The sequence below is a fragment of the Elephas maximus genome, chromosome 11 (assembly GCF_024166365.1).
Source record: "Elephas maximus indicus isolate mEleMax1 chromosome 11, mEleMax1 primary haplotype, whole genome shotgun sequence".
In the NCBI taxonomy this organism is placed as follows: domain Eukaryota; kingdom Metazoa; phylum Chordata; class Mammalia; order Proboscidea; family Elephantidae; genus Elephas; species Elephas maximus.
In genome coordinates this window covers 94,200,248-94,311,009 of record NC_064829.1, presented here as the reverse complement: position 1 = coordinate 94,311,009, position 110,762 = coordinate 94,200,248, and the positions used below count along the sequence as shown (strand labels likewise).

The 110,762-nt window shown below is 41.0% G+C and overlaps 1 pseudogene; it reads right to left on the bottom strand.

The window, feature by feature from the left end:
• Window positions 1-30,541: 30,541 nt before the first annotated feature.
• On the bottom strand, window positions 30,542-90,927 carry LOC126086215 (zinc finger protein 665-like; annotated as a pseudogene).
• Between the last annotated feature and the right edge of the window lie 19,835 nt (window positions 90,928-110,762).

Here is a 110,762-nt window from a genome sequence, read left to right as displayed (position 1 = left end):
ATTACAAAACTTGAGAGCATCAAGTTGTTTGAACTTTTCAAAGAACTTGCCCTCAAAATATATTTTCTGCAATACTGGGAGTATATTTTTTGCTGCCTTATAATTTTGAAGTGAATTTGCTTAATTAGGTTTTATCTTTTTCAGAGTTAATGTAAATCACAAATTTTTCTAGATAATAAGTAGCTTATCCAGGATATACAAATGTAGGAATAAAGTTTACCATATTTCCCTTTTTCGTTCCAAATACCTTTTTTCAACAACATAAATGGTGACTATACACATGGACCTCACCGGGTAGAAAACAACAGGAGTGAAATTGAGTGTATCTGTGGAAAGAGACAATGGAAAAAACCTCAGTATCAGTCAGAACAAGGCCAGGGGCCAACTGCAGAACAGACCATCTATTGCCCATATCTTAGTTCAAGTTGAAGCCAAAGAAAATTAAAACAAGACTGAGACAGGCAAAATACAACCTTGAGTATATCCCACCTGAACTTTGAGAACATCACAAGAATAGATTTGACCCATTGAACACTAATGACTGAAGACCAGATGAGTTGTGGAATGATATCAAGGATATCATACATGAAAAAAGCAACAGGTCATTAAAAAGACAGGAAAGAAAGAAAAGATCAAAACAGATGTCAGAAGACACTCTGAAACCTGCTCTTGAACATAGAGTAGCGAAAGCGAATGAAAGAAATGATGAAGTAACAGCTGAACAAAAGATTTCAAAGGGCAACTCGAGAAGACAGAGTAAAGTATTATAATGAAATGTACAATGACCTGGAGTTAGAAAACGAAAGTGGAAGAACACATTTGGCATTACTCAAGCTGAAAGAACTGAAGAAAAAATTCAGGCCTTGAGTTGCAATATGGAAGGATTCCATGGGCAAAGTATTGAATGACACAGGAAGGAATACAGAGTCACTGTACCAGAAACAATTGGTGGATGTTCAGCCATTTCAGAAGGTAGCATGTAATCAAGAACCGATGGTATTGAAGGAATACGTCCAAGTTGCACTGAAAAGCACTGGTGAAAAATAAGGTTCCAGTTGAAATGTTTCAAAAAATGGATGCAGCTCTGGAAGTGCTCATTCATCTATGCCAGGAAATTTGGAATACAGCTACCTGGCCAGCCAACTGGAAGAGATGCATATTTGTGCCCATTGTGAAGAAATGTGATCCAACAGAATGTGGAAGTTATTGAACAGTATCATTAACATCACATACAAGTAAAATTTTGCTGAAGATCATTCAAAAGCAGCTGCAGCAGTACATCACCAGAGCACTGTCAGAAATTTAGGCCGGATTCAGAAGAGGAAGTGGAACCACGGATATCATTGCTGATGTCATATGGATCTTGGCTGAAAGCAGAGAATACCAGAAAGATGTTTACCTGTGTTATATTGACTATGCAAGTACGTTTGACTGTGGATCATAACAAATTATGGATCATATTGTGAAGAATGGGAATTCCAGAACACTTAATTGTGCTCATGCAGAATCTGTACATAGACTAAGAGAGAGCTGTTTGAACAGAATAAGGCAACACTGCATGGTTTAAAATCAGAAAAGGTGTGTGTCAGGGTTGTATCCTTTCACCATACTCATTCAATCTGTATGCTGAGTAAATGATCCAAGAAGCTGGACAATATTTAGAAGAAAGAGGTATCAGGATTGGAGGAAGACTCATTAACAACTTGCCCTATGCAGATGACACAACCTTGCTTGCTGAAAGCAAACAGGACTTGAAGCACTTACTGATGAAGATCAAAGACTACAGCCTCCATATAGATTACATCTCAACATAAAGAAAACAAAAATCCTCGCAACTGGACCAGTAGTCAACATCATGATAAATGGAAAAAATACTGAAGTTGTCAAGGATTTTATTTTACTCGGATCCATAATCAATGCCCATGGAAGCAGCAGTGAAGAAACCAAATGACGTATTGCATTGGGCATATCTTCTACAAAAGACCTCTTTAAAGTGTCGAAAAGCAAACATGTCACTTTGAGGAATAAGAAACGCCTGACCCAAGCCATGATGTTTTCAGTCACCTCATATGCATGTAAAAGCCAAACAGTGAATAAGGAAGATTGAAGAAGAATGGATGCGTTTAAAATACGGTGTTGGTGAAGAATATACCACCGACTGCCAAAGAACAAACAAGTCTATCTTGGAAGAAGTACAGCCAGAATGCTCCTTGGAAGTGAAGATGGCGAGACTTCATCTCATGTACACTGGACATGTTATCAGGAGGGACCAGTCCGTGGAGAAGGACATCATGCTTGGTAATGTAGAGGGTCAGCGAAAAAAACACTCTCGATGAGGTGGACTAACACAGTGGCTACAACAATGAGCTCAAACATATCAACGATTGTGAGGATGGCACAGGATCAGGCAGGGCAGGGTTTTGTTCTGTTGTACATAGGGTTCCTATGAGTTAGAACCAACTTGACGGCACCTAACAACAATGATATGAAAGTGGGTGGTGAGTCTGTGGATGCTGAAGAGGCAGCAGAAGAATTTATTGAAACCTTAGATAAGCCAGGTTTTCGCACAACGTCCCAATCATTTAACGTCCTATTTCACAAAATGTATCATGGCCACTAAGTGCGGCATGACTGTATACTACTTTCTGTTAGTTCTGTAAGTCATTCATGGGAGTTAGTGAACCTAAAGAGATAGTGGAAGCCAGCAGATGAAAGTGAGGGAGCCCAAGGAAGGGCCTCCAGGTTAGGTGTAGAAGAAAAATTGCAATTTGTGGCCAGCAGATTAAAGTGAATGTGTCATGTGGACTCCCAAACTTGTGGCAGGTGTGTGCTTAGCTGTCTGTCTGTCCTAGTGGGTAGGGGCAGAAAGACGAAATGCATTATGGGCAGACAGTGTCACAGACAATGAGGAATTGAGAAATTGGGGACTTGATCAATCTTCACTTTTTGATTCTTATTTGTGACATGATTAAATTAAAAAAAGGAATTCTATGACATACAAAAGTACAGAATGTAGCAGTAGCTTAAATGGGTAAAACAAATTACAACAGAGTTAAAAAATATAGGCATTGTTCCACCTCATAAGTTCGTTCCTTCAATAGGATGCATTCAAAGAGTATTCGTTGAAGGAGAACGAACAATGGCACACACATGGGATGAACAATGTGGCATGAACAATAATTTGGTCAAAGGCTTTAAAGACACAAGGTTGTGAGCATGGACAATGTTCTCCCTAAGATAAATTTCTACCCCTGTCTGAGACAAATACCTCGATTTGTCCTTTTGTTTCTGGTTCCTGAAAATAGTCCTTGGAATTTCTCAAGCAACGAAGGTGACTTTGTTTTTCTAAAATAGTCAGGCAAAATTTAAACATATGCAAATATATCAGGAGCCCCAAAGCCCACACTTAGCAAATAACTTTGGGAAGAATGAGGGGCATGATGCAATGAATCGTGTATTCATTGATTCAGTTAATCATGCATATGTAATGAGGCACCAATCATGACTATGCATTGAGGTCCAATGAATGTTATAAGATCCCCTGAACACAGAAATACTTAAGATTCCTGCATTGGCAAGAGATTGGTATGTCCCTGTCAACAACAGAAGTCTAGCATCTGGACCTCTTCCAGAGTGAGACCTGTGCATCTCTTATCCTTTGTATCCTTTTGTGGTTATATTAAATTTATTAATGTAAATGCAGCCCTTTCTATGAGTTCTTTGAGTTGTTCTAGGGAATTACTGAACCCAATGGGGACAGTGAGCCTGCCCAGCCCAGCATTAGCCTATTTGGAAGTATGAATGATAGATTTCTTCTGATTTGTGTCTATTGACCTGGGTCAGAGAAAGGCAGTGCAGGAAGTTGATTGGAAGGACACTGTCATTTTACTTGTAAGATCTGACCCAAGTTGGGGTGGTTAGGGTCAGAGATAAAATACTGCATGTGTGACTGATGTCAGAAATTATTGAGAAGTGGGAAAGTGTGGATGTGAGATATTTTCACATTTTGGGAATCAGGTTGATTTTTATACATGTATATTACGTTGGTGTCTGAAATAAGATGATCATTAGTATATTTAATCAATGATGCCACACTACCCTTGAGAGACACTGTGGCATTCCACAAAAACCACTGCAGTGCAATGGTCTTTCTGGCCTTCAGTTTATAACTCTACTGATACTGATTGGCTGGGCCACAATCTTGCAAGGGATTTGTGGTTTACTATGCAAATTGAGTAATCTGTGAGACCCTTCTTGCAGCCATTGTGTCAATCCATCTCCTTGAGAGTATTCTCTTTTTTGGACTCTACCAAGCAGGATGTCCCTCCTGATATGTCCAAAGTAAGTGAGATGAAGTCTCACCATCCATGCTTCTAAGGAGCATTCTGGTTATAGTTCTTCTAAGACAGACTTGTTCGTTCCTCTGGCAGTCCATGGTATGTCCAATATTCTTCATCAACACCGTAATTTAAATGCATCAATTCATCTTCGGTCTACATTATTAATTGTTCAGCTTTCAAATGCATATAAAGTGATTGAAAAGACCATGGCTTGGGTCAAGTGCACCTTAGCCATTAAAGTGCCATTTTTGCTTTTTAGCACTATAAAGAGGTCTTTTACCTTGGATTTGCCCAATGAAATATGTCGTTTGATTTCTCAACTGCTACTTCCATGTGCATTGATTGTGGAGCCAAGTAAAATGAGATCCTGGACAACTTCAATATTTTCTCCATTTATCAAGATGTTGTTTATTGGTTCAGTTGTGAAGATTTTTTTTTTTATGTTGACGTGCAATGAATACTCATCAGAATGGCGTGGGGACAGCATCTGACCTCCTGTAAGTTCACAAGGGGAAAGGAGAATCAAGATAAACAGCCCAATGCTGATTCCTATAAGGTGGAGGTCAGACGTGCCTCCTCTCTCCGCCGTCTTTACCAATTCTGACATCAACCTTCCCTCCAACGGAACTCTCTACTTCTCTGTTGGGTTTGATAATTCATTGCAATGGCTTAACAGAACTCACAGACAATACTCATGATTATGGGGTTTATTAGGGAAGTTTTTGGCACTATCAGGTTAGAATTCAGGTCACAAACACTCAGGATACAGTTCTTCCATCAAGACAGCCTCTTAGCTGTGCTCACAGGAATGCCTCTCTGGCCCTCGGCCTCTGCCCTGCTCAGACAAGTCATACAAAGCTCGTTTAGCTCTGCAGATAAGTGCCCAGAGGCACCTGACACCACCAGTTAGCTCAGACCCAAGGTGCTCAGCTCTAGCTTCATGGGTCAGCAAACCCAGCTCCACCAAGTGCCCAGAGGCACCCTATGCCTCCAGCAAGCCTCCTGCCCAAAGGCACTCAGTCTCCAGATCCATGGGCTAGGAAGCCCACCATGCCATCTCCAACTGCCAGTCTCTCCTAGCACTGTTTCTCTGCCACAGCTTCTTGCCTACTTCAGTGTTACAGCTCTCTGTCTCTGTCTCTTGGTTCCAGGAGCTTCTTCGTGCAGGGATCCTGGGTCCCATGTAAGCTCTCTGCTCTTGGCCCTTCTTCCTTGGTGGTGGTGAGATCCTCTCTCTGCTCCGGAATTGGCTCTGTTTCAAGCCTATCAGGATGGCAAAGCTGACCATTCTCCCTGGTAGGACACAATATCCTTATTTGGGTGGGAGTTACAAGACCATGGCAAGAAAGGCCAAACAAAGTTGATTCATCATACCATAACACTGAAGGCTGTAGTCTTTGATCTTCATCAGTAAATACTTCAAGTCCTCTTCACTTTCAGCAAGCAAGGTTGTGTCATCTGCATATTGGGGATTGTTAATAAGTTTTTCTCCAGTTCCGATGCCATGATCTTCTTCATATTGTCCAGCTCCTTAGACTATTTGTTCAGCATACAGATTGAACAAGTATAGTGAAAGAATATAACGCTGGTGCACACCTTTTCCAATTTTAAACCACACAGTATCCTCTTGTGCTGTTCAAACAACTGCCTCTTGGTCTATGTACAGGATCCCCACGAGCACAATTAAGTGTTCTGGAATTCCCATTCTTCGCAATGTTAGCCATGATTTGTTATGGTCCACATAGTCCAAAGCATTTGCATAGTCAATAAAACACGGGTAACCATTTTCCTGACATTCTCTGCTTTCGGCCAAGATCCATCTGACATCAGCAATGATATCCTCTTCTCACGTTCTCTGCAGAATGAGGCTTAAATTTCTGGAAGTTCCTGTTGATGTAGGGCTGCAGCCTTTATTGAATTATCTTCAGGAAAAGTTTCCTTGTATTGGATATTAATGATACTGTTCTGTAATTTTCGCATCCTGTTGGACCACCTTTCTTTGGAAAAGGCACAAATACGGATCTCTTCAATATAGTTGGCTAGGTAGTTGTCTCCCAAATTTCTTGGCATAGATGAATGAGCTGCATCCATTTGTTGAAACATCACAACTGGTATTCCATCAATTCCTGGAGCCTTGTTTTTCACCAATGCCTTCAGTGCAGTTTGGACTTCTTCCTTCAATAACATTGGTTCTTGATCATATGCTGCCTCCTGAAAATGGTAGAACACCTACCAGTTCTTTTTGCTATAGTGACTTTATGTGTCTTTCCATCTTCTTTTGATACTTCCTGTGTTGTTCAATTTTTTGCAGATAGATTTCTTGAATATTGCAACTCTACGCTTGAATTTTTTCTTCAGTTCTTTGAGCCTCAGAAATGCCAAACCTGTTCTTCCACTTTTGTTTTCTAATTCCAGATCCTTGTACATTTCATTATAATACTTTGTCTTCTCAGGTGGCCCTTTGCAACCTTCTGTCCAGCTCTGTTACTTCATGATTTCTTCTTTTCACTTTACATTCAAGAGCAAGTTGCAGAGTATCTCCTGACATCCATTTTGGTCTTTTTTTTTTCTGTCTTTTTAATGACCTCTTGCTGTCTTTACATATGATTTTCTTGATGTCATCCAACTACTCTTCTGGTCTTCAGTCATTAGTATAGTCTATCTTAATGACAGGAATAGAGTAAAGCTTTTGAGACCTTCATTTGCTGATGTGGCACAACTGAAAATGAGAAGAAACCGCTACAAACATCCATTAGTAATCAAACGTAGAATGTATGAAGTATGGCAAAGAAAAACTGGAGAGTGTAAAAAATGAACCGGAGCGTTTGAAGATCAATGTCCTAGGCATTAGTGAGCTGCAATGAGTTGAAATTGGCCATTTTGAATCAATCATATGGTTTACTATGCTGGTACTGACAAACTGAAGAGGAGCAGAACTGCATTCATCGTTAAAAAGAACATTTGAAGATCTTTTGTGATGTACAACACTGTCAGTGACAGAATAATATCCATATGCACACAAAGAAGACCAGTTAACATGACTATTATTTAGATTTACTCACCCTTCGCTAATGTCATGATGAAGAAACTGAAGACTTGTGCCAACTTTTGCTGTCTGGAATTGATAAAACTCTTAATCCAAATATACTGATAATTATCCGTGATTAGAATGTGCAAGTGGAAACAAATAAGAAGGACCAGTAATTGGTGATAGAAACACTGCTGGAGATCACATGATGGAATTGTGCAAGACCAACGAGTTATTCATGGGAAATACCTTTTCTCAGTAACATAAACGACTACTCTACACCTTGGAAATACCTTTTCTCAGTAACTATAAACAACAAATATATACCTTGGTGGATGGAATACAGAGATCAAATCTACTACATCTGTGGAAAGAGATGATGGAGAAGCTCAATGTCACCACTCAGAACAAGGTCAGAGGAACAGGTCATCAATTGCTCATATGCAAGTTCAACTTTGAGCTAAGGCAAATTAAAGCAAGTTCACAAGAGCCAAAGTACAACTCTGAGTATATCCCACCTAAATTTAGAGATCATCTCAAGAATAGGTATGACCATCTTCTTTATATAGCAGGATAATATTGTTACTTACTAGCCAAAGTGTTCTCCTTTAAGAATTTTCTGTGACCCAGTAACCCCCTTCCTTGGAGAAGTCCACCTAAAATTGACCATTACTTGGCAATGGGTAGGTTGTGACAGCAGAAAAAGGAGGGTGACATTTCAGACTCTAGAAATATGTACTTCAATATCAAGTTTCATGAAAAATCACATAAACTAAGGAGTATACAAATCCAAGAAGAGCCAAGGGTTTCAACATTATCACTCCATGTAGAGAGCTAAAAGAAGCAGAAAAATAAAGATATGGGAGTAACGTGTGGGCATCAGAATTGGTGGGATCCTTGAGAAGGGCTGTGTACTCTGCCCATAAACACAAGCTGAGAATGTGAAAGGCAGAGATAAGGGTCCTGTGTAGGGCTGGGGTTGAAATAGAGAATCTGTGTACTCTCTTTACAGTACTGCTGAGTAACAATCTCTGAAGTTCCACACCACTCCCCTGTTAAATATACTTGAAGTTTGGAGAAGCAGGAGTCAAGAAATCTCTGAAGGGCCTGAACACTCAAAGACATCTGGTCAAAGTCCTATGCAATTTCCTGGGGCCTCGTCTGCTATGGAAGAGACAGCAATGCTTTGCCATCTCCTGGGAATCTGGATAGACGCTTTAGGAAAGAGGCCTCAGCTTATGACCTATATGAACTGAGAATCACATGAAATCAAGCACAGAAGGAGAAACTAAGGGGACAAAAACACCCCTTTGATACAGCCTTCCTCATCCTTATCAAAACCATGGCACCACAGATGTCATAGTGACCAGATAACAGCCTGTGGTGGGTCAAAATAAAGACTTTGCCTTTGTCTCTGCTTGAGCTGCAGCACTGGTGGATGAGCTTTTACACATCTGAAGAGAGCAGTATCAGGGTACTGAGGAGAGTGGGGAAGAAAAAATTCCTTTGAGAGCTCACAAGAAATAAACTTATGTTTTCCCACTGGGGAAGAGGTTCTCCCAAAAATATCCGATGGTGTGGCTTCTTCCCTAACCATCTGACGTCTTAATGATTGTTATAGATTGAATTGTGTCTCCCCAAATTATGTGTTATAAATTCTTAACCTTATGGCTGTGGATAAAATTCCATTTGGGAATAGGGATTCCTTTGTTATATTAATAAGGCCAAGTCAGTGTGTTTAAGACAATCATTTTTGAGATATAAATGAGCATATCTGGCACAGACGAAAGCAAGGACAAAGAGGGAAGACAACACACCACATGCAGATCACCAAGGATCTGAGGAACAGAAGCTAAAAAGAGACAATGACCTTTGCCTAGAGCCCACAGAGACAGAAAGACTTCCTCTACAGCCAGTGTCATGATTTTCAACTTCTGGCACCCAAAAGTGTGAAAAAATATATTTCTGCTTGTTAGAGCCACCCACTAGTGGTATTTCTGTTATAGCAGCACTAAGAAACGAACATACCTATGTTCACATCTTGATATATTCCCACATACCTGGGTTTTTTTGCTAGTTTCGTCTTTTCCACAGTCCAGGGCTCTGTCTCTTTCTTCAGGATGGAGATAATATTCATCTCAGATGGAAAGATTCCTGCTTATCAGAAAAAAGGAAAATGATGTGCTGAAGCTTTTGTAGAATACAATCCAAGCCATTTGTTCAGCTTGGAACATCACAGATGTCTCTAGAAAAGTATTTCAAACATTTGTCCACTGACAGCCCACTTTGGAATACTTAGGCAATGTATTAAAAATGTAGACATCTAGCTCTCTTCCAAGAACTACTCAGTCAAAAGCATAGAAGTAAAGCCAGACAATTGGATATATTAAAAGTTGGCCATAAGGTTTTGTGCTTACATAAGGCATGGAACCAGCAATGACCTAGAGTGAACCAGGCAGATCATCTGAAGAAAGGGGAAGGCGAAGTTCTGATGCCATATTATGAAAGTTTTCTTTTCAGAACCAACTTCAATCTCTGCTATATGAACAGAGATTTTAAAGTCTACGCAGCAGAGCAAGGACTTCAAAGAGACTCACAGGGACGATGCGAAGAAACACAAGGGCAGATTCCACATGTGGAGGCAAGTTATGCTCATCCAGGAAGACCAGGTTCCTGTGGTTCTCCAACATCACGTCCCTGTACAAAGCACTCTCAGCAGAGTCCAAGCATTCACACTCCTCCTGAGAGAATTCTTTGTCCACATACCTGGATGTCAACAGTCACTATAAAAAAACAAAATGAGACAAAACAGAAAACTTCCACTTGCAAGTGGAAAAGGGAGTTATTATTTTCAGATGAAATGACAAAAGGGGAAAGGTATAGAGATCAAGTCGGTTGATGTGAAAGGTTTGGCAGATCCACATAAGATACTACTGAGCAAGTTCTATGTCCCCAATTGTATTTTGTTATATTTTTCATCAAACCAAAAAAACCAAACCCACAGCCATCGAGTCGATTCTGACTCGTAGCGACCTTAAAGGACAGTGTAGAATGGCCCCATGGGGTTTTCCAAGGCTGTAAATCTTTATGGAAGCAGATTGCCACATCTTTCTCCTGTAGAGAGATTGTAGGTTTGAACAGCCGGCATTTTGGTTAGCATCCAAGTGTTCTAACCACTGTGCCACCAGGGCTCACTTTTCCATCAGAGGATATGAAATCCACTGTAAAATTGGGGATTTCATTTTTGGTAGACAATAAAAGAAATAAGCAAATGAAGAGAATTCCCACAGTGTCGTCTGTGTTTAAGTGCTAGATGTTATGGTCTGCAGCATCTTGCCAAAACCTTTCAAAATATTAATGTATCATCCTAGATGCAAACTATCACACTACAAGTTGCCTGGCTCAGGGGAACCCTCAGACATCTGGAAAGAAGTCGTGGTACTCAGAATTAACGACTACGACATTCTTTATAACAACGAAAAACTGTAAACAACCCATGTGTGTTCATTATGAGACTGTTCTAATGAGGCTCTAAAAGAGCAAGCTAGCTCTTTGTTTACGAACATGAAACAATTCCAAGAAATATGGTGTACAAATTTTTCAAACCTAAAGAATAAAATATCACAACATGTTAACTGGAGAAATTTTGGTTAAATCACGTCATGGGATGCTGCCATTCCCCAAGACCTTGCATCAGAACTGACAAGAGTGGTTCTTGATGGAGGCTGGGAGTGATGGTGGAGGACATGGCAGAGTAGAGAAGGTTTACATTTTACTCCCTATGGGCATCATTGTTGCTAGTTTTATCACAAAATAAACAATATATTCATCATATATGTATAAAAGAAATAAAATAATAACAAAGGTGGAGTTAATATTTGCTTCCATTCCTATGGATGACAAAGTTCTGTTCCTACCTTTCCACTGAACGAAACCATTTTTATTTAAAAGGCCTGCTGGAGGAGAGTCCCTGAACAAACATCTTGGTCTGCAAGGGATGGTTGTTATGGGGTTTACTTTAACTTTACAAAAAAATTGTACTAATACACTGCTAACATTATTTGTTATTGTTGTTAGGTGCCATCAAGTTGTTTCTGACTCAGTGACCCTGAATACAACGTAATGAAACACCATCCAGCCCTGTGCCAGCCTCCAATCATTGTTACGCTTGAGCCCGTTGTTGCAGCCACTGTGTCAATCCATCTTTTTCAATGACCCTCTACTTTACTAACCACGCTTTCCTTCTCCAGGGACTGATCCCTCCTGATAACATGACCAAAGTATGTGAGATGTAGTATCGCCATCCTTGCTTCTAAGGAGCATTCTGGTTGTAATTCTTCCATAACATATTTGTTCATTCTTTTGGCAGTCCATGGTGTACTCAATATTCTTCACCAACATGACAATTCGAAGGTGTCAATTCTTCTTTGGTTTTCCTTATTCATCGTCCAGCTTTCACATGCACATGAAGTGATTGAAAATATCATGGCTTGGGTCACTGCACCTTAGTCCTTAAAGTGACATCTTTGCTTTTTAACACTTTAAAGAGGTCTTTTGCAGCAGATTTGCCCAATGCAATATGTCTTTTGATTTCTTGACTGCTGCTTCCATGAGTGTTGATTGTGGGTCCAAGTAAAATGAAATCCTTGACAACTTCAATCTTTTCTACATTTATCATGATGTTGCTTATTGGTCCAGTTGTGAGGATTTTTGTTTCCTTTATGTTGAGGTGTAATCCATACTGAAGACTATGGTCTTTGATCTTCATCGGTAAGTGCTTCAAGTCTTCTTCACCTTCAGCAAGCAAGGTTGTGTCATCTGCATAATGCAGGTTGTTAATAAGTCTTCCTCCAATCCTGATGCCGAGTTCTTCTTCACGTAGTCCAGCTTCTCAGATTATTTGCTCAGCATACAGATTAAATAGGTATGGTGAAAGCATACAACCTTGACGCATACCTTTCCTGACTTTAAGCCATGCAGTATCCTCTTGTTCTGTTCCAACAGCTGCCTCTTGATCTATATACAGCTTCCTCATGAGTACAATTAAGTGTTCTGGAATTCCCATTCTTCGCAATGTTATCCATAGTTTGTTTTGGTCTACACAGTCAAATGCCTTTGCACGGTCAATAAAACACAGGTAAACATCTTTCTGGTATTCTCTGCTTTTAGCCAGGTTCCATCTGACACGAGTGATGATATCCCTGGTTCCACGTCCTCTTCTGAATCCGACTTGAATTTCTGGCAGTTCCCTGTTGATATACTGGTGCAGCCACTTTTGAATGATCTCCAGGAAAATTTTACTTGTGTGTGATATTAATGATATTATTTAATAATTTTCACATTCAGTTGGATCCCCTTTTTTGGGAATAGGCATAAATATGAGTCTCTTCCATTTGGTTTGCCAGGTAGCTGTCTTCCAAATTTCTCAGCATAGATGAGTGAGTATTTCAGCACTGAATACATTTGTTGAAATATCTGAATTGGTAATCTGTCAATTCCTGGAGCCTTGCTTTTTTTTTTTTTTTTAAATAATTTTTATTTTGCTTTAAGTGAAAGTTTACAAATCAAGTCAGTCTCTCACATATAAACTTATATACACCTTACTACATACTCCCACTTACTCTCCCCCTAATAAGTCAGCCCGCTCCCTCTTTCCAGTCTCTCCTTTCGTGACCATTTTGCCAGTTTCGAACCCTCTCTACCCTCCCATCGTCCCTCCAGACAGGAGATGACAGCATAGTCTCAAGTGTCCCCCTGATGCAGGTAGCTCATTCCTCATCAGCATCTCTCTCCAACCCATTGTCCAGTCCAATCCATGTCTGCTGAGTTGGCTTTGGAAATGGTTCCTGTCCTGGGCCAACAGAAGATTTGGGGACCATGACCACTGGGATTCTTCTAGTCTTAGTCAGACCATTAAGTCTGGTCTTTTTATGAGAATTTGGGGTCTGCATCCCACCGTTCTCCTGCTCCCTCAGGGGTTCTCTGTTGTGCTCCCTGTCAGGGCAGTCATTGGTTGTGGCCGGGCACCATCTAGTTCTTCTGGTCTCAGGATGATGTAGTCTCCAGTTCACGTGGCCCTTTCTGTCTCTTGGGCTCATAGTTATCGTGTGACCTTGATGTTCTTCATTCTCCTTTGATCCAGATGGGTTGAGACCAGCTGATGCATCTTAGATGGCCTCTTGTTAGCGTTTAAGTGAAATTGACATTTCCTTCTAATTTGTGGAGATTTACTTTGTTTCTAATAAATGTTCACATACATGGATGTCCAATATTATCTTTACTATTGTCTTAGTTACCTAGTGCTCCCATAGCAAAAAATACCACAAATAGATGGTTGTAGAGGACAGGAATTTATTGTCATACAGTTTTGTAGCCTAAAGTTGAAGTTGGCGTTTGCTCTACATGAGGGCCCTTCCTCATCAGTAGCCCCAGGGATTACTTTGTGCTCCAGAGCTTGTAGATTCATCTGCCTCCATCTACACATGGCACTAGTCTTATCCGCTGTGTGTGACTGTCTATTCTGTTCTTTTTATAGCACTACTTACATGTCATTAGGATTAGCACCTACTGTACTTTGGCGTAACCTGGTCAACAAATGAAAACCTTACTTCCAAATCATTTTTACAGGTACACTGTAACACATTGTCTGAATTCTTGACTGCTGCTTCATGGGCACTGGTTGTGAATAAATATAATTTAAACAGAAAGTGATGGAAAAGGATATACCATTTCAACCCCCCCAAAAAAAAAAATTGCAGCAGCTAACTTATTAACTTCAGAAAAAGCAAACTTCAGAACAAGAAAAGTTATCAGTATAAAAGGGGCGTTACAGGATAACAAAGGGGTCAGTTATACAAGAAGATTAAAAAATCATTACCATCTATGCGCCAAACCAGATCATCAAAATTTATTAGGCAAAAGTTGATGAAGGACTTCTGGCCAACATGGCACCATAGATAGAAGCACCACGCTGTCCCTCCACAGCAAAAACATGAAAAAATAAGCAAAACAGAGACAAACATCAGTCCTGGAACCCAAAGAGTCAAATGAAGAGATAAAGAACTCAGCCAAGCACCGATAAGAATAAGAAACTGACAGAAAACAGCAAGGAAAGTTGTGTGGAGGTCCCTATCAGCTAACGCACCACAGATTCACCATCTTGTACTCTTGTCGGAGACCAGCAGATGGGGAGCATGGTAAGGCAACTTCATGGAGCTCCGCGCCGGAGACACAGCACCCAGTAACCAGTGATACACGCTTTCCCACTCCCCATCCTCTCCCCACTGCTCTACCTCTGTGCTACCAAGTCAGCCCAAGATTTCAGACGCCACACACAAGCTTGGGAGTACCCATGTCACCCTCACTTCTGACCTGCTGGCTACAAACTTAAGGTTTTCCCACTAGCCCTTCAGCAAGGGTGGCCGCCCACTGTTAATACCCAGACAAACTTGAATGAACAGAATGGAGCTGCTGAAACTCTTTCCTATCACAACCTAGCTTTATCTCGGAACCAGGACATGGCCTACCTGGAAGTTAGGCATGATGTCATAAGCTTGATGGCCCCCTGGACTATCTCACCTCTGATCTGCTGGATACTAATTAGGGGGTTCCTTCTACCCCCACTCCAGGATACCAGCTTTAAATTCATGGTGTTCTCAGCTCCCCTAATTTCTGATCTGCTTGTTCCACGACTCCCTTGGGTTTGATAATTCACTGAAATGACTTCTGGCAGCGGTGGCTCAGCCAGCTGGGAAGTGCAATGTCTGTGCCACTTGGATTCGTCCCACCCACATCAGAGATCTGCAGACAGGGAGTACAGGAAAGCAGCTTCACCAAGTTCCCAGCAGGAGAGAGAGCACCCGATAACCAGTGATATACGCTTTCTGAACCCGTATCCTTCTTACTCACACTCTATCTGCTTCCCGCCAGCCACGGTCTCTTGGCCCAGAGGCAACTGCTTCAGTCCCAGGTCACATGGATTCACTCCACCCACAATGGCCAGCTCCTTGAGTACAATTTGTCTGTTGCTGGTGTGGCTTTTTTCTGTACCTTTTGGTTTCTTCCATACCTCCGACCACCTTCCCGTCATTTCTCTCAAACTCCTGGCTCTGGGTGCCATCTTTGTTTCCTCTTGAAAGGCTGTGAAGCGCTGCTCAACTGGGGAACCACTCCCCCGGCCCATGGCACCAAGCTGGTGGGATCCCTGAGGCACTTTTTTTTTTTTTGCTTTGTTTTATTTGTTTTTTCTGTGGCTTGGGAACCCCTTCTAGTAAGGCTGCACTGCATGGCCTAGGAGCCACTCCCCTAATCTGTGCAGCTGTGTAGGTGGAATCCCTGGGAGGCATTTCTTTCTTTCTTTCCTTTTTTCTCTTTTTCCTTTCTGTCTTTCTTCATTTCTCAGTTCTTGTCTCTCTATACTTACCTTCTTTTCTTGTCTCCTGAATACATGGAGCTGTGTGAAATCTATATTCCCATTAGCCAGGTTACATTGTGCACACTAGGAGCCACTACCCCGGTCTTTGCAGCCATATCAGTGGGACCCCTGGGGGCTTTTCTTTTCTTTCTTTTTTTTCCAAATTTTTATCTAGTTTTTTTCCCCCTTTTTGTTTTTCTACATTTCTCAGTTTCTCATCTCTCTACTCCAAAGGTAAGCTCACTTAGCACTTTTTTTTTTTTCTTAATTTTCTTTGGCTCCTGTTTCTCTCTCCTCTTTCCAATACCCATATTAGCTCCACACATCACAACCTCCCCACTCCTTCCTGCCTACCTTCACCATGCACTGAACATCCCACCCCTGAACAGCACAGGCACGGCCAACCAGAACCTGCCCAGCACTGATTCCTGGCCTGCCCTGTTGGCCCTAGTACATGCCACAAACAATGCATCCATGCCCATCCACTTCAGCTGGACCTGCCCTGCTTCACCATAGCTGAGTGACTGCCCCTACCCATTGGACAAGGAGGTGAAAGGTATCATGACCACAGATGATTAAACAACAAAGAACACACAGCCCACCTGCTCAGATATAACCAAATAAAACAAAAAAGCAGGACAAAACAAACAGATCTACAACCAATAAAAGAAGAAAATAACTACTGAATGTACCCAAAACAGCAGACAATACCAAAACATAAAGACAAAAAAGACAGGATGGTTCCAGTAGGCATCCAAAATGAAACAGCAGATGACTTTCCAGTAGAAGAAAAGGCACTGGAACCACCTGACAGGCAATTCAAATCTCTAATATTCAGAGCTATTCAAGAGTTGATGCAAAAAGCAGACAAAAATGAGGAAAAAATAGACAAATTCATGGAAAATACAGACAAAAAAATGGAAGAATTCAGGAAAATAATACAGAAACAAAATTCCAAAATAAATTCACAATTAGAAATCATACAAAAATGACAATTAGAAATCCAAAAGATAAACAAGACTTCAGAAATGGAGAGTGTCATAGAAAGGCTAAGGAGCAGGTTTGAAATGATGGAACACAGGATTGGTGAAATTGAAGACCAAACCTTGGATACAATTCTATTTGAGGAAAAATCAGAAAAACAGAATGAAGAAAAATGAAGAAACCCTGAGAATTATGTGGGATACAGTAAAAACAAAATTTTGCAAGTGATAGAACTTCCACAAAAGGGGGAGAAAATGGAAAACACAAAGAGGATCACTGAAGAATTGCTGACAGAAAACTTCCCTAATATCATGAAAGATGAAAAGCTGACCATCTAAGAAGCACAACAAACCACATATAGGATAGACCCCAAAAGAAAATTACCAAGGCATATCATAATCACACTTGCTAAAACCAACAAAAACAACAAAGCAAAATCCTGAGAGAAGCTTGAGAAAAACAAAAAGTCACGTACGAGACTAAGCTCTGATTATTCAGCAGAAACCACGCACACAAGAAAGCAATGGAATCACATGTATATAAAACCTTGAAAGAAAAAAACCGCCAACGAAGAATAATACATCCTGCAAAACTTTCATTCAAATATGATGGTGAAATTAGGACATTTCCAGATAAACAGAAATTAAGGGAATATGTAAAAATCAAACTTACAAGAATTATTAATGGGAATTCTTCGGTCTGTGAACAAACAACATCAGACCACAGGCTGAATCTTGGATGCAAGACTGTACCAGCCAGAAGCCAACCTAGGAAATGAACTTGCAAGGACTATCCAAAACCAAAAGAATTACAACAGGAAACCAGAGAGGTTAATCTGTAAATGACAACAATGTCAAAGAACAAGAAAAGAGGGAATAAATGGTGTACGAATAGAGCTTTCGAATGGAGAGGAAGACAAAGTGATACCAAGTAATAACAGACTGGCTCAAACCTAGAAAGATAAGGGTAAATTTCAACGTAACCACAAAGAAAGTTAACAAACCTACTCATCAAAATAAAGAAGAAAAACATAAAGTCTCAATAAAAACAACATCTACAAAAAAAAAAAAAAGAAAAGAAATCCACAAACAAAAGGAATTCAGCACAAGAGAGTAAGAAGAACAAAGAAAATGTCAGGATCACAAAAAAAAAAAAAAAAAAAAAAAAAAAAACACTACAAAATGACAGCAGTAAACTCACACCTATCAATAATTACACTGAATGTAAATGGCCTAAATGCACCCATAAAGAGTCACAGAGTGACAGAATGGATAAAAAAAAGAATCCATAAATTTGCTGTCTACCAGAGACACACCTTAAAAACAAAGACATAAATGTAGTAAAAATCAAAGGATGGAAAAAAAAATCAAGCAAATAACTGCCAAAAAGGGCAGGAGTGGCAATACTGATCTCAGATAAAATAGACTTTAAAATAAAATCCACCATAAAAGACAAAGAAGGGCACAATATAATGATTAAAGAGATGACCCATCATGAAGACTTAACCACAATAAATATGTACGTATCCAATAACAGGGCTCAAAAATACATAAACTCTAACAGCACGAAAAGAGAAACTGACAGTTCCACAATAATAGTAGGAGACTTCAACACACCACTCTTGGTAAAGAACAGAACATGTGGAAAGAAACTCAACAAAACTCCACCCGACAGCTGCAAAGTACACATTTTTTCCCAACACACATAGAATGTTCTCCAGAATAGACCACATCTTAGGCCACAGAGCAACCCTCAATAAAATCCAAAATATTGAGATAATACAAAGTATCTTCTCTGGCCATAACGCCATCAATGTAGAAATTAACAACAGAAGAATAAGGAAAAAAAAAAATTACATGGAAACCGAGTAACACCCTGCTTAAAAACCTCTCGGTAATAGAAGAAATCAGAGGTGGAATCAGAAAATTCCATAGAATCAAGCAAGAATGAAAACACAGCATACCAAAACCTTCAAAACCTTTGGGACACAGCAAAGGCAGTCCTCAGAGGTAAATTTACACCAACAGATGCACACATGAAAAGGGACAAAATAAAAACATTAGCTAAACAACTTCAACAAAGAGAAAGAGAACAGCAAAAGAAGACCACAGCCACTAGAAGAAAGCAAATAATAAAGATTAGAGCAGAAATAAATGAAATAGAGAATAGAAAAATAGAAAGAATCAACAAAACCAAAAGTTGGTTGTTAGAAAGCATCAACAAAATCGAAAATCACTGGCGAAACTGACAAAAGAAAAATACAAGAGGACACAAATAACCCAAGCAATAGGGGACATTACAACAGACTCAACTGAAATAAAAAAGATCATAACAGAGTATTATGAACAACTTTATTCCAACAAATTTGAAAACCTAGAGGAAATGGACAAATTTCTAGAAACACACTACCTATACAAGCTAACACAAAATGATGTTGAAAATCTAAACAGACCCGTAACAAGAGATTGAAAAGGCAATTAAAAAAAAAAAAAAAAAAAACTCCCAACTAAAAAAAGCCCTCACCCTGATGGCTTTACTGGAGAAGTCTACCAAACATTCAGAGAAGAGCTTACACCTGTACTACTCAAACTATTTCAGAACACAGAAAAGGAAGTGATACTGCTGAATTCATTCTATGAAACCAGCATAACCCTGATACCAAAGCCAGGCAAAGACCCCACAAAAAAAGAAAATTACAGACCAATCTCTCTCATGATATAGAAGCAAAAATTCTCAACAAAATTCTAGCCAACAGAATTCAGCATCATATCAAAAAAATAATACACCACGACCAAATAGGATTCATACCAGGTTTGCAAAGATGGTTCAACATTAGAAAATCAACCAACATAATCCACCACATAAATAAAAAAGAATCACATGATCATCTCAATCAACACAGAAAAGGCATTCAACAAAGTCCAACAAACATTCCTGATAAAAACTCTCAATAAAACAGGTATAGAAGGAAAATTTCTCAACATAATAAAGGGCATATATGTAAAACCAGCAGCCAACATCATTCTTAATCGATGCTGAAAACATTCCCCTTGAGAACAGAAACAAGACAAGGGTGCCCTTTATCACCACTCCTATTTAACACTGTGCTGGAAGTCCTAGCCAGAGCAATAAGGCAAGAAACAGAAATAAAGGGAATCCAAATTGGTAATGAAGAAGTTAACTCTCCCTATTTGTGGATGATATGATACTATACATAGAAAACCCAAAAGACTCCATGAGAAAACTACTGGAACTAATAGATTCAGCAGAGTAGCACGATACAACATATAAAAATCAGTTCGATCCCTATATACCAATAAAGAGAATGACAAAAAGGAAATCACAAAAACAATACATTTATAATAGCCCCTAAAAAAATAAAATACTTGACCTCATAGACATATACAGAACATTCCACCCAACAGCAGCCAAGTATACTTTATTTTCCAACCCACATGGAACATTCTCCAAAACAGACCACATTTAGGTCATAAAGCAAGCCTTAACAGAATCCAATATACTGAAATATTACAAAGCATCTTCTCTGACCATAAGCCATAAAAGTAAAAATCAATAACAGAAAAATTAGGGAAAAGAAATCAAACACTTGGAAACTGAACAACACCTTGCTCAAAAATGACTGGGGTATAGAAGAAATTAAGGATGGAATAAGGAAATTCATAGAATCCAATGAGAATGAAAACACTTCATATTAAAACCTTTCAGACACAGCTAAAAAAGTGCTCAGAGGCCAATTTAGAGCAATAAATGCACCCATCCAAAAAGAAGAAAGGGCCAAAAAGAAAGAATTAACCCTACAACTTGAACAAATAGAAAGAGAGCAAGAAAAGAAGCAAGAAAAGAGCATGCACCAGAAGAAAGTAAATAATAAAAATTAGACCAGAATTAAATGAAATAAAGAACAGAAAAGTAATTGAAAGAGTTAACAAAACCAAAAGCTGATTCTCTGAAAAAATTAACAAAACCGATAAATCACTGGCCAAACTGACAAAAGAAAGACAGGGGAGGAAGCAGATAACCCAAAGAAGAAATGAGACAGGCAGTATCACAACAGACCCAACTAAAAGTAAAAGAATCGTATCAGATGGTACTCTAGCAAATTTGAAAACCTGGAAGAAATAGATGAAGTTCTAGAACACACTACCTACCTAAACTAACACAAGCAGAGGGAGAACAACTAAATAAACTCATAATAAAAGAAGAGATTGAAAAGGTAATTAAAAAACTCCCAACAAAAAAAAGGCCTGGCCTGGATGGCTTCACTGGAGAGTTCTACCAAACTTTCAGAGATGAGTTAACACCACTACTACTAAAGGTATTTCAGAGCATAGAAAAGGATGGAATATTCCCAAACTCATTCTATGAAGCCAGCATATCACTGATACCAAAACCAGGTAGAGACAGCACGAAAAAAGGAAATTACAGACCTATATCCCTCATTAACTTAGATGCAAAAATCCTCAACAAAATTCTAGAGAAAAGAATTCAACAATACACCATGACCAAGTGGGATTCATACTAGGTATGCAGGGATGGTTCAACGTTAAAAAAAAAAAAAATCAATGTAATCCTTCATATAAATAAAACAAAAGACAAGGACTATATGATCTTATCAGTTGATGCAGAAAAGGCAACACCCATTCATGATAAAAACTCTCAGCTAAATTGGAATAGAAGGAAAATTCCTCCGCATAATAAAGGGGAAGGGCATTTATACAAAGCCAACAGCCAGCATCATCCTAAATGGAGAGAGTCTGGAAGCATACCCCTTGAGAACGTGAACAAGACAAGGATGCCTTTATCACCACTCTTATTCAACATTGTGCTGGAGGTCCTAGCCAGAGCAATTAGGCTAGATAAAGAAATAAAGGGCAACCAAATTGGCAAAGAAGGAGTAAAAGTATCTCTGTCTGCAGATGACATGATCTTATACACAGAAAACCCTAAAGAATCCTCAAGAAAACTACTGAAACTAATAGAAGAGTTCAGCAATCAGGCTACATGATAAAAACCAAAAACCAAACCCACTGCTGTCAAGTCGATTCCGACTCATAGCGACCCTATAGGACAGAGTAGAACTGCCCCATAGAGTTTCCAAGGAGTGCCTGGCAGATTTGAACTGCCAACCTCTCGGTTAGCAGTCGTAGCACTTAACCACCATGCCACCAGGGTTTCCAGGATACATGATAAACATAAAAAATCAGTTGGATCCCTCTACACCAAAAAAGAGAATGTCGAAGAGGAAATCACCAAATCAATACCATTTACAATAGCCCCCAAGATGAAAAGATGTTGTTGTTGTTTGGTGCCGCCCAGTCGGTTCCGACTCTTAGCAACTCTATGTACCACAGAAGGAAACACTGCCCGGACCTTACTTAAAATCGTTGTTATGCTTGAGCCCATTTTTTGCAGCCGCAGTGTCAGTGCATCTTGTTGAGGGTCTTCCTCTTTTCCACAGACCCTGTACTTTACCAAGCATGATGGCCTTCTCCAGGGACTGATCCCTTCTGACAAAATGTCCAAAGTATGTAAGATGCAGTCTCGCCATCCTTGCTTCTAAGGAGCATCCTGGTTGTACTTCTTCCAAGATAGATTTGTTCGTTCTTTTGACAGTCCATGGTATATCCAATATTCTTCGTCAACACCACAATTCAAAGGCATCGATTCTTCTTCAGTCTTGCCTATTCATTGTCCAGCTTTCACATGCATATGATGGGATTGAAAATACCATGGCTTGGATCTGGTGCACCTTAGTCTTCAAGGTGACATCTTTGCTTTTCAACACTTTAAAGAGGTCTTTTGCAGCAGATTTGCCCAATGCAGTGCGTCTTTTGATTTCTTGACTACTGCTTCCATGGCTGTTGATTGTGGATCCAAGTAAAATGAAATCCTTGACAACTTCAATCTTTTCTCCGTTTATCATGATGTGGCTTTTTGGTCCAGTTGTGAGGATTTTTGTTATCTTTATGTTGAGGTGTAATCCATACTGAAGGCTGTGGTCTTTGATCTTCATCAGTAAGTGCTTCAAGTCCTCTTCACTTTCAGCAAGCAAGATTGTGTCATCTGCACAACACAGGTTGTTAGTCTTCCTCCAATCCTGATGCCCTGTTCTTCACAGAGTCCAGCTTCTTGCATTATTTGCTTAGCATACAGATTGAATAGGTATGGTGAAAGGATACAATCCTGACACACACCTTTCCTGACTTTAAACCACTCAGTACCCCTTTGTTCTGTCTGGACAACTGCCTCTTGATCTATGTACAGGTTCCTCACGAACACAATTAAGTGTTTTGGTATGCCCATTCTTCCCGATGTTATCCACAATCTGTTACGATCCACACAGTCAAATGCATTTACATAGTCAATAAAACACAGGTAAAGATCCTTCTGGTATTCTCTGCTTTCAGCCAGGATCCATCTGCTATCAACAATGATATCCCTGGTTCCACATGCTTTTCTGAATCTGGCCTGAATTTCTGGCAGTTCCCTGTTGATATAATGCTGCAGCCGCTTTTGAATGATCTTCAGCAAAATTTTGCTTGCTTGTGATATTAATGATATTGTTCGATAATTTCCACATTTGGTTGGATCACCATTCTTGGGAATAGGCATACATATGGATCTCTTCCAGTCAGTTGGCCAGGTAGCTGTCTTCCAAATTTCTTGGCATAGACGAGTGAGCACTTCCAGTGCTGCATCGATTTGTTGAAATATCTCAATTGATATTCCATCAATTCCTGGAGCCTTGTTTTTCACCAATGCCTTTAGTGCAGCTTGGACTTCTTCCTTCAATACCATCAGTTCCTGATCATATGCTACCTTTTGAAATACCTGAATGTCGACTAATTCCTTCTGGTATAATGACTCTGTATATTCCTTCCAAAGAAGATAAAGTACTTAGGAATAAACCTAACCAGAGATGTAAAAGACCTATACAAAGAAAACTACAAGACACTACTGCAAGAAACCAAAAGAGACCTACAGAAGTGGAAAAACATACCTTGCTCATGGATAGGAAGACTCAACATTGTAAAAATATCTATTCTACCCAAAGCGATCTGTAGACACAGTGCAATCCTGATCCAAATACCAATGACATTTTTTAATGAGATGGAGAAACAAATCACCAACTTCATGTGGAAGGGACAGAGTCCCTGGATAAGTAAAGCATTACTAAAAAAGAACAAAGTGGGAGGCCTAACACTACCTGAATTAGAACATATTATATCGCCTCAGTAGTCAAAACATCCTAGTACTGGTACAACAACAGACACATAGACTAATGGAACAGAATTGAGAATCCGAACATAAATCCATTGACATATCAGCAGCTGATATTTGACAAAGGCCCAAAGACTGTTAAATGGGGAAAAGACCATCTGTATAACAAATAGTGCTGGTATAACTAGATATCCATCTGCAAAAAAATGAGACAAGACCCATACCTCACACCATGCACAAAAACTAACTCTAAATGGATCAAAGACCTAAATATAAAATCTAAAACAATAAAGATCATGGAAGAAAAAATAAGGACAACACTAGCAGCCCTAATACATGGCATAAACAGTGTACAAAACGTTACTAACAATGTACAAACACCAGAGGAGAAATTAGATAACTGGAAGCTCCTAAAAATTAAACACCTATGCTCATCCAAAGACTTCACAAAAAAATAAAATAAAATAAAAAGATTACCTATAGACTGGGAAAAAGTTTTTAGCTATGACATTTCCAAGCAGCATCTGATCTCTAAAATCTGCATGATACTGCAAAAACTCATCAACAAAAAGACAAATAACCCAATTAAAAATGGGCAAAGGATATGAACAGGCACTTCACCAAAGAAGAGATTCAGGCAGCTAACAGATACATGAGGAAATGCTCAGGATCTTTAGCCTTTAGAGAAATGCAAATCAAAACTACAATGAGATACCATCTCATCCCAACAAGGCTAGCATCAATCCAAAAAAACACAATATAACAAATGTTAGAGAGGTTGTGCAGAGACTGGAACACTTTATACATTGCTGGTGGGAATGTAAACTGGTACAACCAATTTGGTAACCCATTTGGCACTTCCTTAAAAAGCTAGAAATAGAACTACCATATGATCCAGCAATCCCACTCTTTGGAATATATCCTAGAGAAATAAGAACCTTCAAGCAAACAGATATATGCACACCCGTGTTTATTGCAGCACTGTTTACAATAGCAAAAAGAAGGAAGCAACCAAGGTGCCCATCAATGGCTGAATGGATAAATAAATTGTGGTATATTCACCTAATGGAATACTACATAACAATAAAGAACAACGATGAATCCATAAAGCATCTCATAACATGGAGAAATCTGGGAGGCATTATGATGACTGAAATTATTCAGTTGCAAAAGGACAAATATTGTATGAGACGACTATTATAGAAACTTAAAAGTTTAAACACAGAAGAAAATATTCTTTGATGGTTACAATGGAGAGGAGGGAGGGAGAAGGGTATTCAGCAATTAGTAAACAAGAACTATTTTAGGTGAAGGGAAAGACAACACACGATACAGGAGGGGTCTGCAGAACTGGACTAAACCAAAAGCAAAGAAATTTTCTGAATACAACCAAATGTTTTGAAGGCCAGAGTAGGAGGGATGGGGGTCTGGGGACCACGGTTTCGGGGACATCTAGGTCAATTGGCATAACAAAATGTATTCAGAAAACGTTCTGCCCACTTTGGTGGGTTGCATCTGGAGTCTTCAATGCTAGCAAGCGGCCACCTAAGATTCATCACTTGGTCTCAACTCGCCCGGAGCAAAGGAGAATGAAGAACACCAAAGACATAAGGTAAAGATGACCCCAAGAGACAGAAAGGCCACATAAACCAGAGACTACATCAGACTGATATCAGAATAACTAGATGGCCTGGCTACCACTGATGACTATCCTGAAAAGGAACACAACAATGAACCCCTGATGGAGCAGAAGGACAGCGGGATGCAGATCTCAAATTCTCAGAAAAAGACCAGACTTACTGGTCTGAATGAGACTGGAGGGACCCTGGATGTCGTGGTCCCCAGACCTTCTGTTTGCCCAAGACTGGAACTGTTCCCAAAGCCAACTCTTCAGACAGGGATTGGACTGGACTATGGGATAGAAAATGATACTGGTGAAGAGTGAGCTTCTTGGATCAAGCACACATGAGACTATGTGGGTAGCTCCTGTCTGGACGCGAGATGAGAAGCCAGAGGGGGACAGGAGCTGTTTGAATAGACACGGGAAATACAGGATGGAGAGGAGGAGTATGCTATCTTATTAGGCGGAGAGCAGTTAGGAGAACACAGCAAAGTGTATATAAGTTTTTGTATGAGAGACAGACTTGATTTGTAAACTTTCACTTAACTCACACACACACATACACACACACACACACACACAAATGGGCAAAGGAAATGAACAGACACTTCACCAAAGAAGACATTCAAGTGGTCAAGAGACACATGAGGAAATGTTCCTGATCACTATCCATTAGAGAAATGCACAATGAAATATCATCTCACCCCGGCATTACAGGCATGAATAAAAAAAAAAAAAAACAGGAAATAACAAATGTTGGAGAGGCTACGGGAAGATCGGAACTCTTAGGCACTGCTGGTGGGAATGCAAAATGATACAACCATTTTGGAAAATGATATGGTGCTTCCTTAGAAAGCTAGAAATAGAAATACCATAATCCAGCAATCCCACTCCTAGGAATATATCCTAGAGAAATGAGTTGTTGCACGAATAGACATATGCACACCCATGTTCATTGCAGCATGGTTCACAATAGCAAAAAGATGGAAACAACCTCGATACCCATCAACAGATGAATGGATAAACTGTGGTACATACACGCAGTGGATTACTACACAATGATAAAGAACAACAATGAATCTGTGAAGCATCTCATAACATGGATGAATCTGGTGGACATTATACTGAGTGAAGTAAGTCAATCACAAAAGGATAAATATTGTATGAGATCATTACTGTAAAAACTCATGAAAAGGCTTACACAGGAAAAGAAATAATCTTTGATGCTTACAAAGAAGGGGGCGGGGAAGGAAAAACATTAAATAGACAATAGAGAAGTGGTACCTTCGGTGAAGAGTAAGACAGTACACAACACTGGGGAAGCCAGCACAACTTGTACAAGGCAAGGTCAAACTCCCTGAGTGACCAAATTGCTGGGCTGAAGGCTATGTGGGCCATGGTCTCAGGGAACATCTAGCTCAATTGGCATAACATCGTTTATAAAGAAAATATTCTACATTCTACTTTGGCGAGTAGCGTCTGGAGTCTTAACAGCCTGTGAGTGGCCATCTAGGATACTCCACTGGTCTCAACCCTTCGGAAGCAAGGAAGAATGAAGAAAACTAAAGATACAAGGGAAATATTAGTCCAAAGGACTAATGGGCCACAATTACCACGGCCTCCGCCAGACTGAGTCCAGTACGACTAGATGGTGCCCAGCTACCGTCAAACTGACTACTCTGACAAGGATCACAGTAGAGGGTCCCGGACAGAGCTGGAGAAAAATGTAGAACAAAATTCTAACTCAAAATCAAAGACCAGACTTGCTGGCCTGACAGAGACTGGAGAAACCCTGAGAGTATGGCCCCTGGACACCCTTTCAGCACAGTAATAAATTCACTCCCGAAGTTCACCCTTCAGCCAAAGATTGGACAGGTCTACAAAACAAAATGAGACTAAGGGGGCACACCAGCCCAGGGGCAAGCACTAGAAGGCAGGAGGGAACAGGAAAGCTGGTAATACAGAACCCAAGGCTGAGAAGGGAGAGTGTTGACACGTCGTGGGTTTGTTAACCAATGTCATTAAAAAAAAAAAAAAAATGTACTGACTGTTTAGTGAAGCTAGTTTGTTCTGTAAACCTTCATCTGAAGTACAACAAAAATCATAATAAAAATAAAATAATTTGTGAAACAAAGAAAAAAAGTTGATGAAAATACAAGGAGAAATAGACAAATCCACTATTTCAGTCATGTGCTGCATAGCATCCATTTGGGCAACATCCGACTGCATAAACATCTGTGCTCTCATAAGTTCAGAAATACCGATCAGAGAATGAGATGTAGTGGACATAATTGGATGTAGCCACGAGGGGGCACCCACTTTTGCACCTTCAACCAGCTTACGCTTAGGGAACTTATTTCGGGCTTGTTCTGCACCCTGAGACCTCAACCTCAGAGAAGTGGGCCTGCAGGGCTGTCTGGGACTCTGAGAGGCCTAACATCCTGAGTGCCCCAGGGACTTGCCTAAAGGCCCAGTCCCCAGGTTCCATCAGGTCAGCATGTGCCCTCACTATGCCCTTGCTGTACCCTCGCTCCCCCAGGATTCAGCCACCTACCCAGATCCAGACAGTAGTGAGCAGATCGCCAAGCCTTCCGTGTCTCTTAGTAAGGAACACTTCCACTACCTCAAAGTTGCCGTAAGAAAATAATATGGTCTTTGCAAAATATCCAAATCATATAAACATCCTATTTCATAGACCATATCATAGACATTAAGTGGTACATGACTGTATAGTTGTAGAGAGACTTTAACACTCCTCTTTCGGTTATTGATACATCAAGCAGGCAGAATATCAGCATGGATAGAATTGACCAGAACAGCCACCATCAATCAACTTCACAAAATTGCCACTTAAAGAATACACTAAAGGATAATAGAGATATAAACAACTCCATAACCACAAATCTGATCTGATAAATATAAAACTGACCAATATCTTGAAAGACACAAACTACCAGTCCTCACTCAGAAGAAGTTCCTATCTGAATAGGCCTGTCTTGGATTGAATTGTCCCCCCAAAATATCTGTCATCTTGGTGAGGCCATGATTCCCAGTATTGTGTGGTTGACCTCCATTTTGTGACTGATGTAATTTTCCTGTGTGATATAAATCCTAATCTCTGCCTGTGGTTAATGAGGCAAGATTAGATTATGTTAATGAGGATTAGGGTGGGATGTAGCACCCTTACTCAGGTCACATCCCTGATCCAATGTAAAGGGAGTTTCCCTGGAGTGTGGCTTCCAACACATTTTATCTTCCAAGAGATAAAAGGGAAAGGGAAGCTAGCAAAGAGTGGGGACCTCATACCACCAAGAAAGCAGCGCCAGGAGCAGAGCACATCCTTTGGACCTGGGGCTCCTGCATGGAAGCTCCTAGTCCGGGGGAAGATTGATGACAAAGACCTTCCTCCAGAGCAGAGAGAGAGAGAGAGACGGAGAGAGAGAAAGCCTTCCCCTGGAGCTGACACCCTGAATTTGGACTTCTAGCCTACTAGACTTTGAGAAAATAAGTTTCTTTTTGTTAAAGCCACCCGTTTGTGGTATTTCTGTTACGGGAACACTAGATGGCTAAGACAAGACCTATACCTATTAACTATATTGAATCAAAATTAATAACCTTCCAAAGAAGAAATCACCAGGCCCAGTAATTTCCCTGAACTCTAATACACATTTAAAAAATAAAGGATACCAATTTTCTACAATCTCTTCTAAAATACAGAAGCAGATGAAACATTTCCTAATTTATTTAATGAGGCCAGCATTAGCTTAATAACAAAACCAAAAGACATTACAAGAAATGAAAACTACGGATCAATATCTTTCATGAGATCTATGGAGAGGCAAAGGCCCAGAATAGCTAACACAACAGTGAAGAAGAAACACAGCACTGACACAGCATTTCAGGACTGACACTACTGGACTTCGATACTTTCTATGATGCTACAGTAAGCCACATGGCATCTGATCAATGAAAAATTTAAAAACTATTAGGATATGGGCAACAGTATATGAAAAGGATAATACACCACGACCAAGTGGGACTTATTCCACATACGTAAGGTGGGTTCAATCTCTGAGAGTCAATTAAGGTAACCTAGGATGGGAATAAAGAAAAAAAAAATCATATGGTCATATCGATGGATGCAAAAAAATCATTTGAGAAAGCCCGGGGTCACTCTAATTCCGAGTCTGTCAGAAGGAACCAACACTGCCGATTTCTTGATTTTGGATTTCTAGTACCAGAAGTGAAAATAAATTTCTGTGGCTTTAAGCTACCCACTTTGGGGTAGTTTGTTACGGCAGTCCTAGGAATCTAATACAGAATCCATCCTCTTCCTGCAGGTTGGCCACCAGTGGAAATTAATAAAAGTTTTGGGAAGTGAATATGTAGTTTCTTGTTTATCTACAAGAAAAATTACCACTGTGTATGTTCACCCTGAAGGGAAAACTCATGAACATTGATCTTTTCAATATTATTTCAATGAGTGCTCCAAGTAGAAAAAATTATCCTTATTCCTGGTGTATGTTTATTTCCTAACATTTGCCATAAACATAACACTTTGGTATTTTTCATCATGTGTAAATCAAGGCCAATACAAGCCGTGGGTGTTTACCACAAAAACAGGCATTTGGATTCATAATTACCTAGTGCATGTTCATGAGAGAATACCTGAAGTGAAAATTTTAAGTGTATATTCCCAGAATTTTATTTGATTCCACAATGGAAATTGTTCTATATGCCTTTTAACTGTGAGAAATTAATGGTACTTTGTTAATGTTTGTTACGTACTACACTACTGAGGTAGGATATGATTGCGTTGGTAGAAGGAATGTGAGTCCCTCATGATTGTGAAAAAAAGATAGAATTTTCTAATCCATGAGACCCTTGAAACATCCTGAATAAAACAGGATCAAAATACAAATAAAACAGGATCAAAATACAATACCAGTGGTTAAATATGAATCCAACCCACATATACTCCATTTTGCTTCTTTTGCTTAAGCTCTGCCCTCTGATAATTGCTTCTTTTCACTTTCCAAGTTTGATTTTTTCCATTAATCTCTGAATTATAAAAGCTACTGTAATTCCAAGGTGACATTATGATGCAATCCACCAACACTGCATGGTGCCCACATGTTGTACCCGATTTCTGATAGCTAGGAGGCCATTAGAAAAAGGTAAACATGTATTACTCCAAAAACATCAAACTCTTCCAATCAGAGCTTTTATGTACAAAAAGAAGCAGACAGCATACAACTGGAAACATTCCCTAACGAGCAGTCCCCCGGCCCAAAAGCTGTCCAGGCAGAGAAGGAAAACTTTGATGCAGTCTGATTTGTATTGTGGGTGAGAAACAAACGGGACATTTTCACACTGATTACCCCTGGCTTCTGAAAGCTGCATGGTGGAAATATACATTCTCCCATGCAAGCCCTCTAACTGGCATTGTAGGTGATGGACACCATGGGAGCCTACCTACTGCTGGTCTCCCCCTGGCTAAGCAGGTCCAGTCAAAGGAGGCTTCTCCTGACTCACGTACCTGCAAGAGCTGACAAATCCACGATCGGCAGGCTGCTGGCTCAAGCCCCAAGAACCAGAGATGACCAGAGATGACCGGCCAGATGCAGGATCCACAGTGAGCAAAAGCCAGCAAGCTTTGCCAGAAAGTCCATATATACATTGGATGCACGCCACACCCCTGAGCAAACTCCCTTTCAAGTGATTGACTACTCATATAGCAGATTTCATCATGGAAGTGATCCCATCATTACATAACTGCCAAACCACTAAGAATCATGGCCCAGCGAAGTTCACACACAACCTTTACCGTCACAATGACCATTTTTTATTGTTGGTGTTGTTGCAAAATTATATGTCATATTCTTTAGCACTGACACCCTTTCCTTTTCTGCAGTTATACACACACATTCCGTGCTACATTTCCCATCACCAAAAAAATTTTTTAAAAGTTACCTATAATCTAGAGGGAGCCCTGGTGGTGCAGAGTGACTACCCCTCCCCCCCATTCTTGGTAACCATCAATGAACATTGGTGTCTGTATATATATTTTTCTGTATTCTTGCAAAAGTGGGGTCATACAGTATTTTTATTTACATGATTGACGTATTTCACTTAGCACTGTCCTCCAGATTCATCCATGTTATGTTTCACAGACCCATCACTGTTCCTTATGGTAGCATAGTGTTCCACTGAATCTATGTACATTTTGCTCTACTCATCTGTTAATGGTCACTTATGTTGTTTCCATTGTTTGGCTATTAATGCTGCAGTGACCATAGGTGGGCTTATGACTGTCCGTGTCTTTCGTTAGATAGTTCTCTAGAGTATATTATACGTAGGAGTGGGATTACTGTATCATAACGTATTTCTAGTTTGAGGAAGCACCATAGCATTTTCCATATGGTTGTACCATTTTACAGCCCCATCAACAATGGATAAAGGTTCCAATCTCCCCACATCCTCACCATTTTTTTTTTTTAAATCAGTGCCATTTTAGCCTGGGCAAGATGGCATCTCATTGTAGTTTTGATTTGCATCTCTCTAATGGCTAATGTAAGCATCTTTTCATGTTTGCTGGCTGCTTGAATGTTCTCTTTGGTCAATTGTCTGTACATGTCCTTTGCCCCTTTTGTTTTTGTTGCTGTTAGTTTTCTACATATTTTAGACATCAAACCTTTATCGGATTTGTTTTCAAAAGATCTTTTTCCTAGTCTGTAAATTGTCTTTTTACGCTTAATAAAATCTTTTGATGAATATAAGTATTTAATAGCCTCTTGATGAATATATTTAATTTTTATGAGGTCCCAATCATTTTTCTTTTGCTATCCATGCATTTGTAAATTAGCTCCCATATTTTTCTACCTTTCTTCCAGGAAATGTATACTCTTAGGATTAACATTTACGTCTTTGATCCATTTTGAGTTATCGTGTACGGTATGAGGTATAGGTCCTGTTTCATTTTTCTGCAAGTGCATATCCAGTTTTGCTAGCACCATTCACTAGGCAGTTTTTCCCAACTGAATGAATTTTGATCCTTTGTAAAAAATGTTTTCTATACATAAATGCATGGATTTCTGGGTTCTCAATTCTATTCCACTAGTCTATGCGTCTACAGTACCACAGTTTTGACTACAATGTCTGTATAGTTATGTTTTGAATATTGGGGAGTATGAGGTCTCCTACTTTTTTATTCTTCTATATTGCTGTGGCTATTCAGCACCTCTTTCCCTTCCATGTAAACTTGGTCATTATTTTTTCCATTTCAGTAAACAATATTGTTGGAATTTGTATTGGGATTGCATTTTATCTCTAGATGGCTTTAGGTATTGACATTTTCCCCATATTAAGTCTTCTAATCCATGAGTATGAAATGTCCTTCCGTTCATGTAGATCTCTTTTAGTCTCTTGTAAAAGTGTTTTCTAATTTTCACTGTATGTCTTTTATATCCCTGGTTAGGTTAATTCCTAGGTATTTTATCATTTTGGGGGCTATTGTAAATGGTATTGTTTTCTTCATTTTCTTTAAGAATACTCCTTGTTAATGTAAAGGAACCCAACTGATTTTTGTGTGTTGATTTTGTACCTTCAACATTGCTGAATTCTTCTATTAGATCCAGTAATTTTCTTGTGGAACGTTTAGGGTCTTCTATGTATAGGATCACATCACCTGCAAATAGAGATTGTAATAGTTCTTCCTTTTTGATTTGGATACCTTTGCTTGCTTTCTTATGCACTGGCTAGGACTTTCAGTACCATATTGAGTAAGAGTTGTCATATTGAGCATTCTTGTGCTTGTTCTCAAGGGGAAGGCGTTCAGTCTTCCTCTGTTGAGAATGCTGGCCATTGATTTTGCATATACGTACTTTATTATGTTGAAATATTTCCTATCTATTCCCATTTTGCTGAGATTTTATCAAGTGTGATGGATTTTATCAAATACCTTTTATGCATCAATTGATATGACCATGTGGTTTTGCCAGGCTGCTTTAGAAAGACAAAATGACTCAGGCCATTCTCCCAATCCAGAGACAAAAAAAAGTCAAACATATGTCTTTGTCCCACAGTGACATCATTAGCCTTTCATTATTTCTACCAGATATGGAAGCCTTAGTAACTTATTCGACTACCATGAAAATCTCAGTCTCTCAATGTACCTGTGTGCTGTTCCATGGTCACTTGCTGAATTAGTTCTTTCCTATAAGTGACCCTCTGAATCATGATTGTTTAAATTGTTTTACATCTATTTTTCACTCCTCCACATACTCTAAAATTGACATGGACGCTAAACTGTTAAACTTTTGGCTAGTAGTCAACAGCTTAACCATTTCTACCACCCAGGGACTACAACTAATAAAACAGAGCATTTCATCTCATTCATTGCTTCCCAGAGACCATCATAACATGTGGAAGGCCAGTAATGAAGGCATCATAAGAACTGTAGTAAAACAAGTTTATTAAGATTTTTGCCTCGTTTCTTTGTAAAAAGTTTAATTTTTCCGCTAAGCCCTGAGGGGTTACCATTACTAGTTTTCTAACCCAGAGGGTTTACTTTTGTCTAACTTGATTGACATTTCCTGGGTAAACTGTAAAAAAACGGCTTGATACACAATGTCTGTCCTATGGCCTGCCCTGTAATTGGTATGCACCTTGCAGGGACTGGTCAATAAACTATGCAAATGAAGTGGCTACTATGCAAATGAAGTTTCTGTGGCCTACCCAGAGGTGATTGTTCAGACCTTAGCCCTGGGCAGCAAGCCACGCCTTGAAATTGACAAATAGTTTAAGTATACAACCAACCCACAGAGGTTTTTCAGATAGAAAGAAAATAACAACGAAAGGTAGAAAAAAGGCAGAGGAGGCAGGAAACCTCCTAAAATAGCTATAACATAGGTCAAGGACTGTAACACTGACTATAGTTAACGGCCTGGAAGAAGCCCTGTGGCAGAGCCAGTGGCAGCAGGCCTGGAAAGGGGCCCTGCAGCAGATTCAGTGGTAACAGACAAGTGGGCCAAGAGGCCGGTCCTCAGGAGGCCAAGAGGAGGCATGCATGGTGTGGGGCGGGGCGGGGGGGAGTGTGTGCACAGCACGGGGGGCATGCATGGCAGAGAGGCCTGCTTGCTTGCACACCCTAGAGGAGCTGACAGAGCTGTCCTGCACTAAGGGAGGGATGTGCTCGCAACATGAGAAGTCATCTAGACTCTGCCTGCATGCTTCCTGATCCTAATCCCAAGTTGTAGCTTGTTGATCCTGTCAACTTCCTTAATAAACCACTTAATTTTAAGTACAGTTCCTGAGCTCTGTGAGGCTTTGCAGCTAATTGCTGAATACAAACGGGAGGGAAGAGTACTGAAGGGTATAGAGAGTGGCTGGTGTTACAGATGGAGTGGTACAGCAGCTTGGACAATGTGGAAATCTGGGATATATTTGCACTCTGCCTGACGGGAACTGGCTTTGTGCTGGCTCTTTTATTTGAAATTATTCTTACAGCAACAGATTTCAAACTTCAAGTAGAAAGTCACAAGTTGTAATGTAGCAATTTCAAGAAACCTCAACTAGTTTACTAGTAAGAGAGAAATGGATCTTGCCACACGTCCTTCCTTCCTTGACACACATAATCTCATGAGTTTTAACAAACCCTAACATTTAATTACACTGTAAAATGTAACATCTCATGTTAATTATTCTTTGAGGACTAGACAGTTCTCCACAGAATGAATTCTGATGTGTAGTCCATTGTGAGAATTAATTGTTTTACCAAATTATTTACATTCAAAAGGTTTCTCCATGTTGAAGTCTCATGATTTGTAAATTGTTAATTTGGCATAGTGACCTTGCCATATACACTGCATTCTATTACATAATCACTGATGTTTAATGAGGATTGACCCTCACATAAAGGCTTACCATGCCACTTATTACACTGGAAAGGTTTCTCACTACTATGAATTTTCTGAAGCTCCACAAGATTTGATCTTTGGGTAAAGCCTTATTACACTTGGAACATTTCTAAGGTTTCTGTATAGTATGAAGTCTCTCATGTTCAATGAGTTTTGAACCCCAGTTAATGGCTTTCCCACATTCAGTATATTTGTAATTATTCTCTCCAGTATGAATTCTCTGATGAGCTGTAAGGCTTTCACGACGAATAAAGCCCTCATCACATATATTACATTTGTATCGTTTTTCTCCAGTATGGATTCTCTGATGCCTAGTAAGATTTGAGCCCCACTTAAAGGATTTTCCACATTCATTGCATCTGTAATTTTCCTCTCCAGTATCAATTTTGTTATGATCCCAAAGGGCTGATGTACTGTAAAAAGCCCTGCCATATTCATTACTTTGGTAAGGGTTCTCTCCACTGTGAAACCTCTGATGTTCCAAAAGATTTGATTTTCGGATAAAAGATTTATCACATTCTTTACATTTGTAAGGTTTCTCTCCATGAGTTTGTTGATGTTCCAAAAGACCTGATTTTCGGGCAAATGCCTTACCACATTTATTACATTTGTAAGGTTTCTCTCCACTATGAATTCGTTGATGTTCCTCAAGTTTTAATCTTTCAGAAAAAGCCTTACCACATTCAATACATTTATAAGGACTCTCTCCAGTATGAATTATCTTATGTTTCCGAAAGACTGATCGGCTGCCAAAACTCTTACCACATTCATTGCATTTGTAAGGTTTCTCTCTACTATGAGTTCGCTGATGTTCCACAAGACCTGATTTCTGGGTAAAAGCTTTACCACATTCAATACATTTGAAAGGTCTTTCTCCAGTATGACATCTCTGATGAGTTCTGAGGCTTGCAGGATGACTGAAGGCCTTCTCACACATATCACATTTATATGGTTTTCCTAAAATATGGATTCTCTGATGCCTAGTGAGATTTGAGCCCCACATAAAGGCTTTTCCACATTCATCGCATCTGTACTTTTGCTCTCCAGTATGAATTTTCTTATGATTCCAAAGGACTGATGGACTGCTAAAATTCTTGCCACATTCATTACATTTGTAAGGTTTCTCTCCAGTGTGAATTTTTTTATGTTTCAAAAGACCTGATTTTCGGGTAAAAGCCTTACCACATTCATTACACTTGTACGGTTTCTCTCCACTATGAATGCGCTGATGTTCAATTAGACTTAATTTTCGGAAAAATGCCTTACCGCATTGATTACATTGGTAGGGTTTCTCTCTACTATGAATTATCTGGTGACTTTTAAGGCTTGAACGTTGAGTAAAGACCTTGCCACATATATTACATTTATATGGTTTCTCCCCAGTATGGACTCTCTGATGTTTATTGCGGTTAGAGCCCCAGTTAAAGGTTTTGCCACATTCGTTACATTTGTAAGGTTTTTCTCTGTTGTGGGTTTTCTGGTGTTGTAGAAACCACGAAGGATGCATGAAAACCTCCCTGCATTCATTGGAAATGTTCCTTTGAAAGCCAGGAGGAATTCTTTGAAGGGATGGAACTGCAGATCCAATGTTGGTAGATGTCTCCATTTGATGACATTCATATATTTTCTCTCCAGTGTGAAATTTCTGCATTTCATACACATGGGACTGAAAGCTTAATTCAATCATATTTTTAAAACATGTCATATACTCGTTTCCTGCATGTCTTTCAACGTGTTGATCTCTGCTAGCATAGAAAATTTCATCATGGGCCATAGTCACTTCGTTCTTATTTCTTTCATCTTCTCTCCACTGACTTTCAAACTCAGGCACATCTCCCCTGACTTCACTGAAGTGAAAATCCTCGATGCCATGGTTTCCATTTTTTCTTTCCAAAATCACTCTCTGGAATAATTCTCCTTCATCAATGATCTCTTTTGCTGATAATTCCGTGATCACACATGTAGAAAAAACATCTAAAAAATACAGAGTCAAAAGCTTCCTATTAACAAACAGTTGGAAAATATTTTATATCCCAAAACATAATTTTACACTAGGAAGTCACTTATAATAAAGAGAATTCTGAACCTTCTCCACTATGATTTTCAAATGCTTAAAAAACCAAAAAAAACAAAAAACAAATAGGATTCCTCAATAAAGAAAGGATGATTCTGTGTAATTCATATCATTTTAAGGGAAGTCAAGTTTTAAATACACATGACCATACCACTCATGCTATGTAAAGAACGTAAGCCCGAAGAGAAACAGACAGGTGGTGGCATTCTGTGGAGGATTGTGTGTGGCTATGATGGTGGAAGCTATGCTCCCTGTATTTCAAATAAAATGGTTTCCCAAGGTGAACAACATTCAGTATAATTTCAAGACTAAGAGAGACTACGAAGCAGGGCCTGCTGGTCTATTTCTAAAATTAGCTGATAAAAATCTCATGAATAACAACAGAATATTCTCAGAGATTAGTGCTGGAAGATGAGCCGCTGAAGTTAGAAGGCACTCAGATTATGCCAGGAAAGTCCTGCCTCCTCAAATTAGAATTGATCTTAATGACACAGGGAGGGTAGAGCTTTTGGGACCTTCATTTGCTTATACGGCATGACTCTAAATGAGAAATGACAGCTGTAAACATCCATTACTAATCAGAACACTGAATACTGAGTGTATGAAGTATGAATCAAAAACACTGAAAGTCATCAAAAATGAAATAGAATGCTTGAAGACAGATGTCTTGGATGTTGTCAAGTGGAAATGGACTGCAACTGACCATTCTGATTCTGACAACCATATGGTCTACTGTACAGGAATAAACAATTGAAGGAAAATGGCACTGCACTTATCATCAAAAAGAATATTTTACTATCTCTCCTGAAGTACAATGCTCTCAGTGATAGCTTAATATTTATACGCCTCCAAGAAAGAGTAGTTAATATGGCTATTATTCAAATTTATGCATTAACCAGGAGTGACAGAAGATGAGGAAATTGAAGACGGTCACAAACTACTGCAGTCTGAAATTTAACCAACGTGTAATCAAGATGTGTAGATAATTAATGGTGACTGAAATGCAAAAGTTGGAAATAAATAAGACACAGTAGACAGAAAATATTAAATTGTTGACAGGAATGATGCTAGAGATAATATGACAGATTTCTGCAAGAACGACGACTTGTTCATCGGAAACAACAAAATCGACGACTATACACATGGACCTCATCGCATGTATTGCATAGGAATCAAATCAACTGCATCTCTGGAAAGACATTATGAAAGCAACTCAATATTATCAGTCAGAACCAAGCAAGGCACCGAATGTGTAAAGACCACAAATGCAAGTTCAGTTTGAACTAAAGAAAATCAAAGCAACTATAAGAACCAAAAGTACAACCTTGAATATCCCATTTGAATTTAGAGACCATCTCAGGTACAAACTTGACGCAGTGAACACTAATGACCAATGATCAAAGAGTTGCAAGATGATATCAGAAATGAAGTAAAAGGTCATTGAAAACATAAGAGAGAAAAAGACTTGCTCTTAAGCACAGAGCAGCAAATGTGAACAGAAGAAATGATGAAGTAAAACAGCAGAACAGAATATTTCAGAAAGGCACAAGAAGACAAGGTAAAGTATAATAATGAAACATGCAAAGACCCTGACTTAGAAAACCAAAAGGGAAGAACAGAATCAGCGATTTTCAAGGTGAAAAAACTGAAAATTTATGCCTCAAGTTAAATTACAGGAGAATTCTATGAGCAAAAAATTAATGAGGAAAGCATTAACAAAAGATGGAAGCAATACACAGAGACAGTGTACTAAAAAGAATTCTTGAACATGTAACCATTTCAGGAGGTAGCATATGATCAAGAACCACTGTTGCTGAACGAAAATCTTCAAGCTGCACTGAAGGCATCAATGAAAAAAACAAGGCTCCAGGAATTGATGAAATACCAATCGAGATGTTTCAACAAGCAGATGCAATGCTGGATAAAATTACTAGCTATGTGAAAAAATCTTAATGACAACTCTTGGTCAACCAATTGGACCAGATTCATATTTCTGCCCATTCCAAAGTAAGGCAATCAAACAGAATGTGGAATTCATCAAACAAGATCATTAATATCACATGCTAGCAAAATTCTGCTGAAGATAATTGAAAATCAGCTGCAGCTATACTTCAACAGAGAAATTCCAGAAATTCAAGCTGCATTCAGAAGATGTGGAATGAGGGATATCACTGCCAATATAGATGGATCTTGGTCCAAATCAGGTAAATGTTTTACCGACTTCACAACTAGACTGTGTGGATGATAACAAATTATACATACCATGACCAAAATCTAAGTTCAGAACACTTAATTGTGTACATAGAGAACCTGTACATGGATCAAGAGGCAGTCATTCAAAAAGAGTAAGGAGACATTAAGCAGATTCAAATTGGAAAAGGTACGTGGCAGGGTTGTATTCTTTCACCTTACATATTCAATCTGTATGCTGAACAAATAATCCAAAACTGGACTATATGAAAAAGAACCTGGCATTAGGATTGGAGGAAGACTCATTAACAACCTGAGATATGTAGATGACACAACTTTGCTTGCTGAAAGTAAAAATGACTATAGGCACTTACTGATGAAGGTAGAGACTACAGGCTTCACTTGAACTGAAAACAAAACGAAAATCCTTACAACTGGATCAATAAACCACATCATTATAAATGACACAGAAAGTGAAGTTATCAAGGATTTCAATTCTAATTGGATCAACAATCAATGTACATGGAAGCAGATGAAGTCAAGAAATCAAAAGACAAATTACATTGGGAAAAACTAAGGCAAAAGACCTCTTTTAAAGTGTCAAAAAGCAAACATGTTACTTTAATGACTAAGGTGTGCCTGACCAATCTATGGTCTTTTTAATCACCTCACATGCATAGGAAAGCTAGACACTGATAAAGCAAGATGGAAAAAGAACTGATACATGTGAATTGCAGTTTTGGCAAAGAGTACTGAATATACCACGGACTACCAGAAGAACAAATAAATCAGGAGGAAATATGGCCAGAATGGTCCTTAGAAGTGAGGATGGCACAACAACATCTTGCTGACTTTGGATACATCACCGGGAAACACCAATTTCTCTAAAAGGACACCCAGTTTGGTAGAGGGTCAGCAAAAACAAATACGAGGTAATTAACAGCAATGTGGCCTTTGTGGTCAGCTAGTGATAGTTACCCTTGAAATTTTCCAAGTGAGTTAAGTGTCTTTTGTTAATTAGGTCAAAGGACTATTACCTGAGGATTTGCCCAAATGAATGGGGACTGGTCAAGCCAGAATGACCACCATGTTGCTGATCAGGAAGGGAGTAGGATATGATTCAATCAATCATTTGCATCCAGTGAGGCCTTAATCATGACTACGTAATGATGCCAATAGAGCCTCTTAACATGTATGTTCCATTAAATGTGTAATGGGCGAAAGATATCGATATAATTAGGGGGTAGCACACCCTTTTGGAAACATGGAAGCTCTGCATTGGGGACCCTCCCATACCTTACTCCATGTGCTTCTTCTTTATGCTGATCCTTTGTTATAATAAATCTGTAATCATGAGTATAGCAATTTCCATGAATTCTGTACTTTGTTCCAGCAAATTATCGAACCCAAAGGAGTAGTACGAGCCAACAGGTGAAAGTGAGGGAGTCTGGAGAAGGCCAACGAGCTCGCTGCTGACATCCTGAAGGGGTAATGGAAAAACCCCGAAGTTGAATCCGGCAACCATGTCAGAAATAAGGGTGTTGTGTGGACTCCTGAGCTTGTGGCTGCCATCTGCCTATTTGGCAGTCTGAAGGACAGTGTCCTTTTAACTGGTGAGATCTGACCTAATCCCAGATGGCAGGCATCAGAGACAAGTGCTTTGTGAGTTACCTGGTGTCAGAAATGAACAGAGAAGTAGAAAGTGGGAATTTGTTATAGCCTTAGAGTTGGAAACAGAATAGTAGGAGTCTAAGATTTCCATTAGATACACCTGGCCTGAGAAGGGAGCTTTCTTATTCTGGATGCAACAAGGGAAACACTTAATGAGACAGATTGACATAATATTTGCAACAATGGGCTCAAACATACCAACAATAGTAAGGATAGTGCAGGACTGAGCAGCGTTTCATTCTGTTACACAGAAAGTTGCCATCAGTTAGAGGCAACTTGACAGCAACTGATAAGGACAAGCCCTAAGAGATGCAGTATTTGTTCACCCCTGTGGTGCGATGGGAACCCCGGTGGCGCAGTGGTTAAGAGCTCTGCTGCTAACTAAAAGGATGGCAGTTCAAATCCATGAACCACTTCGTGGAAACCCTATGGTGCAGTTCTACTCTGTCCTATAGGGTTACTGTAAGTAAAAAACGACTTGAGGGCAACAGGTTTGGTTTTCTTTTGGTGGTACGATGACTCACTTTTATATGGCTTTTCTAGCCATGGTCTTCTAATTCCCACACAATTATTGCTGAGACTATGCAAATAAGGTGTATAAAACTCTTGTAGGGATTGGTTGGTTTTATTCCACTAGGTTTAAAAGAAGCCAATTCCAGAGGCTGGAGAGGGACCTCACTATCAGCAAGAAGAGCCAGGAGTGGAGCACGTCGTTTGGACCAGGGGTCCCTGCACTAAGAAACATCTAGACCCAGTAAAGACAGAGGGGAAGCTTAACACTGTAGGAGGAAGCTGCACAAGAAGGCAAAAAGCAGCAGGAAGCATGGCAGAGTAAAACAGCAGAGAAACAAATACAGTAGAACAGAGACCGGTGTGAGATGGCACAGTGGGCTTCCCGACCCACAGAGCAAGGCAGCTACAGATGGCTTGCAGGCCCACAAGAGAGCTGAGCGCCTTCAGGCAGGGGGCTTCCTGTGGAGTGGGGTGCCTCCGCACATTTATCATCAGAGCTAAAGAGCTGTAATACGTGCCTGGATAGGGCAGAGGCCAGGCCCTAGCAATGCTGGTGGCAGAGGGTAAGAATGAGGGCCGGGGTGGGTACAGCCTGAAAACAAGGCCTGCCTGACTATGGGTATGATGGACAAGGAGCTGAGAGGCTGAAAGCTATCCTGATGGAAAAAGTGTATCCCAAATTGTTCCTGTTCCTTCCAACTTGATCCTGATCCCGAACTGTATCCTGTAACATCCCTAATAAGCCCCATTAATCATGAGCATGGTCCGTAAGTTCTGTTGTGACCACTGCAAGCAATTACTGAGCCCAACAGAGAAGTTGTGAGTGACGTCAGAGCGATGGCTAGTGCCAGAATTGCTAAAAAAGGTTGACAAGTGTAGGCATGTTTGACGTTTACCCCATAGAAATCAGCCTTGGGCTGATGCTGATTCTTTCTCTTCTCCCTAAAGTTAGAGGAGGAGGTCTGACCCTACCACTACCAGGCCACATTTACAAACACCATCCTAAAGCATCTACTACTAGTATGGTATAGATTTGTGGTTGGCTCATATTTGAAGAAAAATAAATATATTAATACGTGTTGATGCATAATTACTGTACACAGACAAATACTAAAACACAGACCCATATAATGTCATGGTAAGTAATCCACTGCAAAGTTATCTCACGAACAAGATCAATAAATGGCAATTCGGAATTGCAAAACAAAAAAAGCTAAGCCATAATCAGGAAGAATTTAAGAAAACACTATTATAAGAAGAATGAAATAATCTTTTGAATACCTATTTAAAAAACTATCTGTACCAATACTGAATGGCCATTTTGCAACATTTACAGCTGGTGCGTGGCAGTTATATTCTATAATGGATACTGAAAAACCAACATCAAAACATCGTAATGAAAACGAATACATAAAACAATCAAATAAGCCATGATAAAGGCAGCAGGTACTTAGTAACCACAAAAACAAAAATTATAGTTTGTAGAATTACAAATAATTCTAATCTGGAGGGGGCACACAGAATGAGAAAAAGAAAATATGCTGAAGATAACTGACTTTTGAAATATCATATTCAGCTAAAGAGAATAAAAATGAGTACTAAGTCAGGAATAATTATTTCTAAACAAAATTTTGGAGGTTTTATAGGACTTGGGGAAACAATTGTTAAGCCTTAATAACCCTCAACCCTCACATAGGAACTCTTGTTGTAAATAGGTTAATACTCACTTCTCAATCCCAAAGCACCACAAATTGCAGATATAAAACACAGAACACTAAGAGTATCATCAAAACACATAATTGAAGACTGTGCCATAATGAATCAACTAATCAAAAAATTTGGCTTTTGGCCTTGGTCCCTGAGAAATAATCCTTGGAATTTCCTGAGTAATTGAGGTGCCTTCATTATGGACAACTTGCCGACCACACCTGAGGGTCTGTGCTAATGGTGGGGGCTGGCCAGACAACAAAGACCACCTGGTAGCCGAAAATCAACTAATCTCAGGAGGTATGATTTAACATCACAAATACGCAAGCAGGCCTCAATCATGAGTACATAATGAAGCCAATAAAGACTCTGAACACAAAGGCTACGATAGCTTCCCAGTTGGCAAAGAGAGGGTGACATTTCCTCTTTGGGAGATGGAACTTTCACGTTAGGAACCATCTCAGTCCTCCACAAGGAGTCCCTTCCTAATGATATCTTGATTTGTATTCTATTGCTATAGTAAATCTGTAAGTCTAAATACAGTACTTTGAGTTCTGTGAGTCACTCAAGGGAGTTATCGAACCAAAAGGAATAGCGGGAGCAAGCAGATGAAAGTCCGAGAGCCCGAGGAAGGCCCTCCAGCTTGTGGTTGCCATATGGAACATGCAGAGGAAAAACCTGAATGCATGGCCAGCAGATGAAAGGGTCTTGTGTGGACTCTCAAACTTGTGGTAGGTATCTGTTTATTTGGCAATCTGAAGGATAGTGTTCTAATTTCTGAGCTGTGACCTAGCTCCAGGTGGGTAGTGGCAGAAAGGAGTGCCTCGTGGGCGCACAGTGTCACAGAGGATGAGGAATTGGGAAATTGGGCATTTGATCTGTCTTTACATTGTAGGGACTGGACTTATGTTCTTATTCATAAAATGATTAGTAAAAAGGAAACTGAATTATAAAACATGAAAAATTACAAGATGAATGAAGCCGTACCATAAATAGGTAAAACAGATTACAGTAGAGTTCAAAAATGTAGGCATCATTCAGCCTCATAAGTTCCTCCAATATGATCCATCCAAAGAGTATTTGTTGAAGAATGAACAATGGCACCCACATGGGATGAACAATGTAGCCTGATCAATAATTTGGTCAATAGCCTCAAAGATACGAGGTTGTGAACACAGACAATGTTCTCCCTAAGATCAATCTTACCCCTTTGTGAGACAAACAACTGGATTTGGCCTTTTGTCTCTGGTTCCCGAAAATAGTCCTGGGGATTTCTTGAGCAATAAAGGTGACTTTATTTTTTTCTAAAATAGCCAGGCAACATTCCGACATGTACAAATTACTAGGAGCCCCAAAGACCACACCTGGCAAAGAACTTCAGGAAGGCTGAGGGGCTTGATACAATCAATCATGCCTATTCACTGATTCAATTAATCATGCACATTAATCATTACTTCCAAGTTGATCCTGATCCCAAGTTGTAATCTGTTACTTCCCCCAAAAAACCACGCGACAATGAGTATGGTCTGTGAGTTCTGTATGGCCAATGGAACAAACCCAGCAAAGTAAAGTGTTACTGAGGGGACAGCCGGTGTGAGAAACAGCGAAAAAACCCGAGTGGAGGTATGTCTGACCTCTACCTCATAGGAATTGGCTTTGTGTTGGTCCTGATTTTCAGCCCTCCTCCTGAATGTGGACAGGCCCTGATGCTAGATTACATACTTGGAATGACTAATCAATCAGTCTCTTGTAATACTTTCTATCTCAGCATTCCCGGGACCTGGTGAACATTCTACTCATTGGTTTCAAGAAGTACTTCTGTATTTAGCAGGATAATACTGATACATAATAGTCAAAATTTTTAAAGACTTTTCTGTGTCCCGGTAAACCCCCTACTTGGAGAAAGCCACCTCAAGTTGACCATTCCTAAAGGGTAGGTTGTCACAGCAGAAAAAAGAGTGACATTTCAGACTCTAGGAATGTATACTTCAACAGCAAGTTTCAGGAAAAATGACAGAAACTTAAGAGAATACAAATCCAAGAAGAGCCAAGGGTTTTCAACATTCCCAGTGTACAGAGGAGCTTGAAGAAGGAGAAAAATACCAGGCATGTGAATAAAGAAAGGGTGTCAGAATTGGTAGGGTCCCTGAGAAGGGGCTGTGTGTTCTGCCCATAAACACATGCTGACAATATGAAAGACAGAGATAAGGTTCCTGTGTAGGACTGGATTGAAAAAGAGGAGCTGTGTACTGTCTTTACAGTACTGCAGAGTAACAATATCAGAAATTCTACCCTACTCTCCTGTTGTACACACTCTTGTGGTACAGAGAAGGAGGAGTCAAGAAATGTCTGAGGGGTCTGAACACTCAGAGACGTCTGGTGAAAGTCCTGTGCAATTTCCTGGGGCCTCATCTGCTATGGAAGAGACAGCAATGCTTTACCATCTCCTCAGAAGGTCTCCAGTGACCTCAGAATCTGGACAGATGCTTCAGAAAGGAGGCCTCAGCTTATGACCTATATGAACTGAGAACTGAGGATCACATAAAATCAAGTACAGAAGAAGAAATCAAGGGGACAAGAACACCCATTTGAAACAGCCCTCTTTGTCCCTGTCAAAACCATGGCACCGAAGATGTCATAGTGACCAAATAATAGCATGTTGGAGGACGTAATAAAGACATTGTCTTTACCTCTGAGCTGCAGCACCACTGCCAGATGAACTTTTACGTATCTGAAGACTGCAATTTGTGGAGAGCAGGGAAGAAAAATTTCCTGAGAATTCACAAGAAACAAACCTGTGTTTTCCCCTTGGGGGAGTTCCCCAAAATACACTTGATGGTGTGGTTTCTTCTCTAACCATCTGACCTCTTACCAATTGTTATGGGTTGAATTGTGTTCCTCCCAAATTATGTGTTATAAATCCTTACCTCTATACTTGTGGATGTACCTATTGGGGAATAGGGATTTGTTTGTTATGGTAATTAGGCCATGTCAGTGTGTTTTAAGCCAATCACTTTTTGAGATATATATGAACATATCCGGCACAGAAGAAAGCTAGGACAGAGGAGAAAATACATGCAACATGAAAATCACCAAGGTTCTGAGGAACAGAAGCTGAAAAAAGAGAATGACCTTCACCTAGAGCAAAGAGAGAAAGCCTTCCCATACAGTCCAATGCCCTGAATTTGAACTTCCAACATCTTCAACTATGAGAAAATATATTTTTGCTTATTAAAGTTACACATTAGTGATATTTCTGTTATAGCAGCTCTAAGAAACTACCACACCTATGTCCACAACTGGATACATTCCCACCTACCTGGGTTATCTGCTAGTTGCATAGTCTTCTCCATAGTCCAGGGCTCTGTCTCCTTCTTCACAATGGAAACAACATTCATCTCAGAAGGAAAGATTCCTGCTTATCAGAAAAAAGGAACGCGATGTGCTGTAGCTTTTGCAAAACATAATCCAAGCCATTTGTTCAGCTCAGAATATCAAAGATGTCTCTAGAAAAGTACTTCAAACATTCATCCATTCACTGCCTCCTTTGGAATACTTAGGGAGTGTATTAAATATGTAGGCATCTAGCTCTCTTCCAAGAACTACTCAATTAAAAGTACAGAAGTAAAGCAGACACTTGGATGTATCAAAAGGTGCCCATAGCTTTTGTACTTATTTAAGGCATGGAATCAGCACTGACCTAGAGTGAAACAGGCAGATCATCTAAAAAAGGAAAGGCTAAAGTTCTGATTCCATATTACAAAAATTTCATTTCTGAACCAACTCCCCTCTCTGCCTTAAGAACAGAGATTTCAAAGTCCATACAGCAGAGCAGGGGCTTCCAAGAGATTCACAGGGAAAATGCAAAGATACACAAGGGCAGATCCTGACTTTGAGAGGGAGGTTATGCTCACCCAGAGTGACCAGGTTCCTATAGTTCTCCAACATCACATCTCTGTACAAAGTCCTCTGAGTAGAGTCCAGACAGTCCCACTCCTCCTGAGAGAATTCTACAGCCACATCTCTGAATGTCAACAGTCCCTATAAAACAAAACAAAAAAAACACATCTTAGAACTGGAAAAGAGAGCGTTCTTTAACGATAAAAGGGGAAGGTATAAAAGCAAGTCCGTAGATGTGAGATGTCTGACAGAGCCACATAATATCGAGCAAGTTAAATGTCCCTAATTGTGTTTTATTATAACGCTCCATCAAAGGATATGAATTCTATTGCTAACTGGGGAATTTCACCTTGGTGGACAATAAAAGAAATTAGCAAATGAAAAGAGTTCTCAGAGTCATCTATCTGTAGGAGCCATATGTTACATTCTGCAGCATTTTGCCAGAATCTTTCAAAACACAAACGCAGCATCCTAGATGTAACTATCACCCTTCAAGTTGCCTAACCTGAAGGATCCTTTAGACATTTGGAAAGAAGTCTCAGTACTCAGAAATAATCACTGCGACATTCTCTATAACAGAATAAAATTGTAAACGACCTGTGTGTGTTCATTATTGGAATGTTCTAATGAGAATCTGAAAGAGCAAGCTATCTCTGTTTACCAACATGAAACAATTCCAAGACATATGGTGTGTAAATTTTCAAAAGCTGAGGAATAAAATATCACAACAAAACATCCACTGAAGAATTTTTTCTAAAATCACATTTTTTTACCAAGAACTACACTGAGTCTTGCCACAAAACTAACAAGAGTGGTTAATAATGGAGGTGGTGAGTGATGCAGAATGGGAAAGGGTAGAGAACGTTTATGTTTTACTCCCTACAGGCATCACTGTTTCTGGTTTTACCACAAAACAAATATGTCCATCATGTAAATATAAAAGAAATAAAGTATTTAATAACAAAGGCAGAACCAGAATTTGACTCCATCTACACTGATGACAAAGTTCTGTTCCTACTGCTCAACTAAAGGAAAATCATTTGTATCTAAAACCACTGTTCATTCCTGAACAAACACCATGATCTTCATGGGATGGATGCTGTAGGGTTTACATTAAGTTTACCAAAAAAATTTGCTCTTTATCCTAGATCTTAAAAGAGAACCTCTAAAACCTGGATTTCCACCAATCTTGAGTGTCTTTGAGGTCTCTGGACTAAATATAACCTAGCAGGTTATGGTAATAAGGTTGATTAACAGGTGGCTGCTAGCCAGGGCAGAAATGACTTACCTTATGATATCAACTTTGTGATATCGACCCACCTCAGGGGAGAGGGACTAGAGTTTGAATTATGTAATGAGACCCTCAAAAAAGCTCTAAACACTGAAGCTCTATGGCCTCCCTGGTTGGTAAAAAACATCGATGCACACAGGAGGGTGGCATGCCATTTAGGATTTGGAAATTCCACACTGGAACTCTTCCATACTTCGCCCTAGGAGTGTCTTTATATTTTTTTTACTACGATATAACTGGAAACGTAGAATAGAACTTTCCATGAGTTCTGTGAGTTATTCTTGCAAATTATTGAAACCAAGGGAGTAGGAGCCAGTAGGTCAGAAGTGAGGGGAGCTGGGACCTTCTGAGGTCACAGTTGATATCCTGAGGGTGTAGGGGAAATCCCCCAGTTTGAAGCTAACAGGTCAGATGTGAAGGAGCCTGAAGGCGTTCCCAAGAGTGCAGCTGGCATCTGAAGTTTAGGGCAGATGTGGCAGTCTGGAGAACTACGTCCTTAACTTGTGAGATACGGCCTCGTTCCAGGTGGTGAGGGTGACAGGAATGAGTGCTACATGTGCAGTTGGTGTCAAAAAAGAAATGAAACAGAAGGGAACAGAATTAATAATAGATTCATTTGCATTGATAACACACTTGGCATCAGAGAAGTGAGAACTGGAATTTGATTTCCCCACAGATGTGTTGTTGACAGTTTAAAGAAACTCCTGCTGTTAGTCATTTAGGTTGATTCCATATTTTAAAATTGGTTATGGAATAAAAAAAGCATCTTCCATCACTGATGTCTGTCACCAAATCCTCTGTCGCTGATGTCTGTTACCGAACTTTCCGTTCCATTCAAAATCACTAATATTTTGGAACCAGTAACACAGATTCACTTGTTTAGCTTTGAATGGATTAGTAATCACACAGAGTAGATTTCCAATTATAAGTCTTCTTTTCCAGAATTTTCAGCTGTTCCTGCAGATTAATAGGCCACATAAATGTGTGGCTGCTTTAATGCTGTTCCACAGACAGCTAACAGGGCATCCAGACATGGCCCCTAAACCCTCCTTGCTGCCTTCCATCACTGCCTCCACAGGGCACATTCCTCATCTCCCACCCAGGCCTGGTGCGAAGCCCTTCCCATGACGAACCCCAAATGCAGCCTCTCCACAAGTGCCAGGTTACTGGGTCCCATCATGAGATAGTTGTCATGGACTGAATTTTGTCCCTCCAAAATATGTGTCAAATTGGTTAGGCCATGATTCTCAGTATTATGTGGTTGTCCTCCATTCTGTGATTTTCCTGTATGTTACAAATCATAATCTCTGCCTGTGGTTAAAGAGGATTAGGGTGGGATGTAACACCCTTGCTCAGGTCACATCCCTGATCCAATGTAAAAGGAGTTTCCCTGGGGTGTGGCCTGCACTATCTTTTATTTTACAAGAGATAAAAGTAAAGGGAAGCAAGCAGAGAGCTGAGACCTCATACCACAAAGAAACCAGCACGCAGAGCAGTGAGTCCTTTGGATCCAGGGTTCCCGTGCTAGAAGCTCCTAGTCCAGGGGAAAACTGATGACAAGGACCTTCCTCCAGAGCTGCCAGAGAGAGAAAGCCTTCCCCAGGAGCTGACCCCCTGAATTTGGACTTCTAGCCTACGAGACTGTGAGAAAATAAATTTCTGTTTGTTAAAGCCATCCACTTATGGTATTTCTGTTAACAGATGTAATCTGTGTGGTGAGAGGGGACTGAGGGAAGGCCCTGGGTGAGTGCAAACAAAATGTCAGGCAGGACATGTCAGAGTTAGAGGAGTGATCAAATTCTCAGGACAGCATTTCAGGAAGGAGAGGACAGAGCCTGTAATCAACAATATGACTTGTACCTGGGCAAGGGCCATTGTGAACTTCTCTTTATCTTTTCTTTCCGTGACCTTCTTTCCCAGGCAAGCTCAGTCTTGAGAAGTCAATCCTGAATGTAAAAATTATGCTGTTAAATGCTCAGAATGAACACACCCCTTTCCCATACCAGAACTATACACAAGGGGAGGACCTCACCACGGAGAAAGACAGTTCTTGTTGCTCACTGCCCCAGGAGGGACTCAGGGGCAATATAGTCCTACACGGAGAACAACAGTTGAGGTGGACACCCTCCCCTCCTGGTGAAGCGCACACACGCAGCTTCAGCAGGGAGACATGAGCTGAGATGATCTCCCCTTCAGATCACAGTCCTGGCGCAGATACCAAACCCAAGCAGAACAGAGCCCCCTTTCCTCCTGTGGAATTGGGACTAGTCTCAGTCCAAGAAACACAGGACCCAGAGCCTTGGTGCTCAAAGCTGCATAGATTAGAATCATTCTTTAAGCTGGGCCCCATCGAGACTATTAAAAGGGGAATCTCTAGGAAGGGGCACAAGGGATGTATTTGCAAAATGTATCAGCAATGAAGTGTGAAGCCAAGGATGGGCCCCACTCAGAAGAGGAAAGACCAGCCTGTGGCTCTGCTCTCACCTGGGGCTGTGCTGTGACCTGTATCCACACAGTGGAAGTGGCAGGAGCAGAAAGAAACATGTGCAGCAGGCATTATGGACCAAGGTTGGGAGTGAGGGTGTGGCTGGAATGTTGAATGCAGGGTCACAGAAGACTGCCATGAGAAGGTGATATAAAAACAAAGATCTGCGGAAGGAAGGATATTTCCTACATGCACGTGAGGGACAAGGGAATTTCAGGCAGTGGGACGAGCAATGTGAATGACCTGAGTCAGCAGAGATTCTGGCCCCAGGAACACCCTTGCGTGACTGGAGCAGAGTAAGTGAGCAATGAGATAAGAACGTGAGTTCAGAGAGTTCCTGCGGAAGCAGACAGGAAGGATCAGGGACTTCAACTATCTTTTTTTTCCCCATACCCCAAAAGAATTTCGGAAACCATGTATTTCCTTACCCATTTTAAGATAACATCCATTTCTTTATTTTATCATAACTCAAAACACAAATAATGCACCGATGTTCACCTGAGCCTCTTGTCAGGCCAGCCCTTAACTGAGACCTGGTGGAGTTCAAGAGGAACGCTGGCGGTCAAGGGGTCATTTTTGTACATTTTCAGGTGGAGATACCGTCTAGAGTCCCCAGCAGAGATATGGAAACACAAGTCTGGAGTTTAGAGGAGCAGTCTGGGCTGAAGACATCAAGGTGTTTAAAGTTGTGACATGAGATGAAAGGGAAAAGAAATGAGTGTAGACAGAGAGAAGAGGTTCAAGGACTGCTCCCAGGGATGCTAAGAAGTGAAAAATAGAACAAATACACAGAAAGGCAGACATTTAAAGAATACTGTGATGTCCTAAAAGCCAAGAAGTAAGTGTTTCCAGAAAGAGGGAGTAATCAGCTGTGCAACATGCTGTTGACTGAATGAGGATTCAGCTTTGGTAACAAGCTCTGAGCAAACTTCTTCAATGTGACAAAAGTCACTTATGAAACATCCACAGGTAACATCATACTCAATGGAGAACGACTGAAAACTGTCCCAATAAGATCAGGAACAAGATAAGGATGCCCACTCTCGCCACTGCTATTCAATGCTGTACCAGTAGTCCTAGTCAGAGCAATTAGGCTAGAAATAAATAAATGGCATCAAATTGGGAAGGAGGAAGTAATCCTATTTCTTTTCACAGATTACATGATCTTATACATAGAAAATCTCAAACATTCCACAAGAAAGTCATTAGAGCTAACAAATGAATTCAGCAAAATGACTGGGTACAAGGTCAACACATAAAAATAGTATGGGTTCCGTACATCAGCAATGAGCAAGCTGGAAAAGAAATTAAGTTTCATTTATAATAGCCTTAGAAAGTATAAAGTACCTAGCAACATTATTTACTAGGTACCGAAGAATGTTTCCAATATATGAGAAAGAGCAGAACAAAGTCAATTTAAAAGGGAAAGCAATTTGGAAATTAAAAAAAAAAAAATTAATGAACTCTGGGCTCAAAAGTAAAAAAAAAAAAAAGTATATTTAGAAAAAAATACCCTACGCTCATTATGGGATGCCGAAAACATCATTTCAGATTATGATTACAATATTTAAAGTTGATATTCAGTAAGCTAACATTTTTTCAGTAAGACTGAAAAAGAACAAGCAATTAAGGCAAAAGTAAATCCATTAAAAAAAAAAAAAACTTTTTAAACGTTCCCTTTCAAAGACACCACGTGGTAACAGTAATTTCCCCACCCCCTCACTCCTGTAAAAAACCCTGTAAAGGGAAGGTGAAACCAAATTGACGGAGAAAAATCACTGCTTCTGTTTATTTACAGGATGTGAGGTCGGGGTCTCATGAGAATGGTGAGATCTCAGAGTCCCAGGGCCAGAAGAGGACCGGCAGCCCGCGCTGCCCCCCAGGGGCTACACTGAGGGGGAGGGGCGGGATGTCGCCAGAGACCCCCGCTGAGGACTCGACCCGGCGCAGGCGGGCGGGCGTCAGGGGAGGGTTTTAAGCAGGAAAACGACGCGACAGGCGGCGTCTGCACCGCCCAAGGGCAGAAAGTCCGGGACGGGGACCCTCAGCGCGATTTTACACCGAAACAAATGCGAGTCCCCGGCCGGAGGAAAGCAACCAGAGCTCGGATAAGTCTCACGGCCGCGCGAGGACCTCCAGGGGTGGGAAGGGCGGGTGCGGGGGCCTTAACGTCCGGAGCGATCCCCGAGTCCGCGTCTATTAGACCCGAACCGCGAAGCTCAGATTTAAACCAGAAAGTCGGAAGCTCACCTCGTTGTGACTCTCCACACAATCCGCCTCTGCGTCTGCGGTGAACTGCGCAGGCGCGTGGCGGCTAGCGACGCAACGGCGTGGGGCGGGGCCCAACGGGAAGCGCTGAGGAGACGGACGAGCCCGGACTGGACCGCGACAAGTGGGCGGGGCCGAGACGGGGCCGAGGCGGGGCCGAGGCGGGGCTTCCCTCCGCCTAAACCAAAAAAAAAAAAAAAAAAACGAAACCGAACCCGTTGCGGTCTAATTGATTCCGACTCATAGAAATCCTATAGCGCAGAGTAGAACTGCCCCATAGGGTTTCCAAGGAGCGCCTACTGGATTCAATGCGCTGACCTTTTGGCTAGCAGCCAAGCTCTTAAGCGCTGCACCACCAGGGCTCCCCTAGATCCCTAGATGTCTTCTTTTTCCAGGTTTGGAAACCTTTGAATGTCTTTGGAGTGGAGAAGGGTTGCTTTCTGCCTATTTTAAGTTAATGTTTCCAACAGTTTAAGCTAAAAGCTTAGAGTTGTGTGGGACGCTTAGATTGGAAGCCGCGATGTTTTATTCGTAATAATTTACAAGCGGTTTAAGTGGAAGTATTTATGGAGCGAATGAGGCGGTGGAGACTCAGAGGTCAGGGCCCGGAGACGTCGGGGGGAGGTGCGTGAGTGGTTGGAACAAGAGTGTCTTCAATTGGAATTTAATTTAAGCAGTTTAATTAAGAGGGGCTAGAGTTTTTTTTTTTTTTTTTTTAGAGTTACATGTATCAGGGATGCGAGTGAAAATGTGAAGTGCAAAACTGTGCCTGTGCGGATGCAGTTCCATCCTGATGCCCCGCAAATCATTTTCATTTCTATCCTTTCATGCACCGCACTGGCAAAAACTCAATCCTATGCTCAGTTGCCGGGACTTTCAATTTATGGGATGTGCAGCCTGGAGGGCTAAGTCATGTGGTATTTTAGGTTAACAACTTTTGCTTAAAAATCACAATACCTTTTTTTTTTTTTTTACCAATAACTTTAAAAAATAGATACAAATTATTTTATGTTTCTTCATTTTATTCCTAACTTCAGGTGAATAATGAACTCAAATACCATTGAGCTAAATTTGGTGGCATCATATTTTGCTTAAATCTTTCATTTCTGTAGTTCCAAATTTCCTTGACATTTATTCTGAGTAACAAGAAAGCTTATTTTTTAACTTAAAGTTGTTATCAATTTTCTTTGATTTATATTTTGAAATATTCTGTGAGTTCTGAATAACAAAGCCTGTAAAGTGCATTTGTATTCCCTTTCACCTAAAGAATAATTAATTTTACAGTATTTTAAAACGAATTTGATAGGGAGGTCTATTCTTCTTTATACAAACCATGAAGAAAGTAAAAGTAGATTATAAGTTTCCAGTAGCCCCATATTTACCCTCAATAATTTGTAAGGCATGACCGGTGAATTAAGATCTAGTATGAAGTATGCATGCTGAGCAAACAAACCGAGAAGCTGGACTATATGAAGAAGATTGCAACAGCAGGCTTGGAGGAAGACTCACTAACAGCCTGTGATATGCAGATGACACAAATTTGCTCGCTGAAAGAAAAGAGGACTTGAAGCACTTACTGATGCAGATCAAAGACCACAGATTTCAGTATGGATTACACCTCAACAAAACAAAAATCCTTACAACTGACCCAATAAACAACATCATGATATACGGAGAAAATACTGACATCGTCAAGGATGTTGTTTTACTTGGAACCACAATCAATGCGCATGGAAGCAGCAGTCAAGAAATCAAATGACGTATTGCATTGGCCAAATCTGCTGCAAAAGAACTCTTTAAAGTGTCAAAAACCATAGATGTCACTCTGAGAACTAAGGTGTGCCTCACTCAAGCCATGGTATTTTTTAATAGCCTTATATGCATGTGAATGCTGGACAATGAATAAGGAAGACTGAAGAAGAATTGATGCCTTTGAATTAACTGAGTTGGCAAAGAATATCGAACATACAATGGACCCCCAGAAAACAAATCTGTCTTGGAAGAAGTACAGTCAGAATGTTCCTTAGAAGCAATGATGTCCAGACTTCATCTCAAGTACTTTGGACATGTTATTAGGAGGGACCAGTCCCTGTGTAACCAAACACGGGTTCTTGTCCTGTCTTATTAGCTGATCAAAATAAGGCAGACACCACACCACCAGTTGCAAAGGAAACAGAAAGTTGCAATTTATTCTTTGCACAAACTAGGAGCAATGTGGGACCTAGCAGCTGAAAGACCAACTGCTCCCTGTCTGAGGGGTTTGGGGAGCTTTTTATTTCCAGTGGTATCTGGGGGTTGGGATTGGTGCCCGGAACTCTCTGCCCTTAGCCTCGCCATGTCCACATTTGAAGGTCCGGATGCTGAATCACGTCAGTGAAGCTCAGGTCCAAGGACAGACTGAGGACACAGCGCTTCAGGTCCTGCGCATGCCCCAAAATCCTGGTTCACGCATGCGTCGGATTCTGACGCCGACTTCAAACTGTGGTTAGGGCCCCAGCGTGGTCGGGCTACGTCACAGTTAGAAGCCTTGGCCTGGTGGGTTACGAGGGTGGGGGGACTGCAGCGGAGTGGGGGAAGCCACAGTGGAGGCTTCACTTGGAGTAGGACATCATGTTTGGTGACATGAAGTACAGGGTCAGTGAAAAAGAGGAAGACCCTCAAGGAGAAGGATTGTCACAGTGGGTGCAACAATGAGCTCAAACATAGCAGCGATTGTGAGGATGGCGCTGTACCAGGCAGTGTTTCATTCTGTTGTCCATAGGGTCACTGTGAGTTGGAACTAACTTGACAGCACTTAACAACAGCAACTTCAACAATGAAATATGTGTTTTTCTCAAATCCAAACTCATGGAAGATTACTTCCAGTAAGAATTCTTCGATGAGATAAAAGTCTTTTGGATAAAAAGGCTATTCACATAAATTACACTTACAAGGTCTCACTGCAGTATTTTGTGATGGTTCATACGTTTTAAGCATTGGTTGCAGTCTTTGTGATGTTCATCACATTTAAATTATCTGATATATAGTAAAGACTGAACATCATTAAAGTCTTTGCCACAGTCATAAAATTTGTAAGATTTCATCTGGAAATTAATATTCTGATAATTCCCAAGGATTGAATTATGAATGATAACATTGCCGCACACAGTCTATTTTTAACGTGTCTCTCAGGTATTTACTTTGTGTTGTTTATCAAGCTTGACTGTTGGATAAATACATTGCCCCACTCATTATAATTTTAAGATCTCCCCCAGTAGGAATTTCCTAGTGTTTTGGATTTCGGACGTATGATCTTGATCAGCAGCTCCGTGGCTTTCATTCTGTACAGTCACAAACAACAGATTCAACACATTCATAAGAGTAACATCTCTACGAGATCCTCCCCTGAGACCACAGCTACCCAAGGAATTCTTTCTATACATGGGTGTCTTAGGCTGGGTTCTCTAGAGAAGTAAAACCAGCAAAGCATATATAATTATATATAGAGAGAGAGATTTATATCTAGGAAATGGCACATGGAATTGTAGAGGCTGGAATGTCCCAAGTCTGTGAATCAGCTTTTCCTGATTCACATAGCTGCAGGGGCTGGTGAATCCAAGATTGGCAGATCAGAGAGCAGGGGTTTTGCTCACAGGCTGTGAAGATCAACAAATCCCAAGATCAGCGGGCAAGACAACAGGTAAGCTGCTAGCTCAAGTTCCAAGAACCAGAGGTCAGTTGAGCAGGAGCCAGGTGCAGGATCCAGAGTGAGCAAAAGCCCACAAGCCTTGCCAGAAAGTCCACTTATATTCAATCCAGGCCACATCCCCAAGGAAACTTACCTTTGACTGATTGGCTACTCGTAGCAAGTTCCATCATGGAGGTGATCACATTAGAGCAAATCTCATCATGGAAGTGATCACATTATCATACGACTGCCAAGCTACATCATAACTGCCAAACCACTAAGAATCATGGGCCACCCAAGTTGACACACAACCTTAACGATCAGAGTGGGTTTGAGTGGGGAAGTGTCAGTCCTGCCCACATGCCCACTGCTGTAGTAGAACTTAGGGGTGTCTCTGGGAAGGCACTTGAAGACAGGAAGGAGAACTCACATTTGGCCTCTGTGGTGAAATGAGTTCTTTTATGTAGCCTTTTGTCTTGGTTCATTGGAAAAAACAGCTTTTCCCCCTAAGCGCTGAGGAGTTACCTTTGCCCTAGTTTTCTACTCCAGAGAGTTTGTTATGCTTCTTTGATAAGATGTAAACAACTTGGTTTTATACTTTTTATCTGGCGCTGGGCTACAGACTGCCTATGATTAGTATGCACCTTGGTCAATATGCTACATAAATGAAGTGACTACAAACTATGCAGTGAAGTTTCTGAAGCCTACTACACAAATGAAGTGTGTGTGGCCTACTCAGAGGGGATTGGTCACTTCATCACCCCCTGATGGGAGGGCCATGCCTTGAAATCAATGTGTGTACATATGCAGCCAACCCCACAGAGGTTTTTCAGAGAGGAAGCAGGAAGAAGCAGAGACGGGAAAATGCAAGGGAGAAAAGAAGCAGAGAGGAGGCAGGGAACTTGCTAAAATAGCAGTAACATAGGTCAAGGGCTGTAACACTGAAGACAGTGACAGGCCTGGAAGGTGCCCTGTGGCACAGTCAGTGATGAAAATCGACAAAGCCAAGAGGAGCCTGTCCTGAGGGAGCCAAGAGGAACCTGTCCAGAAGAGCCAAGAGGAACCCGTCTTTAGGGGGCCAAGAGGAGGTTTTCCTAAGGGGTGTGAAAGGAACCTGTCTTGAAGGGGCCTAGAGAGGTATGTCCTGAGGGGGCCAATGAAAACCTGTCCTAAGGGCCAAAAGGAACTGTCCTGAGGGGGCCAAGAGGAGGCCTGCATGGCTGAGAGGGGGCATGCACAGTAGAGAGAAGGGCCTGCTTACTTCCACAGCCCAGAGTAGCTGAGAGAGCTGTCCTGCACTGAGTAAGGGAATGATGTGCTCTACTTTTCAGGGGAACCTTCCAGACTTTGCCTGTGTGCTTCCTGATCCTGAGTTGTAGCCTGTTGATCCTGATTGTGAATTTTAAACTGTTCTTTTCTTAATACACTGCTTAACTTTAAGAATGGTCCATGACCTATCTGTGGCCATTGCAATGGATTATAGAACCCAGAAGAGAAATAGTGTTGTGGGAGGGAAGGCTGGTGGCAGAATTGGTTAAAAGTTTGGAGAATGGAGGTATGACTGATGTCCACCTCATGGGAATCAGCTTTGGGCTGACACTGGTCATTATGCCCCCTGAAGTTAGACAGGTTCTGATGCTACTGCTGCTGTTGCTACTACTACTAGCATTTTACAGATTCTATGAATCTCACTGCATCTCTCCTGTGGCAAAAGTTACAGAAGGGCCGGCTTACAATTCAATGTTCTTCTGCCTGGGGGTATGGTGGTGGCATGGGAAGGGGTATGTTGATGCCATCAAAAAGCATATTTTCAAAACAAGCATGTGTTTTGTGAAGATAGTCTTGTCTGTGCCACAAGAGCAAAGAAGGAAGAGGAAAGAAAGGGAATTGCTGCTTCTCAGGTGAATTTGGTTTCCCAGGTCAGGGCTCTCTCTTCCTCCTGAAAGTCCTTGAATTTAGAATGTGACTATCTTTCCTTCTCCACATATGATGTGTCTGCCTAACATGTTTGTTTTCAACTACTTTGTTTCTTTGCTTTATTTTGGCCAAGAAGAGCTTTATAGAATATTTCTCTACTATGCTGTTTTTTATGCTGTAGAGGTTTCTCTCCATTCTATCTTCTTTTATTCCCTGTAGAACTCTCTATGAATTAACATCCTGGAACTATTGAAAAGGTCCCTTTAGGGCAAATTGATCTGGGAAGGCCTTGATACACAAGATTCCTATCAAAGAGAGGGTAAGGTGTTGGTATCATTGAGAAGGGATGGAATGTAGTTTAGGGCCCTTCTGGAGGTGTGATCAGCTCTAGGTTGAGCAGGATTGAAGAAACTCCATACTTAAATGGAATGGTATTAATGGACCAGAATGAAATTCTGAAAAAGATGAGTAATAAGGAAAACTTGCACTGACAGATTTTAAAATGATAAGACATCTAAAGAAAGCGATTCACACTGTTACTGGAAACAAAATAGTGGAATTCAATGCATTAGAATAAATAATTACATTAATGAAGATCAGTGAAATATAATGTATGCCTTTAAAACCAGATGACTCATTTATTTGGTGCATAATTAAAAAGTAAAATGGAATCAACCTAGAGATAAATATAGAAGGTTCTTGAAGTAATCTATACCTCAGTCATCCAACTGAAGAGGAGTTATGTATTGAGTAACTTTTCTGTAGCATTCATTATAATACAAAATACTGTTTTAGCACCATTTATTTAAAAGACTTCCCTGGCTCCATTGAATTGCCAGTCTCCTTGGTCAAAGACCAGTTGAATGTATTGGTGTGTGTTTATGTCTGGGCTCTGTATTCTGTTCCACTGATCTATTTTTCTGTGCTTTCCCCAATACTGTACTATCTTGATCACTGTAGATTTATATAAAAAGCAGGTTTTTATAAATTTCCAGTGGTTTTTTTCTACTTTTATTTCTTGATTAACATGGCAATATTTTGTTCATTTTATATTTTCTCAAATCTTCATTTATCTGTAACATTTATTGTTGCATATTATAGATAATAACTTATAGAAGGACATAGTCCTTCTACCTTACAACCTAGTACCAGAGGATAGAAGAAGGGTAGATGAACTGGGGTAAAATGCAAGAAGTTTTACAGATTCCTCAGCCTGGTATCAGGCTGGTCCCTGATACTCTGGCCCTGGGTGGCCAGGGATGTTTTGACCAGGCTCAGTGTAGCCGGGGATGAAATCTGATCAAACTCTGAGTGGTAAGGATCGGAGAGAGGAATAACCACGGAAGTGGCTGGCGACAAAGAATGGAGATGTGGGACGATGCAGTGCAATAGGTTTCTCATATATGGCCTTTCTGGTCCTGGGTTTGTAATTGCGTCACAAACGATTGGTTAGGTAACACTCTGCTCTGTGATTGGCCTATTTTACGCACCTTGCCAGGACTGGTTGATTTACTATTCAAATAGTGGTGTGAAAATCCACCCAATAGGATTCTCTGACTTGTGGTACTTGAGAGGACTATTCAGTTTGTGGTTCTTTTGGGAGGTCCACAACTTCAAAATGACAAGGAATTTGCTTATATAGGTGGCCAACCCCACACACAAATTGAGGGGGACTTTTTGTGGGTTTTTACTATCTGGAGCGAGCAAATTCTTTGGATCCAGCGTTCCTGTGCTGAGAACTTCGTAGACCCAGAAGAGAAAGCTGTAACACTGAAGGCAGCGAGAGACGCAGAAGGGGGCCTAGTGGCAGAGAAACAGCAACAAGCACAGAAGAGCTGAACAGAAGGGAAATGGCAGCAACAGTAGGAGCAGCAGGAGACATGAGACAGGATTAATGTAGGGTGTATCTTGAGTCAACCTCTTTTGAGATATAAGAGATCAAACAAGCAAGTGAACAAGTGCAGATGGGGGAAGCTAGATGCGAAGCCACATGGTGATCTCCAAGGAACGAGGAAGCAAGCTGAACACACAAGGGCCTTCCCCCAGAGCTGCAGAGAGAGAAATCCTTCTCCTAGTGCTGGGGCCCTGATCTCAGACTTCTAGCCTCCTAAATTGTGAGAAAATAAATTTCTGTTTGTGAAAGCCACCCACTTGTGATATTTTTGTTATAGTAGCACTAGATAACTAACATAGAATTTCGTACCAAGAAGTGAGGGTGCTGCTCTAACAAATACCTACAATATAGAAGTGGTTTTGGAATTGGGTAATGGGTGGAAGCTGGAAGAGTTTTAAGGTGCCTAATAGTAAAAGCCTAGATTGCCTTGAAGAGACTGTTGGTAGGATAGCATCTCTAGATAACTAAGAAACCACCAACCTTTTGGTTAGTAGCCGAGGGTAAACTGTTTGCACCACTCAGAAACCTTAACACCTATGATACATTCTGAATAAAACAGTAGCAAAATGTGATGCTAGTGGACAAATGTGAAGGCAACACATACACAATGTATTTTGGTTCTTTTGATTAAGCCCTCCCCAATAATTGCTTTGACTTCAGTTTGCAAGAACAAGACTAATGTTTCATTCACCTTTGATAGACAACAGCTATTGCAATCCAAATGAGGTAATTATCAATAGCCTTCAAGTATTTCTACTATGTAAACTGTCCTTATTAACTTTATCAATCTGCCTCCATGAAAATGTCTGACTCTCAATGTCCTGGTCTGCTCTGTTTCATGGTCTCTTGGTAGGATAATCCTTTCCTATAACTCACAAGAACACTCTGTTGGAGGTGGCTCCGAACACACTTATCATAATGATTTAGTCATTGTTTTACATTGATTCTTCACTCATCCCCATACTCTCATTCAAATGGTCACCATAACGTATTTTATGTTTGTGCCCTGGGTGGCACAAACAGTTAAGCATTCCACTACTAGCCAAAAGGTTGGCAGTTCGAAATCACCCAGAGGCACCTCAGAAGACAGACCTGGTGTTCTGCTTTCAAAAGGTCACAGCTTTTAAAACCTTATGGAGCAGCTCTACTCTGCATACATGGGGTCACCATGTGTCAGCATCGACTTGATGGCAACTAACAGCAACATATATGTTAAAATTCAGGGTCCTTGTTCTTTGAGGGAACATGAATATGAATGATCCCCATTGTAAAGAATAATGTGGTAGAGTCTGAACTCCTCTATCTTCAGGAGGGGGAGGAGAGAGAATCACCATCAGCATAAGCCCTAGGTGGATTCCTATGAGTTAGAGATCAGACACACCTCCTCTCTCCAAACTTTATACCAATTCTGACACCAGCAGTCCCTCCCACAACACTCTCTACTTCTCTGCTGGGTTTGATAATTCGTAGCAATGACTACACAGAACTTACAGACCATACAGTTATGAGGTTTATTAGTGAAGTAATAGGTTACAATGGACATGTCCTCATTCCTCTTCAATTTGTCATTCCCCGCATGGTAGACCATGTGATTGTCTGATCCAACACCAGTCCATTTCAGCTCACTAATGCCTACGATACTGATTTTTATGCATTCCATTTCATTCATGATGACTTACAATTTTCCTAGATTCATATTTCATACATTCCATTAACCAATTATTATTGAATGTCTGCAGCTGCTTCTTCTCATTTTGAGCATGCCACATCAGCAAATGAAGGTTCAGAAAGCTTGACTACATCCATGTCATTAAAGTCGACTCTACTTTGAGGAGGCAGCTCTTCCCCAGTCATATTTTGAGTGCCTTCCAACCTGAGGGGCTCGGCTTCCAGCACTACATCAGACCACGTTCTGCTGCTATTCATAAGGTTTTCGATGGCCAATTTTTTCAAAAGTTGACTATTAGGTCCTTCTTTCTAGTCTGTCTTAGTCTGAAGCTTAGCTGAAACCTGTCCACCAAGGGTGACTGCTGATATTTGAAATACCAGTGGCAAAGCTTCCAGTAACACAGCAACACACAAGCCACCACAGTGTGACAAACTGACAGACACATGGTGTCAGTGAAAGGATAATATCCATAAACCTACGAGGAAGACCAGTTAATACAACTATTATTACTCAAAAAATTATTTAAATTTATGCACCAACCACTAAGGACAAAGATGAAGAAACTGAAGATTTTTACCAACTTCTGCAGTCTGAAATTGGTCAAACATGCAATCAAGATGCATCGATAATTACTGGCAATTGAAATGCAAAAGCTGGAAACAAAGGACTGGTAGTTGGAAAATATGGCTTTGGCAATAGAAACGATGCCAGAGATCTCACGATAGAATTCCAAAAGACCAACAACTTCTTCACTGCAAATACCTTTTTGCAACATGAATGGTGACTATACCCATGAACCCTGCCAGATGGAATACACAGGAATCAAATAGACTACATCTGTGGAAAGAGACAATGAAAAAGCTCAGTATCAGTCAGAACAAGGCAGGGACCTACTGTGGAACAGATCAATTGTTCATATACAAGTTCAAGCTGAAGTTGAAAAAAATTAGAACAAGTCCACAGGAGTCAAAATACAACCTTGAGTATATCCCACCTGAATTCAGAGACCATCTCAAGATAGGTTCAATGCATTGAACACTAATAATAGAAGAACAGACAAGTTGTGGAATGACATCAAGGACATCATACATGACAAAAGCAAGAGGTCATAAAAGACAGGAAAGAAAGAAAAGCCAAAATTGATGTCAGAAAAGACTGTGAAACTTGCTCTTGAACGTGAAGTAGCTAAAGCGAATGGAAGAAATGAAATAAAAGAGCTGAACAGAAGATTTCAAAGGGCAGCTCTAGAAGACAAAGTATTATAGCGAAATGTACAAAGACCTGGAGATAGAAAACCAAAAGGGAAGAACACACACAGCATTTCTCAAACTGAAAAAACTGAAGAAAAAATTCAAGCCTCAAGTTGCAATACTAAAGAATTCTTTGGGGAAAATATTAAACAACAAAGAAAGCATCAAAAGATGGGAGGAATACACAGAGTCACTGTACCAAAAAGAATTGGTCAATGTTCAACCATCTCAGTAGGTAGCATATGATCAAGAACCGATGGTACTGAAGGAATAAACCCAAGCTGCACAGAAGATAGTGGTGAAAAACAAGGCTCCAGGAACTGAAAGAGTACCAACTGAGATGTTTCAACAAATGGATGCAGCACTGGAAGTGCTCATTTTTCTATGCCAGGAAATTTGGAAGACAACTACCTGACCAACCAACTGGAAGAGATCCATGTTTGTGCTCATTCCAAAGAAAGGTGGTGCAGGAGAATGTGGAAATTATGGAACAATATTATTAATATCACACACAAGTAAAATTTTGCTGAAGATCAGTCAGAAGGGGTTGCAGCAGTACATTGGCTGGGAACTGCCAGAAATTCAAGCCGGATTCATATGAGGATGTGGAACAAGTGACAACATTGCTGATGTCAGGTGGATCCTGGCTAAAAGCAGAGAATACCAGAAAGATGTTTACCTGTGTTTTATTGACTATGCAAAGACATCTGACTTTGTGGATCATAACAAATTATGGATAACATTGCGAAGAATGGGAATTCCAGAATACTTAATTGTGCTCACCTGTACTTAAACCAAAAGGCAGTCGTTTGAACAAAACAAGGGGATGATGCGTGCTTTAAAGTCAAGAAAAGTGTGCTTCAGGGTTGTATCCTTTCACCATACTTATTCAATCTGTATGCTGGGCAACTAATCCAAGAAACTTGACTATATGAAGAAAGCAGCATCAGGATTTGATGAAGACTCATTAACAACCTGTGATATGCAGATGACACAATCTTGCTTGTTGAAAGTGAAGAGGACTTGAACCACTTACTGATGATGGTCAAAGACCACAGCCTTCAGTAGGGATTATGCCTCAACATAAAGAAAACAGAAATCCTCACAACTGGACCAATAGGCAACATCATGATAAATGGAGAAAAGATTGAAGTTGTCAAGGATTTCATTTTGCTTGGATCCACAATCAATGCCCATGGGAACAGGAGTCAAGAAATCAAAAGACTCATCGCATTGAGCAAATGTGCTGCAAAAGATCTCTTTAAAGTGTTAAAAAGCAAAAATGTCCCTTTGAGGACTAAGGTGTGCCTGACCCAAGCCATGGTGTTTTCAGTGACCTCATATGCATGTAAAAGCTGGCAATGAGTAAGGAAGAGAGAAGAGTTGACGCCTATGAATTATGGTGTTGGAGAAAAATATTGAATAGACCATGGAGTGACAGAAAAATGAACCAATCTGTCTTAGAAGTAGTATAACCAGAATGCTCATCAGAAACAAGGATGGCAAGACTTCAACTCATGTACTTTGGACATGTTATCAGGTGGGACCAGTCCCTGGAGAAGGACATCATGCTTGGTAAAGTGGAAGGTCATTAAAAAACAGGAAGTCCCTCAACAAGATGGACTGACACAATGGTTCCAACAGTGTGCTCAAGCATAACGATTGTGAAGATGGTGCAGGACTGGGCAGTGTTTCGTTGTGTTGTACAAAGGGTCAGTATGAGTCGGACTCAGCTCAATGGCACCTAACAACAGCAGGTTACAATTCAGGATCAAGACGACACAGAAAACAGTTCTTCATTCAAGACAACTTCTCAGATGTGCCTGCAGGTAGGCCTCCCTTGGACCTTCTGTCTGGACTCTTCCCTGCTCCAGCAAGTGTTAAAAAGCTCTTTTGTTCTGTTGATAAGTGCCCAGAGGCACTCCACTCTACCAGTAAGCCTCAGTTTAAAGGCACTCCTCTCTCTTGATCCACGAGCTGGCAAGCCAAGCTCCACCACCAAGTGCCCAGAGGCACCCCTCTCTGCCAGGAAGCCTCCTGCCCAAGGGTACTTAGCTCTCTCACTCCATCGGTTGACATGCCCACTGTAGCTGCCTTGCTCTGTGGGCTGGGAAGCCCAATGCTGTCTTTCACTGGTCTCCTGATTCTGCTACCTCCATTTCTCTGCCACTGCATCTTGCGCTGTCTCCGATATTATGGTTCTGTCTTCTGGGTCTAGAAGATTCTCAGCACAGGGAACCCAGCTAAAAATGATGCACTCCACTCCTGGCTCCTCTTTCTTAGTGACAATGATGTCACCTCTCTGCTTTGGAATTGGTTCTTTTAAGACTAACCAGATGGCAGAAATGATCAATCCCTTCTTTAGGGTTCCATCCATCTTATTTGCATGATCCTAGCCCTGAAATGATTCCATTCACCTTATTTGCATTAGTAGCAGGCCATCCAATCCCCTTTGTGTGCCACAAACACCTTATTTGCATAGACCCACCCAATCATTATGTGGGAGTCACAAAGACTATGTCTAGAAGGGTCGTATTAAGTCATTCACTGCACCACACCCACCTAATGAAGGAGACCTTTCATTCATTACTTCCCTGAGACCATCACGTCACGTAAAAGGCCAGAAATGAAGGTATAATGGCAAGACTTGAAACTTTAGGTATAAAGTCATGAATAGTAATGTAGCCTTTTTAAGAAATCTCAAATAATTGAACAAAAATATTTTACTGAATGAAGATAAATGGATCTTTCCACACATCATTTCTCCTTTGACACACATCTGAGTCTGAAGAGATTTTCTTACCTTTAATTACACTGTAGAGTGTAACATCTGAGGCTGATTTATCTTTAAAGACCAGAGACACAGTTCTCCATAGTATGAATTCTGCTGTGTACTGTATCTTTATACAAGATGCACATTATACACTTTTTGCCAACTGCCCAACCCTCCCCATTATCGTCTGAAGTGTACTATGTCAATTTTATTTTTTACGTGTTGCTGACGCCAATTTCTATTTCTGGTCACATGGGAACTTCACTTAAGGTAGGCATTGATTTTATATTACTTGAAGTTTAACCAGAAATATTTACCAGTAGATCAAAGGTGATAATCAAAAGTTAACTTTTGTAATGTCCTGACAAAATATCCTTGTCATTCTCGTGAATGGAGCAGTAAGCAGCCATGTTGAAACCAAAGATTATAAATGCACAAAGAATTATAAAGTAAGAAATGATCCTAAGACTAAAACCAAAAGAAGGTGTTGTTCACATTTTATTGCCTTCATAAAACTTAAAGTGAAACATAAGTTTGGATAATCAGTCTTTGAATTCAACAAATAAGTCTCTAGGAGAAATTGTGTTTCCATTTTAAAAAGAGGCCATTTTAGTGTATTCAATTATCATTATTCTCTGACTCCTGGAAGCCTTCAAAGTCAGATTCCTCATCACTATCCTCACTGAAGTATCTCAGAGCTGCTAGCAGATACTTTTTTGTGTCTTCTGAACTGATGCCACCATCATCGCTGCCTTTGGCATCTTTATCTTTGTCATTGGTATTCGGTCATTCCTCATTCTGCTGGTATATAATCCCAGCCTTTCTGAAGTTGTTTCAGATGGATTCTGGAGTTATTTCTCCCCAAACAGAAGCCATCCACTTGCAGATTTCTGTAAAAACTGCTTGCTTCAGTCATCCTCATGGTGTGAACTTGTGAGTCCGAAACTGTATCCATCCATCCTACTGTCTTCTGACAAAAGTCTTGAATGGGTTGTTAACAGCTGCAGCTTGTAGGTAAAGCCACCAGGCATGACTGCTAGGTGGGCACCAGTTAACATAACTGTGAATGTTTCTTTGTGGGCAGCTATGGCATCAAAATTTAGCAAAAACTTCAAAAAGCATACCCCCTGCCTAGCCCTATAACATTTATCTACCAGTACTTTCCAAGCCCTGGTGGAGCAATGGTTAAGTGCTCAGCTACTAAGTGAATAGTGGGCTTTGCGGGGGGAAAAAGATTTAACAGTCTGCTTCTGTAAAGATTACAGCTTTGTAAACCCTATGGAGTTCTGCTGTGTCCTACAGGATCGCTGTGAGTGGGAATCAACTTGATGGCAGTGAGTTTGGTTCTTGGGTACCCATACTTTCTTAAAGCCCACTTTCTCCACAGTTCGTTCATGTGTTCTTATTACAATGCACCACCAAACTGGTGGGCGGTTTTTGAAGGGAGTGGTAATTCACTTAAAAATCATCACTGCCTTTAAAATTTCATGCTACTCACAGTGCAATGAAGGAATAGTGAAGCAAACCTCCTTGTTCCCAGTGGTTGTACGTAATGGTTTTTGTAACTGAAGCAGCTACAGTCATGGTGGCCAGAATGTCAAAAGACATTGGAACCTTGTCCATATTAATTACGTTCATTGCAGAGCTACTGAGTTCAAAGATTTTCTTTATTGATGAATTTGCAGAAATCAACCATCTTTTGCTCCCAGTCACTGGAAGCCGCTGGCCTACAGTAGTTTTCATTCTCACAGGAAGGCCATTTGTTTTCATGAATTTAAAAATCCAAATAAAATCCACCTTGAAATCTGGGATTCCTCTTTCATTTGCTGGAAGCTTCACTTTGATGTGAATTGCAACAGTAGATACAGCTTGATTTTGTTCTCTTTGAGAAAGAATACACTCTCTGAAGTCATTCTCCAGCTGAGGCTATTTCGCTTTGGGTCCACGACGTGCACGTTTTCACGGGTGCGTTTTCTCTAACTCCTATTTTCTTCTTTCTCTGTTTGCTAACGGACAAATCTCCAACCTTGAACTCTCTCGCTGACAGCCTGTTGCTCATTTCTTCCACCTTTACAACAACTTTCAGTTTGTAGTCAGTGGTGTTAAGACTTGCTTTTAATTCCTGGTATAATTCTAAAGCATGCAGGAAATAACGTATAGACCTGTGTTAATTTAACCTACATAGAAAACTTAAAGTCCCATACCTATGGTTAATATACTTCATTTTAGAATAAGACCTGTACCACAACCTATAAAATAAGGGTATTATGAGATCTTACCCAAAACTTCAGAAAATTAAAATTGTCATTGTTGTTTAAGAAATAGAACTATAAACTGAAAAAAGATGCACAATATAATTGGTAACTGATTCTAGCAGAGATTGCAAGATTCACATGTGAGGTGCACAAGAAGCAAGGGTCCTTTTATAGGCCTATGCTCTCAAGCATGTGACTTCTGATCATTGATCAAAAACAGATACTAAGAAGACATAATTAAGCTCATAATTAAACAATGAAATAAGCAGACTTAACCTAAAGGAGCCTTGGTGGTACAGTGGTTAAAGCACTCAGCAGCTAACTGAAAGGATGGCAGTTTGAACCCACCAGCTGCTCCACGGGATAAAGATGTGGCAGTCTGCTCCCATAGACTGTGTCTTGGAAACCCGACAGGGCAGTTCTACTCTGTCTTACAGGGCTGTGATGAGTCAGAATCAACTCAATGGCAACGGGTTTTGGAACACAACCTGATAATTTCACTTAAGATCATCCAGTAAGGTTTTTGCATTCAACTGTTAAGCTAATGCACTATAATTATCAACTTAAATTCACAGAAACAAACAGTTTTGATTGTTTATTTTAGAACTACTGAGGTACTAACAAACTTGATCCATGACATCTTGAAATTTGGTCAAGAATATGATCAAAAGCAGTATTTTCAGAATACTTTGATACACGTAAAAGATTAATGAAAATAAATGGAATGATATGATTTATCTGTAATATGGGAAGATGGGTGAATGAGGCCAAAATTCAATTCTGGAAATGTCAGGAGACATGTGCAGCACATGCATGGGCATACTATGCCAGAACTGTTTTACTTAATTCCATCATTTCTGCGTGTTACATTTGTTAAGTTTATCTCCAGAATGAATGCTCAAATGATTTGCAACCTGCAAATTTTAAATAATCACCTTGCCTTACATAGTTCACTTACAATTTCACTCCCATGTGAATTTTCTGGTATTTAGTGAGGACTACCACAAGACCTCTGTCAGCTGTTTCACTGTGGTAGCTTGCATATTGTTGTGATATTGGAAGCTATGCCATTGGTATATCAAATACCAGCAGGGTCACCCGTGGTAGACAGGTTTCAGCAAGCTTCCAGGCTAAGAAAGACCAGGAAGAAGGACTTCTGAAAAAACTGGTCATTGAAAACCTTATGAACAGCAGTGGAACAGTGTCTGATACAAAGCTGGGAGATCAGCCCCTCATGTTGGAAGGCACTCAAAGTACAACTGGAAAAAAGTAGCCTTCTCAAAGAAAAGCCAGCCTTCATGATGTGGATGGAGTCAAACTTTTGGGGCCTTCATTTGCTGATGTGGCATGACTCAAAATGAGAAGAAACAGCTGCAAACATCCATCAATAATCGGAACGTGGGATGTACTAAGTATACCAGAAAATTAGAAGTTGTCAAAAATGAAACAGAATGAATAAAGATCGATATGGAAATGGACTGGTATTGGCCATTCTGAATCTGACAATCATATGGGCTACTATGCTGGGAAAGAAAAATTGGAGAAATGGTGTCACATTTATTGTCAAAAAGAATACATCAAGATCTATCTTGATACAAGGCTATCAGTGACAGGATAATACCCATATGCCTACAAGAGATCAGTTAAAACAACTATTCAAATTTATGCACCAAGCACTAATGCCAAAAATGAGGAAACTGAAGATTTTTACCAACTTCTGCAGTCTGAAATTCATCAAACATGCAACCAAGATGCATTCATAATTACTGATGATTGGAATGCAAAAGTTGGAAACAAAGGATTTGTAGTTGGAAAATATGGCCTTGGTGATAAAAATGACACCGGAGATCACATGATAGAATTTCGCAAGACCAAAGATTTATTTGTTACAAATATCTTTTTAAAACAACATAAACAGTAACTATACATGTGGATCTCAGCGGATGGAAAACACAGGAATCAAATCGATTCCATCTGTGAAAAGAGATGATAGAAAAGCTCAATATCATCAGAACAAGGCCAGGGGGTGACTGTGGAACAGAGCATCAATGGCTCACATGAAGTTCAAGTTGAAGAAAATCAGAACAAGTCCACGAGAGAAAAAGAACAACCTTGAGTACATCCCACCTGAATTTAGAGGCCACCTCAAGAACAGATTTGATGCACCGAACACTAAGGATCAAAGACCAGACTAGTTGTGGAATGACATCAACGACATAATACATGAAAAAAGGAAGAGCTTGCTATAAAGACAGGAAAAAAGGAAAAGACCAAAACGGATGACAGAAGAGACCCTGAAACCTGAACTTCAACTTCGAGCAGTTAAGGCAGAAGGAAGAAACGATGAAGCAAAAGAGCTGAATCAAAGATCTCAAATGGCAGCTTGAGAAGACAAGGTAAAATATCAATGAAATGTGCCAAGACCTGGAGTTAGAAAACCAAGAGAGAACATGCTTTGCATTTCTCAAGCTGAAAGAACTGAAGAAAAAATTCAAGACCCAAGTTGCAATACTGAAGAATTCTATGGGCAAAATATTGAACGATGCAGGAAATACCAAAAGAAGATGGAAGATGGTCACTGTACCAAATAGGGCCCTGACAGAAACTCAAGCCCAATTCAGAAAAGGATATATGGAATGATGGATATCATTGCTGAAGTTGTTACCACAAATTGTGGGTTTGAGCCACCTGCTGCAAAGTCCATTCTGAGGAGGTAAGCAGTAAGAGGGCTTTATTGAATATCAGTATTCAAGAGACAGAAGGGGTTAAATTTCTCCCAAATTCTGTCTAATTTTAAAGAGCTAGCAGGAGAGTTTTATAGGCAGAAGGTCAGGGTTACCTAATGTTTTGAGCACGCAGTCTACAGATGGTTTATACATCACAAAACAACTACAAGAAACTCTTTATTAAACTAAAGATATGCCTGTCAGGCATCTGGACTCTAATCAGTATGTTTGTAACAGGCTGAAAAAATTGATAAGAATCTCTCGGCTAGTGGAACTGTTCTGCCAAGTCCACTCTGGCTGAGATAGGGAGCAAGAAAGAAAGTTGTAGATTAAAAATGTCAGGAGGCTTTTCTAGTTGCCGTCTTACAGGCTGAAGGCCGTTTCTCAAGAGAACAAAGAAGAGAAGAGAGACCAAGGCCACAGGAGCTGAGAGAGCTCCGCACCCCTTTGGAAGAGACCAGTGTAGCTGGTGCAATAGAGATGTTTTTAGAGATTACTTAAAGCATCACTATGGCGTTAGTTATGTCAAGTTCTCAGTCACCCGTTGTGAATAGGAGAAAACACGTTGTAGGGTATTAGGGTGCTTGTCAAGAGTGGAACAGGCTGTTCAGCCATATCTTGAACAGAACCTGCACCATTTTCTAAAGACTAGAGATTAATCACAGCTTATACAGCTATGCTAAAACAAACGAGGAAATATATTCTAATATTAAAACACTGGAGAAAATGTATTTTCGCTACTTCAAAGTGAGATGGATTTTGGCTGAAAGCAGAGAATACCAGAAAGATGTTTACCTGGGTTTCATTGACTATGCAAAGGCATTTGGATCATAACAAATTACGGATAACACTGCAAAAGATGGGAATTCCTGTATATTTAATTGTTCTAATGTAAAGCCTGTACAGAGACCAAGAGGCAGTCATTGGAACAGAACAAGGACATACCACATGGTTTAAAATCAGGAGGAGTATGCATCGGGGGTGTATCCTTTCACCACATTTATTCAATCTGTATGTTGAGCAAATAATGTGAAAAACTTGACTATATGAAGAGGAGCTGAACTACTTCTGATGAAGAGCAAAGACTACAGCCTTCAATATGGATTATAGGTCAATATAAAGAAGACAAAAATCCTCACAACTGAATCAATAAGCAATATCCTGTTAAATAGAGAAAATACTGAAGTTGTCAAGAATTTTGTTTTACTTGGATCCACAAGCAATGCCCATGGAAGCAGCGGTCAAGAAATCAGATGACGAACTGCACTGGGAAATCTGTTGCAAAAGCCGCCTTAAACCAAAAACCAAACCCAGTGCCGTAGAGTCGATTCTGACTCATAGCGACCCTATAGGACAGAGTGGAACTGCCCCATAGAGTTTCCAAAGAGCGCCTGGCGGACTTCAACTGCTGACCTTTTAGTTACAGTTGTAGCACTTAACCACTATACCACTAGGGTTTCCAAGAGACTCTTTACAGTGTTGAAAAGCAAAGATACCACTTTGAGAACTAAGATGCACCTGACTCAAGCCAGTATTTTCTTTTTTAAATTTTTATTGTGCTTTAAGTCAAAGTTTACCAGTTAAATCAGTCTCTCGTACAAAAATTTATATATACCTTGCTATATATTCCTAATTGCGTTCCCCCTAATGAGACAGCACACTCCTTCCCTCCACTCTCTTTTCATGTCCATTTCAAGCCAGTTTTCAATCACCGCACATGTATGAAAAAGTTGGACAAAGAATAAGGAAGACCAAATAAAAACTGATAGCTTCGAATTACGGTGTTGACACGGAATACTGAATATACCGTGGACCGCCAGAAGAACAAAAAATCTGTCTTAGTACAACCAAAGTGGTCCTTGGAAGCAAGGATGGTGAGACTTTGTTTCACATACTTTGGACATGTTATCAGGAGGGACCAGTCCCTGGAGGACGACATCATGCTTGGTAAGTTAGATAGTTGAGAAGAGGAAAACTCTTGATTAGATAGGTTGACACAGTGATTGCAACAATGGGCTCAAACATAGCAAGGACTGTGAAGATGGTACAAGACTGTGCAGTGTTTCTGTTGTACATAGGGTCAGTATGAGTGGGAACCGGCACCTAACAGTGAGCACCGAGCCCCAGTTAAAGGTTTATGCCACTTTTTACATTTGTAAGCTTTCTCTCCCATATGGATTCTCAGATGAATTGTAAAATTTGAATTCTGACTAAAGTCCATGCCACATACATTTATAGGCTTTTTTACCAGTATGGATTCTCTGATGCGTAGCAAGTTGTGAGGCAGAATTACAGACTTTGCCACACACATTTGTAAGGTCTCTGCACCAAGCGAATTCTCTGATGTTGTATAAGGTTTGGTCTTTGGGTAAAAGCCTTCCCACATTTATTACATTTATAAGGTTTCTCTCCAGTATGAATTCTCCGATGTTGCACAAGTTCTGTTCTTCGGATAAATGCCTTCCCACATTCAATACACTTGTAAGGTTTGTCTCCAGTATGAATTCTCTGATGAATTGTAAGGCCTGAATTTCGACTAAAGAACTTACCACATACATTACATTTATATGGTTTCTCACCAGTATGGATTCTCTGATGTCTAGTTAAGCTTGAGCCTTTTGTTAAGGATATTCCACATACATTACATGTGTAAGGTTTCTGTCCAGCATGAATCTTCTGATGTTCTGCTAGTTTTGATCTTCGGGCAAAAGCATTACCACATTCAACACATTTGTAAGGTCTCTCTCCAGTATGAATTCTCTGATGGGCTGTAAGGCCTGAAAGTCGACTAAAGGTTTTGCCACATGTATTACATTTATGTGGTTTTTCACCAGTATGTGTTTTCTGATGTGTAGTCAGGTTTGATCCAAAGTTAAAGGCTTTGCCACAAACATTACATTTGTAAGGTTTCTCTCCAGTATGAATTCTCAGATGATCTTTAAGATATCCATTTTGACTGAAGACCTTCCCACATACATTACATTTATGTAGTTTCCTTCCAGTATGGGGTCTTTGATGTTTAGTGAGGTTTGAGCCACTGTAAAAGGCATTGAGAATTTTGTTATGGGTTGTAATCACTCCTTGGCCATTTCTTTTATCATTTCCCCACTGACCCTCAAACTCATGCATATTTTCCCCTGACTTGCCTGAAGTCAAAATCCTCGATGCCATGACTTTCATGTCTTTCCAACACCACTCTTCGGAATAATTCTCCGTTATTAATGATCTCTTTTGGTGATAATTCCTGGACCACAGATACTGAAAAGATACAGATATAAAGAAAAACAGGATTTCTATTAAAACCTGTTGGGAAATATTTTACATTTAAAAACATAATTTTCTGTCAACAAGAATACTTACAATTAAAGAGTTTTGAAACTTCTACCTACAGGACTTCAAATGATTAGGGACACAGAATAGGATTTCTCATTTAGAATAGGCATTTGCAACAGTAACAACTGGTGTTTGGCAGTTATATTTCATAATAGATACTGAAAAAAAAATCTGTAAATAATAATCAAAGTTAATTCACAACACAAACTAGTAAAACATTAACAATCCAAGAAGTATGCAACAAGTAACAGCTAAAACAGAAAACTATAGTCTGTGGAATTATCAGGGATTCTCCTCTAAGAGGATTAAAGAAAAATTCCAGGAGGAGGATGCAGTAAGAGAAAGTCTGTTGAGAATACCCGAATTCTGAAATATCATGTTCATGTAAATATATAATATTAACGGAATAAATACAATGATTGGCTCTTAATGGGTAAATATCTAAATGAACCAAAGCACAGAATGGCTTGTATAGAAGGGTTGTGTTAGTAGCAGCAGTTAAGTGTAAAAACATTTTTTGGTAGTTCCACTGAGACTCATGGGGAAACAGGTGGTCAGCAACACAAGCATCCAAAAATGGGCAGAAAGCAACAAAGCAGCACCAGGATATGAATCAATAGGGAATAGGTGAACATTATGCTAAAAAACATTGTAACGAAAGAAGAGGAACATATCAGTCTTCAAATGTTAAGAATGTAACTTCCACAGAGAACCCCTAAGGGAGCAGGAGAGCAGTGAGATGCAGACCTGAAATTCTCATAAAAAGACCAGACTTAATGGTCTGTCTGAGACTAGATGGACCCTGGTGGTCATGGTCCCCACACCTGTTAGCCCAAGACAGGAACCATTCCCAAAGCCAACTCTTCAGACAGGGACTGGAGTGGACAAACGATGCTGGTGAAAAAAGACCTTCTTGGATCAAGTAGACACATGAAACTATGTTGGCCTCTCCTATCCGGAGGGGAGATGAGAGGGCAGAGGGGGTCAGAAGCTGGCACAATGGACACGAAAAGAGAGAGTGGAAGGAAGGAGAGTGCTGTCGCATTAGGGGGAGAGCAATTAGGAGCATATGGCAAGGTGTACATAAATTTTTGCATGAGACTGACTTGATTCGTAAACTTTCACTTGAAGCACATTAAAACTTAAAAAAAAAAAGTTTTTTTACTGATTAATTAGCTGAAAAGAACTGCTTTAGGTGAAGGGAAGGACAACACTCAATACATGGAAGGTCAGCTCAACTGGACTGGACTGGACCAAAAGCAAAGAAGCTTCCGGGATAAACTGAATACTTCAAAGGTCAGCGGAGCAAGGGCGGGGGTTTGGGAACCATGGTTTAAGCGGACTTCTAAGTCAATTGGCAAAATAATTCTATTACGAAAACATTCTGCATCCCACTTTGAAATGTGGCGTCTGGGGTCTTAAATGCTAACAAGCGGCCATCTAAGATGCATCAACTGGTCTCAACCCACCTGGAGCAAAGGACAATGAAGGACACCAAGGTCACACGAAAACTAAGAGCCCAAGAGACAGAGAGGGCCACATGAACCAGAGACCTACATTATCCTGAGACCAGAAGAACTAGTTGGTGCCCGGCCACAATCGATGACTGCCCTCACAGGGAGCACAATAGAGAACCTCTGAGGAAGCAGGAGATAAGTGGGATGCAGACCCCAAATTCTCATGAAAAGACCATACTTAATGGTCTGGATGTGACTAGAGGAATCCCGGCGGTCATGGTCCCCAAACCTTCTGTTCGCACAGGACGGGAACCATCCCCGAAGACAATTCATCAGACATGAAAGGGACTGGACAGTGGGTGGGAGAGAGATGCTGATCAAGAGTGAGCTAATAATATCAGGTGGACACTTGAGACTGTGTTGGCATCTCCTGTCTGGGGAGGGGATGGGAGGATAGAGAGAGTTGGAGGCTGCCAAAGTTTTCCCGAAAGGAGAGACTGGAAGGGCTGACTCATTAGGGGGAGAGCAAGTGGGAGTAAGGAGTAAGATGTATATTAACTTATATGTGACAGACTGACTTGATTTGTAAACGTTCACTTGAAGCTCAATAAAAGTTAATTAAAAAAAAAGAATGTAACTTCCAAACCTTTATTAGTTTTGTGGAAAATGCAGGCATTAAAAGCAGGTAAAACACAAAAAATTGGCTAAGTTTCTTGTAAAATAGAAGATATTTATGTATTAGTTTGCTACTCTAAGATGTGTAAGATGAGTCTAGACAACAGAATTAACAGAATAATGCATTTGCAGCAAAAGAAAACCTCATTAAAATGTAAACAAAACTCAACAAGCTATGTTTAAAGAAAACCTGAAATATACTGTAGAAAAAGCAACATATTTCATGTAACAAATTATGGCATGTTAATTTTATGGTATTTGTCAGATTAAGGACAGTCACTTAACACAAAAGATATATTCTAAAGAAACCCAAAATTCCTAACGTAAAAAATTCAATTAATTTAAATGGGAAAAGTAAACTTTCATAGTACGGTGCCATGAACTGCTATTACATGGACCTTCTAGCTCTTGTCTTGTAACTCCCACAAATTAATGGGGTTGTCCCACCATGAGGATTGGATGGTTTTCTAATGCAAATAAAGTGCATGGAACTGTTGTAGGGGACTGGTCAGTTTTGTTATCCTGCTAGGCTTAAAAGGAGCCAATCTCATAGGCTGGGGGGGACCTCAGTGCCATCAAGAGCTAGGAGTGGAGCGTGTCCTTTTATACCCATGGTGTCATGGATTGAATTATGCCCCCGAAAAATGTGTGTATAAACTTGGTTAGGCCATGATTCCCGGTATTGTATGGCTGTCCTCCGTTTTGTGATTGTAATTTTATGTTGAGAGTATCAGGGTGGGATTGTAACACCACCCTCACTCAGGTCACCTCCTTGATCCAAGGTAAAGGGAGTTTCCCTGGGGTGTAATCGGCACCATCTTTTATCTCTCAAAAGATAAAAGGGAAGCAAGCAGAGAGCGGGGGACCTCATACCACCAAGAAAGCAGCCCCAGGAGCAGAGCGTGCCCTTTGGACACTGGATCCTTGCACCTGAGAAGCTCCTCGACCAGGGGAAGATTGAGGAAAAGGATCTTCCTCCAGAATTGACTGAAAAAGCCTTCCCCTGGAGCCAAAGCCTTGAATTTGGATTTGTAACCTACTAGACTGTGAGAAAATGAATTTCTCTTCATTAAAGCCATCCACTTGTGGTATTTCTGTTATGGCAGCACTAGATGACTACGGCAGAATTTGGTACAAGAGTAGGGTGCTGCTCTAACAGATACCTAGAATGTGGACGCAGTTTTGAAACTGTGAATGGATAGAGGAGCAGCAGTGGCAGTGGACCAGCGCAGCAGAGAGCCTGCAGCATCAGAGAAGCGACAGCCAGAGAACCAACAGCGCAGAGCCAGGAGACCAGCACCAAACAACACTGGAGCCGACCCATGGAGCAAGACAGCTGAGTGCATGTCCGCAGAAGGCTTCCTGGCGGAGTGTGGTACCTCCGGGCACTTATCCGTGGAGCTAGGCTTGCCAACCCATGGAGCAGGAGAGCTGAATGTCTGTGTGCAGGACGCTTCCTGGTGGAGTGGTGTGCTTCAGGACATTTATTAGTGGAGCTACAGAGCTTTGGAACAATTGCCCCAGTAGGGCAGATGCCGGCATGAGGCCCAAGGAGTCGAGAGGCCAAGAAACCAGGAAGCAAAAGCTGAAGAGACAGCACAAGAAGCCAAGCTGCCTCAGTCTCAGAAGATATGGCTATGACCTGAGGGTTTCAAAGGGTGGAGCCACAGCCTCTGGTGTTTCTAAGGATGGAGTTGCCGCTCAGATGGACTAGGAGAATGGTGCTCCTAAAGCCGAGGGAGCAGAGTTGCTGTACCAGTGTGCCTGGAAGGTGGAGCTGAAGCCCAGGGCCAAGGGGCCTCCACTCAGAATCTGGAGAGTGTGGCCAATACCTAGAGTCCGAAGGGCAGGGTTATTGTGTAAATTGTCTCAGGGAACACAGGATTATTTTCAAAGCTTTGAAGGCTAATGTAATGTGTTCTGACTTGCTTGGTGCTTGTTATGCCTTCTTTCCCTTCAGTTTCTTCCATTTGTAATGGAAATGTCTAGCTTGTGTTCTGCCATTGTACCCTTGGAAGCTGATAAGCTGTATTCTAAATTTCACAGATGAAGAAGAATTTTTGGCTTTTGGACTTGGAGTTAAGACTTTTGCTATGATATGATAGGCATGAATATGTTTTCCATGTTGCAAGAATGTGATTAATTTGGGGGGCCAAAGGGTGGAATGTCATGGATTGAATTATGTCCCCCAAAAATGTGTGTATCAACTTGGTTAGGCCGTGATTCCCAGTATTGTGTGGTTGTCCTCCATTTTGTGATTGTAATTGGGATTGTAACATCACCCTCACTCAGGTCACCTCCCTGATCCAACGTAAAGGGAGTTTCCCTGGGGTGTGACCTGTACCATCTTTTGTCTCTCAAGAGATAAAAGGAAAGGGAAGCAAGCAGAGAGTGGGGGACCTCATATCACCAAGAAAGCAGCACCAGGAGCAGAGCACGTCCTTTGGACACAGGGTCCCTGCACCTGAGAAGCTCATCAACCAGAGGAAGGCTGAGGAAAAGGACCTTCGTCCGTGGCTGACAGAAAAAGCCTTCCCCTGGAGCCAAAGCCCTGAATTTGGACTTGTAACCCACGAAACTGTGAGAAAATAACTTTCTCTTCATTAAAGCCATCCACTTGTGGTATTTCTGTTATGGCAGCACTAGATGACTAAGACACATGGTCTCTGCGCTGAGAACATCCTAGACCTAGGAGACAGAGAGCTGTAAAACCAGAGATGGTGTGATACAGCAAGAATGGCGGCAGTCCAGTGGCAGTGAAACAGCAACAGCAGTACAAGGAGACTGGTGTGAGAAGACATGGTGGTCTTCCTGGCCCACAGAGTGAGGTCGCTACAGTGGGAGTGCTGATCCATGGCGCAAGAAAGCTGAGCACTTTGAGCAGGAAGACTGCTGGTAGAGTAGGGTGCCTCCTGGCACTTGCTGGTAGAGCTAGGCTTGCCAACCCATGGAACGATAGGGCTGAGCACCTTCAGGCAGGAGGCTTGTTGGCAAAGTGAGGTTCCTCCTAGCACTTACTGGCAGAGCTATAGAGCTTTGTTAACACTTGCCCAAGCAGGGCAGAGGGCAGGCCTGAGCGGAGACCAAGGCCAAGAGCGAGGATCCAGGCCAAAACTGGTGGCAGCAGCCAAAAACTGTTCTGATCAAAGAACTGTACTCTGAGTTGTTTCTGTTACCTCCAAATTGATCCTGATTCTAAACTGTAACCTGTTACTTCCCTAATAAACCCCATAACTGTGAGAATGGTGAGTTCTGTGTGGTCACTGCAACAAATTATCAAAACAAGAAGGGAAGTAGACACTGCTGTGGGAGAGATGGCTGCTGTCCGAATTGGTAAAAAACTTGGCCAGCTGATGTATGTCTGACATCCACCTCACAGCAATTAGCTTTTTAGGGTGCTGGCAGAGTTGGGTGCCTCTGAGCACTTGTCTGTGAAGTGAAAGAGCTGTAACAGTTGCAAACAGGGGAGGGGCCAACATGAGGCCTTTCCTGAGGGGGCCAAGAAAAGCCTGTCCTGAGGGGGCTGAGAGGAGCCTGTCATCAGGGGTCATGTGGCTTCTTCTCAAAGGACTGAGAGGAGGCCTGTAGAGCCAAAAGGGGGTGTGCATGGCAGAGAAAACAGCCTGCTTGCAGAGAGGAGCCAAGAGAGCTGTGCTGCACTGAAGAATGGAGACTTTGCTTACGTGCTTCCTGAGCCTGAGTTGTAGCCTATTGATCCTGATCCCATGTTACTTACCTAATAAACCATTTAACTGTCAATAGGGTCTGTGAGTTCCATGTGGCCATTACAATGGATTACAGAACCCAGGAGAGAGGTAGAGTGCCCCGAGGAGGACGGCTGGTGTCAGAACTGAAAAAAAGGATGGAGAATGCAGGTATGTCTAACCTCACCTTAGAGGAATCATCTTTGGGCTGACTTGATGGTGACTCTCATTCTCCCTGAAGTTAAACAAGATCTAACACTATTGCCACCGCACTGCTGCTACTGCACTGCAAACAAGATACAATGAAGAGACGCATAGGAACAGGTCTAGGAGGAGTTCTGACCTAACCTGTGCAAAGGAGTGGTCCCCATATAAGGGTTCGATGTCCCCAGGGACTGTCCCAGGAAACACAATCCTCCCAGGAATAGATGTTCCTGAGAACCAACATGCCTCCCGAACTTCCAAGTACAAAGCCTTTTATTGGCTTCACTGTATAGTCGTGCCTGAGGCCTCAATGCATAGTCATGACTGATATATTCATGCATGACTGATTAATTCAAGTCCCCTCCCTTTCTGAGGTTAGTTGGTAACATGGGGTCTTGTGGCCCTCACGCATACGCACAAATTCTGAAGTGTTGCCTGCCATTTTTAGATAACAAAGACACCCTGCCTACTCAGAAAATTCCAAGGGTTATCTTTCATGAACCAAACACAAAGGTCAAATTGAGTTCTTTGTCTAACCAGAGCCTGAACAGACAGGGAGGTCTTGTAAAAAGCCTTATGTAGTTTCCCGAGCCTCATATGTAATGGAAGAACAGGCAATGTTGTGCTGTCTCTTGAGAAAGTCTCCCACGTATATGGAATAAGAATGACAGGTGGATAGATATTTGAAGACAACGGAGGCCTCAGCTCTGACCTATATGAATGAACTGAGAAATGAGGATCAGATGGAATCAAGTACAGAAAGTGAAACCAAGAGGGCAAGAGGACACTGAAATAGCCCTCTTTGTCCCTCTCAAGGCCAAGGAACCAAAGGCCTCACAGGGACCACATAATGGTGTGTTGCAGGTCATAACAGATTTTGCCTTTGTCTCTGCTGGTGCTAGAACAGCACTGGGGAAGGAACTCTTACACATCTGAAAAGAGTGACAGGTGCAGGGGGGCAGGCAGGACAGTGAAAAAGAAAAGTTTACTTTGAGACATTACAAGAAATAAGCTCATGTTTTCCCATTTGAGGGGGTTTGCAAACAATATTTACCGATGTGGTTTCTTCTCTAACTATCTGAGCTCTTACCTATGTTCATATCTTGATACGTTCTCCCCTACCTGGGTCGTTTGCTTTATCCATCTTGTTGTCCATAGTCCAGGGCTCTGTCCTTTTCTTCCAAATGGAGATAAAATTCATCTCAGGAGAGAGTCCTGCTTATAAGAAAAAAAAAAAATGATATGCTATAGCTTGTCCAAAACAAAATCCAAGCTATGTATTCAGCTTAGAACATCACAGATGACTCTAGAAAATTATTTCAAAAGTTTTCATCCACTGACTACTTCCTTCGAAGTGCTTAAGGAAGATATTAAATATGGAGATATGCAGCTCCCTTCCAAAAACTACTGAATCGAAAGCACAGAAGGAAAGTAACAGAATTGGATATATTAAAAGCCGTAAGGTACATGTAGAAACTTGAAGTGGTGTATGTTTTTGCTGTGTATATTCTCAATAAGAACAAAATAAAAATTTTATTAAAAAAAAAAATGCTCCTAGTAAAAAAAGCCATTTAGCCGTTTACTTATGTTTACATTTTAACTGTTGTTCCTAGATTAACGTGATTAAAAAGTTAAGCTTTTGAAAAATGTATAATTAAGCATTTTTAACATGAAAGAGAATAAAAACATTATTTGTTAAGGGAAAGGAAAACAAATAACGTATCCTTTCACCAGCTTTAGCTAACATGTATTATAAACGTTTATCAGAAAATACTTCTTTTGCCAATAAATTAATAAATATAGAAAAAACAAATAAATAAAGTAAGCCAGCTTTTGTGCTCACGGAAGCTCAATGAAGCTCTAGTGTGAAACAGGCAGATCATCTGAAGAAAGAAGACTGAAGTCCAGATACTGCATTATGAAGCTTTTTATTTCCAAATCAACAGAGACTGCAGCACACAGCAAGCAATACAATGCCCACCAAGAGACTCAAAACGGAAAATGCAGAGGCACACACGTCAGATCCAGGTATCTAAAGGCAAGTTATGCTCACCTACGGAGACGAGGTTCCTGAAGTTCTCCAACATCACGTCCCTGTACAAAGCCCTCTGAGCAGGGTCCAGGCGTTCCCACTCCTCCTGAGAGAATTCTATGGCCACGTCTCTGAATGTCAACATTCCCTTGCAACAGAAAACACACCTTACCAAATACACAAGAAAAAGATCTAATTCTCAAGAAAATGACAGGAGAAATGTATACAAGTCAATTCTGTTGATGTGAGCGTTTTGACAGATCCACATATGATAACATTATGCATGTTGTAGGTCCCTAATTCTGTTCTGTCATATGTGTCCACCAGAGGATATGAACTCTGTTCAACCATTTTTTGTGGGCAATAAAAGAAAGGAACTTGCCTCAGTTCTAACTGCTACTAAGTGGCAGAGCCAGCACCTGAACACAGGTGGACTGGCTGCAGCACTGAATGTAAAGAATCAGTTACGTAAGAGATACAGCATTGAAAGGATGTTCACGAAGGGATCCCAAACAGCTCTAAGGAAATTTATGAGAGGCATTATGGAGGAAATGTCCATACTTATCAGAATAACTCTCTTTCAGGACTGGAAATTAACTGGAACTTGCAAGTAGATATCCTGATGTGCTTGTTTGAGGCGACTACTTGGGTCCAGGAAATGAATGGAAATGGAGGCGGAGATGGACTGAATCTAGATATGTTCCTCTTTCACCCCGAGGCACAGTAAAAACTGTTCTGTCTGCCAGCAAGAGAGACACAGATTGGAGGTGGCTGTGGGGCAGGCTCCTAGGGGGAAGGCCCTACACATAGTTGGCATGTCAGGCTGATGCAAATACAGTACTATTAAAGAACCAGAAGAGATTCTGCATCAATTTGGACTGCTGAGTCGTATTTCCTCAGACAAAGGAACATGCTTTCATCTTCAGAGTAACAGTTTGATAGAAAATTGGAACAGGGAATTGAAACACTGCTTCTCTAAAACAGAGAAGAAGGCAGGAAGGGTTGGCTTACACATCTTCACAAGTGTGTGCTCACACTCAATATGAGGACAGAAAGAGAGAATCTCCAATGGATAGATTCTTCTGACTTTTCTGGTAGATCTAGGCAAGAAAGGATGGCGGAGGATGCTGGTATGACTATACAATTCTTCCCCACATCACTTCAATTTTTGTCACTTTTCCCCACATAACCTCATTTCCCCCCCCTCCATCTGATGCTGTGGTCCAGGACCTGGGCTGCAGCCAGAGTGAGTAATGGAAGCAGGGATGATTCCTGAGCAAAAACTCTGACTGTGAGTGGACCGAGGGGGAGGCAGTTTCTGGAGCAGCATTGCTGCTGGCAATCTAGTCCAGGACAGTGGCTGCACCTAAAGTCCCTTCCAAAGGTGGAAAATTTGTATATAAATAGAGAAAAGGAAAAAGGGTAGCTGTGTGTAAAGGAATGAATGAATGGGTTAGACAATGAGGGAAATACAAAATTATATTAATGCTTTGAAAGAGACTTAGAATAAGAGGTGATGTTGTCCCTTAGCTCAATTATATGATGCCTGAAAGGGTGACCAGGCCATTCCTGCTTTTGGAACCTGACAAGATCAGATGAAAGCATGTTACAAATCTGCAAGACATGGGAGTAGTTTTACTGAGTCTAAATACTAATGCCAAATAGCTGACGGGAACTCTAGCAATATGTCAGTTTCTTTTGACTCATTTTTTGGATTATGGTGTAACACTGGCACTGCTGAATAACGATATTGATGGTTCAATGTACTGGGAAATTGAATTAAAGCCTCCTCCACAGATAATAAGTAACTATGCTGAGGAAGAACTAGATGGAGATAAATGTACAAACAATGGGAATGAGGGGAGGGAAAAGAAATCCTCCAAATGTTAGGTATATAAAGGAAACCTATGGCCAAAGGTCAGCGGGTGGTTGTGAGGTAATGAATCAGCTCTTGTTGTTGAGTGCCCAGAGGATTCTGACTCCCAGTGACCCTTTAAAAGAGGAGTACTGCCCCATGGGGTTCCCTTGGCAGTAATCTTTATGAGAGCAGATCACCATTTCTGTTACACAGCCACTGGTAGGTTTGAATCACTGACCTTTCAGTTAACAGCCAAGTGCCTCACTATTGCACTACCAGGGTGCTTTATTCCTGACAGATAAACCCACTGAATTTCCTGAGTAACTGAGGTGCCTTTATCATCTAAAATCTGAAAAGGCTGCTGCTGGCGTCTGAGGTGTTGGGAAGAGTTGGCAGTCTGGACACGCCTTTAACCTGTGAGATGTGGCCTAGCTTTGGACGCGCCTTTAACCTGTGAGATGTGGCCTACCTCTGGACACGCCTTTAACCTGTGAGATGTGGCCTAGCTCCGGACGCGCCTTTAACCTGTGAGATGTGGCCTAGCTCCGGACACGCCTTTAACCTGTGAGATGTGGCCTAGCTCCGGACACGCCTTTAACCCGTGAGATGTGGCCTAGCTCTGGACACGCCTTTAACCTGTGAGATGTGGCCTAGCTCCAGGCAATTGGGATCACCGTAAGAAGTGACAGATGTGCAGCCAGTGTTGGAACAGAAGTGAATCAGCGAAACAAAAATGACAGGGGATTGCTCTGCACTGATCAACATATCTGCTATCAGAGAAGTGAGAGCTGGGATTTGATTTTCCCAGCAGACGCGCTGTGAATGATTTAAAGACCCTCATAGTGTAGACATTTAGGTGGATTCCATATTTTCAATCTGATTATGGAATAAAGGATCACTGATGGCTGTTCTGAGACTTTCCATTCCATTCCAAATCCTTAGTATTTTGGAACCAAAAACACACCGATTCCCACGTTGAGCTTCAAATTTATTATAAAACCAGGCACAGCAGGTTTCCCACCATAAATCTACTTTTTCAGAATTTTCAGCTTTTCCTCCAGATTAACATGGCACATAAGTGTATGATTTCTTTAATGCTGCTTCACAGAGAGCTCACAGGGCTTCCAGATGTGAACCCAAAACCTTCCCTGGTGCCAACCCTAACTGCCCCAATGGAGCCTCTTCCTTTCTCCAGCCCAAGCCTGGTATGAAGCTCTTCCCATAAGACTCCCTGAACAGAGCCTTTTCACAAGTCCCATGTCACTAGGTTGCACCATGAGATGGAACCTGCATGAAGGTGAGAGGGGATGGAAGGAAGGCCAATGATGAGTACAAATGAACGTCAGGCAGGACACGTCAGACAGAGGAGATGAGAAAATTCTCAGGACAGCATTTCAGGAACCAGACAGAGGAACCAACAAAGAATATGACTTACCTGGGGAAGGGCCATTCCAGATGCCTCTTTCTTTCCTCCTATTCCTCCTGGCTTCATTCTTGGGCAGGACCAGCATTGAGAGGTCAATCCTGAGTGTCAAAAATATGCTCTTAAATTCTTAAAATCAGCACACCCCCTTCCTGTGCCATAATCACAGATGGGGAGGACCTCACTTGGGGAAAGATGGTCCCTGCTGCCCACTGCCCCAGGAGGTACTCGGGGACAATAACCTCCTACACAGAGACCAAAGGGTGTTTATAGCCCTCCCTCCTGGTGAAGCCCACACTCTGCTGCAGCAGGGGGATGAGGGGTGCGCAGATCCCCCCACATCCAGGTCCCAGACCAGCCCTGATAACACACCCCATGCACAACAGAGCCTTCCCACCTCCCCTGGATTAGGGACTAGTTTCACCCTCAGAAAAGGAGGACCCAGAGTCCTGGTGCTCAATGCTGTATGCAGATTAGAATCACCTGGGGCACTTTAAACATTCCTGAGCTTGTACACCACCCAGAAGATTTGAAGGGGAATCTCTGAGGAGGAGTCACAAGTGATGTATTTGCAAAACGCCTCAGTAATCCAGAGTGAAGCCAGGGCTGAGCCCAATCAGAGCAGGCAAGGCCAGCACGTGCATCTTCTACCTGTGGCTCTGCGCTGCCTAGAGGCCATGATGTCTCGTGGACCCAGCCAGTGCGAAGGCAGGAGCAGAGAGAAACTTGCAAAACATGTACCATGGGCCAGGGGCTGGGGGTGAGGCTGTAGCTGAAATGTTAAATGGGGTCAGAGAAGACTGCCCTGAGAAGGTGATGTTACAACAAAGAACTAAGAAATAAAGGGTGTGTACCAGGTGCGTGCATGGGACCAGGGAGATCCAGGCAGAGGGACTGACCAAGTGAAGGCCCTAAGGCAGTAGTGATCCTGGCTCCAGGAAAAGGCTTGTGTGGCTGAAGCAGAGGAAGTGACCAAGGAGTCAAAGAGGACATGAGGTCCTAAGGAAGCAGATCAGGAAGGGCCTGGAGTCCTCAGCTGTTTTTCTTCCACACCTCAAGAGAATTTTGGAAACCGTGCATTCCCTCATTCATTTTAACAAAATGCAAAATTTTTTTCCTTCATTTTATCCTAAGTAAACCACTTATGAATACTGCACTGTCCTATCTATTTAAAAAACAAATTCCAAGATATTTACTGGAGCACCCCTTAACTGAGACCTGGAAGAATGCAAGGTAAACACGTTTAGGGTTTAAGGTGGAGGAGACGTCTGTGAGAGGCCCCAGCAGAGATGTCGAGGAGCTGGTTAGACACGTGAGTTTGGAGTTCAGGGGAGAGGTCCGGCTGGAGGTAAAAATGGGAGACATCAGGGTGTTTAAAGCTGTGAGATGAGACGACATGGGAAGGCCCTGGGTGTAGACAGAAAAGAGAAGAGCAAGAAGGACTGTACCCTGGGATGCTACTTCCTTTAGAGGCCAGGCAGTCCAGGAGAAACCAGAAGAGAAAACTGAGACGTCATGAGGGAGAAAAGTCAAAAATGAAAGAAATACACACACAGGTAGATTTTTAAAGAATACTGTGTGATATCCTGAAAACCAAGAAAAATGATTTCCCAAAGAAAGGGAGTGATCAACTGCAACGTGTTGTGACTGAATGAGGGTTCAGCTTAGGAAAGAATCTCTGAGCAAATTTCTTCACCGTGAATAGATGGGCCTTGTTGGAACAATGTTTTAAGTCAGTCCAGCACAGCCTCTGACATCTGCACAGAAAGAACAAAAGGGATGAGAAGGGAACATCTACTTACAACTCAGAGCTCACTATTCTACCAGATTGCACAGGAAATAAAATTGAGTATTAGATTAACTGCTTAAGCTAAGTTTTCTCTATTAATGTCAAAGTTCGTTAACATGCCTACAAAGCATACAATGAAATAGTCTAACATTATTACTAGGTACCAAAGAATGTTCCCAATACATGACAAAGACTAGAACTCATGCAGTTCTAATAACCTGGACCTTACCTAGTAAATTTCAAAGGAAAAACAATTTTGGAAAAAAAATTAATGACGGCTAGGGTCAAAGTTAGGTACTAGAAAAAAAAAAAAAAAAGGGTCAAAGTTAGGAGCCCTGGCGGAGCAACAATTAAGCACCGGGCTGCTGACCAAACAGTTGGTGGTTTGAGAATGTTCACGCATTGTAAAGAATATAATCAATGTCATTGGATATCCTGTATAGAAGTTGTTGAATGGGCATCTAAACTGCTATGTAAATCTCCACCAAAAACACAATAAAATATTAAAAAAAGGTTGGTGGTTCAAACCCACCCAGGGGCTGTGCTGGAGAAAGACACAGCAATCTGCTTCTGTAAAGATTACAGCCAAGAAAACCTTATGGGGCAGCTCTACATTTTCACAAGGGGTTGCTATGAGTCAGAATTTACTCCACGGAACCCAATAATGACAATTATTTAAAGAAAAGTTGAAATTCAATAAACTAAGATTAATCACAATAGTGCTGAAAAAGAACAATGTAGTATGAAAATGAGTAAATCCATTAAAAAAACAAACACTTCTAATGTTCCTATGAAAAGGCACCCTGTATGGACAGAGAGACCCCCCTGGAGGGCACAGGGTGAAGCCAAACTGAGACAAGACACTGCCTTCTGGCTGAGTAGCAGTTGCAATGGGGGTTATCCTTTGATGCAAATAATGATAAAATGAACAAACCTTAAACACAGGAGTTTTTGCCCTTTTCATTCTCATCTGTGTGATTTAAACAAACTTTAGATTACAAAGCCACAAATATATTACAACTTAATCAATAATGCCCCATCAGCTCACCACTCATCTGGATCTGAGTCCCCTCTTTCTCCATGACTATGTGTTTCCCGTTCTCACTCTTAATGCCATTTGTCCTTCTGGCTTTCCTTTTCTCTTGTTCCTCTCTCTTTTTTTTTTTTTAAACGTTGTGTTTCCTCCTCACTATCTCCTCTCCTGCTGTTTCTCCCCTTCTCTCTAGTCCTCCTAAACCTGTTCAGCCCCACTATTTCATCTAGTTGCTCTTTCGCCCCAACCTCTCTGATGTGACCTCATCTTCATGTATTTCTTTCTCTCTCCCTGCATCTCTGTCCCCTTTTGCTCTGTTAAGCTCCCTCTGTCCCCACTCTCTGGCACCCCCAGCTTGCTGAGTTCCCTCCCTGCTGTTTCTCCCTCTTATCTCCATGTCACCCCTTGCACCCCAAGTCACTCTGTCTCACATGGTTCCAACTGTTTTACCCCGCCCCCTTCTACTCCCACTCTGTTGAAATGCCTCTCCCTTTTGTCTTCCCACTCCTAGTACTGTGGGCCCCTCTCCTCTTTGTTCCCTTCACTCTTGGATGATTATCCTTTTTTGCAGTTATCTTTTTTATTTTATTCCCTGCTACTTTTCTTAGTTTATTCTCTTTCACTGTTAGGAGTTTCTCTGCAAGTCCTTCCCCAGGCCTCCATTTTGCTATCTGTTTATGGTTTTCCATAATGTTTGTTTTCTAACTTTCAATACTTGTAGTTCACTCACAGTTGCTCTCTGTGACTTTGTCCCAATCCCCTTGCCCACATGTACACAGGGATGGAATGAAGTGCCCGCTGCCCAGAAAAAGCACTTTCCAGTGGGTGGGACCAGGACCGAACAGCGGGTGCCACAGGACAGACACGGATCTCCTCTACCGACACGGGTTTCAGGAAGGAAGCGGTGACAGTGAAGGGGAAGTCGAAGAGACAGCAGGACCCAACTAGAAGACGTAAGGTTGAGCTCAGGAGAGGTGGGATCTCAGAGTCCCAGGGCCAAGGAGAGGATGGGTGGCCCAGGCTGCCCTCCAGGGGCGACACGGAGGGGGGAGGGGCGGGAGGTCGCCAGAGAATCTCCCTGTGAGGACTTGACCCGACACAGATGGGCGGGGTCAGTGAAGGGTTTTAAGCAGGAAAAAAAACGCGGCAGGTGGTGTCTGCACGGCCCGAAGGCAGAAAGCCCAGGACGGGGATCCTAAGCGCGATTTTACACCGAAACTGACGCGGACGCCCGGCCGGCGGCGGAGCGACCAGGGCTCGGAACGTCTCACGCCCGCTTTGGGATCTCAGAGAAAGGACAGGTGCAGGGACTTTAATGTCCAGAGTGACACCCGGGCCTGGGTGTGGAGGCCCCGGACCGCGAACAGCTGGTCTAAACCAGAAAGACGCACTCTCACGCACCTGGGTCTTGGAGCAACGCGCTTCCTCATCTGCAGTAAACTGCGCAGGCGCCCGCCGGAAAAGGCCTGCACCGTGGGGGCGTGGCCAGGGCGGGGCGAGGAGAAGAACAAGTTCCGGCGGGAAGACGGTGGGTCGGCCGGACAGGGTGTGTCCGTGGGCCGGGGCTTTTCGGCGACTTGAGTCCGGTAGATCTCCGTTTCCGGGTTTAAAGCTTTTGAATGTCTTTAGGTGTGTGCGTAAGGGATGCTCTCTACCTATTTTAACTTCATGTTTCAGACAGTTTAAGGAAAAGCCAAGAGTATGGGGACCACTTACATTGGAAAATGCGTTTTCCTCAAGTTGGAATGGCTTAAGTCGAAAGTTTTTACAAGCTAGTGGAGGCGCGTTTCCTAGGACAAACGCGACGGAACTTAGGGGTATGGGCTTGGGACATTGAAAGAGGGAGGCTGATGTGCAGAAGCGGTTGGACTCAGGAACTGCTCCGCATATTAGAATTTAAGCCATTTAGTTAAGAAGCACTGGAATGTCAGCGTAGGAGATCCAAACTAAAATGTGAAATGCAAAACTGCCTGTGCGAATGTGTAGTTTCATCCTGACACCCTACGAGTGCCTCATTTCCATTTTTATCGCTCATGCACCAGGGAGGCAGAGACTCATACCGTGATTCCTGAGACTTTCTCTGGGCCAGACCTGGAGTAGGGGCATAAAAGACAGTCATGTAGTAATTTGGGTCACCAACCTTTGCTTATAAAATACTAATAACGGCTAAAATAAAAAAAAATAGTAAATATTTGCAAGAAGGAGAGGATACTGGAATTCTTTTGCTGGCGTGGATGCAAAATGGTACGGAGTAGTGGAAAACTGGAAATTTCTCAAACATCTATGAATAGAACCACCTTATGACCCAGAAATCCCACTGCTTGGAGGTGAGATAGTGGCTCCTGGATGAGGCCTGGCCGAGCCAGGTGGCAGAAACCAAAACAAAAAAGTGTTGCTAATCAATGCAGTAGGACTCATGGCGCCCCAGTGTGCCACAGAGAATGGCTCTCTAAGGTTTCTATGGCTGGGACTTCTGGGGAGCAGATCAGGCATGTCTTCCTTAGCACCTTGGTACTTGGTAACCCTTGAATGTCTTCGGTGTCCTGTGGAAAAGGCTTGCTTTCTGCCAATATTTAAGTTACTGTTTCAGACAGTTTAAGGTAAAAGCTTAGAGTTGTGTGGTACCACTTACAAGCTACGATGTTTTCCTCTTGACAAGTTGAAAATGGCTTAAGCTGAAAGGTTTTGTTTTTTTTTTCCCCCCGCAAGCTGGTCCAAGGAGTGAGGCAGAAGCTACTCAGGGCGCAGAGACTGGGCTGGAGGAGGTGTGATGTGTGGCGGTGGTTGGATCCAGGAGAGTTTGCAACGGTGACAGTTCAAGCAATTTGAGTAAGAGGAACTTGAATTCTCTGTGTCATTGTTAGGAACCCTCGAGTTGGTTCTGTGTTGTTGTTAGCTGCCATCAAGTTGGTTCCAACTCATAATGACCCCATGTACAACAAAGTGAAACACTGCCTGGTCTTGTGCCATCCTCTCAGTCCTTGCTATATTTGAGCCCATTGTTGCAGACACTGTGTCAACCTATCTTGTTGAGGGTCTTCCTCTTTTCCCCTGACCTTCTACCTTTCCAAGCATAATGTTCTTTTCCAGGGACTGATTCCTCCTGATAACATGTTCAAAGTACATGAGATGAAGTTTCACTGGTCCAGTTGTGAGAATTTTTTTCTTTTATGTTGAGTGGAATCCATACTACAGACTTTAGTCTTGATCTCCATCAGTAAGTGCTTTAAGTTCTCTTCACTTTCAGCAAGCAAGGCTGTGTCATCTGCATATCACAGGTTATTAATGAGTCTTCCTGCAATCTTGATGCCATATTCTTCATATAGTCCAGTTTTTTTGTATTATTTGCTTGCATACAAATTGAATAAGTATGGTAAAAGGATACAACCCTAACCCACACCTTTTCTGATTTTAAATCACTCAGTATTCCCTTGTTCTGTTTGAACACTGGGTCTTGATCTATGTCCAGTTTCCTCATGTGCACAATTAAGTGTTCTGGAATTCCCATTCTTTGCAATGTTATCCATAACTTGTTATGATTCACACAGTTTATGTAACATTATGAAATTGATAAAGAATAAAATGAGAGTTTCTCAGAGTGTAAGGTGGTGGTGAACACTGATTTCATAGACACAGGAGGGAAACGGGGGGGCGGGGGATGAGAAAATGTCAATAGTTAGATTGTGGTAGTGCTTACGTGACTATATATTTGTCAAAACTTGTATGCTTGTACACCTAAAAAGTGCACATTTTATGTTAGGTAAATCGTCCATGCAATACCAGTACCAGGTGCCCTTGAGTTGATTCCAACTCATGGTGACCCCATGTGTGTCAGAGTAGAACTGTGCTCCAGAGAGCTTTTAATGGCTGGTTTTCCAGAAGTAGATCACCAGATCTTTCTTTTAAGGCACTTGTAGGTGGACATAAACCTCCAACCTATTGGTTAGCAGCTGAGCACATTAACCATTTACACCACCCAGGGACATACCTCAATAAACCGTACTAAAATAAAACCTGTTACATAATTACAAATACGCCCAATGGAATTTGATGATATAGGGTGGTTACCGGTAAAAATGGCATGCGGGCTGTGTCTAACCTCCTCTAACTTCACAAGCGGGAAGGAGAATCAAGATCAACAGCCCAAGGCTGATTCCTAGGAGGCAGAGGTTAGACATGCCTCCTCTCTCGACCACCTTTACCAGTTCTGACAGCAGCTGTCCCTCCCACAGCACTCTCCCCAGCTGGGCTCAATAATTTGTTGCATTGGCCACACAGATCTTGCAGACAATACTCATGATTATGTGGTTTATTAGGGAAGTAACAGGTCATAATTCACATTCAGGATACAGTTCCTCCCTCAGGTCAGGACAGCCTCTTGTTAACCATGCCCGCACGGCACACTCTCTCTGGCCCTTGACCTCTGCCTCCTTGCACAAGAATTACAAAGCACTTTTAGCTCTGCCAATAAGTGCCCCCATGCACCCAGCTCCACCAGGTAAGCCTCAGTCCCAGGGCACTCAGCTCTAGCTTGGTAGGTCAGCATATCTAGCTCCACCAAGTGCCTGGACGCACCTTACTCTGCTCCCAAGCTTCCTGCCCAAAGGTATTCAGCTTTCTTGCACCATGAGCTGGGAAGTCCACTGTGCAGTCTCCTACTGATCTCTCTTGCCGCCGCTTCTCTGCCACCACTTCTCGCCATCCTCAGTGTCACAGCCCTTTCTGTCTCTCATTCTCCTGGTTCTAGGAGCTTCTCAGGGCAAAGATCCTAGGTCCAAAGGACACACTCTGCTCTTGTCCCTTCTTCCTTGGTGAGGGTGATATCCTTTCCTTCTACCTCTAGGATGACTCATTTTAAGCCTAGCAGGATGGCAAAACTGACCATTCCCCTTGGTGGGCCATAATTACCTTATTTGCACAGTCCCACCCAAGCACTTGAGTGGGAGTTACAAGACCATGGTGAGAAAGTTCACACAAAAGTGATCCACTGGACAGGCGGAGCCAAGATGGCGGACTAGGTAGACGCTACCTTGGATCCCTCTTGCAACACAGACTCAGAAAAACAAGTGAATCGATCACATACATAACAATCTACGAACCCTGAACAACAAACACAGATTTAGAGACGGAAAATGAACAAATACGGGGAAGCAGCGATTGTTTTAGGAGCCTGGAGCCAGCGTCCCAGTCAGGTAACCTTGGCGCCCGATTTAGGGCAGGGCCCAGGGGAGCTGACGGCGCAAACAAGGGGCGCAGCCCTACCCCCCTTGAACTCACCCTGGGAGAGGGCCCAGCTGGTCCGCGTGGGCGGCGTGGAGACGCAGCCGGTGGGAGAAGTCCCCGGGAGGCAGTGACTGGTCTTGGAGCTGGGAGTGCAGCGTCCCAGCCAGGGAATTTTGCCCCCGGGCTTTTGACTGGGCGCTGTCACGGCGCAAGCACGGGGAGCAGCTCCACTCCCCTGAACTAACCCCAGGAGGGGGCCCAGCCAGTCCGCGAGGGCGGCGCGGCGACGTGGCTGGCAGGATGAGAAGTCCCTGGGAGGCAGCGACTAATTTTGGAGTCGGGAGTGCACCGTCCCAGCAGGGGAACCTTGACGCTGGACGTGGGACTGGCAGCGGAGGATCTGACCGTGGCTTCAGTGGGCCAGATCCCTGGGGGGCAATCTCCACACAGCCAGCACACATACGCGACACGCCCCTCGGGAATCTCAGATAAAATAGTCATTCCAAGCAAGACAAGCAACTCTGGGTATATACTGAGGTGCTACTCTCCTATCTCTCTGATCCCTCCCCAACCCTCCCCAGGCAGCTTCATTAACATTGGAATTTCCTGAGCCAGAGGGAGAACGGGTCCGGCTCCGAGGCGGCTTTGCTTCCCCCCCCCCTTTTTTTTTCTTCTTTTGGTCTTTTCCTAACCCACTCTTCCGGCCTGAGAGAAGGAAACACAAAAAACCCAGGGACCAAAAATCCACTCCTAATTGGACTAAAAACACAGAACCAGCTACAGTCAAGCATATATGATCCAAATCTCAGACTTTCATCCTTACAGGGAACAAGGTGGCGGTTATAATCCAAAGGCAGTTCTGATAGGGATCTGACTGCATTTTTTTTTAGCGGATTTTCTGGAAAAACTAGTTTCCCAGTGATGGCTCGGAGACAGCAGTCCATATCAAACCACATAAAGAAGCAGACCATGACAGCTTCTCCAACCCCCCAAACAAAAGAATCAAAATCTTTCCCAAATGAAGATACAGTCCTGGAATTATCAGATACAGAATATAAAAAACTAATTTACAGAATGCTTCAAGACATCACAAACGAAATAAGGCAAACTGCAGAAAAAGCCAAGGAACACACTGATAAAACAGTTGAAGAACTCAAAAAGATTATTCAAGAACATAGTGGAAAAATTAATAAGTTGCAAGAATCCATAGAGAGACAGCATGTAGAAATCCAAAAGATTAACAATAAAATTACAGAATTAGACAATGCAATAGGAAGTCAGAGGAGCAGACTCGAGCAATTAGAATGCAGACTGGGACATCTGGAGGACCAGGGAATTAACACCAACATAGCTGGAAAAAAAATCAGATAAAAGAATTTAAAAAAATGAAGAAACCCTAAGAATCTTGAGGGACTGTATCAAGAAGGATAACTTGCGTGTGACTGGAGTCCCAGAACAGGGAGGGAGGACAGAAAACACAGAGAAAATAGTTGAAGATCTCCTGACAGAAAACTTCCCTGACATCATGAAAGACGAAAGGATATCTATCCAAGATGCTCATCGAACCCCATTTAAGATTGATCCAGAAAGAAAAACACCAAGACATATTATCATCAAACTCGCCAAAACCAAAGATAAAGAGAAAATTTTAAAAGCAGCCAGGGAGAAAAGAAAGGTTTCCTTCAAGGGAGAATCAATAAGAATAAGTTCAGACTACTCAGCAGAAACCATGCAGGCAAGAAGGGAAAGGGACGACATATACAGAGCACTGAAGGAGAAAAACTGCCAGCCAAGGATCATATATCCAGCAAAACTCTCTCTCAAATATGAAGGCGAAATTAAGATATTTACAGATAAACACAAGTTTACAGAATTTGCAAAAACCAAACCAAAGCTACAAGAAATACTAAAGGATATTGTTTGGTTAGAAAACCAATAATATCAGATACCAGCACAACACAAGGTCACAAAACAGAACATCCTGATATCAACTCAAATAGGGAAACCAGAAAAACAAATTAAGATTAATTAAAAAAAAATGCTCATAACAGGGAATCACTGAAGTCAATATATAAAAGATCACAGTAATCAAAAAGAGGGACTAAATACAGGTGGCATAGAACTGCCATATGGAGAGTGATACAAGGCGCTATAGAACAATACAGGTTAGGTTTTTACTTAGAAAAATAGGAGTAAATAATAAGGTAACCACAAAGAGGTATAACAACTCCGTAACTCAAGATAAAAGCCAAGAAAAACGTAACGACTCAAGAAACATAAAGTCAAACACTACGAAAATGAGGATCTCACAATTTACTAAGAAAAACATTTCAGCACAAAAAAGTATGTGGAAAAATGAAATTGTCAACAACACGCATAAAAAGGCATCAAAATGACAACACTAAACACTTATTAATCTATAATTACGCTGAATGTAAATGGACTAAATGCACCAATAAAGAGAGAGTCTCAGACTGGATAAAGAAACACGATCCGTCTATATGCTGCCTACAAGAGACACACCTTAGACTTAGAGACACAAACAAACTAAAAGGATGGAAAAAAATATATCAAGCAAACAATAAGCAAAAAAGGAGTAGCAATATTAATTTCTGACAAAATAGACTTTAGACTTAAATCCACCACAAAGGATAAAGAAGGACACTACATAATGATAAAAGGGACAATTGATCAGGAAGACATAACCATATTAAATATTTATGCACCCAATGACAGGGCTGCAAGATACATAAATCAAATTTTAACAAAACTGAAAAGTGAGATAGACACCTCCACAATTATAGTAGGAGACTTCAACATACCACTTTCGGAGAAGGACAGGACATCCAATAAGAAGCTCAATAGAGACACGGAAGACCTAATTACAACAATCAGCCAACTTGACCTCATTGACTTATACAGAACACTCCACCCAACTGCTGAAAATACACTTTTTTTTCTAGCACACTTGGAACATTCTCTAGAATAGACCACATAAAACAAACCTTTGCAGAATCCAAAACATCGAAATATTACAAAGCATCTTCTCAGACCACAAGACAATGCAACTAGAAATCAATAAGAGAAAAACTAGGGAAAAGAAATCCAATACTTGGAAACTGAACAATACCCTGCTGAAAAAAGACTGGGTTATAGAAGACATCAAAGAGGGAATAAGGAAATTCATAGAATGCAACCAGAATGAAAATACTTCCTATCAAAACCTCTGGGACACAGCAAAAGCAGTGCTCAGAGGCCAATTTATATTGATAAATGCACACATACAAAAAGAAGAAAGAGCCAAAATCAGAGAACTGTCCCTACAACTTGAACAAATAGAAAGTGAGCAACAAAAGAATCCATCAGGCACCAGGAGAAAACAAATAGTAAAAATTGGAGCTGAACTAAATGAATTAGAGAACAGAAAAACAATTGAAAGAATTAACAAAGCCAAAAGCTGGTTCTTTGAAAAAATTAACAAAATTGATAAACCGTTGGCTAGACTGACTAAAGAAATACAGGAAAGGAAACAAATAACCCGAATAAGAAACGAGAAGGACCACATCACAACAGACCCAACTGAAATTAAAAGGATCATATCAGATTATTACGAAAAACTGTACTCTAACAAATTTGCACACCTAGAGGAAACGGATGAATTCCTGGAAAAACACTACCTACCTAAACTAACACAATCAGAAGTAGAACAACTAAATAGACCCATAACAAAAAAAGAGATTGAAACGGTAATCGGAAAACTCCCAACAAAAAAAAGCCCTGGCCCAGATGGCTATACTGCAGACGTCTACCAAACTTTCAGAGAAGAGTTAACACCACTACTACTAAAGGTATTTCAAAGCATAGAAAATGACAGAATACTACCCAACTCATTCTATGAAGCCACCATCTCCCTGATACCAAAACCAGGTAAAGACATTACAAAAAAAGAAAATTACAAACCTATATCCCTCATGAACATAGATGCAAAAATCCTCAACAAAATTCTAGCCAATAGAATTCAACAACATATCAAAAAAATAATTCACCACGATCAAGTGGGATTTATACCAGGTATGCAAGGCTGGTTTAATATCAGAAAAACCATTAATGTAATCCACCACATAAATAAAACAAAAGACAAAAACCACATGATCTTATCAATTGATGCAGAAAAGGCATTTGACAAAGTCCAACACCCATTTATGATAAAAACTCTCACCAAAATAGGAATTGAAGGAAAATTCCTCAACATAATAAAGGGCATCTATGCAGAGCCAACAGCCAACATCACTCTAAATGGAGAGAGCCTGAAAGCATTTCCCTTGAGAACGGGAACCAGACAAGGATGCCCTTTATCACCGCTCTTATTCAACATCGTGCTAGAAGTTCTAGCCAGGGCAATTAGGCTAGACAAAGAAATAAAAGGCATCCGGATTGGCAAGGGGGAAGTAAAATTATCTCTATTTGCAGATGACATGATCTTATACACAGAAAACTGTAAGGAATCCTCCAGAAAACTACTGAAACTAATAGAAGAGTTTGGCAGAGTCTCAGGTTATAAAATAAACATACAAAAATCACTTGGATTCCTCTACATGAACAAAAGGAACATCAAAGAGGAAATAACCAAATCAATACCATTCACAGTAGCCCCCAAGAAGATAAAATACTTAGGAATAAATCTTACCAAGGATGTAAAAGACCTATACAAAGAAAACTACAAAGCTCTACTACAAGAAATTCAAAAGGACATACTTAAGTGGAAAAACATACCTTGCTCATGGATAGGAAGACAATGTAGTAAAAATGTCTATTCTACCAAAAGCCATCTATACATACAATGCACTTCCGATCCAAATTCCAATGTCATTTTTTAAGGTGATAGAGAAACAAATCACCAGTTTCATATGGAAGGGAAAGAAGCCTCGGATAAGCAAAGCATTACTGAAAAAGAAGAAGAAAGTGGGAGGCCTCACTCTACCTGATTTCAGAAGCTATTATACAGCCACAGTAGTCAAAACAGCCTGGTACTGGTACAACAACAGGCACATAGACCAATGGAACAGAATTGAGAACCCAGATATAAATCCAACCACATATGAGCAGCTGATATTTGACAAAGGCCCAGTGTCAGTTAATTGGGGAAAAGATAGTCTTTTTAACAAATGGTGCTGGCATAACTGGATATCCATTTGCAAAAAAATGAAACAGGACCCATACCTCACACCATGCACAAAAACGAACTCCAAGTGGATCAAAGACCTAAACATAAAGACTAAAATGATAAAGATCATGGAAGAAAAAATAGGGAGAACCCTAGGAGCCCTAATACAAGGCATAAACAGAATACAAAACATTACCAAAAATGACGAAGAGAAACCCGATAACTGGGAGCTCCTAAAAATCAAACACCTATGCTCATCTAAAGACTTCATCAAAAGAGCAAAAAGACCACCTACAGACTGGGAAAGAATTTTCAGCTATGACATCTCCGACCAGCGCCTGATCTCTAAGATCTACATGATTCTGTCAAAACTCAACCACAAAAAGACAAACAACCCAATCAAGAAGTGGGCAAAGGATATGAACACGCACTTCACTAAAGAAGATATTCAGGCAGCTAACAGATACATGAGAAAATGCTCTCGATTATTAGCCATTAGAGAAATGCAAATTAAAACTACGATGAGATTCCATCTCACTCCAACAAGGCTGGAATTAATCCAAAAAACACAAAATAATAAATGTTGGAGAGGCTGCGGAGAGATTGGAACTCTTATACACTGCTGGTGGGAATGTCAAATGGTACAACCACTTTGGAAATCTATCTGGCGTTATCTTAAACAGTTAGAAATAGAACTACCATACAACCCAGAAATCCCACTTCTCGGAATATACCCTAGAGAAACAAGAGCCTTCACACAAACAGATATATGCACACCCATGTTTATTGCAGCTCTGTTTACAATAGCAAAAAGCTGGAAGCAACCAAGGTGTCCATCAACGGATCAACGGGTAAATAAATTGTGGTATATTCACACAATGGAATACTACGCATCGATAAAGAACAGTGACGAATCTGTCAAACATTTCATAACATGGAGGAACCTGGAAGGCAGTATGCTGAGTGAAATCAGTCAGAGGCAAAAGGACAAATATTGTATAAGACCACTATTATAAGATCTTGAAAAATAGTATAAACTGAGAAGAACACATACTTTTGAGGTTACGAGGGGGGGAGGGAGGGAGGGAGAGGGTTTTTTACTGATTAATTAGCAGATAAGAACTGCTTTAGGTGAAGGGAAGGACAACACTCAATACATGGAAGGTCAGCTCAACTGAACTGGACTGGACCAAAAGCAAAGAAGTTTCCAGGATAAACTGAATACTTCAAAGGTCAGCGGAGCAAGGGCAGGGGTTTGGGAACCATGGTTTAAGGGGACTTCTAAGTCAATTGGCAAAATAATTCTATTATGAAAACATTCTGCATCCCACTTTGAAATGTGGCGTCTGGGGTCTTAAATGCTAACAAGTGGCCATCTAAGATGCATCAATTGGTCTCAACCCACCTGGAGCAAAGGAGAATGAAGAACACCAAGGTCACACGACAACTAAGAGCCCAAGAGACAGAAAGGGCCACATGAACCAGAGACCTACATTATCCTGAGACCAGAAGAACTAGCTGGTGCCCGGCCACAATCGATGACTGCCCTCACAGGGAGCACAATAGAGAACCCCTGAGGAAGCAGGAGATCAGTGGGATGCAGACCCCAAATTCTGATAAAAAGACCATACTTAATGGTGTGGATGTGACTAGAGGAATCCCGGCGGTCATGGTCCCCAAACCTTCTGTTGGCACAGGATGGGAACCATCCCCGAAGACAATTCATCACACATGAAAGGGACTGGACAGTGTGTGGGAGAGAGAAGCTGATGGAGAGTGAGCTAATTATATCAGGCGGACACTTGAGACTGTGTTGGCATCTCTTGTCTGGAGGGGGGATGGGAGGATAGAGAGAGTTGGAGGCTGCCAAAGTTTTCCCGAAAGGAGAGTCTGGAAGGGCTGATTCATTAGGGGGAGAGCAAGTGGGAGGAAGGAGTAAGATGTATATTAACTTGTGTGTGACAGACTGACTTGATTTGTAAACGTTCACTTGAAGCTCAATAAAAGTTAATTAAAAAAAAAGAAGTGATCCATTGCACTGCAGAAGTCAATGCCTGGCTTCAAAACTTCAGAGAACAGACTGACTCACTTATTAGAGGCTAATTTAAGTTGAAGCCAATGCTCATTTACCATTCCAAAAATCCTTGGGCCCTTAAGAATTATGCCAAATCTACTCTGCCTGTGCTCTATAAATGGGACACCAAAGCCTGGATGGCAGCACATCTATTTACAACATGGTTAACTGAATATTTTAAGCCCACTGTCGAGAATTACCGTTCAGAAAAAAAAAAGAAGAAAGCCTAAGAATTATGTGGGATACTACCAAGAGGAAAAACCTATGAATGATTGGAGTACCAGAATGAGGGGGAGGGTGGAGGCAAGAAGGGGGGAGGGTAGAGGGAATAACAGAAAACACAAAGAGAATTGTTGATTTGTTGGCAGAAAACTTCCCTAACATTATGAAAGATGAGTAGATAGCTATCCAAGAAGCCAAATGAATGCTATACAGGAGAGACCCCAAAAGAAAGTCACCAAGATGTACCATAATCAAACTTACCAAAACCAAAGACAAAGAAGGAATCCTGAAGGCAGCTAGGGATAAACAATAAGTCAGCTACAAAACAGCAGCCATTAAGACTAAGCTCAGATTGCTTAGCAGAAACCATGCAGACAAGAAGGCAATGGAATGACATATATATAGCCTTGAAGGAAAAAACTGCCAACCAAGAATTAAATATCTAGCAAAATTTCACTCAAGTATGGTGGCAAATTTAGGTCATTTCTAGATAAACAGAAATTAAGTGAATTGTAAAAACCACAGCAAAATTACAAGAAATATTAAAGGGAGTCCTCCAGTTAGAGAACCAACAACGTCAGACAAAAATACAAGATTAGGACATAGGATAGATCAACAAGATATCAACCCAGATAGGGAATTCACAAAAACAAATCAAAGCTAAAAGACTGAAAAACAGGGAACCAGAGACATCAATGTGTAAATGACAATGTCAAAACAAAAAAGACAGAATAAACGGTGTAGGCACAGAATTTCCATATAGGGAGGAAGTCAAGGCAATATCAAAAAATAAAAGACTTGTTTAAACTTAGAAAAATGAAGGTAAATTTCAAGGCAACCACAAATAAAGCTAACAGACTTACAGATCAAAATAAAAAAAACAAAACATAAGGACTCAGCAAACACAAAAGCAACAATAATGAAAGAAATAAAAAGAAAATATATAAACAAAAAGAATTCAGCACAGAAAATTAATCAGAACAAAGAAACCATCAACACCACACACACACACACACACACACAAATCAAAATGATAGCAGTAAACTTACACCTATCAATAATTACACTGAATGTAAATTACCTAAACACACCGGTAAAGAGACAGAGTAGCAGAATGGATTTAAAAAATGAACCTTCTATATGCTGTCTACAAGAGACACACCTCAGACACAAAGATACAAACATAAAAAAGTCAAAGGATGGAAAAATATATATATATGCAAAAAACAGCCAAAAAAGAGCAGGTGTGGCAATAATAATCTCTGATAAAATAGACTTTAAAGCAAAATCCACCATAAAGGATAAGGAAGGGCATTATATAATGATTAAAGCATCCATACACCAGGAGGACATAACCATAGTAAATACATACGCACCCAATGACAAAAAAAAAAAAAATTGTCATTGAGTCAATTCCAACTCATAGTGACCCAATATGACAGAGTAGAACTCCCAATAGGATAAGTTCCAGGTACATGAAACAAACTATCAGCACTGAATAGAGAAATAGACAGTTCCACAATAATAGCAGGAGATCTCAACACAACACCTTTGGTGAAGGACAGAACATCTAGAAAGAAACTCAATAAAGATACAGAAAATCTAAATGTCAAAATCAACCATCTCAACCTCATAGACATGTACAGGATACTCCACCCAATAGCAGCAAAGTATACGTTCTTTTCCAAAACACATGGAATATTCTCTAGAATAGACCACATTTTTTGGCCACAAGGCAAGCCTTAAAGAAATTCAGAACATCAAAATAATACAAAGCATCGTCTCTGATCATACACTTGACTGAACAGCAGCCAAGTATACTTTCTTTTCTAGTGCAAGTGGAACATTCCCTAGAATAGACCACATATTAGGTCATAAAGCAAGCCTTAGTAGAATTCAAAACATCAAAATATTACAAAGCATCTTCTCTGTCCATAAAGACATAAAAGAAGAAATCAATAACAGAAAAAGCAGGGAAAAGAAATCAAACACCTGGACACTGAACAATACCCTGCTCAAAAATGACTGGGTTATAGAAGACATAAAGGATGGAATAAAGAAATTCATAGAATCCAATGAAAATGAAAACACTTCCTATCAGAACCTTTGGGACACAGCAAAAACAGGGCTCAGAGATCAATTTATATCAATAAAGGCACACATACAAAAAGAAGAAAGGGCGAAAATCAAGCAATTATCCCTACAACTTGAACAAATAGAAACAGAGCAACAAAAGAAACCCTCAGGCACCAGAAGAAAGCAAATAATAAAAATTGGAGAAGAATTAAATGAAATAGAGAACAAAAACAATTGAAAGAGTTAACAAGACCAAAAGCTGGCTCTCTGAAAGAAATTAACAAAATTGATAAACCACTGGCCAAACTGACAAAAGAAATACAGGAGAGGAAGCAAATAACCTGAATAAGAAATGAGATGGGCGATATGACAACAGACCCAACTGAAATTAAAAGAATCATATTAGGTTACTATGAAAAATAGAGTACTCTAACAAATTTGAATACCTAGAAGAAATGGATGAATTTGTAGAAACACATTATCTATCTAAACTAACACAAACAGAGGTCGAACAACTAAATAAACCGATAACAAAACAAGAGATTGAAAAGGTAATCGAAAAATTCCCAACAAAAAAAAGCCTTGGCCCGGAAGGCTTCACTGCACAGTTCTACCAAATTTTCAGAGAAGAGTTAACACCACTACAGCTAAAGGTATTTCAGAGCTTAGAAAAGGATGGAATATTCCCAAACTAATTCTGTGAATGCAGCATATCCCTGATACCAAAACCAGGTAAAGACAGCACAAAAAAAAGAAAATTACAGACCTGTATCCCTCATGAACTGAAAAGCAAAAATTCCTCAACAAAATTCTAGCCAATAGAATTCAACAACATATCAAAAATATAATTCACCATGACCAAGTGGGATTCATACCAGCTATGCAGGGATGGTTCAACACTAGAAAAACAATTAATGTAATCCATCACATAAATAAAACAAAAGACAAGAACCACATCTGGGTTTATGCAGGGATGGTTCAACACTAGAAAAACAATTAATGTAATACACCACATAAATAAAACAAAAGACAAGAATCACATGATCTTAGCAATTGATGCAGAAAAGGCATTTGACAAAGTTCAACACTCATTCATGATAAAAACTCTCAGCAAAATAGGAATAGAAGGATAATTCCTCAACATAATAAAGTGCATTTATACAAAGCCACGAGCCAACATCATCATGAATGGAGAGAGTCTGAAAGCATTCCCCCTGAGATCAGGAACCAGACAAGGATGCCCTCTATCACCACTCTTATTTGACATTGTTCTGGAGGTCCTAGCCAGAGCAATTAGGCTACATAAAGAATTAAAGGGCATCCAGATTGGTAAGGAAGAAGTAAAAGTATCTCTATTTGCAGATGACATGATCTTATACACAGAAAACCCTAAAGTATCCTCAAGAAAACTACTGAAACTAATAGAAGAGTTCAGCAGATTATCAGGATGCAAGATAAACATACAAAAATCAGGTGGATTCCTCAACACCAACAAAAAGAATATTGAAGAGGAAATCACCAAACCAATACCATTTACAGTAGTCCCCAAGAAGATAAAATACTTAGGAATAAATCTCACCAGACAAGAAAAAGACCTATATAAAAAACTACAAGATGCTACCGCAAGAAACCAAAAGACACATACGTAAGTGGAAGAACATACCTTGCTCATGAATAGGAAGACTTAACATTTTAAAAATGTCTATTCTACCAAAAGCGACCCATAGATACAATGCAATTCTGATCCAAATTCCAATGACATTTTTTAATGAGATGGAGAAACAAATCACCAACTTCCTATGGAAGGGAAAGAGGCCCTGGATAAGTAAAGCATTACTGAAAAAGAAGAACAAAGTGGGAGGCCACACACCACCTGATTTTAGAACCTATTATACTGCCACAGTAGTTAAAACAGCCTGGTACTGGTTCAACAACGATACATAGACCAATGGAACAGAATTGAGAATCCAGACATAAATCCATCTATATATGCCCAATTGATACTTGACAAAGGCCGCAAATCAATTACTTGGGGAAAAAATAGTCTGTTTAATGAATGGTGCTGGCATAGCTGGATATCCATCTGCAAAAAAATGAAACAAGACCCATACCTCACACCGTGCACAAAAACGAACTCAAAATGGATCAAAGACCTAAATATAAAATCTAAAACGATAAAGATCATGAAAGGAAAAATAGGGACAACGCTAGCAGCCATAATACATGGCATAAACAGTATACAAAACATTATTAGCAATGCACAAACACCGGAAGGGAAACTAGATAAATGGGAGCTCCTAAAAATCAAACACCTATACTCATCCAAAGACTTCACCAAAAGAGTAAAAAGATTACCTACATGCTGGGAAAAAGTTTTTAGCTATGACATTTCCGATCCGTGTCTGATCTCTAAAATCTACATAATACTGCAGAAACTCAACTACAAAAAGACAAATAACCCAATTAAAAAATGGACAAAGGATGTGAACACACACTTCACTAAAGAAGACATTCAGGTAGCTAAGAGGTACATGAGGAAATGCTCATGATCATTAGCCATTAAAACAAAACCCAAAATTAGAGAAACACAAATCAAAACTACAATGAGACATCATCTCACTCCAACAAAGCTGGCATTAATCCAAAAAACACAAAATAATAAGTGTTGGAGAGGTTGTGGAGAGAATGGAACCTTATACAGTGCTGGTGGGAATGTAAAATGGTACAACCACTTTGGAAATTGATTTGGCACTTCCTTAAACAGCTAGAAATAGAACTACCATACGATCCAGCAATCCCACTCCTTGGAATATATCCTAGAGAAATAAGAGTCTTTACACGAACAGATATATGCACACCCATGTTCACTGCAGCACTGTTTACAATAACAAAATGATGGAAGCAACCAAGGTGCCCACTGATGGATGAATGGATAAATAAATTATGGTATATTCACACAATGGAATACTATGCATCAATAAAGAACAAAGATGAATCCGTGAAACACTTCATAACATGGAGGAATCTGGAAGGCATTATGCTGAGTGAAATTAGTCAGTTGCAAAAAGACAAATATTGTATGAGACCACTATTATAAGAACTCAAGAAATAGTTTAAACAGAGAAGAAAATATTCTTTGATGGTTACGAGAAGGGGGAGGGAGGAAGGGAGAGGAGTATTCACTAATTAGATAGTAAACAACAACTATTTCAGATGAAGGGAAAGACAACACACAATACAGGAGAGGTCAGCACAATTGGACTTAACCCAAAACAAAGAAGTTTCCTGAATAAATGGAACGCTTTGAAGGCCATAGTAGCAGGGGCGGGGGTTTGGGGACCATGGTTTCAGGGGACATCTAGGTCAACTGGCATAATAAAATCTATTAAGAAAACATTCTGCATCCCACTTTGGAGAATGGCGTCTAAAATCTTAAACGCTAGCAAGTGGCCACCTAAGATGCATCAATTGGTCTCAACCCACCTGGAGCAAAGGAGAATGAACACCAAAGACACAAGGTAATTATAAGCCCAAGAGACAGAAAGGGCCACATAAACCAGAGACTACATCAGCCTGAGACCAGAAGAACTAGATGGTGCCTGGCTACAACCAATGACTGCAATGACTGCCCTGACAGGGAACACAACAGAGAACTCCTGAGGGAGCAGGAGAGCAGTGGGATACAGACCTCAAATTCTCATAAAAAGACCATACTTAATGGTCTAGTTACCAGAATAAGGTTCTTGTCTCTCACTAGTCAAGAATGAGCAGATAAGGCACGTAGTTTTCCACACTAGCAAAGCTTTATTGAAGAGACTTACAAGCGGAGACGAGGAGGGCATAGAGCAACGCTTACCCTCATCTCACAGAACAAAAGATGGGCCAAGTTTTTAAAAGTTCTTGGGCAGGAAAAGATTCATGTTTATTCATAGACACAGGTGGGGATATGTTAACTAAGGTGTGCGTGCAGCAGCTTTCCAAGATGGCTTCTGTCCTGGAGGCCTCTGGGATTCATAGCAGGACTTATTATGGGGTGTCACACCTGCGCAGTCTCTTGCTCCCTGGGTTCAATTCCCCGGCTGGGGCTGTAGCCCCTCACTGCCCCTGGTGGGAGGTCACACAGCGGTCACAGGTAGATGTTCTGCGCATGTCCCTGGGCCTGGTTTTCCCCAGCTGTTTCTGAAAGGCAACTTTAAAGAAGTTTGTGGGCTGTTTTTAGATACCCTGCCCGAATGTTCTGGGGAATGGCTTTGTTTCTGTGCTCTGGCCCATTTATTGTTACTTTGTTTGCAATTTGGGGGCACCTCTGTTCTGTCTTACTAAGTCTCTAGGTTCCACACTCAACCCCTGCCCAGTACTTCTCTTATAGTATAGCCTATTTCTCTTTTACTTGCTTCTCCTCTAACCACACCAATCTCTTTGCTGTTCCTCAAACAGGCACCCTCCAATCCCAGGGTCTTTGCTCCCTGTATTAGTCTGACTGAGACTAGAAGGGCCCTGGAGGTCATGATCCCCTGACCTTCTGTTAGCCCAAGATGGGAACCATTACCAAAACCAACTCTTCAGATGGGGATTGGACTGGACTATAGGATAGAAAATGATACTGGTGAGGAGTGAGTTTCTTGGATCAAGTAGACACATGAGACTATGTGGGTGGCTCCTGTCTGGAGGGGAGAAGCTGGCTGAATGGATACGAAAATAGAGGGTGGAGGGAAGGTGTGTGCTGTCTCATTAGGGGAGAGCAACTAGGAGTATATAGCAAGGTGTGTATAAGTTTTTGTATGAAAGACTGACTTGATTTGTAAACTTTCACTTAAAGCACAATAAATTTTTTTTTTACATGGGCAAAGGATATGAACAGACCCTTTACCAAAAAAGATATCCAAGTGGCTAACAGATACAAGAGGAAATACTCACAATCATTAGTCATTACAGAAGTGAAAATCAAACTATATTGAGATACCATCTCACCCCAAAATACTGGCACTAATCCAAAAAACAAAAAATAACAAGTTGGAAGGGTTGTGGGGAGATGGGAACTCTTATGCACTGCTGGTGCGAATGTAAAATGGTATAACCTCTTTGGAAAACTATATGGCACTTCCTTAAAAAGCTAGAAATAGAAATACCATACAACCCAGCAATACCACTGCTAGAAATATACAGTAGAGAAGTAAGAGCCATCACATGAATAGACATAGGCACACCCACATACACTGTAGCTCTATTCATGATAGAAAAACCTGGAAACAATCTAAATGCTTATCAACAGATGAATGGATAAACATATTACCGTACATACACACAATGGAATACTATGCAATGATAAAGAGTAATGATAAATCTGCTAAACATCTCACAGCATGGATTAATCTGGAGGGCATTATGGTAAGTGAAATAAGTCAGTCACAAAAGGACAAAGGTTGTATGAGACCATTACTATAAGAACTCAAGAAAAGATTTACACATAGAAAAAAAGCATTCTTTGATGGTTACGGGGCAGGAGGAGGAAAAATCACTAACTAGGTAGTAGACAAGTGTTGATTTTGGTGAAAGGAAGGCCAATACACAATATACGGGAAGTCAGCACAACTGGACCAAAGCAAAAGTACAGAAGTTTCCTAGACACATACAAATACTTTGAGGGACTGAGTAGCTGGGGCTGGGGGATGGGGACCATAGTCTCAGGAGGCATCTGGGTCAATTGGCATAATATAGTTCATAAATAAAATGTTTTACATCCCCCTTTGGTGAGTAGCGTCTGGGGTCTTAAAAGCTTGCAAGTGGCCATCCAAGATACATCTATTTGTCCCATCCCATCTGGAGCAAAGGAGAATGAAGAAAACCAATGACACAAGGAAAATAATAGCCCAAAGGAGTAAAGGACCACATGAGCCAGAGACTCCACCAACCTGAGACCAGATGAACTGGACGGTGCCCGGCTATCACCAGTGAGAGTTCTGACAGGGATCACAACAGAGAGTCCTCGACCGAGTGGGAGAAAAATGTAGAACAGAATTCAAATCCATGAAAAAACACCAGACTTCCTGGTCTGACAGAGATGGGAGGAACCCTGAAACTATGGTGCCTGGTTACTCTGCTAACCCAGAATTGAAACCATTTCCAAAGCCCACTTTTCAGTCAAAGGTGGTTGTTTTTAGGTATCATCGAGTCGGTTCCAACTCATAGCGACCCTAGGTACAACAGAATGAAACACTGCCCAGTCCTGCACCACCCTTACAATCGTTGTTATGCTTGAGCCCATTGTTGCAGCCACTGTGTCAATCCATCTTGTTGAGGGTCTTCCTCTTTTCTGCTGACCCTCTACTTTACTATGCATGATGTCCTTCTCCAGGGACTGATTCCTCTTGATAAGATGTCCAAAGTATGTGAGATATAATCTCACCACCTTGTTTCTAAGCAACATTCTGGTTGCACTTCTTCCAAGACAGGTTTGTTCGTTCTTTTGGGAGGCCATGGTATATTCAATATTCTTCGCCAACACCACAATTCAAAGGTGTCAATTCTTCTTCACATGCATATGAGGCAACTGAAAACACTATGGCTTGGGTCAGGCACACCTTAGTCTTCAAGGTGACATCTTTGCTTTTCAACACTTGAAAGAGGTCTTTTGCAGATTTGCCCAATGCAATGACTCTTTTGATTTCTTGACTGCTGCTTCCATGGGTGTTGATTGTGG